Source organism: Leopardus geoffroyi, chromosome D1, assembly GCF_018350155.1.
Source record: "Leopardus geoffroyi isolate Oge1 chromosome D1, O.geoffroyi_Oge1_pat1.0, whole genome shotgun sequence".
Classification (NCBI taxonomy): Eukaryota; Metazoa; Chordata; class Mammalia; order Carnivora; family Felidae; genus Leopardus; species Leopardus geoffroyi.
The window spans coordinates 61,127,466-61,250,552 of record NC_059329.1 but is presented as its reverse complement, the minus strand read 5'-3'; the positions used below and the strand labels follow the sequence as shown (position 1 = coordinate 61,250,552).

General features: G+C 36.6%; 10 protein-coding genes and 2 pseudogenes across 11 annotated transcripts; 7 read left to right on the top strand and 5 right to left on the bottom strand.

The window, feature by feature from the left end:
* The first annotated feature begins 4,787 nt into the window (after positions 1-4,787).
* Positions 4,788-5,732, top strand: LOC123600425 (olfactory receptor 52M1-like). Its single transcript, XM_045482484.1, has one exon. The coding sequence runs from the start codon at positions 4,788-4,790 to the stop codon at positions 5,730-5,732; it is 945 nt and encodes a 314-aa protein (XP_045338440.1).
* Positions 5,733-19,729: 13,997 nt separating this feature from the next.
* LOC123602466 (olfactory receptor 52D1-like) lies at positions 19,730-21,384 on the top strand. The gene has a single exon (XM_045486950.1). The coding sequence runs from the start codon at positions 19,730-19,732 to the stop codon at positions 20,672-20,674; it is 945 nt and encodes a 314-aa protein (XP_045342906.1). The 3' UTR covers positions 20,675-21,384.
* A 6,562-nt stretch (positions 21,385-27,946) lies between these two features.
* LOC123602465 (olfactory receptor 52D1-like) lies at positions 27,947-28,972 on the top strand. The gene has a single exon (XM_045486949.1). It carries the CDS (start codon positions 27,947-27,949, stop codon positions 28,901-28,903), a length of 957 nt encoding a protein of 318 aa, XP_045342905.1. The 3' UTR covers positions 28,904-28,972.
* A 10,430-nt stretch (positions 28,973-39,402) lies between these two features.
* On the bottom strand, positions 39,403-40,362 carry LOC123600424 (olfactory receptor 52A1-like). Its single transcript, XM_045482483.1, has one exon. The coding sequence runs from the start codon at positions 40,351-40,353 to the stop codon at positions 39,403-39,405; it is 951 nt and encodes a 316-aa protein (XP_045338439.1). The 5' UTR covers positions 40,354-40,362.
* Positions 40,363-49,301: 8,939 nt separating this feature from the next.
* LOC123602464 lies at positions 49,302-50,245 on the bottom strand (annotated as a pseudogene).
* Positions 50,246-56,299: 6,054 nt separating this feature from the next.
* LOC123602463 (olfactory receptor 52E4-like) lies at positions 56,300-57,244 on the top strand. Its single transcript, XM_045486948.1, has one exon. The coding sequence runs from the start codon at positions 56,300-56,302 to the stop codon at positions 57,242-57,244; it is 945 nt and encodes a 314-aa protein (XP_045342904.1).
* Positions 57,245-63,239: 5,995 nt separating this feature from the next.
* Positions 63,240-64,190, top strand: LOC123602462 (olfactory receptor 52K2-like). The gene has a single exon (XM_045486947.1). It carries the CDS (start codon positions 63,246-63,248, stop codon positions 64,188-64,190), a length of 945 nt encoding a protein of 314 aa, XP_045342903.1. The 5' UTR covers positions 63,240-63,245.
* A 9,015-nt stretch (positions 64,191-73,205) lies between these two features.
* Positions 73,206-74,218, top strand: LOC123602461 (olfactory receptor 52E2-like). Its single transcript, XM_045486945.1, has one exon. The coding sequence runs from the start codon at positions 73,271-73,273 to the stop codon at positions 74,216-74,218; it is 948 nt and encodes a 315-aa protein (XP_045342901.1). The 5' UTR covers positions 73,206-73,270.
* Positions 74,219-87,223: 13,005 nt separating this feature from the next.
* LOC123602460 lies at positions 87,224-88,199 on the bottom strand (annotated as a pseudogene).
* Positions 88,200-99,465: 11,266 nt separating this feature from the next.
* Positions 99,466-100,401, bottom strand: LOC123602459 (olfactory receptor 52J3-like). The gene has a single exon (XM_045486944.1). The coding sequence runs from the start codon at positions 100,399-100,401 to the stop codon at positions 99,466-99,468; it is 936 nt and encodes a 311-aa protein (XP_045342900.1).
* An 8,679-nt stretch (positions 100,402-109,080) lies between these two features.
* LOC123602457 (olfactory receptor 52E2-like) lies at positions 109,081-114,765 on the bottom strand. Of its 2 annotated transcripts, XM_045486942.1 has the most exons (2): positions 114,739-114,765; positions 109,081-109,992 (listed from the first exon to the last, which is right to left on the bottom strand). In XM_045486942.1, the coding sequence occupies exons 1-2, from the start codon at positions 114,763-114,765 to the stop codon at positions 109,081-109,083; spliced, it is 939 nt and encodes a 312-aa protein (XP_045342898.1). The 2 variants fall into 2 exon arrangements, with proteins under 2 accessions (XP_045342898.1, XP_045342899.1); XM_045486943.1 differs by lacking the exon at positions 114,739-114,765 and having other exon boundaries at positions 109,081-110,152.
* A 4,619-nt stretch (positions 114,766-119,384) lies between these two features.
* LOC123600423 (olfactory receptor 52D1-like) lies at positions 119,385-120,359 on the top strand. Its single transcript, XM_045482482.1, has one exon. It carries the CDS (start codon positions 119,409-119,411, stop codon positions 120,357-120,359), a length of 951 nt encoding a protein of 316 aa, XP_045338438.1. The 5' UTR covers positions 119,385-119,408.
* The last annotated feature ends 2,728 nt before the right edge of the window (positions 120,360-123,087 follow it).

Below are 123,087 nucleotides of genomic sequence, written 5' to 3'. Positions count from 1 at the left end.
ACTGAAATAAAAGCAGAAAAATAGATCCATAGAAGAGAGTACACAACCCAGAAATAAGTCCATACATGTATAATCAACTAGTCTTATACAAGGGTGCTAAAACGATGGGAAAACAATAATGTCTCTAATAAATGGTGTTGGGAAAACTGGATATCCACATGCAGAAGAATGAAATAGACCCTTATCTCACATCATTCACAAAATGACCTCAAAGTGAATTAAAGTAAGACCTGAAAACAATAAAAGTCCTTGAAGAATACATAGGAAAATGCTTCTTGCCATTGGTCTGAGCAGTGGTTTTTTTAGATAAGACATCATAGTACAGGCAGCAAAAACAAAAGTAGACAAATGGAATTATATCAAACTAAAAAGCTTCTTCACAGCAAAAGGAACCTCAGTAGAGTGAAAAGACAGTCTATGGAATAGGAAATTTTTTGCAGGCTGTGTAGTTCATTAGGGGTTAATATCCAAAATATATGAGGAATTCATACTACTCAATAACAAAACAAACAAACAACAACAACAACAAAAACATTACAAAATGGGAAAAGGACCTGAAAAGACATTTCTCAAAAGAAAACATGCAAATGTCCAAAATGTACATGAAAAGGTGCTCAACTTCACACAGCATCAGGAAAATGCAAATCAAAACCACTATGAGGTATTACTTCACACCTTTAGGATGTCTGGTATCAAAAAGACAAGAGATAAGGGTTGGAGAGGCTGTGGAGAAAAATCAACCTTTGTACACTATTGGTGGGAATGTGAATTAGTATAGCCATGACGGAAAACACTATGGAGTCCTCAAAAATGAAAAACACAAAACAAAACTACAATATGATCCAGTAATCCCACTTTTGGTTATACATCCAAAGGAAATGAAGTCACTATCACTTGTTTCAGGTTGGAATTAAAATGGGCTAATCAAAGGAATAAAGAATATGTTATTGTCCTTTTCAGTCCCCTTTAGGATTTCATATCCTGTTAAATGGTTGATAAATTAAATGGTATCTCATATTATCGAAGGATGGCTACATCTGGAGCTAAAACCTGAGGGTATGAACAGGCAAATTACTAGGACTGATAATGTAGATTATCAGTCATTACTAAGTATACAAATTATTCTCCCTTCTGGCAATGATTCTGTAGGGACCTGTTTGTGTCAAATGTTATTTTTGCTCATCCTCTGAGAATATCATGTTGAGGCTGCTCCATATAGAAGCTGTATCTTTGGGTTGCTTGTTGGCTCTGAGTCAGTTTCTTGTTTCAGCTAATTAGTTTTGTTATCCAAGTAGAGAAGGTGGAGAAAAGGAGCTAGCTGGAGTGACCTAAGTAAAATATTTTAGGACACCGAGACTCCTCCAAACGCCACCCTTTATTTTCTGAGTGTCATAGATTCAATGGAGGAGAAATAAATCTCTAAGCAGAGGAAATAAACATTTTTTATTCTCAATGGATGAAATTATGAAAGAGCCAGATTTTAGGAGGCAAAGATCTTTTTTAAGGATATCATAGAAGTGAGGATTATCTCTCCTTTTGAAATTATTTTTATCTTGCACGACTTACTTGAAGGAATACAATATGGGTAACAAAAATATGGATACCTTGTGATATCTGGACTCATGTACAGGTTGGTATTTTTAAGAGGATGTCATCATAATGATCCTATCCTGTATGCTTCTGGGAAAAATATTTTTGGAACCAATGTGTATATCCTTCTGTGCATTTTTCTTTTTTTCCAATGTTCTATATTGTACTTATGCATTCTATCTGTATTATTGAACACTTAGTAAGTCAAATCCAGTGGTCTAAACATTTGATTCTAAAATTCCCTGTAGGTTATACAGTGTGCGTATGTATGTATGTATTTTTTACCCATAGAATCTTATCTACTTTGTACCTTTGTACTCTTTGAGTCCAGACTACATAAGATTTAAATTCATTATGTCATGATTATTCTTCCTAATGGAAGAACATATTCTCAAGACCAGATATCATATATTGTTTAGATTCCAGTCTAAATGACACTTTCTATGAGTAACAAAACTTAATTTGGTCTACTGCTATCATTTCTAAAGAATTCATGCGCCACTCATGATAATCTATTGCCTTATAAATTACTTATTTACAGTGTATTTATCACACGAATCAATTCAAAAAGCCATGTCTGTACTGTTCAAGAGGAAAACCCAGGGTTAGTAAATGTAGAAGCCTAGAAAACAATCCTTCAGTTAGTGATATTTGGAGAGTTTAAGTGTGTTTTCATGATTCTGGCAAGCATATGAAGGGATAACTATGTATGGTTTTAATGAGTACATATAATATTTATGAGGACTTGTTTGAGACCTAGGACAACCAGATTCCTCTTCAAGAGCTGAAGGCATTACTACTCAGTGTCAGTGCTACAGTAGGACATAGGAGAGAACAGAAAACTAGTACCAAAGGTTTCTCTACAAGCAAATAATTTGTATCAAGTTAAGAGTCTTTCTCTTCTGGAACCTTCCCAACCCCTGCCTCCTCGCTCATCCCTTTATCTGGGGATATCCCCATGGCTTCTTTGCCATAGAGGCTCATTTCTTCCCTGGAGCTGTGAGAAGTATAAAAGAATATGCTTTATTCAGTAATTGATGTTTTGGACATCATTAAGCCAATTTACCAATCCAGTAAATGACTGCTCTGCGTGTATCATAATGTGGTTTTCTGGATGAATAAATGAGACCACACAAGAAGGGTCCATCTCTACAGTGAACTGATACAAGTCTGAAACATTGAGTATGGGAAGGTAGTGAATGACATTAAGGTTAAGAAATATGTTGTTTGTGTGTGTGTGTGTGTGTGTGTGTGTGTGTGTGCGTGTGTGTGTGTGTATGATCCTTATCGATATATTTTTCTTCAGAAGAATATATGTCTCTAAAGGGTACATGATAGGAAAAAAAATAGGAAAAAAATGACATTGTAATATACTATGCTTCTTGTTGGCCACATATGGATTGTGGTAAATGACATCTGGAATGCATGGAATATATTATTCTCATTAAAGAAACAATCCCAAAGATGGACATATCATGCTATCATTAAGAAATATTCCAAGCAATGTCACACTCTTACCACATGCAGTCCTACAAATTTCTAGTTGTCCAAATTTAATATGTAACTCTGAAAGTTTGATTGTCTGGATTATGAATTTCTTCCTCTTAAATCAGGAGAGAAGAGATAATTTATTTCTATCCCATAAATCACTTAAGAGTGTGGTTTGTGCAGTCTCCTGCCTAAAACAAGAATCCCTACAATAACTCCCCGAAAGTTTCACAAGATTTCTGCTTGCTTATAGTCATGGAAAGTCCACTCACTGGAGAGAAATACTGACTGAGAAATTCGAGTGGAAAATTTCAAACTCTTGAACCCTCCAATATAGTTTGTGATTACTACTGTTAGGGAAGCTCAAAATGGCTTTGGAGGTCACTTCTGCATCCTGAGGAGTAATATACTGCATTATTCACCTTGGGGAATCTGAAGAATACTCTTTCTTAGACTCCAACTTATCAGTAGGCACAGATACACTGTTTAAATATTAACTGCACTTACCATATTTGACACTGGATTTGACACTTATAAAAGAATAAATATGTTACAGATGTAATTTTCAGACAGGTACTAATAAGAAGGAGTAGAAAGGAAAGATAAAATACTGTGTAGTAAATGATATGGAGAACTACAGTGAGCAATAGATGAAAATATACCAAGACAGGTTATCTACAACATATAATTGATGCAAAATTAGATCTTTTGCAGAAATTTCTGAAAGAATAAAATGAAGGAGAGAATTTTAGAATATCTTCAAAATAATTGTTTATGCAATTGATCTTTTTCTAAAATGGGAGGAGGAAAAGTGAAGACGCAGAGAAGCTATTAATGTAGAGAAATTGTCCCTCACCTCCTACCATTTTCTCCTTTGACTTATAAGTGTGTTGGGACACACTGATATTTTTGTCCATTTCTGTTTGTTCCTGTTTTTCTTGCTTTAATATCTCAGGCTCTGAAGGCTTGAGCTCTGTCATTCAGACGATCAACTTATATATGGCATTCCTTTTTTAATTTTTTTAAACATTTTTTACTTATGTTTGAGAGGCAGAGAGAGAGAGGATGGGTGGGGGAAGGACAGAGAGAGAGGGAGACTCAGAATCTGAAGCAGGCTCCAGGCTCTCAGCTGTCAATGCAGAGCCCAACACAGGGCTCGAACCCATGAACCGTGAGATCATGACCTGAGCTAAAGTTAGATGTGTAACCAACTGAACCACCCAGGTGCCGCTATATATGGCATTCTTGTCACCCACACATGCTAGTCATTGTTTATCATATTATGATGTTTTCCTTGTAGAGTGTAACCTCCATGAGAATAAATCTGATCTGTGAATTACTTTATTCCCAGTGCCTGGAACATGGTTTGTCACACAGTCACTGCTTACTGAACAGTTGTTGAATTAAGTACAATTGAATAGACAGGGAATCTTTTTACGGAGTTAAGGTGACTTATTTGCCCTTGTGATAATATGAAATGATACATGAATTATCTTTCTGTATTTTCAAACACAGTATTTTATGTGATGTTGCAAATATGGTTACTTTGGTCCTAGTGAATTGAAATACACCTGGTTATGAATTTGAACTGTTTTTAACATAAGGGTCTTCTTGAACTGAATCTTCATGTTTTCAGCATCTGGTAATGATCATCTATCATAGCAGCTTCATCTTCAGAAGTAGTGACAGAAAGCAAAGGGAAAAGCGTCATGCCTCCTCTCAACACCTCTCGTCCCTCTCCTATCACCTTCTTGCTGATGGGCATCCCAGGACTAGAGCACCTGCATGTCTGGATTGGGATTCCCTTCTGCTCCATGTACGTGGTGGCTGTGGTGGGGAATGTGACCATCCTGGCTGTGGTGAAGGCAGAGCGGAGTCTCCATGAGCCTATGTTCTTCTTTTTGTGCATGCTCTCCGTCACTGACCTGGTCCTCTCCACATCTACATTGCCCCGCATGCTTTGTCTTTTCTGGCTTGGAGCCCATGACATTGCATTTGATGCTTGCCTGACCCAAATGTTCTTCATCCATAGCTTTACCACCATGGAATCAGGTTTTTTCCTGGCCATGGCCATTGACCGTTATGTGGCCATTTGTCATCCACTGCACCACACTACCATTCTCACCCATGCGCGCATCACCATAATGGGTATTATTGTGGTGATTCGGGGCGTAGCCTTCTTTTCTCCACACCCCATCCTGCTCAGGCAGCTGCCCTACTGCAGAACACGAACCATTGCCCACACCTACTGTGAGTTCATGGCCGTGGTGAAGCTGGCATGTGTGGACACAGGAGCCACCACCCGTTACAGCCTCAGTGTGGCTTCTATCATTGGCTCATGTGATGCCATTCTCACTGCTGTATCCTATGCCTTCATCCTGCGCTCTGTATTCCGCCTGCCATCCCGAGAAGCTAGCTTTAAGGCTCTGGGCACATGTGGGTCACATGTCTGTGTTATTCTTGTCTTCTATTCCACAGCTGGTTTTTCCATTTTCACTCACCGTTTTGGGAAAAATGTGCCTGCACATGTCCATATATTTATTGCAAATATGTACCTTTTGGTGCCCCCTTTTCTCAACCCCATTGTGTATGGAGTAAGGACCAAGAAAATACAGGAGCATGTTCTTAGAGCACTAAAGGTCAAAGTTGTCTGATTTTAGTTTGATCAATAGAAGAGATGGCTCAAGATATATAGAAATACCTAGAAATCATCTATATATAGAAATATATAGAGATGATGTAGGGAAAATAATTAACTGTTCTTATTCCCACAGGCTGAATTGCATTTACCACCTGAAAGTTGTTATTTATCATATGTCTAGAATTTCTAAGAATATTAACTCAGCAAATTATTTTAACTTTTTTATTTAATAAATATTGGTGATGAATTTGTTCATCTCATTCTGAATATGTACCTTTCAGAGGGAGTTATAATACAGAAATGAACAGTAGGTAGAAGGAGAAACAAACCTATGAAGATACTTAGGAAAAAAAAAAAGGAAGAGGTCTCTGAGATCTATATGCTGAATTTTATAGAGTAGTAAGCGGAATAATATTGAGGCATATATATAGCTGTGATTTTTAAAAACAGGTAATAAATGTTGTATCTCTAGTCAAATTATATCAAATTAATGTCTCAAGGTACATGAATAGACTAATAATGCACAAAGACTTAAAAATGTAAGTAAGAAGAAATCACCCAGTCAAGGAAAACAAAAATATAAAAATAAAAATTAAATTCAGAAACTTGTGTTTGTGTGAAAATACCAACATTGGTATTAGGGCTTCTATGGTTTCTAGAGCAATTTTGATAGAGGCACGGGGTACTTCATATTCTGGATTCTACTGACTGCTAAAGTATAGTTCCATATATTTCAAATTTGATTGGTAGTAGTTATAATAAACCGCCAGGCTACCATGTATATTCAGTTTTCCCTATTGATTAGTTGACTTTGAACTTAATATCAAGACACAGAATGTGAAATCTGTTATTAACAAATTTAAATATTTCCCCTTTTTGTTACCCCAATATCTAAGACTATCTTCTTTTCTTGTTCATTTTCCTCAGCTTTCACTAGATTCCCCACTATATGTTTCTCATCTTTTAAAAATATTACTTAAAAACTAGCAGCCATCTGAAAAGGGGAGTGATATTTGTGCTGTGAAACTTTTTCTCACTCCTTGTGTCTTTATCCTACGAACTTAACATCCATAGCTAGGCACAAAGACTAACATCTCTGCATTCACTAACACTCCATATGTAATTTAACTATAAGTAGAGTGTAAATTTTTCTGTTTTGGAAAACTGCATACATTTGGCATTATTCCTTTGACATCATGGATGCAGGACTAGGAGCAGTTTGAGGGCTACCGTAATACATTTAATTTGGACATGGCAGGTTTGAGATTCACGTGGAATATTGAATTGTATATGTCCTAAGGGAGAAGTTCTTAGCTAAGGTAAATATTCACATATTTTGAACATATAAGTGTGGTGGTCTGGCCAATTACGAGTAAATTCACTCAAGCAGCGGTTGCAGGATGAAGAAAACAGACAATCTGAAAACATGCTGAAATTTTCGCTTCCATGCCCATTCACCTACATTTGCCTAAGACATTCTTAATTTACAGCTGTTGTTCCAGGTTAATTATCAAGGGTGCCCTTTTCCAGTCTTTTCTCTTTCTTCTCGGATAATGTGTGTTCACTCTGTCATTAAGACACCAATGACTTGTTACATTTTTAACAAATTTTAGACTGTTGCATTTGTAATGTATGGATTCATTTTTTGAGTGTGAAAATACAGTGGAATTAGCAGATCTTAAGTGGACAGTTAGATAAGTTTTAACAAATGTATGGCCCATGTAACCCACCCCACAATCATAGTAGAAGACATTTTCATCACCCCCCAAAAATGCCCCTTCTCTTCTATCTTGAAAGTGTACTGTTGGGAAAATGTATTGTTTATATAATAGAAGTACTTGTCCTACCTCTGTCAGTAGGAAATCAATGACTCAAGTTACAATTTTAAAGTTTTAGACTATTGCATTTAGTATGTTTATAGGCTGGAAAATCTTGTAGTGGGGGTTCTGAATATACTTTTTCCAATGATTATTGTCCATGTCCATAATTTCTGTATGTGCTTGTTATACATGTGGATGAAACTATTATTTTCATGAATCTGATGCTGAGAGATTCTCCCCATGTGATTCCCAAGCCCAAATCTTGGTTGTATCAGGTATTTTCCATGGCCAGGACACTAGACTAAGAGGACCAAAGGTCCCTGGAAGGGACCTGTCGTTAGAAGTCATGTGCCGGTTGCCATGTATTCCATGAGATGTTATCTATTCTACTGCCATCCTGTATCCCTTCCCCCCACAGGATAACAGGTGGGCAGGCAGCTGGCTATTCTTTCATCTCTCTGACACCTGAGTGTACTCCAGGAAGAAGACACAACCAGGTGCATGGGCAGGAGCACAAGTTCCTGGCACTGTTATTTTATTTGCGTGTAGTAGTCACTCAGTGCTTCCAATAGAAAGGCAGGGAAGATGATTTTTGTAGATGAGAGATCTGCAAGGATGGTAGTCTCAGGAACTGCCCTGGAGGTTGGCCTAAGATATCTATCAGCAGTGTACCTTACAGGAGAGCTGTTGTGATCCTTGGCGTGGGCTGCTGCTGCTGCCCTTTTTTTTTTTTTTTTTTTTTAATATTTATTTTTGAGAAAGAGAGAAACAGAGTGTGAGCAGGGGAGTGGTGGAGAGAGTGGAGACACAGAATGTGAAGCAGCTGGAGGCTCCCAGCTGTCAGCTATCAGCACAGAGCCCTACATGGGGCTCGAACTCACGAACTGTGAGATCATCACCTGAGCCGAAGTCAGACACTTAACTGACTGAACTACCCAGACGCCCCTGGCCTGGACTTCTTAAGATGGCAGCAAACTGATTGAGCCTGTTATACCAAAAGTTCTGCTTCCACTTCCCTTAAAGTTGATCATAATTTCACAGAATTTTTAAAAATGTTTATTAATTTATTTTGAGAGAGAGAGAGAGAGAGCATGAACAAGCAGGGGAGAGGGGCAGAGGGAGAGTGAGAGAGAGGGAGAGAGATTGAGATCCCTACGCAGGCTTCGCGCTCAGCACAAAGACTGACATGGGGCTTGATCTCACAAACTGTGAAATCACGACCTGAGCCGAAATCAAGAGTCCCAGGCTTAACTGACTGAACCACCCAGATACCCTCAATTTCACAGGATTGATTTGACCCATTATACCAAAAGTCCTATATCTACTTCCCTTAAAGTTCATCATAATTTCACAGATCACATTCCAAGTAAATTTAGGAGATATTTTTAATCTTAGATTCCTAAGTTTTACATTTATAATATATGTGTCAACCAATTGCTTTCCAGATAACACAGTGGTTAAGTTTCCTATTCAGGAAACATTTCTAATAATTAATGTGTTTTTGAATCAAAATTTGCCACCATGGGTATGAGATTTCACCATATCTGATTTCATCATGGAATCAACAGGAGAAAAGGATAACAGAAAAAGAGGCATTTGTGAACAGCATGCGGTGAATTCAGAGAAGGGAGGAGGAAGAAATTCCATGGTGACTTTCCATTATAAAGAAACTGGGGGGGCGCCTGGGTGGCTCAGTCGGTTAAGCGTCCGACTTCGGCTCAGGTCATGATCTCATGGTCCGTGAGTTCGAGCCCCATGTCAGGCTCTGTGCTGACAGCTCGGAGCCTGGAGCCTGCTTCGGATTCTGTGTCTCCCTCTCTCTCTGACCCTCCCCTGTTCATGCTCTGTCTCTCTCTGTCTCAAAAATAAATAAACATTAAAAAAAAAAAAAGAAACTGGGGACACGTTTGAGGCTTTACTTATTGCACAGCCTTTGGCGTTAATTTTTAAGAGAACTGATTTGTATAATTCATGTACAGGTTTTTTATGTCAGCTTGTGCCACAGAACTTAAGAAATGTTTTGCCTCCAGAATAGGGTATCCTTTGGATATTCTTAGTTTGGAGACAAATTATAAAATGAAAGAAAAAAAAAGAGAAAGAAAATTATGGTGATGAACTAAAAATCTACAAACAGATTTTCCTTTCAGTTAGAATAGTCTTTTCAAAGTAACTAACAGTAGGGTCTTAATATTAAAGGAAGATGTTGCATGTGGTATTATATTGACCTTATATGATATAGATTATTTTAATATTTTCACAATGACAATGACTATATTTTTGTGATTATATAATTGAAATATTTTTATATTAAAAAATTAAACAACAGAGGTGCCTGGGTGGCTCAGTAAGTTAAGCATCTGACTCTTGACTTCGGCTCAGGTCGTGATCTCACGGTTCTTGAGATTGAGCCCTGTGTTGGGCTCTGCACTGATAGTGCGGAGCCTGCTTAAGATTCCCTCTCTCCCTCTCTCTCTGCCTCTCTCATTCTCAAATTTAAAAACAAATTAAAAAAAAAAGCAATCAAAGGAAAAAGGAAGAAAATCAAAATACTGTTCACACACACACACACACACACACACACACACACACACACAAAACCCCCCAAAACCGAAGAAACAACTCACAATGGGTATTTTGTGAGTCTTTATTTAAAGACTTTAAAGATGTTTCTGTATATTGTAGTGTCATCCTAACCTCTGAGAAAAGACTCTAAATTATCCTTGTCTTATTTGAAGAATCTTTGTCTCCGCTATAGTATGTAAACTAGTCTGAAGCCTTTCCTCTGGAAAATGATTTAATGTGCTCATCAAACAAAATCAAGGAAATTCCAACTTTAGTAATACAAAAACCTAGGAGAAATTATTTTTTTGTGTATGAATTACTTCTGAAGTCTGCAAATTCAAAATTGGCCATCAGTATGTTTTAATTTCCATGGAGACTAGTAACAAATATTAGAAAACATAATTACTAAATTAATAGAGGATAACCAGAATGATAAAAATAATAAATCTAGAAAATGCAAAAAGGAAGAGAAAATTTACCTGACAACTTAAAATACAAAATAAAAATAGCAAAGCAAAACCAATTATCTAAACAATTAATGTCAATGCAAAAGACTGTAGTTAAAAATCAGTTTAAAAATAATCATATACTGTATAAAAGTAGTACAAAGAGCATACAGAGATGTTGAAGTAAAAGAATGGGGGAACCTAATACTATACAGATTTTTTTAAAGAAAGGAAAATATTTTTTTTCAGATCGTAATTAACATTTAACTCAGTACAGATCTTCATTGATATTTGCTCAAATTTATTCAAAACAATTTTGGAAGCGTAAGTTCCAAAATGTTTCATTGGTCACAAATCTCAAATAGGCCCCATACATGAAACCTGCCATTTAAAAAATTTCACTTTTAATGTTTAACAATGTATATTTATTACTTAGACCATGTTTTAAATAATGTACCCTTTTTTGTTTTATATACTTAAAATGCACAACTTGGTTATTTTGTGTATGTGTATATTGTGAAGTAATTGCTGCAAACTTATTAACATATCCATCACTTCACATAGTTTCCTCTCTTTTGTATGTGGTGAGAATACTTGGGATCTATCCTTTTAGCACATTTCAAGTTTACAGTACAGCTATCCATAGTCCTTACACTATACATTAGACTCAGAATGTATCTACTTTCCATAACTGAAATTTTGTACCCCTTGGCTGACATCTCTCCATTTTCCTTTCCCCTCAGCCCCTAGTAACCGCTGTTCTCTGCTTCCATTTTATTTTTTTAACTTTATTGAGGAATTATTGACAAATATAGTTGTATATATTTAAAAGTGTGTAACATGGTGATTTGGTATACACACATCCAGCACATCACATAACTAATGTGTGTGTGTGTGTGTGTGTGTGTGTCTGTGGTCATCCTGAGTGGGTCTTAATATCTACTCTCAATAATTTTCAAGTCTACAATACCATGTTATTAGCTACAGTCACCTGCAGTACATCAGATCCTCCGAACTTATTTTTCTTAGCTGAAAATTTGTACCCTTTGACCTACAGCGCCCCATCCCCCCGCTCTACTTCCGGAAGTCACCATCCTGTTCTCTGTTTCTATGAAGTCAGCTTTTTCTTTACTTAGATTCCACTTGTAAGTGAGATCATACAGTATTTGTCTTTCTGAAACCTTTCCTTTTGTTCTCATGAAAAGCATCCTGATACTCACTGTAAATGGATTTCCTTATTTTCAGTGCAAATGAGTAAAAATGTTAATGTTGTAACATTCCTGTTCTAAACAGGAACTTACAATTCTTATTTGCATCAATCATTCAGAAGAGAGATGTGGCAACCTTTTTAGATTGCAATCAAATTTCTGAGAGAAGCATTGTTTTTCTAACAGATGACATTCTCATTACTATTTGATATATCAGCTGATATCAGTCAACATGGCTCACCAATAAGCTGATGAGTACATTTCACAGTTACTCCAGAATCGTACAGTACAGTATTTCACAGTATTTAACACATGAAATTGCTGTCTGAATCTCTGAAGACTTTTGTACAAAAAACAATTGCTTGTAAAAATGTCATTAGTAACAGAATTAGTATTTGGGTTGATCACATTACTAGATAAGACAGTGGCTATTTGATAATGAAAGAAATTCAAGTAACCAAAATTCAGGAAGTTTTAAAACCTATATGCAACTAATAATTACTACAAAACATTAAAACATTCAAAAAACATTAAAACATTAATACAGTTGTGGAAATAAACAAATGAGAACAAGCAGATACTGTTTTTTGAGTTTGCTGTAGCAATAGTACTGGTCATCACTCTTTGCCTTTTGCAGAGATTCAAAGACTGTCAGTAGAGCGGGAAGTTTGAAGGTAATAACATGGAAGGCCCAAGGTATGTTCTGAGTGACGGTTGTCAATATGTGGAAACTGGTAGTGGGCTCACTAAAGGTGAGCTTCTTGATTGATTTAGTTAACACATTTGTAGTGGGTCCTGTGTTGGAAGTGGAGACAAAAAAAAATAAGCAGTTGGCAGTTGTTGACCAAGTCCTGACCATTTTGGATTAATTGCTGTAGAGGTTGTGGATGAGCTTTCTGGACTTCCCACATGGGTCAGAGTTCATTGTCACAGAAGTCCTAGCCAATTTCCAGTTGTTCACTCTCATAGGGGAAGAATTATAAGAAGATATAAGCAAATTTAATCATAATTTTGAGATTTTTAAATGATCTCTTTCATTAAATTATGAAACAATAAGAAAGATACAGATAAAGATTTAAACAACATGATTAACAACTAGACTTAATGGATATATAGATCATTATATATCATAACAAAGACTATATATATTATCTTTCCAAGTGCACAAGATATTTACAGAAATTAACTATATACTGTGTCATGCATTCAACAAATGTCAACCAATTGAAATCCTGCATGTATGCATGTATGCATGTATGTAAGTATATATTGGTGGGAGAGGGAGGAGTATGTGTGACTGCCTTTTTCCCCTTTGTAAACAGAGAAAAGTTTTTCCCACATCCCTTGATCCCTTGCCTATGGGCTGTCCAGTAGTTTTTGTAGGACAATTGACCTGAATCTTACCACATCTTTCTAGATTAAATACTAATGTAAACAGAGGACAGAAGGTTGTTGCACTTATTATTTACTATGAGGTTATATGATAAGAAATCTATCTTGTTTAGGTCTCTGCTGCAGAACACCCTGTATGTATATTCAGGGTAAAATTGATGAAGGTGATCATATTCACCAGGATAAGATCACAAGAAAGGAAAGGGAGTTTAGACCCCATGTAAGAGTCCGATCCTGGATTTTACACTGGGTAAGTCAGAAAGTGATGGTTTGAAGAAGATGAATATTATCAATGGATTGTTGAACGTGCAGTACTGGAGGGAACAAGCTGAGAAGTTACAAGGTTACAAGTGATGAACGGATGACTTGAGCTTGAGATTAAGAATATGAGATTATGAAAGATTCAGGTTTATTGGTAATAAAACCTAGACTATGGAATGTGGGGTACTATTTGCAACAGGATAGAGAATAAGACCTTTAGAGGAGAAGAGATCAAGAAATTGAAAAACCAGGTTATTAGCAACTACAATCTCCAAGGAAGATGAGAAGTTCAATAATTCAGATATGGGGCACACATTATCAGGCATAACATGCTGAAAATAATGGCACCTTCTTTGTAAGGTTGTGAGTGTGTTTGTGTGTGTGAGTGTGTGCGTGCCTATAAAGAGAGATTATCGCACTTATGAAGAATTTAGCAAAATTCCTGGTATATCATAAGCACTTGATGAATGTTTTAATTGTGATGATTACAATCACAATGATGATGTTGTAATTGTTTTCCGGAAAGGGTGTTAACCTAGAATTTTCCTAAAGCATTTTAAATTATTCATTTTCTCCTTTCATTCATTCATTCATTCATGGATTGACTCACTCATTCAACAACATTTTAATATATCAATGGTACACAACAAGACATAATTTCCTTTCCCTAAGTCCAGAGGCATCACTGTATGTATGAGGTCAGTGTCCCCAGGGTTATATGACTGGCATAACTGCCTACTAAACCCCTAGACTGTCATAATATTGGTTTAATAAATATTTACTAATGTGATAAATGAGAGAGTAGAAGAATACAGGTGGAATAGAAATGTAACAAACATAACTTGATTTTAAAAAAAAGTCCAATGTTACTCTATCTGTAACCTTAAAATTAGCAGGAAATGAGAAGACATGATGTGAGAAATGGAGAGAATGTTAGAGGCAGAAGCAAAAACATGAAACAGAATCTTAAAGTAGACATTTTAAAAGTGTCTAGGTTGGCTGAGACTCAAGAAAACTCAAAGTTGAGCCCTTTAGCAGAAGGTAATACCAAAGGGCTAGTAGGGACCAGATTATAAAGGCATTTGCTAGTTCTATTGGATGTTATCAGTTGTAATCTAGGCCCCTTACTGCTTTGCATAAGAAAGAATATAAACCTTAATTCAAGCATACTTCATTTTCAAACCTTAGTGATAGAGTAGTTAAGTAAATGAAATGTGGAGCCAGAGATATCTGGATTCGGATCCTGATATTACTCCTTATTAGCTGTAAATTTTTACAGAAAATATTTAATCTGTCAGTCTCTCTGTTTCCTCATATAGTTAGTGATCATATTCTATTTCCAGAAGTTTTGGAAGTTCAGTGGGAGAAGGGATTTTAAGCACTAAGCCTAGGGTCTAGAAAATGATGATCTCTCAGTGCATAAACATAATCCTTTCCCATGATTCTGTGGTTTTATAATATTTTTTCCTGATAAATTCTGCAAATATATTCCATGTCAAAGCACTCAGCAGACCTTTGGGAAATAATGATGTTTCTATTTCTTATCTTAAGGGATAGTAAATAATGGTTGTTATACCTATAAGTAATTTAGTTCTTGTAGTTGGGGAAAAGGCCCTGTGTCCCAGAGGACCTCTGATTTCCCTGCCATCTACACTCTTTAATCCAGTGGAATTTAGAGGTGGATGTAATGATAGCTCATGTTCACTGAGCACACTTCTTAGCATGTACTCCCTGTAGAAACTGACTCTCTGGATGACTCCCAGCTTTTGATTTGGGTGAGTTAAGATAGAGATACAAGACAGAGAAGGAGAGGAGAGGGCTACATTCAAACATCTGCATTTATAGAATTATGAGATCGTCAAAAAGGTAATTTATTCATCTCTTCAAATACACTTAGTAAAGCTCAGAATAAAGATCATAGACGTAATATACTTAGAAGGTAGAATGGACCTTTTTTCTCCATAACTGATAAAAATATAGGTTAATTAGCTGTGAATTATAGGGAGCACAAGGTCATATATACCCCAAATTAGAATTAATATAGCATTAAAGCTGCTTGACCAGATAGGCGTTTAGGTCTGAGACAGCTGTGAGTAAAGAACAGTTTCTTTCCGCTCAACATTAGATGTGATGAGTCACTGCAAATCTTATGGGAGGAAAAATATTTGGAATAAGGTGAAAAAACTGTGTCTGTTTATTGAGGGGATCAATTGGGCAAGATTAAGCCATAGCCAACCTTTTCTCCCTATAGCCTTTATTTTCAAAACACTCCAGACCCCTACATTCTCTTAGTCACATTAACTATCATAATATTTGATGTAGTTCATCTTCAAACTAGTTAATCTGCACAGATAAGAGACAGTACAAAGTATAGAAATACTTCATTGTAAACCTTTGTGGGACATAAACATTTCTCCTAAATGGATTTTCTAAAAGAAGGCAGTTGATATTTCTGTGTGCCACCTCCACACCCACATGTTGATTTCCAGGCTGAAGTGTAGAAAGACTAATAATTCTAAGAAAAAATGCAGGGTATGTTTTAGTAGGTATAACAGAGTGCTTTTCTTGTGCTTTAAAATACAAGATTATTAATATATCCATGCATATTTGAATTCACTTTTGAGCATTAAAGTGGTGTGCTTTTGAAGGAGGCTTTATGTTGTATTCAAAAAGTTGAAGAGTCTTTGTGTGCTTGGATCTCTGGATGTAGTGTAACATAATTTATGACAATACAAAAGAAAACTTCAGATGTACAAAAAATCTGCTTGTTTGGGCCTCTAGGCATATGTGAGTACAGGTATCTAGATCTTCTCTGAATGAATTTATTAATTAAAAAATGATTTTAATGTTTATTTTTTGAGAGAAGGAGATTGAGAACATGAACAGGGAGTGGTAGAGAGAGAGAGAGACAGAGGATCTGAAGCAGGCCCAGTGCTGACCCAAAGAGCCCAGTGTGGGGCTCAAACTCATGAACCATGAGATCACAACCTGAGCTGAAGTTGGACGCTCAACCGACTGAGCCACCCAGGTACTCCTCAATTTGTTAATTAAGAAGTGTTGGGAGCCAACAGAAATGTGAATAGCTTTGTGTTTCTCTGAAAGTGGAGATGTGAGTAATCAGGATCTTGAAGCCCTCAGATAAAGCAGTAATTATATTGAAATCCTCTTTCAATTAGTTGCTTTATCGCTCTGTCCCTGGAGTCCTGTCTCAGAATCATGGAAGAGCAAAGCAGTAATAAAGATCAAAGGCAGAAACTCTTTTATCTCACTATGGGCAGAGATGGCAGGGATAGTTCTCTTACCTCTGATATCTAGGTATCTTGTGGAAATCTTGATAAATATCAGACATGGCAGTGCATATGTGAAAGTGTTGGGAAACGCGATAGATTTGTCAGTGAGAATAGGGATGTGGAGTTACACAGGCTGTGCAGCTACTTGTGTTACTGTGTTAATAGGCATCATCCAATGCCAGTCTCAGGGCTGGGTCATGGTAATATCTAGCTATGCTATCATTTCTATACTGAGGAGAATTTAATCCTATGAAAGTGATAATAATATATTTATGAATCTAATATTCCACAACTTGATAAGATCTGTCAAAAATAAGTGTAAAAGACTTGCAAAGATGCAATAAGAGCAAAGAGAAATAATCCGCCAATTTCTGTTCAAGGTAATTCAGCAAAAATCAGAGAGGAGATTACTTTTGAGCTAGACACTGTAAGAAGAGTAGTAGTTTGCAAAGGGAAATGAATAAAAGGGAGGGGGAGGAAAGTTGCAATTAGAAAAGTATGTGAACAAAAGCACAATTTTACAAAGAAGCATGACATACTGGGGAATACTTAGAAGGTTGGTGTTACCCCATGGAGGGTATAGAAAGAGTACCTGGTGAAAAGGCTGGAAAGAATGGTTTATTTTGTTATCTAAAATGCAGATCTTATTATGGATACTTAGAAACTTTACTGGAGCTCATTACCTATAGAATGATTACCAAATTCCATTAGAATGATTAGTTTCTTAAATTCTTGCTCTTTGTAAGATAGTGTTCTAATTTGTTAATGTATTAATTAACTTAATCCTCCCAGCAAGTTTTTGTTTCACCCACTTTCCAGAAGATAATACTGGGGAAAAATATATAGTCAGTATGTATAAGACAACCTAAATCTTATTATGGAGATAAATGCATTTAATAAAAAGACATAAGAAGAGTCTATGATGAGAATGAAAATAATCAGATGGAAGGGAAAAAATGATAACATCACTAGTGATACTTGACCAATTTCAAGGTTTATTGAACTTTATTTCTTCTGAGCCAAATATTGTAATAATTGAAAGTATTATATAAATGATCACTTCATAAGGCCCAGGCCAAACTGAGAAAAATTCCCAATAACACTGAGAATATTTCTAATCAAATATATAATCAGTCTGATGTGTTCTACATTCCTCCCCAAATACTGGGTAATGTAAGTCATATTCCAGTTTAATAAGGCATTTGACCAGTGTTTATGAATTATAATGTAGGGGTGCCAAGGTGGTTTAGTCAGAGCTCATGAGTTTGGAGCCTGTTTCGGATTCTGTGTCTCCCTCTCTCTTGGCCCCTCCCCTGCTTGCACTCTGTCTCTTTCTCTCAAAAATAAACAGTAAAAAATTAAAAAAATTTTAAATTATAATGTAGTAAACAGGATTCAGTGTTTGTAATCTCATTATTATTATATTTAATAGGTCTCTTTCTAACTAATGAACAGTATACACACCATGTTAGAGGGATCAATACAATATTCCAGGATCATAAAAAGAATCCTGTTATTGGAATCTACTTACATCAAAATTATATTTCACTTGTTTTTATGTAGATGTATGTATGTGGATAAATGCTTAATAATAACAAAAGAAACACATGATAATGATTATTTTAAAATGTTACAGATTATAAAGTTTAAATGAAAGGGCTAATTTTTTCATCATTTGTTTAAAATCTCTTTGAGAGTCTTCCTTGGTGCGGTACCTGGGTGGCTCAGTTGATTAAGTGACTGACTTGATTTTGGCTCAGGTCATGATCTCACAGTTTGTGAATTCAAGCCCTGCATCAGGCATGCACTAACAACACGGAACCTGCTTGTGATTCTCTCTCCCTCCCTCTCTCTCTGCCCCTCCCCTTCTCGCTCTTTCTCTCTCAAACTAAATAACCTTTAAAAAAAATTAAATGATATCATCTTGAGAAATCTGACTTGAAGATTGTGAAAAATATTAATAGGTTATAGTTGACTAAGACTGACAACTGTGCCACGAAATATTGAGTATAGCATAATGAAAATATCATGAATTTGGCAGTCATGCAGAGTTCTGGTCTCTCGCCTGACTTTCTGTGCTGCCATTGCATTATCTGTAGCACTCTGGGCTTCTGTTTCCTAACTGGTAAAATTGGCAGAAAAATATTTGGTTTGCATTGGTTTTCTAGCTAAAATGAACAAATAGAAGGATTCCAGGACAATGTCTTTGTTCATGTTAGGATCAACTAAGTATTACTTTTCTTCCTTACTTCGTATAAGAAATAATTTGAACTGAAATCACACTAATAGTGTAGAAATCAAAAGAGATAACAAGTGCATGTATCTCTGTAGTGACTAGTATATTCAAATACAAGTAATAAAAGTTCAGAACTGGACACAGAATGTACAGAACAGAAGAGAACTTAGTGGAAGCATGAGTATTAAATGACTTTGTGAAGACTATGCAGAAGACCGGTGAGTCTGTAGTGCTCCATCAGAAAGGCCAGTAATGCCTTGCAGCTCCTGGGGCTTGGTTCTGTGACAGCACTAGAAAAAACAGGACTGCCTGAGAAATGAGTAACTATACTTGAGAAAGTGAGACATCGGCTAGAAAATTACATTTCAGGATGACATTGAGAAGGCTGCTGGACTAGATAAATTCTAAGATCCATTTTGCCTATAACACCAGATATTTTAGCAAAAGCTAATCTGGCCTTATGACTGAATCGAATTGTGAATTCAAGGAGTGGCATTGAGTTTTATTGTACATGGATGTTACAAAGTTGGGTTTTTCTGCTTTGTTTTGAACAAATTTTTGAAATTCATGACTTGATTGAGAATAAGGGCTTTGTGTTGGGTTGCATAGTTTTGCCTAGTGTTACTAAGTATTTTTCACTCTAAATTATAACCTGAATGTTTTCTAATGTGATATTTTGGGGTCTTCCAGTTTTGTTTTCCATTTGTTGCCAGATTTGATTGTGATGATCTTGCCAGAAAACTTTTGCCCTAAAAAGAAGGATTGCTTCCACAAAAGACAGAGAGCAGCAGTACTATGGGACCAGCCAATAAATCTCAAACATCTCCAGACACCTTCTTGCTGATGGGCATCCCAGGACTAGAGCACCTGCATATCTGGATTGGGATTCCCTTCTGCTCCATGTACATGGTGGCTGTGGTGGGGAATGTGACCATCCTGGCCGTGGTGAGGGCAGAGCGGAGTCTCCATGAGCCTATGTTCCTCTTTCTGTGCATGCTCTCCATCACTGACCTGGTCCTCTCCACATCTACACTGCCTCGCATGCTCTGTCTCTTCTGGCTTGGAGCACGTGACATTGCCTTTGATGCTTGCCTGGCTCAAATGTTCTTCATCCATAGCTTTACTGCTATGGAATCAGGTTTTTTCCTGGCCATGGCCTTTGACCGTTACGTGGCCATTTGTCATCCGCTGCACCATACCACGATTCTCACCCATGCTCGCATTGCCAAAATGGGAGCTTCTGTGGTACTCCGGGGAGTGGCCTTCTTTTCCCCACATCCTATCCTGCTCAGGCAGCTGCCCTACTGCAGAACACGAGTCATTACCCACACCTACTGTGAGTTCATGGCCGTGGTGAAGCTGGCATGTGTGGACACAGGAGCTACCAAACGTTACAGCCTCAGTGTAGCCTCTGTCATTGGTTCCTGCGATGGCTTTTTCATTGCTGTCTCTTATGCCCTAATCCTCCGTGCAGTCTTTCGCCTTCCATCACGGGAAGCAAGTTTTAAAGCTCTAGGAACCTGTGGCTCTCATGTCTGTGTCATCCTTGTTTTCTACTCCACAGCTGTCTTTACCTTCCTCACTCACCGCTTTGGCCACAATGTGGCCCCCCAAATTCATATCTTTATTGCCAATATGTACCTTCTGGTACCACCTTTCCTTAACCCCATTGTTTATGGTATTAGAACCAAAAAAATTCGAGACCATGTCCTTAGTTCTCTAAAGGTAAAAGTCACTTGATTATCCTGGAATTGTTTGCAGTGATGGTATCATAATCAGAAGGGAAGTAGGGAAATAATTGATCCCATTTTTATAAATGACATGGAATTTTCTCCCACTGAAATCAGACATTTTCACAGAGAAGAGTGACCACACATAATAGAAATTCCACAATTGTAGTGAAACTAGAGGGCATGAGACATTTTGTGCACACATGGATTTTAAGGAGCTTCCTTAAAGCTTTTTTAATTGGAAAGCAGTCCCCTTCTGCTCCTTGCTGCTACTGATCTGTGTTGTAACTGGGGGTGGTAGTTTATTTTCAAGTAGGCGTGATTTAAAAAAAGTGAAGAATCCCATGAGAACCTCAAAAATTCCATGTAAAGTATTTGCAATTGAAAATTTAATGATCACTATCAATATTCTACAGAAGAGGCAATATAATAGGATTGATGTCTTTTTATACAGGACATAGTAATTGTGTATTTTAGTCACAAGAATGGACACACACAAGACAAGTTGTCAAGCAGAAATGTGGAAAAGTTCAATAGTGCAATAATCAAGCCCACAGAATTTTTAAACATATTGCTCATAGAATATTCTGTCTCCACAAAGCATAACTTGTGCCTCTTATTGTTTTGTTATCTAAACTAAGACTGGGTCTCTTAAAGATATTCTCTTTACCTTCATCACAAATTATCCTGAAACCAGAAACAACTTTATGCTTGATGGTATGTATCTACTTGGGAATTTGCCCAGAGCTTAGGCCCAAGCCCACTGAACTAGATACAGATATTACATGTGCTTGCTAAAGGAGGTATCTATTATTATAAATAACTCAATTAATACATTTTTAGTGATTATGCTCCTGGTGATTATTAAAAAAGGTATAAGTATTTTACTGGTAAAAGTCTGAATATTTTCTCTTTAAAAAATATGATTTCTTCATTTCTTGGCTTGTACAAAATGGAAATTACTCCAGAGTCACTCAATAAACACATGCTGAATTTCCTTGAATTGATGTTCTCTTTTGTGGTTTTCTATTTGTAAAGTATTATTTGTACCTTCTTTCTTCTGTTTAGTATAGGAGCTTCTTAGAAGGAAATATCTGGGCCGCTTCTCTGTATTCCTTTTCCTTAAACCCTGTTGCAATGTTGTTCAAGCTTTTATAATTTTCAATTTGGGATATTTCAACAGTTGCCACTGATATGTTCAAAGCATTAGCTTTTAATTACTATGTCTAATACATCCTTTACATTGAGATCATAGTTATCCTCATAAAAATTTAGAAAACAAACAGAATTGATATGTCAGACCCATGTAAGCACCAGAATAGCAAAGCAAAACTTAATGAAATTCTTTTCTGCTCCTTCTCTTCTCATTCTTATATATCATTTGAACTGGTCCTGTTCATAAAGTCCCCCGCCTTCATTCAAACAATACGTCTCTCCATATCTTCATGTTTTGTTTAGAATGTTTCTCTCCTACCTATTCTCTTTGTCACCTGGGAAGAACTTAATTATCCTTCAAGATCCAGCTCTTGTTTAAACTCCCCCACCTTATCAGAAAGATTACATTTCTTTCCTCAAGTCAAATTAATTAAAAATTCCCCCCACCTCTATTGTAAAAAATGCCATGATAGATTTTAGTTAAATTCTTAATATGCCTTTTGCCAATTAAACTCTTGGTATGGTTTGGGGTTAAGTGTGCTGGCTCTAGAAGCAGAGTGCTGAGTTCATTATTCATCTCTGTCACTTTCTATCTGTGTGCTCACAGGCAAGTTGTCCAAACTTTCTGGACCTTGTTGTCAAAATTAATAAAATGAGGATTGTAAGATTTCTTGCCCCGTAGAATTTAAAGGATTAAATGAATGAAAGCATGTAAGACACTTAACATAGTTAACATCGTGGATTATCATAACAAGTATAATTTTGTGTATTTATTATATGTCAGATTTGCAAGACATAGGTGTGCATTTATATGTATATATGTGTGTGGGTAAATGTATACATTGATACGTATACATGCAATTTAAATTATATAATTATCATCATAATCACTAGATTATTAGTCTTGATTTTACATATGAGTAATTTAGACTCAGAGAGATTAAATAATTTGCTCATAGTCACATATTGACTAAGTGGTATAGTCTGGATTTAAACAAAAATGACAGTAATTAATCCCACTTTAAAATCCATTTACTTTTATTTTTTTTATTTTTTTTTAATTTTATTTTAAATTCCAGCACAGTTAACACACAATGTTATATCTGTTTCAGGTGTACAATATAGTGATTGAGTAATTCTATAGATTACCCAGTGATCATCATGACATGTGTCCTCTTTAATCCTATCACCTGTTTAACCCATCCTTCCACCCATCTCCCCTCTGGTAACCATCAGTTTGTTCTCTATAGTTAAGAGTCTTGTTTCTTGGTTTTCCTCTCCTTTTTTTCCCCTTGTTTGTTGTTTCTTAAATTCCACCTATGAGTGAAATCATATGGTATTTGCCTTTTTATGACTGGCTTATTTCACTTGGCATCATATTCTCTAGCTCCATCCATGTCATTGCAAATGGCAAGATTCATTCCTTTTTATGGGTGAGTAATTTTCCATTGTGTATATATACCTCATCTTCTTTATCCATTCATCAGTTGGTAGATATTTGGGCTCCTTCCATCATTTGGCTATTGTAAATAATGCTTCTATAAACATAGGGGTGTGTATATCCTTTTGAATTAGTGTTTTTGTATTTTTTGAAATCCCATTTACTTTTTATCTATAATGCCTCCAAGTGTCCTGTGAACCTATGTGTTCAGTGAATGATTCTGAAGGAATGAATAAAGCAATAAGATGTTTGAATTCACATTTCCTGTATTTTAGAACTCCCGATCATGTGATAGTTGTAATTAAGGGACCTGCATTAAAGCCATAAGGATATCTTTCAATGATCTTTTTTTGTAAGATAATGGAGAGTAATGACAATGACAGTAGAGACAGATCTCTCCCAGTCTAAAGAGAAAAGACGTCTTAAGGAAACGTAAACTCTGAGACTATTGCCATTATGTTGGATGTTTCCTGAAGACAAATTATTAAGTCTGGACCTTCTTGCTATATTTTTGTTATTTGGAGTACCATGAACCATGGAATTTAATTATAATATATCCCCTGACAAGTATCAGCATTGCTTACATGTTAGGTTTGGAAATAAAAACTAAGGAGTTACACTCACAGATTATATACCAATGGATGGCAAATAAGAAATGTCCAACAATAACAAACACAAAACTAAATCTAAATCTTCAAAGATTCTGAATTGAATTCTAGTTGAAGGAAGGAAGATATACAACTTATTCATATATTCATGCATCAAAAAATGATGGAGTGGCTAAAATGGGCCAGATTGTGCTAGGTTCTGAGAAGAGGTGAGCAAAACACAAGTCCATGTCTCAGGGACTTTACATTCTGGGGAAATGTAATGTGAAATAATTAAATGATGCTCAAATGCATAACTACACTGGATATTAAGGGCTGTCAAGTAGAAACAAAGATTTCTGTAAGTGCACATAACATGGGGTTTTGCTCTAGTCTAAGGGAGTCAAGGAAAGCTTCCTTAAAAATGATATTTGAGGGGCGCCTAGGTGGCTCAGTTGGTCGGGTTTCCGACTTTGGCTCAGGTCATGATCTCCCAGTCCGTGGGTTCGAGCCCCGCATCAGACTCTGTGCTGACAGCTCAGAGCCTGGAGCCTGCTTTGGATTCTGTGTCTCCCTCTCTCTGCCCCACCCCTGCTCGCACTCTCTCTCACTTGCTCTCTTTCGCTCTCTCTCTCTCTCTCAAAAATAAACATTAAAAAGAAAATTAAAAAAAAAACATATTTGAATGCCAAGTGGGAGTTAAGCAGCTGAGAAAAGAAAGATCATGAAATGGGACTGGTGATGTTACAGGGAAAGAGAACAGGATATGTGAACATGTGTGGGTGGATCTTTAGATAGGAAGTGGCACCATATGTTTGAAAACTTGGAGAGAGTCCATTTTGTGGGCTGAAGGACAGAGAGTGAAGTGAAGAGTGGATGCCTGGGGCTGAGGATTCTCAGTTTTATCCTAAAAATGAGAGGAAGACTGTGAACATTTTATGCACAGGAGTGACATCATGTTTGTGTTTTTAAAAGATCATTGTGGGGCATGTGGATAGCTTAGTCCATTAAGCATCCAACTTCGACTCAGGTAATGATCTCATGGTTTGTGAGTTCCACCCCACATGGGGATTTCTGCTGTCAGCACAGAACCCATTTCAGATCCTCTGTCCCCTTCTCTCTCTTGCACATGCACACTCTCTCTCTTTCTCTCCCCCTCTCAAAAATAAGGAAACATACAGGGAAAATAAAAAGACCATTGTAACTACAGTGAGGAAAATGTTTTGCGACAAAGAATGGAAGGAATGCAAAAGGCCTCTTAGAACATTATAAAAGTTTTTGAGGACAATATGATAAATTTGATCCAAGTTGGTAGCAATCATGATAGAAAGAATTAAATTTATTTGAGTACCCTGAGTATACTTTAGGCTAGGAGAAAATGGCTTAATGAAGACTTTGACAAGCTCACAGGTTGCAGGACTGTTGGTTACCCTTCAGGTGTTATTATAGGCCTAGAGTCTAGAGTGGAGACCTGTGGGGACAGGGGAAGAGTGTGTGCATTTATTCATATGTAAACATTGGAAGACCTGCAATTCACCAGGCACTGGGGAAATAACAGTGAACAAACAAGATCCAGTCACTATCATTAGGATCTTTATATTTGACCACCAGCAAAACAGTTAACAGATTTTCCCTCTCTTTACCATTTACTCTCAGATTGAGCTTCTGACTTCTGCCAAAGGTCTTTCTGAAACTCAGTCTCTCCTAAACCCAGTATTGTGCTTTTTAGAAAATTTTTTTATAGAGCTCCTCTCTTGTTCCTACTTTAATCTCACTCCTTTATGTTTCTTTTTACATATCTTACTTACCTAACAAGGGCCTTATTTAGTCACTTAAGATGTATTTCAGTGGATACATTTTTTGAAGTGTAACTAACATATAGTTATATTAGTTTCTGGTGTACAGTATAATGATTCAGAAATTCTGGGAGCGCCTGGGTGGCTCAGTCTGTTAAGCGTCTGACTTCAACTCAGGTCATGATCTCATAATTAGTGGGTTTGAGCCCCAAATCAGGCTCTCTGCTATAAGCAAAGAACCCACTTTGGATCCTCTGCCCTCCTCTGTCCCTACCCCTCCCCTGCTTGGGCTCTCTCTCTCTCTGTCTCTCTCAAAAATTAATAAATAAACTTAAAAAAAATTCTGTACACTTCTCAGGGCTCATCAAGGGAAGTGTGCTCTTAATCCTCCTTTTTTCCCCAACTTTTTGTGGATTTTAATTGCATCTAGGAAATCAAGACTCCTAATTTTAGTTTAAGTTTTGCTTATAGAGGCCCCAAAGTCACTGGAAATGAAAATGATTTCAACTATTGGTTTGGAAGCAAGCTGTAGCAATTTTAAAATGCTTATAGCTTCACACACATCTGCCTTCTGTTACTCCAGGTGTGCTTTAATTTCCATCCGAAATGATTCTCCAGCCCTTACTCTTTCTCTCTAGGGTTTCTAAACCTTATCAACAGTTAGATTTACAGTGCTCCTTAATATCTGCTCTTATTCGTACGTGGTATCCTTAGTGATTGGCTCTAGGATTTGTTTTCCAGGATATCCAGGCTAAATAAGGCACTTTGCCAACAGAGAGGCCAGTAGGGATCCCCAAGGACCGGAACAAACAGCATAAATCTGCCTTTTATTCTGGTCATCAGCAGATCTTCCCCATACCTTCAGTAAATGAATTCTTTGCTGCTCCCAGTCCCACTGTGACTAGACTCACAACCATCTACAGGTACTACTTACTCTAGGAAAAGAGAGGAAAAGGAGGGAAAAGAGTAGAAAATCCTGGGATGCAAGGTCATGGAGGGAAAAAGAGATTCTCTTTTAATCCACATACTACCATCACCAGCCCTTGTAAGGCCATGGTTGGAATCTACAATCTTTAGGATACCCAGTGACACTCTTTAGAAAATAAGTATATTTCTAATTTTTTTGTCTAAATTGGTGGTGTCTTTACTTATGATTAATGTTGATATAGTTGTTCCTGGCAACTGTTCGTGATTGCTCAGTCAGAACTTTACCATGTTGTTAAAACTCTATAATGTCCTAATGTCCCCATCACATGGAGAAATTTTATCTACATTATTCCTCATGGTTCATAATTCAATTTCTACCTGAAAACTCCAATTGATAGTGAGCTTCTGGTGTCACAGCACTGTCTTTTCTATTTGAATTTGTGATAGGATCATTTCCCCTATTGGACTAAAATGCACCTTTTAAAATTTTTTAACATCCTTTATTTGGCCAGATATCTATTTCTGGTGACAGTATTTTTTTTTTTTTTTTTTTTTTTTTTTTTGCTGTTTAGTATTTGAGGATAAAGTTATTTAGGGCCATCAAATATTCCTTTTTATGGTGTCAATTAAAGAGTATTCATTATCCTCGTTACAGTTCTTTCCAAGAAACAACCAAAAGAACATTACTTTCTCCAAATCTCACTTAAAATTTGTACTTATAGAAAAAGAAGAAAATTTGCATGTATAGAATATCAATACATTCAGAAAATTATGCCAGGATCATTGCATGTTTTATACAATATTGAAATTTAATCATGGATTTAATCCTCACTTCAAGCTTTGAAAGGTAAGCCTCATCCCAATTTTGAGATGAGGAAATGAGGCTTTGTCTTAAACAGCTTGATCAAGTCACTTAAGTGGCAGGACTGAGATTGTATCCCAGACATGTGTTTTCTCAAAGGCTTTGCTATTTTAACTATCTCAAGTTACCTTCGAGGAGGTCTGACTATCCTGTGGCTATCGTGTGCTTTTCGGCAAATGCAGTTGACACATGAAATACTTAGATCTCAATTTATGATGTATAAACATTACAGTGGTATGTTAGCAGATATGCCACTCTTATTGGGGGCTCTTCAAAATTTAAAATTTATACCTGAGACTGCTTCTCCCTTCTTCAGTGAGAGTAGCCTAGGATTATCTCCCTCCACACCTTAAGTAACTGAAGCTTTTGATCATTAGTTTATGCAGTATAATTATGATTATCACCATAAGCTACTGGAATACCCAGCATTTTAGGTGCAAATGATGCTGTGATTTCAAAATGTCCCTTGTTTCTTTCTCCCTAGGAATCAGACTGTTAGGAGTTCAGATTAGGGATGTCCTCTTGCAACAACTCCATTCCTCAACCCTTGACATTTGTCCTGGCTGGAATTCCTGGCTTGGAATCTTCCCATGGCTGGTTCTCTGTGCCTTTTTTCTTGGTATTTGTCATTACAATGATTGGGAATGCCGCCATCTTATGCATCATCTGGGTGGAGAAGAGTCTTCATGAGCCCGTGTTTCTGCTCCTGGCCATGCTGTCTGTTGTTGACCTGTCCCTGGTCAGTGTCACTGTGCCCCGCATGCTAGGGATCTTCTGGATGAATGCCAAAGACATCAGCTTTAATGCCTGCCTCGCACAGATGTTTTTCATCCCTTCATTTTATGTCATGGAGTCTGGGATCCTCCTAGCCATGGCTTTTGACAGATTTGTGGCTGTCTGGTACCCTCTGAGATATACAACCATCCTTGCTAACAACATACTTGTGAAGGTGGCTCTGGCTGTCCTGACAAGGGCAGTGGCAGTGCTGACTCCAGCACCCATCCTGGCAAAAAGACTGGAAAGCTTCCAAACCCACATCATCTCTTACTCCTACTGTGCCTACATGGCTGTGATACAGATAGCCTGTGGGGACATCTCCAACCACATTGTCTATGGCCTCATGGTTATTGTAACATCTGTGGGATTTGATTTGCTTTTTATCATTCTGTCCTATGGGCTGATCCTTCATGCTGTCTTTCGGATCCCCTCTTGGGAGGCAGGGGCCAAAGCTCTCAGTACATGTGGCTCCCATCTTTGTGTCATAGCTCTCTTTTATTCTCCTGTTGTCTTCTCTGTCCTGGCCCAGATTTTAGGCTACCATATGGCTCCCTATATCCAGATTATCATTGACAACCTCTACTTCCTAGTGCCTCCCATGGCCAACCCCTTGATTTATGGAGCCCGGACTAAGCAAATGCGGGAGCGGGTACTACGGATCCTCCGAGTCATAGAAACTAAGGATGATATCTGAGGTGGACAGGATACCTGTGATGTGGAGCTGGAAATCTTGTTAGGTTGAAGGTAGAGATAATGGTTGCCTGATTTGAGGCTTCCTGGGCAAAGAAATAGCAAAGGCAAGAGAAGGATTCGGTGAGTGTGGGCACATAATGGGGGGCATGTTCTCTCTGTCAGAATGTAGTTTTTATGAAACTCTCATGACCAGAACCTTCCCCAAATGTTTATGTAAGTTATAAAGTAGGAGATATTTTGTTGTTAATTCTATTATTTAATGCCATCAGAGAACATAAATTGTAAGCTCATTTTTTTCAAATGATGTAAAAAATGAATTTAGTCATACATTCTCATGATCTATGGGCAAAAATAAGTATCCAAATTTTTTGTTGATTCCATGATTTTTCTTCCACACCTATGTTTTCAGATATTATACCAACATAAAATTATATATCATAAAAAACAATCCTAATGGGAATAAACATGTATAAATATCTATGATCATGTCTGAGTAATGAGCTCCTTTTTGGTCTGAATGGTTTTATTGCAGAAGAGTCATCTGTAGAGAGTTACTATTGGTGTCTAAATATGGAACCAATATACAGTGGGTTGGACTTGGTAGGTAAGTATTTTACAAAGCTGGGGGGGGGGGCGCGGAGAAGGCCTTTAACAAAGTTATTTTTTCACTAGCTTCGTTTTCTCCCTTCCACCTACCTGACCTCATATACTTTCACATATTCAAGACACCTGAATCTGTATCTTAAACTGTCTGTGTTCCAGAAAAAAAAAAAAAAAAAAAAAAAAAAAAAAAAAAAAAAACAAAACATTATAATAGCCTTGTGAACAACTCTTCATATATACCCTCAACTTAAATCTTACCAAACTAAACTCTTAGTCTCCTTCCTAGCTTGAGTGTCCCTCTGCATTCCCCATTTTTTTCTTTTGACTTCAGTTAAATTAAATAGAAAACCTTGAAATTACTTAGTTGTCTTTATTTCGTTTCCTTCATCCAACCAGTGACCAAGACATGCCTGCACATTTCCACTCTCTACTTCTCTACCTCATACTTTCATCAGTGTACTGCAGATTCTCCTAACTTTCCTATACCAAATCTCTCTCCTATCCAAAGTTGTTATTAGCACTGCAACACGTCTTTCCCAAGCAAATATCTCATTTTGTTCACTTAAATCTCCAGCAGCCTATTCCTCAAGACAAAGTCTAAACTCCCCAGCACTCAAGTTATTGCTTGACTTGATGCCCATCTGCCTTGCCAGGTGCTTTCTTTTCACTAAATCATAATTAGGCATCAATCCAGCTAAAGCTGACTGCTTTATTTGAAAAGAAACAACACATTCCTTGCTACTTTAGCTCATTCCTAATGCTATTTTGGAGGCATTTTCACTTGGTCTTTCTTACTCAAAATTCTTCCCATCTCACACTTCAATTTGTTTGCCTTAATGCCTGCCTTCAGATGACATCAATCAGTCATTTTCTGTATTGCCAGACACTAGGTTTCCTTGATCTGGCCTATACTTCAGATGCTGGTCTGCATGCCTTCCCATTACCCTTACACTGACATTTCTTTAAGGGCCATGCCCAGAAACTGAATTTTGCACTGCACATAAGCAGATTGTAATCCTCCTTGTCTTAGTTTTTCAGAAACAGTATTGAACGTCAACTCATAAAACACAGGATAACCTATACATGTAAATCATACCCATCTTCCTATCTCTAATGTTCACAATTTAGATATCCCTAGGTCTAACTGGAACAAAATTACACAGATGACATTTATGTTGCACAAATGTATACAAATATACATGCTTTTTGTTTCATATACATGCTTACAATCATCTTATTTGTCTATAAACATCTTTCTCTCAGTCTCTCTCTGAAACATGCTATCATATTCATGTTTATACACGTTCGTACACCATACCTGAGAAACGCAAGCATTCACAAGCACATATATGTACACGTGTATCTGACGTACATATTAATTACGTCCATAAATATGCAAAACCACGATTAAACTCCTTGCAGTTTGCCTGAACAAGTTTTCAGAGACCTAACTTTGCTCAGATAAATTAACGACTCCTCTCCGAATGCCCCTACCACATGCTGTTTATCATTATCTGGGACTCATTTTATGCAATACTTTCTATGTAAGCCTTCCTTGACCTACCCTCTCTTCTTTTTCTCTACTCTCTATTGGGTTCATTTTCAGTGGTCTCCAGTGTCACTCAATCCTTCCTTAATTGTAACACATGATTACTTCATATGACAATTGCCTCTTTACATGATCTTTTTCTACACTAAAATTAAATATATAATATTATAGTGAAACCTCTTCGACTCCATTTCTGAATATTATTTAGGACATGCTCTTTCACCTTCAGTGTACCATTGGTGTTTCCTCAAATATAATTCCCCTTCTCAATTGTTATAATTAATTTAGCTAGGCTATAAACATCTCCCAAATTAAGAGTTTGGGATTGTTTGGGCTCAATACTCTCATTTCATTTTCTCTCATGGTTGCATGGCAAAAAGGGTTGCGTGGGGCTAGAATCTTGTGAAGTGTCGGTGAGAATGGACATCCAATGTGGCTTCTTCATGGACAAGCCTGGTGCCATAGTGCTCCTCCCCCTAGGCTCTCTCTCCATAAAATTAGCCTGGGTTTCTTACCTGGTGTTTCAGGGCTTCATGAGGTAAAGACCAGAAGCTGCTGGACCAGATATGGTCTATACCCAAGACTTAGACAGCATCACTTTTGTAGTATCTTATTGCTCAAAGCAGTCAAAGGATTTGACCAAATCAAGGGGTTGGAAAGTAGACTCACTATGGATGATTAGACTGCAGAAAAACATTGAGTTTAGAAAATACTGTTATAGCCATCTTTGACAGGTCCGGTCTGGCATAGTTTCTTCTCTGTCTACAACAGTTCACATCCCTTTCATTGGCAGCATATACTTAACATCTCCTCTAAAATTCCAGGCCTCATCCTATTATGATATCTGTCCAGAATTTCATCATCTAAATCATATCCAGATGTAGGTGAGGCTTCAAAGGTTTGGTTCCTTAGATATAGTTCTTTGAGTACAATTTCCTTTTTCTATGAATATCTATTAACTGAAGAGATAAGTCTTCTGCCTCTTACACTGCCAACATAGAATGTTAGTACAGCAATAAGAAAACTGTAAAAATATTCCCATTCCAAAAGAGGAAGAAAGATGGAGCATGGGAGTCGCTGGTCCCTAGCATGCTAAAATCTAAGGCCCACATTCTCAGCTTCTTGATTAAGTTCTTACCCTGCTCCATGAGGATAATTCTGTTTCTTTGTGGTTCTTGGCTTTACCTTCTGAGACCTAGACCCTGTACTCTGTATCATCACTCATTTTCTAAAAGAAGTGGACCACATTTTCATTTTATCTTCCTAAGCCTATAGTTTGGGGACTCCAGTGGTTCTTTTCATTTTGAGATGCCTGTGCTTTTCAATCTAACCAGGCAGTTCTTCTGACTAGTAAAGGATCTTGAAAATGCATACTTTTATCCAGAAGCTAGCTCATGCTTTAAGAGTATATAATGTCTAGAGAAAAAGTGAATGAGAAACAATTTTGTGTTCGAACTCAGAAATACCTGAGGCTTCTGTGGCTGTTATGAGTAGTGTTTGCAAGTTAAACACTTACTTCTTTAATTCATTTTTCTGTATACATATTTTGTTACAAGTGGCATTGCCAACATTGTCTGGAAGTTTCCTTCCTTTTTTATTTTCTACCTTAAAAAAAGTTCCACCATCCACAGATACCTTTATTCTCTGGTACACAATGACAATTTTGTCATTCTATTTAATGCCTTCATTAACAGTCTTATTGGTACCCTTCAAGATTCTGTCCATCCACTCAAAGCCAGTGCTTCGTATTCTAGGGGTTTCTGTTATTGCAGAATCTAGTTGTTAACATCATTTTTCATATGTATGTATATATATATATATATATATATATATATATATGTGTGTGTGTGTGTGTGTTATTGTTTATTTATTTTTGAGGGGAGGAAGGGGCAGAGAGAGGGGAACAGAGAATCTGAAGTGGGCTCCACGCTGACAGCAGCAAGCCTGATGTGGGACTCGAACTCATGAACCACAAGATCATGACCTGAGCCGAAGTCAGACACTCAACTGACTGAGCCACCCAGGCATCCCTTTATATTTTAACTGGTGATGTGCAATATAACACTGCAAAACTTAGTGGCTTTAAATGGTATTTTATGATTTTTTTTCTCTCAAGGTACTGTTGATTGTCTGGACTCATCTGTGTAGTTCTCACTTGGGAGTCTCTCAAGCAGTTGCAGATAATGTTTAGAACAGGAATCTAAGACGGGGTACTCAAGCCTTCTTCATTCATATGTTAGGCATTGCAGTCTACCTCCACACTGACTCCTGTTCCATCGGATTAGAATTAGGTGGGTTCTTACATGGTGGCATGAAAACAGAAAAGGTTGTGGTATTAGTTAAGGTCTCTACCAAGACCTGGCACAGATTGTTTTCTGTTGTATTCATGGCAGATGAAGGGCCTTAAACATATCAGGGTATAGGGAAGAGTCCATTCTTGACTGAGGAGTGGCAAGAGCACATAACAGAAAAGTGTGTGATGTGGAAGATACGGTTATTAGCCATTCTTGGAAGATAGAATTTGCCGCACTCAACTTTTCTTTCACTTCCATCATAAATGATTTTTCAGTTTCTACCTCTTCTCAATGGTTCCATATTATGTTCCTAAACATTTCTATCATTTCTCACCAATGATGATTTTCCAGTGCTTCCCATGTTAGATCTCATACATATAATCAGTCTACTCTCGATTTTGTGAATTAGTTTTATTCTCTAGAGATTCCAAGGCAGCCAAGGTGTTTTGGATACAGAGATTTATAGGGATTCATGACAGCCAGGGCACACCAGCACACAGCTATTCCTTTCCAAGACAACATGCCTAATTCTATATAATAGCAATTTTCTTCCCATGACTCAAAAAATTAGCTTCCCTTCTGATTCCTGCTCTATTGAGAAAAGACTCTCAAACAACTCTAGTTTCTATTCTAAAAAAAAAAAAAAAAAAGTTGGATTGGGTACAGTTATGGAATGTAAAGTCATATGGAAAAAAGAAATACTCAAATATTCTCACTGATTAAATACACCAGCAACCAGCTGTTAGTTCATATGCCTACCCACTGAAAATAATTATCATTCCTTACAGCTCTGACTCAACCCAACCAGTGGTACTTATAGCTGCTGTGATTTTCTTCTAATTCCATCTGCCGCATGAAGAATGTCGATCCATAGAAAGGATTGCTCAATTGCTATTTGAAAATCTCCTCTGATAGAGAGCTTCCTCTATGCACACACCTAATGGCACTATGTGGCATAATTTACATAATTCACACTATGGCATTGTGTTTCCCTCAAGTTCTTAGCAATAGTGAGCTCAAATTTACCTTCTTTTTATCATCCACTCCTGAAATATATGAGATCTGGTGGCCACAAAAGAAATATATTTTGTCTAGCGTATTCTTGCAATTGAAGTGACAATTACCAGAGACTTCAAATTCTACTTTAATAAAGGTAAAAATTCAAAGTTCCTTAATAACATTAGTCACTTTCAATTCAATTACTCACAACAAATGTTTAGTTTGTAGATGACTTTCAAGGTTTTCCACCCCATAGGTAAGAAATAATATTTTCACTTTTTTAAAAAATGTATTTTAGAGAGAGACAGGGAGAGTGTGAGCCAGGGAGAGGGGCAAAGGAAAAGAGAGAATCTTTCTCCACTCAGTGTGGAGCCTGATGTGGGGCTTGATCCCATGACCCTGGGATCATGACCTGAGCCAAAATCAAGAGTGAGACACAACCAACTGAGCCACCTGGGTGCCCCTATACTTTTTTAGTACAGATTAAGTGCAAGATTAAATTTTGCCATTTAACTATCTTATCACAATTGCAAAATTTATATTATTTTTTTTTCATCAAATTGGGACATTAAAGCATAAACTTAAAACAACCATGTCCAAGGTCACCTCTAATAAACTCTGAATGTATCTCAGATATGTAGTACTTCAAAGCCTTTGATCTTTGGGTTATACTAGCTTACCTTCCTACATGCCATTATCATTTAGCTGTGTTTTCCCTTGTACCAAATACAACTAGCATTTAAAGCTCCTTGATCTGACTAATGTCATCAACCAAGAACAATACTGTATTAATCTTTAAACATCTGGGGCACATAAATTTTGACTCAAGCAGTTTGAAATCAACAAGAGAGAAGAAACATTTTTTTTTCCAAAATATGACACCATTTTTGTTATTTTTAAAATGAAAACAGGGACTGGGGCGCCTGGGTGGCGCAGTCGGTTAAGCGTCCGACTTCAGCCAGGTCACGATCTCGCGGTCCGTGAGTTCGAGCCCCGCGTCAGGCTCTGTGCTGACAGCTCAGAGCCTGGAGCCCGTTTCAGATTCTGTGTCTCCCTCTCTCTCTGCCCCTCCCCCGTTCATGCTCTGTCTCTCTCTGTCTCAAAAATAAATAAACTTAAAAAAAAAAAAAAATGAAAACAGGGACTGTTGGTGGGAATGTAAATTGGTATAGTCACTATGGAAGACAGTATGGAGGTTCCTCAAAAACTAAAAATAGAACTACCATATAATTCAGTAATCATACTTCAGGGTATATACCCAAGGGAAATGAAAATAGAATATCAAAGAGGTATTTCTACTCCCATATTTATTACAGCAATATTAACAATAGCCATGATACGGAGACAATCTAAGTGTCAATCAGTGGATGAATGGACACACACACACACACACACACACACACACACAATGGAAGATCATTCAGCTATGAGAAAGAAGGACATCCTATTGTTTGTCACAACATGGCTGGACATTGAGGGCATTATGTTAAGTGAAATAAATCAGAAAAATACAAATACTGCATGATATCACTTACATGTGGAATCTATAAAGGCCAAACTCCTAGAAACAGAGTAGAATGGTGGTTACCAGGGGCTGGGGATGAAGGAAGGGGAGATGTTGGTCAAAGAGTACAAATTTCCAGTTGTAAGTTCTGTGGGTCTAATGCATATTATAGGGATTATAGCTAGCAATACTGTATTATATACTTGAAAGTTGTTGAGAGATAACATCTTAAATGTTCTTACAACAGAAAAGAAATGGTTATTATGTGACATGATGCTGGTGTTAGCTAACACTGTGGTGGTATCATTTTGCACTATATGTGTTTTGAATCAACACATTGTACATCTTAAACCTGAACAGTGTTATATATCAATTATATCTCCACAATTCTGGAAAAGAAATAAATGCAATGTAGAATTTAATTCTGCTGTGGTTATGAAGTAGGAGCTTGAGTCAGATTACACATAGGAATTTTCTCTCTAACTGATCTCACTTGGGCATTGGTACGTGAACATCTATTAACACATAATATCCTATGATTGTAAAGGCATAGACATTTATTGGAGTTTTTATAGAATTTAACTTCAGGTTTTCCCTAAAATCAACTTCCATTAGAAGTCATAAACTGTCCATGTATCAAATATTTCCTTTAGGAAGTTTCAAATTTGCACTACTTTTTAAAATAGGTATTCTTATTTCCATTCAGAGCAAGAAGCTGCATATCAAGAGGACTAGAAAGGAAATATAAATTTTATTATAGTAAGATTTTCTTCAATATATTAAAATTTTATAGTGGAAGCAACAAAAAAATACACCACCAGTGTTTCCTTAGTCCGTCTATTTTTCCTTATCTCAGGTCGCTGTCATAACAATGACTTCATTGCATTTTATGTTAAATTTTTAATGCCTGTCTTCATTATTATTGTTAACAATTTTAATAATGATAATAACTATCTTTTAAGCACCTTATCATTATGTGCTATGCTTAAAACACATTTTAAATTGTTATGTCCATACAATCGTCCTTTAAGGGAATTATTATTATCCCAATTATAAAGATGAGGGAAACTAGGTTTAGACAATTAAAATATTTTTAAATTTTCTTTTTATAACACACAGCTATTAGATAGTAGAGTCAAAAGTCAGGCTTACATCTGTCTGATCAAAATATCCTTGTTTTTAATATTTTTACAGTACTGTTTTCCTGGAGAGAATTTCTTGAGGGCAGGGACTGCATGAACATTATTTAGGCTCTTTCAGAGCCTTTCATACTATGTACACAATATAGATACTGAGTTTAAACAAAATGAATGAATTAATAAATGGATAAATAGATTAATAGCTCTCACACCTGTTTTGGATTTTGATCAGATAGTGGCAGGAGGATTGAAAGTTTCCTTTACTAGTATATTCCATATATTTTTTTTAAGACAGCTAGTTTATCTTATTTGGAAATCTCACTCTTTTGGTCTGCCTTTTGTATGTCTTTCTTTTAAAAGACTCTAGATGGGGGTGGGGAGATACCTGGGTGGCTTAGTTGGTTAAGCCTCTGACTTAGGCTCAGGTCATGATCTCATGGTTGGTGAGTTGGAGCCCTGTGTTGGGCTTTGTGCTGACAGCTGAGAGCCCGGAGCCTGCTTCAGATTCCATGTCTCCCCCTCTCTCTGCCCCTCCTCTGCTCACACTCTGTCTCTCTCTCTCTCTCTCTCTCTCTCTCAAAAATAAATAAACATTAAACAAAAATTTTTAAAGTAAAAAACATAAAAGGCTCTAGATGGAATTCTAGTCCCACAAAATGTATAAAAGAATCTTTCTTATTACAAAAATCACTTTAGAATAAGAATTTAATTCAATATGTCTCAATATTTCTTGTGAAGACACACAAGATAATACCAAAAAAAAAAAAAATCATCCAGTGAGCCTTATCTTGTCTGCCTGGGAAACAAAGGATGCCCCCTCCTTCCCAGTAGAAAGCCTATATAACCAAACTCAGTTTTCCACTGGCTCAGGTAACAGGGAAAGTCTCCACATATTGGAAAACTAGTGTTTCCATTTGTTCTTCTAAATAGTTCATACTTCAGAATTTTTGCCATAAATATCTGACTGCTTGGTACCTGAGACCTATGTATTAATTCTCCTACAAATCTATTTCATGGGGATTCTTTCTCTGGAGTACATGACACATTTAGCATTGTTCGATACCTTGTCTAAGTCTGTGAGATCATGAAGGAACTTACTGTCTTCTGTTTACTTGTTTTTTTTTCATGCTTACTCAGAAAAACATTTTCTTAGCTACATTATAAAAGACTGTCCATTTACCCTCAACCTGCTCCATATATTGCCTGTAGATAGTCTCTTCATTTCACTGGATTCCCATGACTCCAAGACCTTTCTCTGACCTGGGGAGCATGCTCTGTCCATAAATAGTACATGTGAGAAGTGTTGGGAAGGTGATTTTTTAGGAGTTACCATCTAACAAGAGATGGAGATTTCTAGATAAATATGCTGTTTATAGCCCCTCATTGGTACAGTTTCAAGGTGTGACCCTTACCTTTTCTAAATACCCTCAACAGGAAAGAGCTCTGGTAATCCATAGCAGTAACCTGCTCAGTCATGCACACATGAATGGCTTACTTCCCTTCATTATCTTTCTTGCTCAGTCCCTTGCAAACTTTTTTCGTGAAGCAAGTCCCAAATATACTACATACACTAAAATTATTGCTTTGATTTGCTTTTGGGGAAACCCTTGATAGACACTCTTATGCCATACTCACCTGTTTATATACTGAGATCATCATAGGGTAAACTTTAATCTTCTATTCCTACTATAAAACATAGTATAAGTCTTTAGCTTGACCATCAAGAGGAGGGAGACAAACCACTATGGTAAATAGAGAAACCAACTGAGTTAAGATTATTGGTGTCCATATGGTGATAATAATGGTAGTGTATATGCTCTCAAGCCACAGACATGCTGGACAAGAAGGTCTGACATGAAAAGGGAACTAAAGGAGATATAGATAAACTTCAAACTTCTCCAATTCTTTTTAAAATCTAAATTAGTTGCTTTTCACATGTGAAAATAGATCTTTTCTTATTCTTTTACCATGGCCTAAATAACATTAAATTATATTTGCTCAGTATTTTATATTGTAGCTATACTCTCATCTTTTGAAATCATGGAATCTGTCTTTGTCACTGTTACACATAAAGGATAAACTGCTTCTTGGTATTGCAGAAAGATACAATAGATGTGCAAATGAGGAAGGAAGAAAAAAAACAAGAAAGATTGATAGAAGGAAGGAAGGTAAAAAGAAAAGATAAAGGAAGAAGGGAATAGAGAGATGGGGGAGATTATAGGAATTAATGAGATGCTTATATACTTGTTACTCAAGTTTATCTCACCTTCTGATTCCTTTTGTTTGGGGAATATAGATTATTTAGGGGAGATCCTTATAATGTGAAAGTCCCACCAACATAGGCATAGTACAAGGAGTTTCCATCATAAATGGGTAAATATACATTTTTTCCGGTGTCATTCTGTTCTTAGATCACTTCTGGGTGTCAGGCTTCAGAATACAAATCTGAGCAACCCGCATGCGGATCTCCTTGGTCTTCACACCATAGACAATGGGGTTAAGGGCAGGGGGCACAAGCAGATAGATGGTAGACAAGAGGATATGAACATAGGGTGATACATGTCCAAAACGGTGGCTGAAGAAGGAAAAAAAGGCAAGGATATAAAACTCCAGGAAGACAACAATATGGGCAGTACAAGTATTGAATGCTTTGCGTCGTGCCTCCTTCTGGGGAAGACGAAAAACAGCCTGAAATATCAGAATGTAGGAGATGAAGACAAAGATCATGTCAAAACCTAGAATTGCAAAGGCCACAAAGAGCCCATATGATTTATTAATATGGACATCTTCTGCAGCCAACTTGACCACAGCCATGTGCTCACAGTAGGAATGGACAATGACCACAGATTGGAAAAGTTGCAGGCGTTTAAGCAGAATGGGTAAAATTCCAACAAGCACCGTTGCCCGGACTACTACCACCAGTACGATTTGAACTAGAAAGAGAGGTGTGAGGATGGATGTGTGCCTCAGAGGATCACAGATGGCAACATAGCGGTCAAAGGCCATGGCCAACAGGATACCAGATTCCATGCCCTGCAAGGCATGAATAAAGAAGAGCTGAGTGAGGCAAGCATCAAAAGCCATGGAGCACAAGCCAAACCAGAAGATGGCCAACATCTTGGGAGCAATGGCTACACAGAGACCTAGGTCAGTGGCTGCCAAAACTGCTAGGAAGATGTACATGGGTTGGTGAAGACTGCGTTCTGTAGGGATGATGATTAACAAGAAGATGTTCCCCAGCACAGCCACCAGGCACACTCCAAGGAAGGGAAATCCGATCCAAAACTGCACATGCTCTAGTCCAGGGATCCCAATCAGGGTCACAGTCTTTGGGTTCAGATATGACATGTTGGTAGATCCCATCAGGGTGATAAATCCTTTTCTCTCCACTGACTCTGATACCTATCCAGAGAAAAATTATGGATGAAAAATAAGGGAATTCTCATCATGTCTTCTATAACATAAAAAAACATAGATGGAAATGTGGCCACTACTTTTAATTTTGGGGAATCAACAAGTCACTATTAGAACAGGATTCTTGAATATCTTTTCCCAAAGCCAGTGTGGGTGTCTGCATGAAGAAATTGTAGAAATGGAATTTATGATTCTAAGAGCATTGATCTTGCTAGGTTCTGAAGTGTTCTCAGATGGTGCCATAGAGGACAATATTAGCTCCTTTGTCTATATCTATCTCCAAACTCCAGACACTTTTCAGATTAAGAGAAATCCCTCTGTGGCACTTGAAGGCATAGGATAGATTCTCAATCCCATAGACCTGTCCATTGTTTTCAAAGCTCAGAATCTCCAGAAAGTGGCAGCTTTTCCCAGTCTTCCCATTTTTTTTTTTTTTTGTGTGTGGTTTAGGGAGTAAAATACTGTCCCACAGATCTTAGGAATTGACTGTCAGAGTGGGGAATGAGGAGATTTGTTCTTTCTGCAAATACTGGTTGAGCTGACTATGTGCAGACCCATTATCCAGGTTCATGGAAATGATATGGAGGAGTTGTTCTTTTATCAGTAGAGGCAGAGTGTATTTGACTCACTGAGATAATTCTGTTTGGTTAGCTTTCAAAGTGGATATATAAGCAGAATGGGGTAGATGGTGATATAAGTAGTCACAGATCCTAGAGAACACAGAAAGTTGTAAAGATTGATAGGAAGTCAATTGAATAAACAGGCACCATAAATTAGGATAGGATAGTAACCTACAGAAACAGATCAATTGGAAAACCAGTGTAGCTTAAATATTCTGACGATATTAATGTGTTTCAGATGCAAAAAGGCAGGGTTGGCTGTGAGCCACTGTAATGTCCATAATGGAGCTCGACCTAACCTAGCGTGCTTTCGTTCATTTTACTGGTGTTATTTGGCCAAGAAAATAATTACTCCTTTTGATTGTACTGTCCCATTTCACACCCACCTCAAACTTCGGGAATTTTTATAATTTGCTCTCTTTCCTTATAAATTTATTCAGTAAACCTTATGTACTCTTTTTTTACTTTTTCATTAGCCATTCTACAAGCTTAAAATCATCCAAAAGTTTCATTTTGTTTTCCTTATGATCTTGTCATAGCCAAATCATTAATAGAGAATACCACTCTGAATGAGATTTTACACATTTTTCTTTGAAGGGAAACTAGAAGGATTACTGCTATAACATCATAGGAAAAAACAGACTGGTTCACAGTCAGTAGGAATATAGATGTGGCTATAACTAAGAAGTCCCTAATGCAATAAAATCTAAAATACTGGGGCGCCTGGGTGGCGCAGTCGGTTAAGCGTCCGACTTCAGCCAGGTCACGATCTCGCGGACCGTGAGTTCGAGCCCCGCGTCGGGCTCTGGGCTGATGGCTCAGAGCCTGGAGCCTGTTTCTGGTTCTGTGTCTCCCTCTCTCTCTCTGCCCCTCCCCCGTTCATGCTCTGTCTCTCTCTGTCCCAAAAATAAATAAAATGTCGAAAAAAAAAATTAAAAAAAAAAAATCTAAAATACTTTACTGCTTGATTGAAAGTAGGAGATCATTATATGACCTTCTGTAGCTACATATACCAATGGACTATGACCAAGGCAATAAAAAGCTATATATTATAGAAATTTTGTGAAAGGAAATTCCCTATGATGCCCAAATAATGAGGTTAGGTGAGGAAGTAGTGGATTCTCTAGAAGAGATTACTGATAAACTTGAATATATCTTACTAAGGTGACATGAGTAGACAAAGGCAGAACCTAAAGGAACAGTAAAAGGCCACTAGATATATTTATAATGCTTGACGGTATAAGGATAAAATGCTAAATAGTATAGCATATGCTATATATAAATAATATAAATGTGTATTATATAAATGCAAATATATATGCATTATTTGTATATTTATAATACATAAAATAATTATAATAGTTATACAAGTAATATGAATACATATTATATAAAATAAATTTATACTAGACAAATACATATTTATATAAAAATTTGTGTATATAATTTATATAAATATATAAGAAAATATAAAAATATAAAATGTATAAATGTAAACAAAATATATGTAAAAATTAAATTTGTATATGATAAAATATACATTATATGTAAGGTTTTATATTCTATATATCAATATATATGTATATGTAATTTTTTGTATATTATGATGTTTTGATATCTTATAAAACCTTTCTGGCTGGGAGAGACCCACCCCTCTCTGGCTGGGTTAGTTAATTCTTAAGGTAACAAAGGGCCCAGCCAGGATCATACCTTCGATATGCAAACTAACCAGTCCATACCTCCTTTATCTGCCAGGAAACAGTGTCCCTCTGCCTTAATTATCTTGGGGCCAAATACCAGGAAACTAGACACTACACCTCTAACACAAAATCCACCAAACTTATTCCAACTAACCAATTCTAAACTGTTCACACTTCCCTTCCTTCCTTTCCTATGGAAATACCAACAAAGGCCAGAGCTTAAGCACTTAAATGCCCTGCCTTTGCCACCCTCCCCACCTCCCCCTCCTTTCCTCTGCCTCCTGATCACCCTGGTGATTTTCTATTTGGCCCTGCAAGACCTCTGTGTCTCCTGTCTCTAGGACCTATTGGTATGATTACCTCTGTTTTCCTGAGCCTCTCCACTGTTTTTTCTTGAGGCTGCAGCAGACTGATAATCTGATAAAAAGATAACAAATAGTACGTAAAATCATGGGATAAGAATTTAGAAATATAGCATATCATCTATTGCTGGCACTACGATATGTTACATGGAATCTTACCCAGTTCCTTAATTTTTCTCAACTGTAAATGGGAGTAATAATGGCACTTAACTCATTGAATTATTGTGACAACTGTGTTAGTTTATATTTGAAGAACTCAGGACAATGTATGAAAGAAAATAAACACTCAGTGTTTGGTAGTTAGTGCTTGTCAGAACCTGTATAGAACTTCTTAGAATACAGACACATCACTGCCTTCTTGAGAAAGACAAAACAAAAGGTAAAACAAAAATATGGAAATGAGGGAACCCTGGTGGTTCAGTCGGTTGGGGATCTAACTCTTGATTTGGCTCAGGTCAGGTCATGGTCTCACGGTTTATTAGATCGACCCCCATATCGGGCTCACGCTGACACCTCCTCCAATCCTGCACATGAGAAACTTCCTGAAAAAAGAGTTGATTAAAACTTCATGAGATGTTGAATTTTCTGGAGTGGAATACACTCCCTCAGTTTGATCTATGGGATTGGACATTCGTGTAAGCAGATGAAATGATCATTGTTACAACAACAAAAAAATGACTTCCCAATCATGTGCAGACTGTGGTGGAGTCAATATATTTCACTGATTTTAATTAATTTGACCACTTCACCTGATAAATAATCATGTTCTCCTTTAAAGTCTTAGTAGGTAGGGGTACCTGGGTGGCTCAGTCAGTTAAGCATTGGACTCTTGATTTCAGCTCAGGTCATGATCTCATGGTTTGTGAGTTTGAGTCCTGCATTGGGCTCCACACTGACAATGTGGAGTCTGCTTGGGACTCTCTCTCCCTCTCTCTGCACCCCTCAAAAAAAATTAAATTAAAAAAAACCTTAAAAATAAATAAAGTCAGTAGGTAGATGGAAAACCCATAAATAGGAAAACTAATTTCTAGTAGCTTCTAAGGCTATAAAGGCATGCATCTTATGCAATCTTTCTGTATTAATCAGATCAGAAAAATGTTCATTCCTGGTCCTTGAGTAAAAGAGAAGGAGAGAAGAATAGGAAGATGCCTTAAATGGAGGCAGGGTAAAGTATAAGAAACAAGAGACAAATACACTAGATTTTGATGCCCCAGATAAAGAGAAAACTATATTTAGGGAGATGAGTTATGAGCTATGCTTATGGTGGCAACAAGCCCAGATAGCGAAACTATTAAAGGCAATAAATAGGACGTTCCCATTTTTGACTTTCTCTTCATATCTGACAAGCTTTCCTGCTCAAACTGCAAACACACGCACACACACAAACACACACCATTCAAAAACATGGATTATCTTCTTATTTTTTATAAACCAAGCAATGCTAGAACTACTTTGTAGTAAACACTAGAGAAGGAGCTTGAAAACCTTATTTTATTTTATTTTATTTTATTTTATTTTATTTTATTTTTGCCCCGCCACTAATTAACTGCGATGGCAGTTCATAGTTTTCTTCACATGGGATTAAGAAGACGGTACTGGATTACCTTTGCATCTCTTCCATCTCTAAGTGACATGAATCTAGTCCATCTCTAATATTACTGGCAAATGTACTTGGGTCAGAGAAAATGTGACATGTCAAAGGAAAGTATGCCACTGAAAGACGCAGGATTAGGATCATCTAATTCTCTATCCTTTCCAGTTCCTCTTAAAATTTGCTACAATTAGAAACACTGAGCCATACTCAGGTCCCAATTAGTGGAGAAGAAATTTACCCAGAGAAAGAGAGAGCTGGCTACAATGTAAGATCAATGGATGAAGCAGCCTTTTTTTTTTTTTTTTTTTTTTTTTTTTTTTTTTTTTCTAGGCTTTGATTTGGAAAGGTACTAATAGCTAAGTGTTTTTTATCATCTGTCTTTAGCTGTTGCTTTTCTTTTCTTGGCCTTTGAATTTGAGGTGATCCCAGGGCAATTTTCAGACTTGGCCTAGAGAGCTCACCACCTGACTGAAACTCAGCCCCATTTTGGAGGAGAAAGGTAACTCTTGCTGGAGGGCACATAGCCAGAAAGCACTGTTACTCCATAAGAAGTTATTTTCAAAGAATGAAAATCAGGGAATCTCAAATTATGGGTCATGTTCAGATCATGGTGAATCTGAGATCATTAGAAATGGGGGGGGGAATATCTAGGAAACGGAAAATTTGTAGATGGAAAAGAGGGAAGACAATTTAGTTCACCCTCTGGCCTATGGCCAGACTTGTGGCTTAAGGGAACAGAAAAGATGCTTATCTTTATAAATACTACTCATAGCATGCAAAATTATGTTGGAAACTTAAAATTGAAACTAAAGGACCTCTATAAAACTATCTCCCCCTTTTTGCTAAAGCAAAGTTTTCATTTCCCAGTTACTCTTGTTTTCATCACAACATTGTATTGTTTCCTTTGTCTCTATTAAATATTTGGACTCATTTTGTTGAGGCCACTCATGCTTATAATTAGCAACCTGAGCAAGTGCTTCCTTGTCTCCATGAAAGTTATTACCGTGTTCATAATTCTTTTACATGACTAACACCAACTTTGAAATTACTTACTATATTTATTTTATGCCAACATTGTCAAATGCCTCACATTTTCATTCTCTCACTATTCATTTCTTGGAGATTACTTTTAAAAATGGATATTAGGTTCCCCTAATGATGAGGGTTAAAACTGTAGGAACAAGTCTTTTCGATCTCTCTCTTTCTGAATGTGTGTGTGTGGGTGTCTACATGCGTGTGTATAAGGGTATACACAAGGATTAGAGAGCAGGTGAATTGCAATAGTGTGTTCCAGTATAGGGTATGTATGGGCCTCATGGATACTGGGGGAAGGGTGTTGCAGTCAAGGACAACAGAAAATGCAAAGACATTGAAGTTGAATATACAATGCATGCTTGGTAGCTGTAAGGAGGCATGGGTAATTGGAAAGGAATAAGCAAGGGGGATTCACTTATAAAGGATAATTTCGAGGGGTGCCTGGGTGACTCAGTCAGTTAAGCGTTTCGACTCTTGATGTTAGCTCAGGTCATGACCTCACGCTTCCTGATCTAGCTGCACATTGGGCTCTGCCCTGACACCATGGAGCCTGCTTGGAATTTCTCTTCTCCATCGCTCTCTGCCCCTCCCCCACTCATGCTCTTTCTTTCTCTCTCAAAATAAACATTAAAAAACTAAAATAAAAGATAATTTTGAGAGATAAGAGTGGTGCAATTGTAAGACCTAGGCTCTAATTCCTAAAAAAAAAAAAAAGGCGAGAAATTGAATTTGGTTTTGTAGTAGAGAAGTGTTAATGTTCTCAACTGTATTTAAGTAAGCTGCCTGGCTATTCCTTTGGTAATTGATATAAGTGGAAAATAGTTGAGACACGGAGCCATTTATAACCTGTATCAATCAACATAGACCAACTAATGTAGTAAAATAAATTCCCTAAATCTCAGGAACTTGTAACAACAAAGATATACTTCTCACCTATGTGTCAGTTTTGCTGCTTTGATCCAGGGCTTAGGCTGAAGGCGGAGCGCTTTTATTAACCACTGCTATTGTTGTGTTACCAGAGAAAGAGACTATGAAAGTAAATGATGAATTTAATGTTTACTTATTTTTGAGAGAGAGAGAGAGAAAGAGAGAAACAGAGTGCTAGCAGGGTAGGGGCAGAGAAAGAGGGAGACACAGAATTCAAAGCAGGCTCCAGGCTCAGAGCTGTCAGCACAGAGCTTGACCCGGGGCTTGAACCCACAAGCGTTGAGATCATGTCCTGAGCTGAAGTCAGACGCTTAACTGACTGAAACATCCAGACACCCCAGTAAATGATGAATTTTAAATTATTAGTTCATAAGTGACATAAGTCTCTCTATTTCTATTACATTGACAAGGAAGTCACATGATGTAATACTGATGCGATTAATATCGAAAAAAATGTGATTAATATGGCACAGACTGATATGGGTGACATTATTAAGAAAGTTTCATAAATATTAGGGACTAATAATACAATCTACTACATTGTGACTGCAATGTCCAGAAAGAAAAAAAAATTAATGGTTTGTACCAGGTAGTTATTTAGTAAATGAGGTGGCCAGAAGCACTTGTTCTGGATATTTTAATAGGAACCCAACACAATAAGATTTAACCAGAAACAAACGTTCATATCAATATGTGCAGAAAAAGAATTTTCAAAAGTTCTATGCAATCTTCATTTAAAAAATAAATATCTACAGGTGCCTGGGTGGCTCAGTTGGTTAAATGTCCAACTTTGACTCAGGTCATGATCTCACAGTTTGTGAGTTCTAGCCCCACATCAGGCTCTGTTCTGACATTTCAGAACCTGGAGCCTGCTTCAGATTCTGTGTCTCACTCTCCCTCTCTGCCTCTCCCCACCTCACTCATGCTCTGTCTCTGTCTCTCAAAAATAAATAAAAACATTTTAAAAAGTATAAAAATAAATTAAAAATATAAACAAACAAACAAACAAACATATATCCAGGGGCACCTTGGTGGCTCAGTCAGTTGAGTGTCTGACATCGGCTCAGGCCATGATCTCAGGGTTTGTGAGTTTGAACCCCACATCAAGCTCACTGCTGTCAGGCTGTCAGCTCAGAGCCCGCTTTGGATCCTCTATCCCCCTCTCATTGCCCCTCCCCTGCTTGCACTTGCCCTAAAATAAATAAATATTTTTTTCAAGCAAAAAATAAAAAATAAATATCTAGTCATGAGCAAAATAGGAATATCACTCATATAGCCAATTAGAAAACACAGCTGGCCAATAGCCCCTTCCAGCCTGGCTCTTAAAAATATCCTCACTTTCAATGTCAGGAGAGCTGAGTGTTTATGCTTAGTCTGTGCTTTCTTACTTTTTTTTTTTTTTCTTTAGCAGATGTCAAAGAGAATATTTGATTGTCAGCTATATAGGTGATGGCTGCTGTGAGCACAACACTCACTAAAGATAAATGGCTGACTGGTCCGGCTTGCATATTGTGTTCCCAGTGCATGTACCAACAACTTTATTATTTGCCATGAAGCGCGTGCTGGTTAATGATTCATTGCCTCTCAGCTCCAGGTTCACTTTTTGCCTTCTCTGTGAAAATGTGCCTTGGCCCTCTGATAACTTTGTCTTCACAGCTGGTGCAATGCTACACTTTGTCCGTGGATGGCATGGGTAAGGAACTGAAGGAGGGGAGGGTTTTGCTTCCTGGTTCTTACATGGTCACTCCACAGACTCAGTGCAGTTTGTTTGCCATCTGTAGTCGACAGTAGGCTCCTGCAGCTCTTGCAACTCCTCCAGGGCCCAAATTCTGCAATAAATGAAGCAGGCAGCACCCAGTGGCCAGCCGTTTCCTCATGAGCCCTGGCATCCTACAAGGTGGACTTGTGGCAAGTTCCACTGAAGCAGTATCACAGCCACTTTTCTGTCTCTCAGTGATCCAAGGCTCTTCCTTCTCTAATGAGGTCTGGTTAACAGACCGGAGCTTTATAGTTTTTTTCATCAATGCTTAGGTCTATGATTCACCTTAAGTTAATTTTGCTATGTCATATGAGGTAGATGTCAAAGTTCATTTTCTCATACAATTATTTGCTCCAGCTCTCCATTTCAGGAACACTATCTAATCTCCATTACATCACTTATCTATCTTCTTCAAAAAACAAATGAACTTACATGTATGAGTATATTGCATATTTCACGGGTAACAGAAGCCACAATAAATATTAATTTTATTTGTAATTGAATAAATGAAAACACAGAATATCAAAATGTGTAGCATGTGAAAAAGCAATGGTTAAAATAAATCCCTAGTTGAAAATGCATCAATTCCAAAAGGGAAAGTTTGAAAACCAATAATCAAAGCTTCTTTATGAATAAGTAAAAAGAACTGCAAATTAAACAAAAGAAAGTAAAAGGAAGGACATGATAAAGATTGGATTAGAAGTCAAATGCATTACAGATAGAAAGTACCATTGTTAATCTGGATACTTTTTATATCAACCTAGCTGTGGTTTTGGAGCTAAAAGCTTTTAAGATAGAGCCTAATGATGTGAATCCCCAACAGTGAATGCACGGAGTCCAAACTCTCTCCATCTCTAGGAAATAAAAGTATTCTCTACCTGACCACAAACATTTGATAGATCACTGGTGGGATCCATGACTCAGAAGAAAAATCTGTGCCACACGCTTACGAATTACCTTATTTTTTATACCATAGACAATAGGGTTGAGTGGCACAAGGAGATAGATGGTAGACAGGAGAATGTGGGTAGGGCGAGCTACATGTCCAAAACGGTGGCTGAAAAAGGAGAAGAAGGCAAGAATATAAAACTCAAGGAAAACAAAAATAAGAGCTGTGCATGTGTTAAATGCTGTGAGCCGTGCCTCCTTTTGGTGTAGACGAAAAACAGCCTGGAAAATAAGGATATAGGAAATGAGAAAAAAAATCATGTAAAATCCCAGTATTGTAAAACCTACTGGGAGACCACATGTTTTATTGAGTTGGATGTCTTCTGCAGCTAGCTTGACCATGGCCATGTGCTCACAGTAACAGTGGGGCAATCAGAATGGAATGAAAAACATGAAATCTTTTGATTAGAATGGGTGACAGACCAACCAGCACTGTAGCTCGGATCGCCACTGTTGCTATCATCCGATCCAGGATGGAAGGCGTGAGGATGGATGGGTCTCAGTGGATCACAGATGGCAATGTAGCGGTCAAAAGCCATGGCCAAGAGAATGCCAGACTCCATGCACTGCAAGGCATGAATGAAGAACACCTGGGTCAGGCAGCTGTCAAAGGCCATGGAGCAAGATCTGAACCAGAAGATGGCCAACATCTTGGGAGCAATGGCTGCGCAGAGTCCTATGTCAGTGGCCGCCAGCACTGCCAGGAAGTTATACATGGGCTGATGCAGGCTGCGTTCTGTAGCAATGATGATTAGTAAAACAATATTTCCCAGAAGAGCCACTATGCACACAGCAAAGAAGGGAAACCCAATCCAAAACTGCACATGTTCTAGTCCAGGAATTCTGATCAAGATTACAGTTCTGGGGGTCAAATATGATGTATTGATGGATGCCATAGACATTGGTATTCTGTATTCTTGCTGCTGATTCTGACACCTGCAGAAGGAAACTTGGATGAGAAATGAAGAGGCTTCATCCCTCACTATCATTCAACCATTATCTTTCAACCATTGAGCATTGAGCAAGTAAGTTCAGATCTATGGATGGCAGTACGGCCAGAATGTTCTGATGAAGTTCTATAATAATAATGTCAGAGCGGTAGAAGCAAACAATCCTGCAGACCTTAACCTGAGCTAAAAAATGGGAACATTTCAGTATCCCTGCCTTCGTTTTTGTGGAAATGGAAACCATGAGATGGAAAACACTGATTTCTGCCATCTGTCATCAGCTCTAGCCTAGTTTGCCTGAAAGCCACCATTAAGTGTTCCTTCTTTATCTACCTAGATGCCAACCCAGTTTCACTGCAGTTGGAAATTCTCCTGGCAGTCTTGATGTCCTAGAAGAAATCTTGTTTCTGTCACTGTGTATGCATTAATATATAATCCTATGAGAGCCTTCAATATTACTTCAATATTACTCCTGGTGCCAGAGAGGGAGTTATTTATCTCAGAGTCATTAACATTGGCTCCCAATGGGATTTGTTAGAAGAGTCTATCTTCCTTATATTAACTCATTCGTTTATCAAAATATTGAACAAACTACTGCTTTTCCAGGCACTCAGCGTGGTCCTTAGAAGAAATTTGAAGAGGGTGTTCATCTTTCAGATATAGCCAGATGAAATTAATTCTCTAAAATAATTAAGGCTCACTTATTTAGGGTAGATTTGTGGAATAGGGAATGTGAAATAGTCTGTTTTTACTGGGGCTTAGGAAAAGGAAAGAGAAGAAGAAAGAGAAGGGGAAAAAAAAAAAGGATGCACAGTTATCAAATTCAAGAAGAATGGACAATTTAAAATAAGATAGTGTATTAAAAAAAAAAAAGCAGGGGTGCCTGGGTGGCTCAGTCAGTTAAGCCTCCGACTTTGGCTCGGTCATAAACTCATGGTTCATGAGTTAGAGCCCCAAGTCAAGCTCTCTGCTGGCAGCACAGAGCCCAATTCGAATCCTCTGTCCCCCCCTCTCTCTGCACTTACTCTGCTACTCTCTCTCTCAAAAATAAATAAATAAATAAATAAATAAATAAATAAATAAATAAAAGAAAAGCAGAATCTGGCTACTTTAGACATACTCTGAAGCTAGGTTAGTGTAATTATGTTTTCTTCCCTGTTAAAGATCACTGGATCACTAGACTTCTTGAGCTCTGGTTAAGATTGCATATCCTGTTTTGCATGGTAGACTCTCTACTTTTGCTTTTTAATACCTTTACACTGTATTCTGAATGATTAGCTGTGGTTTAAATCCTGAAGCACCTCTGACTGTGATGTCTTACAATATGAGTAGTACCTGATATCAAATGTCACATCGAATGTCACAACTGAGCTAATGGTTCTTTTTTTTTTTTTTTTTTAATTTTTTTTTTCCAACGTTTATTTATTTTGGGACAGAGAGAGACAGAGCATGAACAGGGGAGGGGCAGAGAGAGAGAGGGAGACACAGAATCGGAAACAGGCTTCAGACTCTGAGCCATCAGCCCAGAGCCTGACGCGGGGCTCGAACTCACGGACCGCGAGATCGTGACCTGGCTGAAGTCGGACGCTTAACCGACTGCGCCACCCAGGCGCCCCTGAGCTAATGGTTCTTGAAGTAAAACTCAAAAAAGTGTAGGGACCCATCAATGACTGCGTTCGCCTGGAGTTTATCTCTCATGTTTTCCCAGACTAAGCCCCCAGCAACTTGTCAATTATAGTTTGTATTTTCTTATCCTGGCACTGCTTCTCTTAGAGATTTCTGCTCTGGTAAATTATAATTTTTCTGTCTTCACTTATTGGTTTCTCCAGTTTGGGGGACAGCAGTTTGCCTTGTGACCTTACTTCTCTTATGAGTCTAGGAAGAGTTGCTGACTTCTCAGTTGGTTCAGCTTTTTATTTGTTGTTAGGGTAGAGTGTGAACTTCCAGATTCTCATATGCCAGACTGGAAAACTGAAGTCTGAATCCTGCTGTTTTCATCCATTCTACCACTCTTCATTTTGACTGGGGATTTTAAAACATTTACATTTATTTTTGATTTTTATTTTTTTAATTTTTTTTTTTAACGTTTATTCATTCTTGAGAGACAGAGCATGAGCAGGGAAGGGGCAGAGAGAGGGAGACACAGAATGCGAAACAGGCTCCAGGCTCTGAGCTGTCAGCACCGAGCCCGACACGGGGCTCGAACCCACAAACTGCAAGATCCTGACCTGAGCAGAAGTCAGATGCTCAACCGACTGAGCCACCCAGGCTCCCCAAAACATTTACATTTAAAATAATTATTCCTAGGGAAGGATTTACCATTACTGTTTTGTTATTTGTTTTCTTTATGTCTTATAACTTTCTTGTCCCTCGTTTCCTCTTTTATTGCCTGTCTTTGTGTTTGCTTAATTTTTGTAATGACACTTTTTGGATTCCTTGACATTTCCTTTTGTGTATAGTTTACAAATATTTTCTTTGTGATTGCCACAGGAATTACATATAACATCCCAAAGTTATAACAATATATTTTAAACTAAACTTCAGTCCCAGACAAAAGCTCTACTCCCTTCTTTAGAACTCCACCACCCACAAAATGACATTATGTTATTAATGTTACAAAGTACATCCTTATATATTTTGTATGCATTAACTTAGATTTAAATTGTTTGTGCTTTTGTCTTTCATATCCTGTAGAAGAATAAAAAGTTATGAACCAAAATTGGGATAATACTGATTTTTATACCTGTGCATGTATTTATCTTTGCTGAAGAACTTTATATTTTTGTATAGGTTTGAGTTACTCTCTAGCTTCCTTTCATTTCAACAGAAAGGACTCCCTTTAGCATTCCTTATAAAGCAGGTTTAGAGATAATGAACTCTCTCAGCTTTTGTGTGTCTGGGAATATCCTATTGTCCTCATTTTGAACGGCAGTTTTGCTAGATAAGGAATTCTTGAATATTTTTTTAATAATTTACATATAGCACCCTCCTCTGTTCTGGCCTGCAAAGTTTATGTCCCAAGTTGCAATGGAATGAAGCTGATGTGTTAAAGGAATAAAGAATGTGTTCTCTATCTTTTCAGTTCCCTTCAAGTCCTGTTAAGTGGTTGACAGATTATATCAAAATACTAAGAGATGGCTATATCTGCAACTGTAAACCCAAGGGAGTGTACAGATAAACTATGATTCCTGCAACTAGGAAGATTATCAAATATTTACCAACAATACAAATACCCCCCTCCCCTTTCTTAGTGATTCCATGAGGACCTGTTTGTGTCACTTGTTATTCTTGCTTATCCTCTGAGATTACCCTGTTGAAGCTACTATATATGGAAGCTACATGTTTAGGTTGCTTCTTGGTTCTGAGTCCGTTTCCTTGTGAGATAGTTAAGGTTATGAAACTAAAGAAGGATGGAGAGAAAGATAGTCTGAGCAATCTAAGGAAAACTTTCAAAGACATGGGATTTTCTTAACATCTTTTTACTTTCCAAATGTCCTAGTTTCAAGAAAGAAGATATAATTCTTTGAAACAGAGGGAATACACATTTTTCATTCTTTATGGATGAAATGAAAAAAATAGATTGTAGGAAACGAAGATCTTTTTTAAGGATCTCATAGAAGTGAAAGTTTTCTCTCATTTTGACCATATTTCATATTGTGTGAATCTATTGAAGGAACAAGAAGAAGGATACCTCATGATCTCCGTACTCAACCTCAGGTTGGCATTTTCAGGGAGATGATCTCACAGACATTATATCATGTGTTTTCATACAAAAAAAAAGTGTTTTAGAAACCAGTGTGTGTATCTCTGAGTGTGTGCACTTTCTACTTCTGTGCTTACAATGCTCTGCATTGTATCTGTAACTCCAACGGTTACTAGTAAGCACCTGACAACCACTGCATTGGTCTAGATTATAAAATTTCCTGCTGGTTATGTGCTTACACATGAATGTGTAGGGACCTTTGTTTACCCACAGAATTTTATCTCACTTTAATTTCTTTGTAATCATTTTTTTAAATTTTATAAATGTTTATTTTTGGGAGAGAGAGAGAGAGACAGGGCCTGAGCAGGGGAGGGGTAGAGAGGTAGGGAAATACAGAATCCAAAACAGCCTTCAGGCTCCAAGCTGTCAGCACAGAACACGACACAGGGCTTGAACCCACAAACCATGAGATCATGGCCTGAATTCAAGTGGGATGCTTAACTGACTGAGCCACCCAGGCACCCCATCGCTTTATAATCTTTGAGTCTCAATTACACTAGATTTAATTCATTACATCATGATTGTCCTTCCCAGTGGAACTTTGTTTATGCCCCTTTCCTTTCCTTTGTTTATGTGTGTGTGCATGTGGGTGCAGATAGACGGATACATATTATCTTTATCTATACCTAAATATCTATATTCAGATTCCATGGGACCAAGTCATATAATCTTCACATTCCAACCTAAGTTCCATTTACTCAAGAAGACTTTTTTTTGACTCATGAAGCTTAATTTGATCCTTTGCTATCATTTTTGTATAACTCATCCTTCCCTTAGCTTTGGGATAAGTTTTGGCCATATAAATTATGTGTTGAAAGTTACACTACCATTATTTGTTTAAAGCTAAATCAGGAAAAAGACATATTTTTGATTTTCACTGTAATAAACCTAGGTTATAGTACATATAAAAGCCTGGAAAAATTGTTTGGTTAATAATATATGGGGGATATAATAAGTATTCTGGCATGATTCAGGAAAGCATATGTATTGGTAACTCTGTGTAAGTTCTTATTAGTACATATTATATTTATAAGGATTTGTTTGGGACAGAAGGAGAGCATATTATCTTTAAAAACTGATGGAAGTTATACATAAGTACTATGTACTGTCTTGATGGGAGCCAGGAGAAGCAGAAAACTAGTAACCAAGGGTTACTCTACAACTGAAACATTTGTGGTGACTTAGAAGTTAGTTTTTCTCTTTAACCTTCTCAACTCCTGCCTCATGCTCACCCACTTTATCCCAGGACTTCTCTGCTATGGGGATTTGACTATTGCTTGGAATTATAGGACGAAGTATAAAGAAATCTACTATAGTCCATAACTGATATCTCAAGCATCATCAGGTATAAATTTACCAATCCAATAAATAAACCGTTGTGCATGTTTGAGAATTCGAGTTTCTAGATCAACAAATGAAGGAGCACAATTAGTATCCGTCTGTACTGTGAAATAATCTAAATCTGGAAAAAAAATGAGAATAAAAGGGTAGTGAGTGGGGTTAATGTTAAGAAATATCTTATCCTTACCAATATATATCTGTTGGTTCAAAAGAACATAATATGTGCCTACTTGAACAGTACGTGATAGAAAGAAATAAACAATAGGAAAAAAGCAAGTTGTAATCTTGTCAGATTAGTCACGTATGCACAGTGGTAAATGAAAGGCTAAAGATAAAGACTGAGTTGATTCTACTTCAAAAGCTGTGTCAAAGACTTCAATATCATGTCCAGAGAGGGACAAAGACCATTTATTTCTATTCCCCATGTGAATGCCAGATTGGATTATAAGGGTCCTTTCAATAACTACTTGATGTTTTCATAGTGCCTCTGCTTGATCACTTCTAGTTAGGGGAAAGCCCACTGACATACGGGAAATAATGAATGGTAACTCAAGGAAGACATTCAGTAAATATTAGTTGACTTACGTTCAGGTATGACTACAGATGGAATCTTTTACTGGAAATGAAGAGACAAGGTAATTTATAAGTCCCTGGGATAATATGATATAAGTATTATCTTTCTGTACTTCTAAACACAGTCATTTGGTTAGTTATTACTAATTTTGGTATTATGGTCCTAGTGAATTTAAATACACCTGATTATGAATTTGAATTGTTTTTAGCAATAGATCATTAAGGGTCTTCCTGAACAGAATCTCCATGTTTTTAGCATCTGGTTGTGATCATCTGTCATAGCAACTTTATCTTTAGAAGTACTGATAAGCACGGGAAAAAGCATCATGCCTCCTTTCAACACCTCTCATCCTTCTCCTGTCACCTTCTTGCTGATGGGCATCCCAGGACTAGAGCACCTGCATGTCTGGATTGGGATTCCCTTCTGCTCCATGTACGTGGTGGCTGTGGTGGGGAATGTGAGCATCCTGGCCGTGGTGAAGGCAGAGCGGAGTCTCCATGAGCCTATGTTCTTCTTTTTGTGCATGCTCTCCGTCACTGACCTGGTCCTCTCCACATCTACACTGCCTCGGATGCTGTGTCTCTTCTGGCTTGGAGTCCATGACATTGCCTTTGATGTCTGTCTAGCCCAAATGTTTTTCATTCATAGTTTTACTGCTATGGAATCTGGCTTTTTCCTGGCCATGGCCTTTGACCGTTATGTGGCCATTTGTCATCCGCTGCACCATACTACCATTCTCACCCATGCACGCATCACCATAATGAGTATTATTGTGGTGATTAGAGGTGTAGCCTTCTTTTCTCCACACCCCATCCTGCTCAAACAACTTCCCTACTGCAGATCACGAATTATTGCCCACACCTATTGTGAGTTCATGGCCGTGGTGAAGCTGGCATGTATGGACATAGGGGCCACCAAGAGTTACAGCCTCAGTATGGCTTCTATCATTGGCTCATGTGATGCAATTCTCATTGCTGTATCCTATGCCTTCATCCTGCGCTCTGTATTCCGCCTGCCATCCCGAGAAGCTAGCTTTAAGGCTCTGGGCACATGTGGGTCACATGTCTGTGTTATTCTTGTCTTCTATTCCACAGCTGGTTTTTCCATTTTCACTCACCGTTTTGGGAAAAATGTGCCTGCACATGTCCATATTTTTATTGCAAATATGTACCTTTTGGTGCCCCCTTTTCTCAACCCTATTGTATATGGAGTAAGGACCAAGAAAATACGGGAACATGTTATTAGGACATTAATGGTCAAAGTTGCTTGATTGTAGTTGAATTGATAAAATAAATGGAAATAAAATAAGTGATATAATTAAAATAACTAGCTGCTCTTACTCTCACAAGCAGAATTGCATTTACCATCTGAAAGTTCTTTTATTTACTATATGTCTGTGAATTCCAAAAATTCTAATCAAACAAGTTATTTCAGCTTTTTCATTTATTAAATATTCGAGGACAAATTGTCAATCTCCTTCTAACTGTATGTCTTATGGAGGATAATTACAAACAGAGTGAACAGTGGAAGGAGAAAAAGGATAAGTAAACAATATAGAAAAAAAAGATTTCTATAGAGAACTAAATGATGGACAGTTTCCACTTGTATTTATGGAACAGCTCAGTGTACAACTGCAATAAACTTCTCTTGATGTTTCTCTTTGTTAATATATATTTGTATGTTGGTAATAAAGAAAAGACCATGAAGATCAGTCTATCATCGATCTATATACCCATGTATCTATGTATCTATCCAATATCACCACTTATGCTTTTTGCATGAAGATAAGAATGTAACTAAAGGACATTTACTGGTGGCTTTTTTAGTATTGTGGTAAAATATACATAACATAATAGTTGTTATTTTAACCATTTTTAATTGTCCAGTTCAGTGTAGTTCATGCATTCACATTGCTGTGCAGTCATCACACCATTCTTCTTCAGAGATTTTTATCTTTCCCATCTGAAATCTATCCATTAACATTAACTTCCCATTCCCCACATTCCCTGGCAACTACCATTATACTGTCTTTGTGAATTTGGCTACTCTAGGTACTTCATATAAGTGGAATCATACAATATTGGTCTTTTTGTGACTGGCTTGTTTCACTCAACATGATTTCTTCAAGGTCCATTCATGTTGTAGAATGCATCAGAATTTACTTACCTTTTAATGTGGAATAATATTTCCAATAAATATTATAGCGGACTGTAGATACATAGATAAAACAGACATATATCTAGATACAGATTCCTATCTCTCTATCTATCTATCTATATTTCATTTATCCATTTATCTGTGGATGGACACTTGGGTTGCTTCCAACTTTTGCCTCCTATGAGTAATGCTATTGTGAATGTAGTTATATAAATATCTGTTCTAGTCTCTGTTTTAATTTCTTTTGGATAAATACCCAGAAGTGGAATTGCTGTATTACATGGTAATTCTGTGTTTTCATTTTTGAGCAATAGCCATGTCTCTTTTTGCACAGCAGCTGCATCATATTACATTCTCACTAGCAATGCAAAAGGGTTCCAATTTTTCATATCCACACCAATGATTTTTTTTTAATTTTTTTAAATGTTTATTTATTTTCAAGAGACAGAGAAACAGGAAGTGAGGAGGGGGTAGCACAGAGAGAGGGAGACACAGAATTCAAGCAGGCTCCAGGCTCTGAGCTGTCAGCACAGAGCCTGATGTGGGGCTTGAATCCATGAACTGTGAGATCACGACCTGAGCTGAAGTCGTACGTTTAACCGACTGAGCCACCCAGGCACCCCTAATTTTTTTAATTTTTTAAAAATAGTAGCCATCCTAATATATGTGAAGTGGTGTCTCATTTTGGTTTTGATTTGCATTTCCCTAAAAATTAGTGATGTTGAACATCTTTTCATGTATATATTTGCCATTTGTACACATTCTTTGGAAAAATTTTTACTCAAGTTATTTGCTCATTTTCTAATCTGTTGTGTTGTTGTTGTCATGGCTGTTGAGCTTTAAAAGTTCTTTATATATTCTGGCTATTAATTTATTATCAGATATATGGTTTACAAATATTTTCTCCCATTCTGTGGGTTGCCTTTCCCTCTCTTGATAGTGCCCTTTGATGCACAAAAGTATTGTTTTCCTACTCATTTTTTAATTGAAATATAATTAACATATAATGCTATATTAGTTTCAGGTGTAGAATATAATGGTTCAACATTTTATACGTTACTCAGTGCTCATCACAGTAAGTTGACTCTTAATCCCCTTCACTTATTTCACCCATTTCCTCACCCACCTCCCCTCTGGCAACAACCAGTTTGTTGTCTGTATTTAAGTACAAAAGTTTTAATTTTGGTGAAGTTCAGCTTATTTATTTTTATTTTTGTTGCCTATGTTTTTGTGTCTTATCCAAGAAATTGTCAAATACAATGTCATAAGGTTTTCTCTCTATTTTTTTTTCTAAGTATTTGATAGTTTTACCTCTCCTATTTAGGTCTTTGATCCATTTTCAGTAATTTTTTTTCTGTATGATATGAGTTCAATTTCATTCCATTGAATGTGGATATCTAGTTTTTTCACTGCCATTTGTTGAAAAAAAAAAAAAAACTGTTCTTTCCCCATTGAATGATCTGGGCTCTCTTGTAGAAATTACCTGACCATATATGTTAGAGTTTATTTGGGAGCTTTCTTTTCTCTTGTATAGGTCTATATGTCTGTCTTTAGGCCAGTACCATACTTATTTGATTACTATAGCTTTGTAGTAAGTTGTGAAATCAGGAAGTATGAGACCTCAACTTTGTTCTTATTTTCAAGATTTTTTTTGTGTGTGGCTATTTTGTGTGAGATTTTGTATGAATTTTAGATTGGATTTTTCTGTTTCTACAAAAATGTCATTGCAACTTTGGTAAGGATTGCATTGATTCTGTAGATGACTTTGGGTAGCATTGGCATATTAACATTATGTTTTCCAATCCATGACCATGGAATATCTTTCTATTTATTTGTGTCTTCATTAATATCTTCCAACAATGTTTTGTAGTTTTTAGTGTACAAGTATTTGTCTCTTTGCTTAAATTTATTCCTATTTTATTCTTTTGGAATCTATTATAAATATAATTATTTATGTAATTTCCTTTTCAGATTGCTCATTGTTAGTGTATAGAAATGCAATTTTGGGGTTTTGCATGTTGATTTTGAATATTGCAATTTTGCTAATTTATTTATTGGTTATATTAGGTATGTTTGTGTGTGTGTGTGTGTGTGTGTGTGTGTGTGCATACAAGTGTGATATCTTTATGGTTTTCTTCTTACAAGATCAAATCATCTGCAAACATAGTTTTGTATCTTCCTTCCCAACTTGTATGCCTTTTATTTATTTTTCTTGTCTAATTGCTATAGCTAATACTTCCAGAACTATGTTGCATACAAGCGATAGAAATGGGCATATCTCTCTTGTTCCTGATTATAAAGAAAAAACTTTCAGTATTTCACCATTGAGTACAATGTTAGTACAAGGGCTTATCATATATGGCCTTTATTATGTTGAGGTTGAGGTTGCTGGTCATTTTTTATTGTCCTCTTTCTAATATTTAATAAGAGTTAACTAGGAAATACCGTCATTCTTTCAAATCAACCAATTACCAAAGCCCTATAGAGTTATTAAAGGTATCTATATTAGTAAGAATCTAACCAGGACACAAAAAAAATTTGAATATTTAGGACAGGACATCTTTAATACTGATAATTATTTATATAATTATATAGCTTCTGAGAAGTGAAATATTAAAAAAAAAGACTCCCAGAAATTAAGAACTATAGGAAGCCATACCAGCTCTAGGTCAGTGAAACAGAGTGGGGAGCCAGCAGTTCCAGACTCAAAGATATGAGTCTCCCAGTGGAAGGTCAAACCATGGAAGTCCTCTCTGGCAGGATCTGGAGCCCTGGAGTAGATGCAGTTGAAGAGAGTGAGAAATAGGGAGAAATAACCTGACTTCTCTTTCCTCTTCCCTAATATTTTCCTGCCAGTACCTACACTGAACAAACCCAGCATAAATACAGATGATCTGTGATCCTGGGAAACATAGCCTGCAATGGTCAATGCTCCTGAAATACAGAAAAAGGAGAAGAAGTTGAGGAAGGACAAGTTTATAAGGAAGACATATTTAACATATGCATAACATTGCAACGAAAATGCACATAATGATTCTTTTGTATATAGGGATAGTGAATATCCTGTACTTGATTAAACAAGTAAAATTCAAGAGGATTCAGTAATAGAAACATGACTAGAAAGTATCCTGGAGCTTTGGTTGTTTTTCAGAACTAGATAAGATTCAAGTAAGTTACTTAATATCTGGAGACATATGGGGATATTAATATGGATACCCTAATTAATTAATAACCATGTGCCTCTCTGATATTCTCCATTCTGTCTAGCTCTCATCACATATGTTGTGAGAAGGCATTAATTCGCAGTGCTTACATGTGCTTAAGCCCTAGAAGTGTAATAAATCAAGTATCTCAAGAGACTCGGAGTCCAGAGACCATCTCTTCTTGGTTTCTAAGTTCAGAGCTAGCTTGGGTGGCAATGACACTACCAGATTGATTCCCTTCAAGAGACCAAACTGTTCCTGAAGAGACTAGGAGAAATTATTGAAATTGCTTATAATCAGACAACATTCTCGAAGGAGGTGATAGGTAGGATATTCCTTGCAGGCATCTGGTCCCCCAGGATAAGAGATATAATGAAACTTGCTGTAGTATAGCATATATTAAGCTGACCTTCACGGTGAACAATGGGACCATCTCATTATAGAGGTAAGATAACCTGGTTACAGGCTGCAGAGTTGTAGTTGAGTTGGGATTGGAAAACTCAATGCTTCCATAAGAAGGGAATGATGGAACCTAGGATGGGGTTCTAGGTCCAGTCTTAAGTGGTGAAGACAGCACTTGTGGCTCTCTGAAAGATGGTTGAACTTCTTGACAAAAAATAAGGTAGAACAAGATGAACTCAATATTTAAGCTGAAATGAACAGTTTGTTCATTCATAATTTTTGTTAATCTACTTCTAGGATTTAGTCCTAAACTGAACTGGTCATAACATTTTTTAAAAAATAATTCTTACTTTTATTCAGAGTGAAAGGATACTTCATGTTATAAAAGCTCACCATATACCAATATTTGAACCAAAATAATTATTTATCAATTCAAAATTTAGTATTGTTAGGATATCCTTCCAAAATAATTGCTCACAAACTCTAAGGAGTGATTTCTGGTAAGCCGATTTCTGGAAATCAAGAGTTGCATTTAAAAGTTTGCTTAAGGAATCAGACCTCTAAACCCAGACAGCAAACTGATGGTTGCTAGAGGGAAGAGGGGTGGGAGATGGAAGATAGAGCCTTCCAGTTATGGAATGAATAAGTTATAGGAATAAAAGGCACAGCATTGAGCATATAGGGAAAAAATTTTAGCTTTGGAAACAGAAGTCAGTGTGAAGTGTACTGTGTGATTGAAAAATGTATTATTCACCTTCTGGAAGAATTTGATTGATCTTTTACAAAACAACACAAATATCTGGTAATCTGAATACCCATGTTTTCCAGACTTAGTCATTTTTTCTATTGGATAGTCCTTTGCTAAGTGATTTTCTTATTGTTCAGTTGAGCTGATTTTATGAAGATAAGGGTCCTTGATTTATTAGCTCAATGACTCACCTTTAAAAATAGGACCAGTTTGGTTCATACTTCTTCATTCTCCTTTTTTTTTAGCTAATTTCCCCAATTGTTCTTTAGTATTTCCCAAGTCACCTTTTCATTATATCTGTAAGCCCTATCATTGAGAAGGGGGTGAGAGAGGTTAAATATCACAAATCACTGATCTCAATCATGATGGTTGGACTTACCCTTTTTTGCTTGTTTCAAATTATAGAAAATTATATCTTCATACTCAGCAATATATCACCTGTTACCTCTCTAATACTATAATACTACTGAAATGCATCTGGCTAACTGAACAACACTTTCTGGAAAAAAAGGCAAGGAGATAGATGACAGATAGATAGATAGATAGACGATAGATAGATACTTCTCTACTAATTTTTCTTACCCAAAAAAGCACAATCCCATGTATTTAATGCATTGTGAGATTATACTACTGAAGAAATAATTCAATAACTGGTATCTCTCCAAACCCATAGTAATGGAAAAAAACATTGATATTCATATATTTATAATCTTTATGATTTTTAATTTGGACAGGGTCATGGAATATCTATTGTTTGCATAATGTTAAGTTACAACAGAACCAGTCTTCACCCTACCAGCTTTCTACTGCTTGGCATCCCAGGATTGGAGGCTGTTCACATATGGATTTCTATCCCTTTTTGTCTAGTCTACCTCGTGTCACTAATGGGAAATGTTGCCCTTCTATTAATTGTCAAGACAGACCACAAACTACACGAACCTATGTACCTCTTTCTATGCATGCTTTCAGTGGCTGATTTGATTCTTACTTCCTCTACACTTCCCAAGATACTTAGCCTCTTCTGGTTCAATTACAGAGAGATCTACTTTGAAGCCTGCCTCACTCAAATGTATCTTATTCATTCTCTGTCTACTATGGAATCTGGATTTATCCTGGCCATGGCTTTTGACCGCTACATAGCCATTTGCCACCCATTAAGACATTCCACTATCCTGACCCCTGCAGTGATTATAGGCTTCGGTTTGGGCATTGTCTTTAGAGGAGCTGTACTCCTCAGTCCACATCCCTTTCTCCTGAGGTGGCTTTCCTACTGCAGAACTAATGTCATCTCCCATACGTACTGTGAGTTTATGGCTGTGATAAAGCTAGTTTGCACTGAAACCAAGATTCGTAGAGCCTACAGCCTAATTGTGGCATTCCTGACAGGGGGATTGGATTTCATATTGATCATCTGTTCTTATGTCCTTATTCTTTTCACTGTCTTTAATCTGCCTTCGAAAGCTGCCCGCCTCAAGACCTTAAGTACATGTGTCTCCCATGTATGGGTCATCTTAGTGTTTTATACACCAGCCTTTTTCTCTTTTCTCACTCATAGGTTTGGCCACCACATCGCTCCACATATCCATATTTTTATAGCCAATATATATCTTCTTATTCCACCTATGATGAACCCTATTATTTATGGTGTAAAAACCAAGAGAATCCGGGAGGGATTCTTTAAATTCTTAATAATCAAATGTGTTTGAAAGCATATATTGCTGCTTTCAAGATTCTCCCTTTGTCTTTTTCTTTTAAACATTTGACTGATACTTTAGGTAAGGATATCTTGTTTTCATTCTGCTTAGAATTTGTTGAGCTTCTTGTTTGTGAGGATTGAAGTTTTTTTGTTTTTTTTTTTATCAATTTTTGAAAAATTTCAGCCATTTTTTTCTTCAAATGTTATTTCTGTCTCTCCTGTCCTTCTAGGATTTTCTTTATAGGCTTTTTTTTTTTTCTCGTACCCTACAGGGGTCTTTGAGACTTTTTCATTTTTTTCTTCTTTTTTTTTTTTTTTTTTTTTTTTTTTTTTTTGCTTTTCAGGCTGAATAGTTTCAATTGGCCTCTCTTCAAGCTTGCTTATTCATTTTTTTCTCTAAGTTTAAATATGCTTTTGAGCACCTATTGTGAATTTTACATTCATTTATTATACATTTCCATTATATTTGGTTCTTTTTAAATAATTCCTGTCTATTTATACTCTGTATTTGGTGACACATGATTCTCAAACTTTTCCTTTTCTTCTTTAGACTTGGTTTATTTTAGTTCTTGGAACTTATTTGTAATAGCTGATATCAAGTCTGATTCGTAAGCAAGATTTTTACTTGGAGTGGGTTTTGTTTGTTTGTTTTGTTTTGTTTTGTTTTTGAAATCTTGTGCATGCACAATGCACATGGGTAGGTGGCCTTCTATATTCCTAAAAATATGTTGGAACTTTTCAAATCCTCCTATGGATATCTCATTCTCTGTTTTTATTTGTTTGCTTGTTTTTGTTTTGTTTGTTTGTTGGCTGGTTTGTTTTGAGTTTTATAGTCAGTCTTTTGTTAACCCAATTAGTAAGTTTGTCTTAGGACACTTTAATGTTAAACAATTGCCATTAACAATTTCTCATAGGTTGATTTCTGAGTCATGTCAAATGAAAACAAGCCTTTCGAATAGAGCATTTTTCAAGCTTCCTGTTGTGTCAAATAGTGACAGTTTATTTTGATGGTGATTTTTGGACTGCCAAACCAATTTTGTCCCTTCTTTTGGATGCTGGGATGCTGGTTTTCAAACATATAGAATGCATTTCTAAAAACTTTAAATGCCTGTGTCGATTAACTTTAATATCTGTGTCATTTCTGGGTCAGTTTCAATTGATTAATTTTTCTTACTTATTATGAATTTTGTTTTTCTATTACTTTTCATGACTTATAGGTTGGAATGGATTATATACATAATTATATATGATAATATATAAAACATATATAAACATATAAAATATGAAAAAACAATATATATTTTACCCTGTGGGATGCTAAATTCTTTTTTGTATTTCTATGTTTTCAGGCTTTGTTCTGGGACTTAATTAGATTGAATATTGGTCAAGCTTGTCAGGTTTTGTTTTAGGCTGTACAGTGTGAAACCAGAGCAATATTTCATCTAGTACTCATTTTGTCTCACTGTTTGGTTTCCCTATATTTTCCTATATCACAATAAATTATGAAAAATTCCTCAGTGACTTCTCAAAAAGGGTTGGCTTCAAATATTGTCCCAATTTTGTGTGTGTGGTTTTGGGTAGATTGGTTCACAGAGGTTTTGCTCCAAATAATCTGAACTAATTAGTTCACAATGAACTAATCAGTATTGAAGTAATTTTTAAAGCAGTCCTTCTGAAGAACAAAGAAGTTGTCTCTCTGCAGATTTCTTCTCTTTGGTACACTGATTTACTGTTTCTATTTTATTCTTCAAAGAATCCCAGATCCAGGGGCACCTGGGTGGCTCATTCGATTAATCATCCAACTCTTGACTTCAGCTCATGTCATGATCTCATGGGGTCGTGAGTTCAAGCTTCGCATTAGGCTCTGCGCTGACAGCAGGATTCTCTATCTCCCTCTCTCTCTCTCTCTCTCTCTCTGCCCCTTCACCACTCACTCTCTCTCAAAAATAAAAATAGAAATAAATTCCTTTTTTTTCAAAAATTAAAAAAAAATAATGTTTATTTATTTTTGAGAGACAGAGAAACAGAGGATGAGCAGGGGAGGAGCAGATAGAGAGAGACACACACAGAAAGAATCCAAAGCAGACCCCAGGCTCTGAGCTGTCAGCACACGATGCAGGGCTCAAACTCAATAAACTGAACTGTGAGATCATGACCTGAGCCAAGCTTGGAAGTTGGATGGTTAACCGACTAAGCCACCTAGGCACCCCAAACAAACAAACATAAATCTTAAAAGAAGAAGAAGGAGAAGGAGAAGGAGAAGGAGAAGAAAGAAGAGGAAGAAGAGGAAGGGAAAGAAGAGGAGGAAGAGGAAGAAGAAAAAAGAAGAAAGCTGAAAGAGGAAAGAAGAAGAATCCCAGCTCCAGATCCTGAATTTAAGAATCATGTTGTACTCTGCCTGGGCTCTACCTTTCCCTAATGTGTTTTGGTAACTTTCCCTATGCAGTAAGCTTGGACAATTGAAAGGATAACCTCATTAGTTTCCCATCCCACAGATTCCATTGTCTTTCATTATCTGATGTCCAATACCTTGAGTGCCTTTACTTCGTATATTTTATGGTACTTTAGTTCTTTCATGCACATTCCTGTTACTCCAACTTGTCCAAAAACAAATGTCCCCACATATTCCTTTAAGTTCAAATTTAGAAATCCTCAACTATCTAAATTCTTGTATCTGATTCTTCACTATACAAATTGTGAAACATTTTCCCATACTGTTCACTAATTGAGTAAACACACACAGACACAATCATATGCACATACAAACACACACAGTGTATCTGTATAGACTGATATAAAATACTTCAGTTGATAGGGTGCCTGGGTGGCTCAGTCGGTTGAGCATCTAGCTCTTGATTTTGGTTCAGGTCATGATCTCACATTTTGTGAGTTCAAGCCCCAAGGTAGGGCTCTGTGTGGACAGTGGGAAGCCTGCTTGGGATTCACTCTTTCCTTCTGTCTGTGTCCCTCCCCTGCTTGTTCTCTCTCTCTCTCTCTCTTTTTCTCTCTCTCAAAAGAAATAGATAAACTTAATAAAAATTATTTAAACTTTTTTTAACATTTATTCATTATTGAGAGACAGAGACAGAGCATGGGAGGGGCAGAAAGAGGAGGAGACACAGAATCTGAAGCAGGCTCCAGACACTGAGCTGTCAGCACAGAGCCTGATGCGGGGCTCAAACTCACAAACTGCGAGATCATGAGCCGAAGTCAGATGCTTAACCAACTGAGCCTCCCAGGTGCCCCCTAATAAAAATTATTTTAAAAATATTTAAAAATAAAGCAAATACTTTATTTTAAATATACCTTTATTAAAAATAGAGCTGCTTTTGGAAGATGTTGCTTTCATCTGCATGAACTTTGCCTTTATTTTTATTGTAATGAAATCTAGACGTAATTACCAGTCATCCATGGTCAGTGCTTTATTGCTATCCATTTTTTATGAAGTTTATTTATTTATTTTGAGAGAGAGAGCAGGGGAGGGGCAGGGAGAGAGGGAGAGAGAGAATCACAAGCAGACTCCACACTGTCAGCACAGAGCCTGATGCAGGGCTTGAACTCACCAACAGTGAGATCATGACCTAAGCAGAAACAAAGAGACGCTTAACCGACTGAGCCATCCAGGTGCCCCTGCTATCCATCTTTGTATGTCAAATTTATAGCCTAGACCAGCTGACATAATTGGAACCCTAAAGGCAACTGGCTGTAGGGTGTAAGGGATTTCCCTTTCCAATGAGGAAATCTTTAAATCCAATGAGTCTCAGAGGAGGACAATCTATGTACCATTTATTATTACCGCTTCAATTCCCATCATGATTAGTTGCCACTACCACTTATTAACGTGATTATTATGTTATTCATTGTATTAAACACCATAACCATATTAATTCATTTAAGCTTCATATAGAGAATATGATATATGTACTACTAGTATTCATATTTTAAAGTTCAGGAAATTTGAGATTGTAAAGATGAAATTACATGAAAATAGTTATACAACCAATACTAGCAGAGCCAACTCTAAAGACAGGTCTTCCTCTACAGCATGAGGTTCATCACATTTTACCTAAAGACACTAATGCTGGTGTTAACACCAAAGGGAAGCTCTGTCCATTTAGAAGCATTAGCCACTTAGTTCCCTCTGTTTCCAGAAGACTAAAAGCCTTTCGTTCAAAGTATTCTAGATTATTTTGGTAATCAGAGATGTAGAAATATATGTCTGCATATCTATCTGCATATCGATATATCTATATCTTTTTAATTAAATATTTAAAAAAAGAAGAGAAGAAATGGGATATGCAATCCCTGATATTTAACACTATCTATGGAGTAGACTCCTGGTGTTAATAACACTATGCTTTCCTTGTACTTTACACATCAAATAAGGGCCTTTTACACCATACTGACTGAGAAAAAAGAAACAGGGAATTTTGTCTTTAAGAAGGGAAACTCAGATCCTGGGATAAAATATGTTATATAGCACTATATATATATTTTTTCCCTTCCATTCAAGTTGACATATTAAATCTCACAGTGCTAAATGTGTTCTTTTGAGACATCCTTAGTCGCTCTTTGTTTTATTTTGGCAAATCATTTCTCCTAAGAGCTCTAGTGAAGCTATCTCAATGGATAATATAAACATCAGAGGCAAAATAAATGGTACAGTGGATGGCAAGGGAAGTCTGCAAGTGTAGACTGGTCAGAGAAGACTAAGGACAGGAGAAGTGGTAGAAAAGGGGACAAAATGCCTCATTATGTTTTCTGTGTTGGCTTATGTCTGGTATACCTCATCCATTGGTCATCAGTGTTTGTTAGTTCTAATTTCACAGATTCCTTCCAATGCTAGCAACTAAAGAGCAACAGGGAATTTAATTACACTATTTGACATTGTTACCTAGTCCCTCACATCCATTTGGAAATGGAAATCCCAGGCTTACATTTGAAAGGCAAAAATTAAATAACGAAAGTAATAGTAAATAAAAAATGACTTTTTATTTGTCAAACAGTAAATGGGGGATTTTGTTGTATACATTATTAATTTTCATATTATATAACTCCTGAAAAGAAGATATTATTATCCTCCTCTTTAAGATAAGGAACTAACATCAACTAAGCTGTTGTAACTCATGCAACGTCTGGGGAAATATGAAATTTTAGGGAATATCTGGGTAAAGATGATCATTTCAGGTGATTATGAGGCAGGCACTGCATGGGTAACACTTTATTCACACTGCTTTAAACAATACTGACTTATAACTCTGTTCGAAAATGTGGGACTATAGACAGTTTATTCAGCTTCATGCTGTGAAGACCGATGTTTTCCTTATACAATCTGCAATGTTCAGTTCCACAAAAGTACAATTAAACAATCATCATTGTGACCCTAGTACCCACACACTCTTTTGATTATTGGTTCCTGAGGTTAGTCCTCTAATGACTGCAAAAGTCTCAGAAGGCTGTAATCTGTCTGGTCAGTGAGATTCCTCTAGAAGAACAAAGAGAGACATTCTCATTGGTGATCATTGACAGCCATCCCCATGGGGCATTCGTTTTGCATAACCCTCCTAAAACCTATGGCTCCAGAGCAAGAAGCAGCAGGCAGCTGGTTTGTCTTATAGGCGTCTGCAAGATGAGTGCAACCCCAGGCAAAACCCAGCCAGATGAAGAAATAGGACTACGTGAGACAGGCATTTCTACTCGAGAGAAAAACAGAAGAATTAAAAATACTTAATAGCTTATATGACAAGGATAGTGAGCAACAAATGGACTCCAACCATAGCACAGACGCAGCATCAGGAAGGTCTCCTGCCATGCCAGTCTTTACTTCCATGGCTAAATTGTAGGGGCATCTACAGGGTCTCCCATAGAGGGTAAGGTGACTAAAGGAAAGGCAGCACTTAGGGAATTTAAGATGGAGACTATTTATAAACAAGAACAGAATTAATTAAACGTAATATTTTATGGGCTTACTGGTGCATGCAACTGAACAAAATGTTTTCTAGGTTTAAAAGATATTTGAGACCAAAAGTAATGGTCGATGAGGTAGTTAAACTCTGAAGTAGTGCACACTGCCTGCCACTCTGGCGATGCATCTGAGAGGTATGGCTAGATGCTTTGTTTGAACTTTATAAAGTGAGAGTAACATAAAGATCAAGTAAAACCATAAATCAAGGTCCGTTTAAATGGCCCAAGTATTCATATTTGTCTTTGCATATCAGTCTGATCACATTCACAGAAATTGATTTAGGCTAGGTTCAGTAAGTGTTTTCAATCCAAAATAGCAATTTGCTTTTATAGACAGTTTCTAAGTAAAACGACAGTTTTCCAATGAAGAGAAAAAATAAGCCTGATAGGAGAAAAGATATTTTAGAGACATAATCAGGGCAATAACTATCTAGTTTTCACTTGAAAATCAGCCTCTTTTTGTTCTTATTTATTTGTTTAGTGAAACTATCAGCAAAATAAATCCATGCTGTTTTCAGTAATTACGGGGCGGTGTTTATGAAGTGGATATACAGAGCAAAATATGACTTTAGGTAGTGTGTTTTCTTTCCCTAGGGTAACGTTTACGCTTTCTTTCACTTTTTGAATTTTAAGATTAAAACAAATATTACTGGCTAATTCCAAAATCCTCACCCTCCATACCTGTTTCTGGCACAAACTTTCCTTCCCTCTATAGATTATCATAAGATATGGGTCACATATTTGAGGTACAAAGAGTATTTTTTAAAATATTTATTTCTTTACTTTTGAGAGAGAGGGAGCACAAGCAGAGGAGGAGCAGAGAGAGAGGGAGACACAGAAACCAAGGTGCCCCATGAAGAGTATTTTTTTTTAATTTTTTAATCTTTATTTTTGAGAGAGAGATAGAGAGACAGAGCATGAGCAGCGGGAGGAACAGAGAGAAAGGGAGGAACAGAGAGAAAGGGAGGCACAGAATCCAAAGCACGCTCCAGGCTCTGAGCTGTCAGCACAGAGCCCGATGTGGGGCTCGAACCCATGAACTGTAAGATCATGACCTGAGCTGAAGTTGGACGCTTAACTGACTGAGGCACCCAGGCACCCCAACTATCTTTTTACTCCATTTGCTTTTAAGATCTCTATGATTTCTGAAACTCTATTAACTTTTTAAAAAATGTGTCTATATGGAGATGCAGTTGATTTATAACATTGTATAATTTAAGGTGTACGGTTGTTAATTTGGCACATTTATATATTGCATTATGATTACCACATAGCATTAGCTAACACCTTTAATCATATCTTTTTTATCATTTCTTATTTTTTTTATCTTATTTTGTATATTTTTATTATCTTATTACCATTTCTGTTTTGGAGTTAGGAAAAATTAAAATCTAATCTCTTAGCTACCTTGAAGTTTATAATAGCAACATTTTTGTCTATAATCATTTTGCAGTGAATTAGATCTCCAGAACATATTACTAGTTGCAAATTTCCACTGACTCTTTGTTAACTTTTTAAAGTTATTCCTGATTTTTAAAATCCATTTTAAAGTCTCGCTCAAATCAAATTTCATCGTCCACGGACATCATGTGATAGAGTAATTGTGTACTTCCTCTGGCACCATTTATACTTCTCAGAAGCTACAGAAACATCTGTTGCGGTGCTTGAGCCACTGGGACTCTCCAGTGGAGCTAGAAAATCTGAAGTTAGCATTTCATGAGGGAATAATTCAAATCTCTGAATTCCTGGCTTTAATTCAACACAACACAATTAATCTGGAGGGATATAGACAACTTGTCTATGTTTACTCAAACCTAAGACATGAGAGAGGCAGTGATGAGGGTACTGTAGCATATTGGTGTGAAGAAGAACTTTCTAGAACTCAGGCATAAATATTCAAAATTACTTTGGACTCTTGAGACTCAGCTGTGCTGAAAACAAACTGAGAGCATGCAATAGAGGAAGACGCGGTGGTCCCTCTGAAGATAAGTTGGAGACTTCTCTGGATTGCCTCCTTGTTGACAGGTAAATTGGTGTAGTCCCACCACATAGAACTAGCCACTAATAAGTTAGATCAGGATGCTCTTGGCATTGTCCCCAATCATCCTTTAGAAATTCTGGTCCACAAGGTACCTGGTACCAACTCTGGAAAAGTAAGTGTATGCAGGTATATTCTCTGGGCTTAAGAATAATTTAGTAAGAAATAACATACTAACCATTAGTTTCACAGTGAACAGCTGGTATCAACTGAGATGTTGGAATGTAAATTTTATATTATATATTTGTATATTAGATATTATATTAATATTGTATATATTTATTTATATCATATATATATAAATATATATATATTTGTATGAATTATCATGAAAGCATGGACAATCTGCCAAAGTAACATTTTTCCAGGGATCCTGGAAAATCCAGGGAGCATACTTTTTGGATGTAAGGTCAATGACTTTGCTGCTATCTTAAAGCCATTATGCATTTAAGTGATCAGATGCTGGTTCTTTTATGGCCAGAAATTCACCAGGGCAGCAAATTTCAAAAGTATTGTCCTTTGAAGCATTGCAAGTGTGGAATGCTTATTATTCCTTCATGTCTTGCTTTTAAAAATCTCTATTTAGAATTTATCTCATGCCAAATTCTCCAACACCATAATTACTTTGGAGGGGTACTTCTCAGAGAAGGCATTGTTACAGGTTCCTTGTTAGAATGTGAGGAACTTGAGTTATTTATCAGAAATTTTGCAAAAGGAAGGAAGGAAAGAAGAAGAAAGAAAGAAAGAAAGAAAAGAAAAGAAAAAGAGATTTTGCTCAGCCTGGCTATCACAGACAGAAGGAGAAGACTTAGTGTCAGGCAGAATGTTGTGGAGTTTCTGAGCTTAAGGAGATAGTCTTTACTCAAGCTAGTCCTTAATGAGATTAATAGCTGACAGTGAGTAATGCAATACATGTAATTTCAGAGAAGCTCACCAAGGAGGACTTAAAATATGAATAAAATTGCTCAGTTGCACTTTTACCTAAGTAATCCTACTGTATATTTACCAGAGTATATATGCACTTGACCACTCCAGGGACAAAGGAAGGAAAGAAAGCAAGACTATATCTTCACGTAGCCAGAATCACCATGATTGACTTTAACTCCACTGCATTCACCAATCCTAGTACCTTCTTCCTGATGGGCATACCTGGCCTAGAATATTTGCATATTTGGATAGCCATCCCTTTCTGCTCAATGTATATTGTGGCGCTCATGGGAAACATACTTATCCTTTTTATCATCAAAACTGAGACTGTTCTCCATGAACCCATGTTCTATTTTCTTTCCATGTTGGCCATCACAGACCTCATCTTGTCAACCTCCACTCTTCCCAAGATGTTGGGTATGTTCTGGTTCAACTATCATGAAATCGGCTTCCATGCCTGTCTCACTCAGATGTTTTTCATCCATGCTTTCTCTGGGGTGGAGTCAGGGCTTCTTGTGGCCATGGCACTTGACCGGTATGTGGCAATCTGCAATCCGCTGAGACACACATCCATTCTTACAAATACTGTGGTGGCTCGAGTTGGCATAGTGGCACTTCTACGTGGGTTAGTACTAATGACACCACATCCATTTCTGGTAAGGAGATGGCCATATTGCCAGTCCAATGTAGTCCCCCACACATACTGTGAGCACATGGCTGTGGTGAAATTGGCTTGTGCTGACATTTCCATCAATAGTCTTTATAGTTTGGCAGTCATTGTCTTAATTGTTGGGACTGATGTGACATGCATCTCTTTGTCCTATGTACAGATACTTCGTACTGTATTTAATCTCCCTTCTAATGATGCCAGGTTGAAGACCCTCAGCACTTGTGGGTCCCATGTGTGTGTCATCCTCACCTTCTACATCCCTGCTCTTTTTTCCTTCCTCACCCACCGTTTTAGTAAGCATATACCACGCCACACCCACATCCTGCTGGCCAACATGTACTTGTTGGTACCACCTATGCTGAACCCTATCATCTATGGAGTAAGGACCAGACAGATCCGAGAATGTGTTCAACAATTATTCATGACTAAAATCAGCTGAGAATTCTGCGTCTTATTTTTCCACTTATTCCCATCCTCCTGTAATTCTTTGGTATAAATTTCTTAGATTCTAGCTTCAGCAAGACCAAGTATTAGAATCTTAATTCTTACTTACTATTTCCATAAGTGGAAGTTATATTTAACTAACATGCACATGTAAAACAGATACAGCAATACCTATGTCATAAGTTAATGGTTACAAAGTGTTTAGTACTGTTTCTAGTATATTGTAGCACCTAATAAAGATATTATTTCAGTCTGTGAAATAATTCTTCTGTGTGTTATGTGTTTGTTTTCTCAGTGTCTTTATGAAACATGTTTATTAGTTTATTTTATAAGATTAACCAAATAAGAACATCAATCTGACTGTGGCTTTTTTTTTTAATGTTTATTTATTTTTGAAGGAGAGAGAGACAGAGCATGAACTGGGGAAGGGCAGAGAGAGGGAGACACAGAATTCTAACCGGGCTCTAGGCTCTGAGCTGTCAGCACAGAGCCTGACGCAGGGCTCGGACTCAAGAACCATGAGAATGACCCAAGCCAAAGTCCGACGCTTAACTGACTGAGCCGCCCAGATGCCCCTTTTTATCTTTTTAATGGGGGAATTTTCAACTAGATAATCCAGATGGCAGTCTGCATTGGGTTGATTTGTCCTCTCACTGTAACCATAGGGAAAGTTGGTGAGAGATGGGCAGAAGAGAAAAATGTTGGGTAGGCCAAAGAGCTTTCAGCTTGCAACTTATGAGAAGGGTGCATGTTAGGAACTCCCTTGAGAATTGATATGGATTGCAAAGTGAGTCATTCCCACTGCTAGTGCAAACACTGTGTATCTTTCAAACTTGTGGAAAATTTCAAAGAATTAGAACTGTTATTCCTGAAATGAGCAAATAAAATAAAATGATGACTGATTTTGCATTCATCTATCCACTCAGTAAGTATCTAGTAAGTATCTGTAATGTGCCCAACACTTCTATGGGCGTAGAAGACATGACAGTAAACAAAAGAAGCAAAATTATTTCCTTTAGTGAAGCTGATAGGCAATAAGTAAAGATGGTAAATGAAAGTAATTAATGTATACTGATTATAAGGGGGACTTTTCTAGTAATATTTAATGTTACAAATTTTAGTCTAATCTACTTCTGGTTGTATCCCACACCTTTTGATTGCTGATGGATACTGAAAGAGGAATCTTAAATTTTCCAAATACAATAGTGGATCTGACAATATTTTCTTTCATTTCATCAATTTTCTTCATGTAATTTGAACTCTGCACTTAAGTGCATATGCATTTATCTTCTTTTATCTTGATATAATACCCGTCTTTATCCTTGACAATATCTCTTATTGTGAATTCTACTTTGTCTTATATTAATATAGCCACTTCTGCCTCTTTTACGTACTGTCTGCATGGCATGTATTTTCCAACTTTTTAATTTAACCTATCTATGTATTTATATTTAAAGGAGTTTTTTTGTACACAAATACAGTTGGATCTTGTTCTTTTATCCGATTTCACTATCTCTGTCTTAAATTGGTGTGTTTAGACCAGTACCATTTAATGTGATTAATGATATGGTTGAGCTTAAGTTTACCATTTTTGTATGTGTTTCCCATAAGTCTGATCTGTTTGTTGTTCTTATTCATCCCCTCCCCCCACTGCTTCCTTTTGGATTTAAATAGTTTTAGTATTGAGTTTTAATCTATCTATTGGTTTTTGGCTATAATCTATTTTATTTTATTTTTTAGGGATTGCTCTAGATCACAGTTTTCCAACTGTGACACTGTTACTATTTTCAGCCAGATAATAATTTGATGGAAAGTTTGTCCTGTGCACTGCAGGATGTTTAGCACCTTCTCTGGTCTATGGCTGCTAGATACTGCTAACAACTAATGGTATCTCTAGAAATTACCAAATGTCTGACTGGGAGCAAATAGGACTGAGAACCACTGATATACAGATTGTGACATACATACCTAACCTTTCACAATTGACTTAGAGTTAATATTTTACCACTTCAAGTGAAATGTAAAAGAACCTTACTTTTATGGGACCCTGTACTTCCCTACATGTTGCAGTTGTCAAATGTACATCTGCATGCATGGAAACCCCACAAAGGCTATGGAAAAGTTATCTTAAACAGCTGGAGCAAGTGAGTTTCATATTTAACCATATAATTATAATTTCTGTTGCTCTCCCTTTACTACTGATCTCCTAATTTTCAAATTTGTATAACCTCTCTTCAACCATAAGTCATTTTAGAATTTCATGTTGAGACTGGCTGCTGGTGATGGATTCTCTCAGATTTTACTCAGCTGGCAAAGCCTTTATTTCATCTGCATTCTTGAAATATATTTTCTCTGTGTATTGAATTTTGAGTTAACTGGTTTTTTTTTTAAATAAATTTTAGCGCTTAAAAATACTGTTCCACTGTCTTCTGGACTTTAAGCTTCCTTATGAGAAATTACACTCATTCAAATTGTTCATCTTCACATAATGACTTATTTTTCTGGCTCTTTGCAATAAATTTTCTTTATCTTTGATTTTTTCCAATTCAATATGTTCTTTCTATATGTATGCTGTTCTTTAAGTTTACTTGTTTAGGGATCAAGAAGTTTTAAAAATCTATGAATTTATATCTTTTACCAAGTTTAAAAATAATTTCCTATTGTTTCACTAAATATATTTCTCTGCCCAATATTTTTTTTCCTCCTTCTGGGACACCAGTGACATGAATGTTAGAGATTTTTATGTGTTCTACATCCTTGAAGCTCTGTTCATGATTTTAATATTTTTTCCTCTATTCTCCAGATTGAATCATTTTCTTAATCGAGTTTACACTTTCTTCTTCATTCTGCTATTGAGCTAATCTGATGAATTTCAGATTTAAGACTTTTACTTATAAAATGATGACATTGTTCTTTTTTTATACTTTGTTATCTCTGTGTACGACCTCTCTTTCACATACTTCAACAGTGTTTACCTTTAAGTCATAAAGAATAATTGTCATAACTGCTTTAGAGTTTTTGTATGACAGTTCCAACGTCTGACTGATATTGGGATTGGAATCTGTGGATCATTCCTTCCCTTGATAGTCACATGTTTTCTGGTTTTTCATATGTTTAATATTTAAAAAAATTTTTATCATGAACATTTTGAATATAGATCTTGTTAAAATCCTTTGTATAAAGTTGATTTTATCTTTTCCAGGAAATCAATTTGGTTATGTTCAGACTGCAAGTCCTATCTTGCTTCCTGTGATGGTTCTAATGGATGCTTTTGTCCCTCATCCTGAGATTTGGAGATGGTTTATATAGTAATTGAGTTCTCAGTGCCTTTACTGTGTTTTGTTGGATCTGTCCTATGCATGTGCAGCTCAGGAGAAAGCTCATAGTTGGTGTCAGTTCATATACAGAATTTAAGGAGCTACTTATTCAGCTCTCTCTTCTCCAGGATTCTTTTCATATTCTGTAGTTGTCAGGAGTCACCTCTCACATCTCCATGACCAGAAAGACAGCATTTCTGGTAGAATTTAGCAGTATGTATCACCATATCATCAAAATGGGTACCGCCCTTGGGGAAGTAGGAAAGGAAGGAAGGAAGGAGGAAAGAAAGAAAGAAAGAAAGAAAGAAAGAAAGAAAGAAGAAAGAAAACAAAGGATAACAATAAGAATTTCACACACATTCTCAAATATTAGCCTTCTCTTTTCTTCCCTTCCCCCTTCCTTCCTCCCTTTCTTTCTTCCTTCTTTCCCTTTTTCTATCCAACTCTTCCTTCCTCTCTCCCTCCTTCTTTTTTTCTTTATTTCCTTATTTCTTTATTTTCCTTATTTCTCTTTCTTTTTTTATTTCTTTCTGGCCAGAAAGATAAACCCCCCTTCTCTTGGGGTTTTAGCTGTTTGTATTATTCTGTGACTGAGATATAACTTTCAGTCAGATCTAGTAGAAAAACAAAGAAGAAATAGGAGGATCCTCCTCTTTGTCTCCAGCTCACAGACACATGTCTCCTGATTCTTTGTCTAGAAAACAAGGAGGTATATCTTGCATTTTTGCTCCCTGTACAATCTATTGTCTCTCTGTTGGATACTTGCTTTCTAATCAATGGAAGGAAACACATAGGGGAAAAATTTTCTTGAGAACCTACATGATACAAGTTGCTTCTTCAAAATTTACTTCCTGTTTTGACTTGATTGATTTGCTAACTTTATAGAAATCTGTGGCAACTGTTTTGTATTTTGTTCAGATTTTAGTTTTAATCTGTTGGAGAAATTGGCTATAGTGGACTCATTGCATTTTGGCAAGACTGGCCTATATTATCAATACAAAATTTTAAGCATAAATATAGTAAAACAGAGATAAATGCTATGGAAAAAAATAAAGATAGCAGACTGAGAGGTTATTGTGTATGTGGTGGAAGGTATATTTCTATTTAGGGTTATCAAGGAAACATCATTTAGTAGATGGTATGTAAGAAAGTATTTGAAAACAACAGAAGATTTAACAGGGCAAACTCTGATAAGAGGAAATTGGAAGAAAAAAGCACTACATTTTTCACTGTCTTTTAAATCTAAAAGAAATGAGGAAGCGAATATAGTTTGAGAGTCATATGGAGAATGCAAAGGATAAATAGTAGAAGAAAAAGTTCAAAGATATTTAAACCCCACATGTAGAACACCCAGGTAATGCTAATGTCTGCCTTATATTATGAGTAAGAATGGCAGTCACTGAGGATATTTTTCATATGCTTTTACAAATTTATTCCTTTCTGATATACAGTAGTGTGAATATATTTAAAATATACAATTTAGTATATTTTTCCGTATGTATTCAACTGTGAAAGAATTCCCAAGATAATAAACATACCTTTTATTAAATTTCTTCATGTGACTATGAAATACACACTTATTGTCTTGTCCTGAAATCCATCCTGCTTTCCCAAGCAATAGTAGTTCATCTGTAGATTAGTTTGGGGTTTTTTGTTTTGTTTTGGTTGTTTTTTGTTTGTTTGTTTTGCTTTCAAATTTTATATAGATGTAATTATACAGTATGTCTATTTTCTTCTGGGATATTCTTTTTTCACTAAGCATATATTTTAAGATTTATCCACATGTGGTATGTATCATCAACTTATTCCTTTATAATTCTGAATGGTATTATAGTATGTGGATATACCTGAGTTTTTCCATCAAGTCATAATTGATAAATATTTGAGTTGGCTCCAGTTTTTGGACATTGTGAATAAAGCAACTGTGAATGTTTGTGTATAAAACTGTCTGTGAACGTATGATGCAATTATCATAGGTAAAATTACTTAGCAGTAATAAGCAAGGTTGCAGGATACAAGGTTAATATACAAAAGTCAATTACTTCCCAGACTTCTTGGAAAGATGGCAGAGTAGGAGGACCCTGGGCTCACCTCATCCCACAGATACAACTAGATAACACTCACATCAGTGGTAATACTCCAGAAAATGACCTGAAGACTGGCAGAAGAAACTCCACAACTAAATATAAAGAAGAGACCACACCTAAAAGGGTAGAAAGGCAATGCAGTTGGAACTAATAGACTTTTGGGACTGTCCACAAGAGTGAGGGATGCTGCAGGCATATAGAGGGGAAAGAATCAAACCCTCACAGCAGGGGGCCCACATGAAGAAGACAAATCACCATAACATTACCATAACACCAAGTTCCTACAACCAGAAGGACTTAAAACCTGGAATTAAAAAACAAACAAACAAACAAACAAACAAACAGTGTGCTGGCCTCTGGGGGAGCCTGGAAGGAGAGGACACTGAGTCCTTGCCCTTAAAGAGACAGCACAACAAACAACCTAGAAGCAGCAGTTTGAAAGACGCCTAGGAGTGAGTTATTTACTAATCTCAAAATGTGTCCTGGAGGGATAGAAATCTCTAGGGAACTCCTCCAGGAAGACAACTGGCAAACACCATTTCCCTTCCCCAGGGTAAACACAGGGTCAACTGTGGACTCCCTACCTAACTTGCTAGCACTGCCTCACCCTCCACCCCTCCATACACACACTGTGGTTCCCCCAATCCACCCCTCTGGACAGCCTGCCTCAGTCTGGGTGATGTAGGTGCCCTGGCACATGGCACCCTGCTGCATTGTACTTCAGCGGATCTGCCTTTGCCAATATGCTATTGGCAAGAGCCCATACAAAGAGGTGCCATAGACCAGGCAGTGTGCAAGCAGCACGACAGTGTCAACACCATTCCTAAGTGAGTCCTGCCCTAGAGAAAAGGAAAGATAACCCCATATACCAGTTAGATAGAGACCCAGCAGTGGGCTGAAAGGAGACAACTGGTCTGATTGCAGGCTCCGCCCAACAAAAAAAGCTTCTCAGGACACCACAGGAAAAACACCCTTTGGTGCTACTGCGTCTCTGGAAAATGCCTGATCGGAGTCAACTAAAGCCCACGGTATCCCCAGACTGGCCCACTAACACCACAGGGACCAAACACTGCCCACAAAAGGCAAAGAGAGCCATTGCAGATGACTGGACTGAAGGAAAAAGTGTCCCAGCCACAATAGTAGGGCACACACATCACACATAAAAGACACCTATGAAGTGCCAGTTTCCAGTGAACAAAGGACACTGCACAGCAAAGCACTACAGGACTTCTTCATAAGGCCATTACTTTCAAGTGCAGGAGATATAGCTATCTTTTCCAACACACAGAAACAGACACAGAGTTAAACAAAATGAGGATACAGAAGAGTATATATCAAAGAACAGGACAAAAGCATAGCAAAAGATTAAGCAAAATGGAGGTAAGTAATATGCCTGATAGAGAATATAAAGTCATGATCATAGAGGCACCTGGGTGGCTCAGTCAGTTAAGTGTCTGACTCTTGATTTCAGCTCAGGTCAAGATCTTGCAGTTCATGAGTTTGAACCCAGCACCAGGCTGTACACTGATGTTGCAGAGCATCCTTTGGATTCTGTCTCTCCTCTCTGCCCCTCCCTTGCTCTCTCTCTCTCTCTCTCTCTTGCTCTCAAAAATAAATAAATAAACTTTAAAAAAATCATTATTATAAAGATACTGGACTTGAGAAAAGAGTAGAAGACATCAGTGAGACCCTTAACAATGGAATAAGAAAGAACCAAACAGAGATGAAGAATACAATAAATGAAATTAAAAATACTCTAGATGGAATAAATAGTAAATTTGACAAAGCAGAACAAATCAAACTGGAGGACAGAGAAATGGAAAGTAGTCAAGCAGAGCAGGGGAGAGGAAAAAATATTATGCAAAATGAGAATAGACTTAGAGAACTTGGTGACACCATCAAGTGTAATAATATTTGCATTATAGGAATCTTAGAAGGAGAAGAGAAAGAAAAGGGATCAGAAAATTTGCTTGAAGAAATAATAGCTTAAAACATTCTGAATTTGGGGACAGAAACAGAAATCCAGATCCAGGATGCACAGAAATTGCCAAACAAAATCAACCCAAAGAGGTCTATAACAAGACACATAGCAATGAAGATGGCAAAATGTATTGATAAAGAGAGAATTTTAAAAGCAGTAAGAGAAAAGAAAGCAGTTATATATAAGCCTTATATATAAGGCCCAGCTGATTTTTCAGTAAAAACTTCGCAGGCCAGAAGGGAGTGGCAAAACATATTCAAAATGCTGAAAAGAAAAAAAAAAAATCTACAACCAATGGAGCACCTAGGTGGCTCAGTCAGTCGAGTGTCCTACTCTTGATTTTGGCTCAGCTCATGATTCCAGGGTCTTGGGATCAAGCCCTGCATTGGGCTTTGAACTGGGCATGGAGCCTGCATAAGATATTCTCTCTTCCTCTGTCCCTCTCCCCCACTCATGCTGCTCTATCTCTCTCTGTAAAATAAAATATAAAAAATAAAAAATAAATAAATAGGAAAAAATCTATAGCCAAGAATACTCTATCCAACAAGGTTATCATGAAGGAGATATAAAGAGTTTCTCCAACAAAAAAAAGTTAAAGGAATTCATGACCCCTAAACCACCCCTACAAGAAAGGTTAAAGAAGAATCTTTGAGTAGAAAGACCATAAGCAAGAGTTAGAAAAGCAAGAAGCACAAAAGCAGTAAAAATAAGCGTATCTATAAAAATCAATCAAGGGACTCACAAAATAAAAGGATGGAAAGTGTGACACTTTTTCCCAAAAAGTGGTGGGGAAGAGAGGAGTAAGAATGGGTTCAAACCCAAGCTACCATCAACTTAAATATAGACTGCTATATATGGAAGGTGGTATATACAAACTGAATGGTAACCACAAATCAAAAATCAATAAAGATATGCAAAAAATAAAGATATAGCCATCTAAATATATCACTAAAGAAAACCAACTTACTGTGAACGAAGAGAGCAAGGGAAGAAAGTAGCAGAAAAGAGTTACAAAACAACCATAAAACAGGCAGCAAAATGGCAATAAATACACACCTATTAATAATTAGTTTGATTGTAAATAGACTAAAAACATCAACTAAAAGACATAGGGTGACAGAATGGATTTAAAAAAAAAAAAGACCCATCTATATGCTGCCCACAAGAGACTCATTTCAGACCTAAATACACATGCAGATTGCAAGTGAGGGGATGGAAAAGCATTTATAATGCAAATTGATATGAAAAAAAAAGCCAAGTCAGCAATATTTATCTCGGACAAAATAAACTTTAAAACGAAGATTGTAACAAGAGACAAAGAAGGACACTGTACAATCATTTAGGGGGCAATCCAGCAAGAAGATGTAACAATTATAAATATTGGGGCACCTGAGTGGCTCAGTTGGTTGAGCATTTGACTCTTGATTTTAGCTCAGATCATGATCTGACCATTGTGAGATCAACCCCTGCATCAGACTCTGTGCTGGGTGTGGTGGAGCCTGCTTAAGAGTCTCTCTCCTCTGCCCCTCCCATTCACGAGCTCTCTCTTTCTCTTTAAAATAAAAACAAAACAGGGGCGCCTGGGTGGCGCAGTCGGTTAAGCGTCCGACTTCAGCCAGGTCACGATCTCGCGGTCCGTGAGTTCGAGCCCCGCGTCAGGCTCTGGGCTGATGGCTCAGAGCCTGGAGCCTGTTTCCGATTCTGTGTCTCCCTCTCTCTCTGACCCTCCCCCGTTCATGCTCTGTCTCTCTCTGTCCCAAAAATAAATAAACGTCGAAAAAAAAAATTAAAAAAAAATAAAAATAAAAACAAAACAAAAAACAATTGTAAATATTTATGCACCTAACAGGAAAGCAAACATAAAGGGGCACCTGGTGGCTCAGTCAGCTGAGCATCAGACTCTTGATTTTGACTCAGGCCATGATCCCAGGACTGTGGGATCAAGCCCCACACTGGGCTCTGTGCTGGGCATGTATCCTGCTTGGGATTCACTCTCTCCCTACGCCCCTCTCCCCTACTCTCATACAAACTTTCTCTTTCTCTCTAAAATAAAAAATAACTAATAAAAAAATTTAATGAAGGAAATAATTGATAGTGATACAATAACAGTAGGGGACTTTAACATCCCACATACATCGATGGACAGATCATCCAAACAGAAAACCAACAAGGAACCAGTGGCTTTGAATGTCACATTGGATCAGATGTATTTAACAGATATGTTCAAAATATTCCATCCTAAAACAGCAGAATACACATTCTTTTCAAGTGAACATGGAAAATTCTCCAGAATAGATCACATAGTAGCTCACAACACAGGCCTCAACAAATTCAAGAATATTAAAGTAATACCATTCATCTTTTCTGACCACAATGTTAATGAAACTGCAAATAACCACCAGGAATAATCTGGAAAGGCCAAAAACACATGAAAGTTAAACAATATGTTATTAAACAATGAATGAGTGAATGAAGAAATCAAAGAGGAAATAAGAAAAGTGCATAGGAACAAACAAAAATTAAAATACAATGGTCCAAAATCTTTGGGATACAGCAAAAAATTTCTAACAGGGTAGTTTAGAGCAATACAGGCATACATCAAGAAGCAGGAAAAATCTCAAATAAACAGCCTAACCTTACACCTAAAGGAGCTAGAAAAAGAAGAACAAAAAAACACAAACCTAGCAAAATGAAGAAAATAATAAAGATTATACCAGAAAAAATTGACATAGGAACTAAGAAAATAATAGTTTCATTATTATTATTGAACTGTTGTTCAACGAAACCAATAGTTGTTTCTTTGAAAAGATCAATAAAATTGATAAATCTCTAGCCAGACTTATAAAGAAAAGAAATAAATCAAATAAACAAACTCACAAGTTAAACAGACAAAATAACAAACAACACCACAGAAATACAAATGATTGTAAGAGAATATTATGACAACTATATGCCAATAAAGTAGACAACTAAGAATAAATGGATAAATTCTTAGAAACATATATCCTACCAAAACTAAAGCAGCAAGAAATAAAAAAATATGAACAGACTTATTAGCAGCAAGGAGATTGAATCAGTAAAAGAAAACACAAACAAACAAAAACAAAACAAAACAAACAAAAGAAAACAATAAACAGAAGTCCAGAACCAGATGACATACTGTCAAGATGTTAGATCTTCCCAACTAGATGCATAGATTTCTTATAATCCCAATCAATATCCCAGGAAGTTACTTGTGTATACTGGAAAACTGATTTTATAGTTTATATGAAGTGGAACAAGAGCCCCAGAGTAGCCAATGCAATATTGAAGGAAAAGAACAAAGTTGGAGAAGTTACACTTCCTGACCTGAAGACTTACTATCAGTCTACAATAATTAAGACAGTATGGTATTGGTAAAAGAATAAATACATAGGTCAATGGAACAGAATAAAGCCAGAAATAGGTCCCCATAAATATAGTCAACACATTTTTCAGTCAGTATCTTTAATTTTTGGACATCATAATAGTGTGTTGTATGTCACTGAGATTTTAAGTAGATTTCCTAATTACTAATGATACTGAGAATGTTTTATGCAGTGATTTTCAATCTGTATATACCTTTTGATGAAAAATTCACTAAAATATCTTTTCCAATTCTATTTAATGGTTAGTTTTCTTTATCTAATTTTGAAACTACTCTGTGTATACTAAATGAAAGTCCATTATCACATATTTAATTTGCAAAATTTTCTTGAACTCTGTAACCTGTGTTTGTATTCTCTTAATTGTATTTTGGAAAAACAAAAACTCTTAAATTTTATGAAATTCAGTTCAATAATTTAAAAAGCATATCTGATTATTATTCTTTAATATAATGTGTCCTAGAAGTTTTTTTAATTTTAAGTTTTACATTTAAATTTATGATCCACTTTTACTTTATTTTTGTATGGGATGTAAGGTATAGTTTGGGGTGCATATTTTTGTATATGATCATCTAATTGTTCCAAATCTATCCATTTTGTATTGAATTACCTTATCATTTTGTTGAAAATCAACTAAGACTATATGTGCAGGTCTAGTTGGGGGCTTCCTATGCTAATTTACTGATTAATTTTCTATCTTTATGCCACTAGCATTCTGTCTTCATTAAGTCCTCCAATTTTGTTAACATTGTTCAGTTACTTTACATTTCTATATAGGTTTTGGAATCAGCTTTTCAATTTCTATAAGAAAAAGTCTGCTGGAAATTATATTGAAATGTGATTAAATCTATATATCAACTTGGAGAGAACAGAAATATTCACAATATCAAGACTTGGATATATGATGATTGTATATGTCTCCTTTTATATATGCCTTCATCAGTTTATCTTAGCAATACTTTTTAGTTATCTCTCTTCGGGTCTTACTTTTATTTTGTAATCAAATGTGTCCCTAAATATTCTCTTTTTAGGCTATGGCAAGCAATATTTTTATTTAACTTTCTAATAGAATGCCATTAAAATAAGAAATTTAACTGTTTGTATAGTAAACTTGTATCCTCTGAACTCGATAAACTCACATATTAGATCTAGTACTTTTAGTATGTTACATAAGATTTTCCTACATAGAAAAAAAACAGATCATCAGGTCATTTCTTCCTAATATTAATGATTTTTATTTCCTTTTACTTACCTTAATGCATTGGCTAGAATCCCCAGTACAAAAGCAAATAGACATTATAATAACAGACAGCCTTGTATTTTTTTATAACAGAGACAAAATATTCAGTCTTTCTTCACTGTGATGTAATCTATCAAATTTCATAGACTTCCTTTATCCTATTTGTAAGTTCCTTTCTCTTTCTAGTTTTCTGAAATTTTTATCAGGAATTCATGATGGATTTTGTCAAATGTTTTTTATGCATTTATTAACATCACATGTAGTTACTTCTGTCTGAAATTATGGGGGGAAACAGTAATTGATTTTTAAATGCAAAAATTTCCCCTGCATTTGTAAGATAAGTGCTTCTTGGTCATGATACAGGATAATGTTATATATCATTAAACTCAATTTGCATAATTTTGTTAATACTTTTTATAGCTGCATTTATGAAGGAATTTGATAACTAATTTTATTTTCATGAATGTTTTCCTCTGCCTTTGGTATCATTATAGAGATGGCAATATAGAATGGGTTCAACTCTTTAAGAAGATAAATTGAGTGATAATTAGCATGCACATTGCAATAACCCTCTGAGTGAAATTAAGAAATAGCTCCAAGATGAAAGTAACATTGGCAGACAAATAGGTAGTTGAAGGACATATTCTAAAATATTGATGCATGAATATTTCCAAAACCTGAAAAATTTTATACCACCAAAATCTTCTTTTTTATCAAATCTGTACATAAATTTTACTGCTGGCATGTCCACATGCATTCAAGAATTTGATTACATCTTTTACAAGGCCCCACAATCTTCTCTCACCTTCAGTGAGAAACAGTAGTATATAATCTATTGAAAAAATGGAAATTACATAAAGGCACCAATGAGTGTGAGTTTAAGAGACTATAATAAAGGCTGAAGTAATGTCTGAATGACCTTTACATAATCCCAATTTGGGACACCCTGAGAGATGTACAAGTTTAAGGTTAGCCTAGAAGAATTTATTAATTTTTGAATACATTTGGGTCATTCTTCATTTACAAATATTTTCACAACTCGGTCCTGAATTTGCTTTGTCCTGATTCCATAAATGACTGGATTTAAACAAGGGGGAACAACCACATACAGATTGGCCAGGAGGATGTGGATGTAGCAAGGAATATTACTGCCAAATCAGTGAGTCATAAAAGAGAAAAATGCTGGTGTGTAAAATGCTAAAATGACACAGACATGGGAGCCACATGTGCTGAGTGCTTTGAGTCTGGCATCCCTGTAAGGAAGGTGGAAAACAGCTCGTAGGATCTGAACATAGGAGAGGGCAATAAGGATCAAATAAAAAATCAGGGCAGCAATGGTATATAAGCCATAGATGATGTTGACCCTTATGTTAGCACAGGAAAGATGCACGATTCCCATGTGTTCACAATAGGTGTGAGGAATAATGTAGTATCCACAAAAGGGCAATCATTTGAGAAGAGGGCAGAAAGGGATGACAAGAAGGACTGGCCTCGCCACTACAACAGAGGCCATGATGGCTACCACTCTGTTGGTGAGAATAGTGGTATATGTCAGTGGATAACAGATGGCAACAAAGCAGTCAGTTGCCATGCCAGCAGTACAATGGATTCCATGCCAGTGTAGGTATGGATAAAGAACATTGGGATGAGGCAGCCTTCAAATTTTATCTCCCTGAAGTTGAACCAGAAGATAGAGAGCATCTTGGGAATGGTAGAAGTGGAGAGGCCTACATCAATAAAGGAGAGAAGAGCCAAAAAATAGAATACGGGTTGATGAAGACTCTGCTCAGTCTTGATCACAACCAGGATTGTGACATTTCCCACAAGTGCTATCAGATAAACAACAAAGAAAGGGAAAGCAATCCAGATATGGAAAGCTTCCAGACCAGGTATACCCAGCAGAAGGAAGGCAGAGGGATTTGAAGCAGTGTCATTGACAGAGGACATCCTGCTGAGAACTGTTGGAAAATATCCTATGGTCTTCTTCAGTATTTCTGGGGAGACATAAGGCAATATGTGGTGTTTGGATATCACTATATATAGTAGCATACCAATTAGACACTTAAAATCATAATGGAAACATTTGAGGACAATTGACTATTAAATTCAAATTATTGACTATCCCACTTAATATTCCATGGGAACTGTGGAAGTTAGAAACAATCTTTTCTGGTGGTAGTGTGGTGTAGTGATCCATGATCATCTTTAGCTCATTCTTTTGTGAAATCCTCATCTATATTCACTAGTACCAGCTGAAAACGCTGCCAGTAAGCAAAACTTGTATTACATTTTCAAGTTACTTTGATTAGTTGAGTGGAAACATAAGAGAAAACTACAATATGTTGTGAAAAACTACAATATGTTGAGGAATTGGAATGGGAAGAAACTTTGGATATGAGGATCAAGAATGTCTACATATAAAGCTTATTTACCTGTCATAGTCCCTTCTTTGTTAAGTGTTACTTTTGCCTTTATTTGCTTTAATGAGACTGTGTTTGTATATATATATCTTTTAATAAAATGGTGCTTTTATGCTATGGTTGGTGAATTTATTATTAGTATTTTTCTACTTTTACAGTAAAAAAATTCACCACATAAACAACTCAAAGAAAAGATAATTTTAAAACAAGTAAAAACTAGTAATTAAATTTAGCATCCATATATGATACTTGAAAAAAGAAACTTTAAGCAAATTAGGCAAAAACTAAAAGTGGTTCAATTTAGTGAAAGGAATACATGAAAAATCTGCAGCTAATATCATACTGAATGGTGAAACACAGAAAGATTTGTTTCTAAGATTGGGAATAAGACAAACATATCGACTGGCATCAATTATATTAATATTTTACTGGAGATTCCAACAAGGTGAATATATCAAGAAAAAATGAATAAAAAGACAGTAAGATTGGAATGAAAGAAGTCAACTTTCCCATTCATAAGTCATATGAACACTTAGATAAAAATCAAAGAATTTAAAACCATTTAGCTTATCAATTAATCAGGTATAGAATCAATACTTTTCTATATACTGTTAGCAAACAATGAGAAATTAAAATTTAAGTTAAAATTCTGTGAAAATTCATACTACCACTTACAGTGGCATCAAAAGCATGGAGTAGTTAGCCATAAGCACTTAAAATTATAAAACATGACAGTAATTAAAGACCTAAAAAAGTTTTAAAAGTGGTTTGAAAGACTGAAATATGTTAAGATGTCAGTTCTTCCTAAGTTGCTTAATAAAACAACTTCAGTCAGTAACCAAGAAATTTAAGCTCATTGTAAAATAATTATACGAATACCCTAAATCCATTGGAAAAAGAATAACAAAACATCGGAACTTAAAATAAAAGACTTCAAACTTTATTATTTTTTTTTCAACGTTTATTTATTTTGGGGACAGAGAGAGACAGAGCATGAACGGGGGAGGGGAAGAGAGAGAGGGAGACACAGAATCGGAAACAGGCTCCAGGCTCTGAGCCATCAGCCCAGAGCCTGACGCGGGGCTCGAACTCACGGACCGCGAGATCGTGACCTGGCTGAAGTCGGACGCTTAACCGACTGCGCCACCCAGGCGCCCCATCAAACTTTAAACAGTATAGTAAGTCATTATGATAACAGACAAATAGATAGGGAGTGCTTAATAAAAACAACAGAATAGACATATTTTACATCCTCAGTCAAATGTTCTAAAGTGACCAATGTAGTAATTCAGTGAAGATAGCACAGTTTCTTATACCAATAATTCTGGTGCAACTTAATATATATTTTTATATATATACATGTGTGTGTACACACATACACACACACACACATACACAGACACACACACACACATATATATATAGAACCTTGATTCCAACTTCACAACAAAATCAAATATTAATTACATTTCTAAAATAGAACTAAGTATTAAAAACAAAACTCCAATTTTAACATGTGTGAAATCACAGGAAGAAGAGTATCTTTGCAACCCAGTAGGAAGTAATATTTTTTTTAGAACACAAAAGCAATAGCCATAAGAAAATAGCCTTGTTACATGTTATTAAATTTTGAAATTTACTGTTAAGTGGACTTAGAGGACAAAGACTGGGAGAAAGCATTCACAATCCCTTACTTCTGTAAGAGAATTTGTGTTAGGAACATACGACAATGCTTATAACTAACAAAATAAGAAAACAAGCAATGGGAAAAGGAGAGACCTACACTGACACTTAGCAGAGAAAAATATACAAATGACACTGAATGTCTCAAAATTATTAGGCTTCAGGAATTGTACATTAAAACTAACATGACATCTTGTTACATACCTACTAGAATGGCCAAAATTAAAAAGCACAACACCAAATTTTGGCAAGGATGTGGAGCAACAGATTCTCTTAATTACCTATGACTGAACTCCTAAGAGCTTACTCAAGACGAGGAAAGCACATGTCCACACAAAGACTTGTATAAGAATGTTTGTAGCGGCTTTATCCACAACTGCCCTGTGTGGAAACAACACAAATACTCATCAACAGTGGGTAGACAAATCAATTTTGGAATGTTTACCCAATGAAATTCTACTCAGCAATAAAAATGGATTCACTCTATGTGCAACAACATAGATGATTCTATATCATTATATTGAACTATCGACTGCTACTAGTTACTAAAGAGTACTAATTACATAATTTCATTTATATGAAGATCCAGAGCATACAAAGAAAATGGGTATCTGGTTGGCTCAGTCAAGAGATCCTGTGACTCTTGATCTCTGGGTTGTGAGTTTGAGCCCCATGTTGGGTGTAGAGATTACTTAAAAATAAAATCTTAAAAAAAAATGGGTACTGAAAATATCCATTCACTGGTTGCCTGGGGATTGAAATTGGTCACAGACAGATTGGGAAGGAACAAAGAGGATTTTTTGAGGTGATAGAAAAATATTATATCTTTATAAAGGTGTGGGATATATAGGTATATCCTTTTTCAAAACTGTACAGATAAGATTTGTATATTTAAACACATGCAAATTTTACTTTAAAAAATCAAATCCAAGCGTGGAGAGAATAGAATGTTTACAGTTGTTGACATTGTATGATGAGAGCATTATGCATTTGTGTTCATCTGTAGATGTTTGAAATGCTCCATAATTAAATGGTTTGATACATAAAACTAGTGAAAATAAGTGCCATCTTTTTATGAAGTATGGTATCATTTGCTTTAATAGAATATTCTGTTTTGGAGCTTATTTTATTTTATTTTATTTTTTTAAGTTTATTTATTTTGAGAGAGAGAGAGAGGGAGAGAGTGAGAGGGACGGAGGGACAGAGAGAAAGAGAGACAGAATCCCAAGCGGCCCTGCGTCATCAGTGCAGAGACCTATGTGGGGCTCAAACTCACAAACTGTGAGATCATGACATGAGCAGAGATCAAGATTCGGACACTTAACCAACTCAGCCTCCAGGGTGCCCCTGGAGCTTATTTTAAATACAGAATGATTTACCTCAACTAATACAGAGCTAAAATTCTTAAAATCCAACTAAAATATTTCACATCCCTACTCAGGGAGCATAAAATAAAATAAATAACCTATCTTAAGGTTATGATTTTGTTTGGAATAAACTTAACATTTATTCCTGATATTTTCTTTTTTATTCATACTCATACATAAGCTTTTAAGTCAAATGCTAACCATGGTATATTCTTTATGATTATTTGCAACAAGTTCACTGATGATCAAAATTACTCTGAATAATGACATCCGATGGGAAGTATACAACCACACAGCATGCTAGCAGTATATCCGAGGATGTGCCTTAACTATTCCCTCTGAGCTTTCTTAAATGTATCATTTGTTTTGCTAGTAGTATGGTATTTTTGTGCCCTACTAAAATTCGTCAAACATCTTCCTGAACACACTCAATCAAATTTCATATTACTCTATTATTAAAATTCAAACTTATTTTAAGAAGCCAGAGCCTTCATCAACTGGGAATGTACCAATTGAGATGGCCTTTGGGATGTATATTTTTCTCTACTTCAGATATGTACATAGCTACTGTTCTGCTTTATTTGACTGACTTTATGCCAGCAAAAGTCAATCAAAGAAAATAATACTTACCAAACACTGTACTTGGTGCTTTATAAATATTCTCATTCAAATTTCAAAACAACTCTCTGAGGTAGATGCTGTTATAGCAGATTTAAAGTCAAATTTAGTATAAATTTGTATAAAGTATAAAACCAAGTATAAAGCTAATATTAAGAGAGTCTAAGGCATTTGTCTTAGATAACTCATAAACATAAGTTGGATGATTAGAAATTGAGTATGTGTCTCTCTCCCTGTTACTAAATTCACCTTGAGCAATAGTGTTTTTGCTAAGGTAAATATAGAAGTATTTATAGAGGTAAATTTATAAGTTAAAAGAAAATAAATCTTCTATTTAAAACTGTACAGTTATTTAAAGCCTATAGATCCATGAAAGTTACTTTATATAGTAAAGTATGGAAATTACTTTATATAGTAAAATATTCATTTTTTTCTTCCTGTCTTATTTTCTGTAGTGTTTAACAGTCAGACAATAAAATAAAAAAGATAATGTGTGTTCTTCAAGAATAAGAAGAAAGAGGTTGACAATTTAGACCATTAATCATCTGATCTAAACTTGGTGGGGGTCCAGGGTGGTCCCAGGGCCAGGAAGAGCTAAGACTGGAAGGAAAGAAAAGCCTGAGGATTTCAGTGGACCTTGGCAACTAGAGCAATGAAAATATGCTGACTTTTTGGGGGAGGGGAAGGGTTACACAAAGCAAAGGCAAGTGAATTTCAGGGAGCTATTTTTGGCTAGGAAAAGGTGTTGGAATTAAAACGTGGCAAATAGGACCTGTCATTCTCTAAGACTGTATCTCAACTCTATTTGTTGTTGTGCTGATGATACCTGGTAATCATGCTGATGATCTGGTAAGAAGTACATCCATTTGAAACTGGAAATTTCAGTGGTTTAAAGTTTAATTAAAGAGAATCATAGGGGTGCCTGGGTGGCTCAGTCGGTTAAGTGTCAGACTTCGACTCAGGTCATGATCTCAGGGTTTGTGAGTTCGAGCCCCACGTCGGGCTCTGTGCTGACAGCTCGGAGCCTGGAGCCTGATTCAGATTCTGTGTCTCCCTCTGTCTCTGCCCCTCCCCCACTCGCACTCTGTCTCTGTCTCTCAAAAATAAATAAACGTTAAAAATTAAAAAAAAAAAAAGAGAATCATAAATGTGAAGGTCAGACTTTTGAGGCTACTTGGCGAAAGCTTCTTTTCTGTTAACATCCAGAGAGAAAGTCAGTCCTCTCCTTTCTATCTATGGTTTTGCAACCATTTCCATGGTTCTGGGTTCCGATCACTCACCCAGGCTAACATTTGCAGCGAAGTCCACCATACCATAGAGTGCCTGGGTGCTTGCTTTCTGTGGGGCAGCTGAAAATAAAGGGCCCTTTGATCTGTGATATCTCTGTAGATGGTACTACCTGGCACAACTTCCCAAAACTCTCCTCAGTGTCTACTGTGCTGAACTGCCCTGCCTATCTCAACTTTTTCATGGGAGACCTTCCACAAGTATAAAAATAGAACCTGGGCTACCTTCCCAAGGACAATGTTCTGCCTCCTCTTGCAGTACCAGGCTGGCCTTCCTGCCCAAGATCCCCTACCAGTAAAATTATACATTATATGGTTATTTTCTTTATAATTAATGAACCAATATTAACTAAAGTTCATATTTTATTAAAGTTCATATGTTACTCAGATTCCCTTAGTTGTACTTGGATACCAAATTACAGTTACTAGTGATACCTACTTAGTTCTGTTAGGTTCTCTCGACAGTGACAGTTACTACTCAGGCTTTTCTTAATTTTGATGACTTTACAGTTTTTAGAATTACTAGTTAGGTTTTTGTAAAATATCCCCTAATTGAGATTAGTATGATTATCTCCTCCATGATTAGACTAAAGTTATATTATTGGAGAAGAAGATCGATGAGGTATACTATTACTTATGTCAAAACATATCAAGGGTATATACTATCAACATAGTTTATCACTATTGATATTAAGCTTCATCACCTGGCTGAGGATGTGTTTGTCAGGATTCTCTCTCTCTCCCCCATTTCCAAGTTTACTCTTTGGCAGTAAGTTGCAATGTGTAGCCCACAAATTAAACAGTGAGCAGTTACGCTCCACCTCCTTTAGAATGGAGCATCCTCATAATATTGTTTGGGAATATTTTGCATGAGAGTTAATCTAGTCCCTTAGTTGTTTATGTATTCAATCATTTATTTTTATCAGTATGGGCTCTAATATTTATTTTATACTTCAGACCGTAATCCAATACTACTTTATTTTTTCACACTGACCAGCTTTGGCTATTAGGAACTCTTTCAGTTGACTCCTGTGTCCCTTTGACTTAACCTCACAATTGTGTGGCATTTTTTTTTGGGGGGGGGGAGGGTCACTTCCTTCCTTTTGGGACCATAAATTGCTACAGGTGTATCCTATATATCACCTGCCCCAATCTTAGATTGTGATATTTCTCCAAGGATTACTGATTCCTTTAATTGGATAATGTTACTGGAAACAAAGTTTTGATGCTGGGTGTGCTTTGCTACTGGACTGTCATTGGTTTAAGACCCTCTCAGCTGGCAGAGCAAGGAAATATATATGTGTATCCTAGCCTGTGTGTATGTACACACATATATAAATATCCATCATCTATTTATCTATCATCTTTCTGTCATCTGTTGTCTATCTAATACTAAACATAGTAATGGCTAACTCTAATCTGTCACCACGAGAATTATTCTAGTATCCCTTCATGTTTCTCTGTAAACTGCCGTTCCAAAACTGAGAAACCTGGTCCCCACTCTATGCCCTACAGTTACATAATTGTTCAGTAACACTATGCATATGTAGCTGTATTAGAATTGTTAACCTATAACCCTATGGGGAAAAATTATCCACTAGAATACAATGCTGTATGTATAGGTCTTTTGCTTTTAGTCTCACAGACTCCACTCATTTCCCGAGTTAGTTAGGTTAAAACATTTTCCCCATCCATTTTAGTGATGTTTTTCCCTACACTTTTAACACACAGTGTTTCTCATATTTTTGTATTTCATAATGGATTCCCCTGAACTCCTTGTTGATTTTTTAAAATTTGCATACATTAAGATCATCTTTTGTGTTCTAAAATTCTAAGAGTTTTGCCAAATGCATATCACAATCCACCTATATAGTATCATATAGAACCTAAAACCTTCCATGTGCTTCACATATTCAACATCTCCCCACTCTTGCTCCCCCTGGGATGCATGGATATGTTTGTGGTCTCGATAGCTTTGCTTTTTCATAATATAATTTCACTAGAGTCACCCAATATAAAGCCCTTTCCGATTCACTTCATTTACTTCAGAATATGCATTTAAGATTCATTTGTGGTTTTTTCATGGTTTTGTATCTTATTAATGCTGAATATATCCATTGTAGGAGGTACTACAGTTTGGATATTCATTTACCTATTGAAAGGCATCTTGGTTGCTTCTAAGTCTTTATGAATAAAGTTGCTGTAAGTACCCATGTGCAGGTTTATGTGTGGACATAGTTTTCAAACCCATTGGGTAAATTCTTTGGAATGTATTGTGAATCACATGGTAAGACTATATTCAGCTTTGTAAGAAACTTCCACATGTTTTTCTTTTTTAAATAATTTTTTAATGTTTACTTTTATTTTTGAGACAGAGTGCTAGTAGGGGAGGGACAGAGAGAGAGAAGGAGACATAGAATCTAAGCAGGTTCCAGGCTCCAAGCTGTTAGCACAGAGCCCAATGTGGACCTCAAACTCACGAATTGAGAGATCATGACCTGAGCTGAAGTTGAACACTTAACCGACTGAGCCATTCAGACATCCCTCCATATGCTTTTCTAAAGTGACTGTGTCAGTTTGCATTTCCACCAAAAATAAGTGAAAAGTTCTCTTGCTTTCTTTGCACCCTGACCTACCTCTGATATTGCTTTATTTTTAATTTTAGCCATTGTGTGAAGTGGAATCTTATTGCATTTTTTAATTTGTAATTCCTTAATGGAAAAATATGCTGAGCATCTTTTCATGTGTTTATTTTCAATCTGTATATTCTATTTGTGGGGTGTCTGGACAAAATTTTTACTCAAGCTTTAACTGGGTTATTAATTACTTTTTAAATTTACATATGTTTTAGTTCTAGGTTTAAATTTTTTAAGTCAAATTGACGGAGCTCTCCTTTATTCCTTGTTTGCTTCATATTTTTATTATAAATATGTGCTGTTGCCGTTTAAAAAATTTTTTTCCTTTAACCATTTATATGATCGATATGATTTTTCTTCTGTAGGCTGATGTTCTATGCTACATTGTTTTCTGAATGTTAAATCAGTCTTATATACCAAAAATAGACACCATTTGGTCATATTGTATAGTTATTTTGATAAATTATTAGCTTAAATTTATTAACATTTCATTGAGGATTTTTTCATCTGTTCATGAAATATAAGTTTGAGAAATGGTCTATATATATTTTTGGACATCTTTAACTGACTTTGGTGTTAGGATATGTCCAGCTTCATAAAATGAGTCAATATTCTTTATGATTCTATAATCTGGAAGTGATTTTAGAGGATTGACATAATTTCTTTAGTGTTCAGAAGAATTCATCAGTGAAACGATCAGAACCTGATTTTGGGGGGAAGGTTATTAATTAATGATGAAATTTATTTAATAAACAGAGATATCTAGAAATTTAGAACTGTAAATTTTCTTCTGTGAGCTTTATATCATTTATATATATTCAGTTGACTATTGAGCAACATGAATTTGAACTGCATGAGTCCATGTGGATTTTTTTGTAAACACAGTACAATACTGTAAATATATTTTCTCTTCCTTATGATTTTATTAATAACACTCACTTTTCTCTAGCTTACTTTATTTTAAGAATACAGTAGATAAAACATATATAAAATATGCTTTAATTGTTTATATTATTGGCAAATCTTCAAGTCAACAGTGGGCTGTTAGTAGTGAAGTTTTCGGGGAGTCAAAAGTCATAAGTGGATTTTCAACTGCATCGGTGTGGGGGGGCACAGTGCTTGATCCCCAACAACATAGGGGTTAGGGCACTGACCCTATATATAGTGTTTAAATATATTTTTAGTGTTGTTGCCACTAAACACTGCTTAGCTTTTAGTTGTAGTGTATGGAATTTATATCAAGAAAAGTTAGGGGATGATTTGAGACAATGAACATTATGACTATAAAAGACACAGTTAGGACATGAATATAAAGAAACCATTAAAGTTTTAATAGAGAACATCACTACTTACAGATTAGCATATCTGAATCCTGTTAATCAGACCAACTGGAAATATGTATGAACTTTCCCTCAAAAGGTAGGACATTGAATTTAGTTTATTTGAGGAAATCATGTTGGTAATCCTGTGTGGCTTTGAAGGTAGGGGGTCATGTATTGAATGGAGATTTAAAATCAACTTATAAAAATAAAAATTTATAAATTTAAATAAATCAATTTTTATTTTATTTTGTTTGTTTTTTTGGTTTTGGTTTTTGTTTTAAGTAGGCTTCATGCCCAGCATGGAGCCCAGTGCGGGGCTTGAACCCACAACCCTGAGATCAAGACCTGAACTGAGATAAAAAATTGGACATTTAACTGACTGAACCACCCAGGCACCCCTGTATTTTATTCTTAAATATTATTAAAATTGATCTGTATTTAAAATGAGATGCAACATTCAAATCAAGAAAACACAGGGAAGAATGCTTTTGGGTTCACTTTTGACAAAAGAGGACATCAAAAACTCAGAATGTGCATCTTTCTATACCTAAGAGAAAAGAATATTTAATGTGCTCACAGGAAATAAATTATTCAGATAATCATATTTAGATACCCCTGTGTCATCGTCCATTAACTCCTTTCAGAAACTGTTTACCGAAGTCCAGGTTCCTTGCTGAAATATAATCTTTCATACTTCCAAATCCTGAAGATACATGTTCTGGCTCAGTCACGTTGCAAAGTTGTACAATCATTTTCATACCATCACATAGTAAACATGCCATCAGGAAATTAGTTTCTAGGCTCCTGAGCAGTCATTTCTATGTTCTGTTTCATTATTTTTATGCACACATCAGTTTCTGCTCACAACAAATTCAAGAAGAATAATAAAAAGATATTTGATCCTTAGGAGTCATAGAGGAGATATGTCCCCATAAGATTACACAAAATACTTGTAAATATATCCAGAAAATTCTTGTAAAGTAAGTGACTGAAAATTTAATCTCTACCTGAACTTGTCTAAGATTCATCTACTTTTGCAAAGCATCAAGTCCCAAAGGATGCATGTATGTTGCATTCCACAAATAAAGAGGGATTTGGAGAGGACAAAGTGGTCCTATGGATAACAGGTTGCCTAAATACACTTCACACACACACGCACCACACTCCCAAGGAAAAATTCTGATTAAATATGATTCAAAACCACTGTTAGAATTTTATACACTCAAGCTTCTCTTAAAAACAAGAGTTTCATCCTTTAACACAAGTATTGTTCTCAGGTACTTTCACTTCATGATTCTCCATAAAGGTAGGAGGTGGCATACTGAGGGCACATAGTGCCTACAGGTTTTCATGAAGAATAAGGAAGAAGGTGCTGAAATGAAAGGTGAAAACCCGAGACACGTTTTTTTAACTGCACGAAGTATCCCAGTATTGTCCTCAGAGAAATCAGATACAAAGTTTTTAACTGAGCAATCTATGAAGATCCTTCTTATTTTATATTCAAATTTAGTTATTGTTTTTTCTGAGAAAGCAAAGCAGTGGACATAAACTGATTGTGCCCAGCTGGAATACTATCCTATTTTCAAATACAGAGAGATAGAGGTTCACTAAATCTCCCTAGTTAAAAGGGAAGGGGCTTTGAGTGCGATGTTTGCCCTACTGTAATGGAACCCTATGGTCAGAAGAATATGCATTCAACACCAATATGGAGAGAAAGTATTGAGATTAAAGAACAGACAGCATTCTCCAAAGTTTGTGACTTTAGGATCTTCAGGATCTTTTGATATGAGGAGCATTTAAAAAATAATCAACCCAGAGTAGAGTAAAATTAACTTCCTTTAGTTATATCCACACCTTCAAGAGCTAAGGAAACAAGAGACTCTATTGGGAGGTGAGAGCATGGATCACATGCTCACGAATCTGCTTTGTCCTCACACCGTAGATAATAGGATTGAGGGCAGGTGGGAAGACTACGTAGAGATTGGCAACAAGGATGTGCACATAATGGGGAATTTTCTTGCCAAACCGGTGGGTGAGGAAGGAGAAGAGACACGGTGTATAGAAAACACACATGACTCCAACATGTGACCCACATGTGCTCAAGGCTTTGTGACGAGCATCTCGAGATGGGAGGAGGAAAACTGCACGGAGGATGTAGGCATAAGAGATTCCAACAAGTACCACGTCCAAAATAAGAAAAGAAGCCACAAAAAGCCCGTAAATGGCATTAACTCGAATGCTGGCACAAGCCAACTTGGCAATGCCCATGTGCTCACAGTAGGAATGCGCAATAATTCGAGTCTCACAAAAGGGCAGACGATGGGTTAGGTAGAGAATGGGCAACATAAGCAGGACAGGACGCATTATAATGCCCACACCAATGCCTGCTAGCACCCGGGGTGTCAGGGTGGTTGTGTAGTGGAGTGGTACACAGATAGCCACATAGCGATCAAAAGCCATGGCCAACAGAACAGTAGACTCCATTCCTGTAAAGGTGTGTATCAGGAACATCTGAGCCACGCAGGCTCCAAAACCAATTTCATGTGCATCAAACCAGAAGATACCCAGCATTCGGGGCACTGACGATGTGGAGAGGGCCAGATCTATGGCTGATAAGATGGCTAGAAAGTAGAACATAGGATCCCGCAGAGTACGGTCAGACCAGATGATCAGCAAAATTGTAACATTGCCTAACAGAGCCATTAAGTAAATGGAGCAAAAAGGTAGGGAGATCCAGCCATGGGAACCCTCAAATCCTGGGATGCCTGTGAGAAAAAAGGTGTCTGGGTGGAAAGCGGAAGTGTTTGTGTGGAACATCTTGCCATTGATGAGAAGAGAAGTAGTTGACTACCTCTAGAAGGAAAAAACAAGAGCTATGAACACATTTCTCAAAAGTCTCCAGTAGGCTTAATTTTTATCTGTAGCTTTCTTATTATAAAAGCAAATACTAAAACTTGAGTTCAAAGTAATATGTAAGCACAGACTGAGCACTCTACAAATGGAAGAAACATTAACTTTATGAGAGGTATACTTCTCAGGTTTTGGACATGAATATCATATTCATTTGCTGAAACCCCATATACAACCTGGAATTAATTTAAAAAAAACATTAAAGGACTTATCTTGAGATATCAATCCTCTTTGAGGACAAAATACACTTTACCTAAACACATCAACACAAAAGCACGGAACAACAGATACAGACACCCGCAAACAGAACATGACAATACATATAAGAATGTGATACCTAGATCTGTAGAATGATAGGAAATACAGTAAGGCTTCTTAAATCAGTTTGTTCTGTATCAGTTGTGACATTGATATATATTTAGAAAATCAGATCCAAAATGAAGAACTGTGTTTCATTAATGTGTCCCTCCATATTTACTCATATGCTCCCACAGACATGCTGTACTGTATCTGAGATATAATAAGAGTTGCACAAAGATAGACACTGTACTATACAAAGATAGGAAAACACTGCAGCTGGAAGTCACCTCCAGGACAGAAATGCATCTCTTTGCTACAATATTCTGATAGGAATTAAATAAATAAAGAATCCCAAGGTTTCTATTGGTTGCCAAATTCTCAAGAATGTCCTAAGATATCCAACAATTCTACCTATCATTGCATAGGTGTGTGGGGGAGAGTTTGGGGGGAGGGAGATAGCGAAAAGATATATTGGAAGGAGAAGCTTTGAGAGAAGTAAAGATTTGTTTCCAATGACAATAATGGTGGTCAACATCAGGCTTAAGAAATCCATGCTCCTGATTTACCACACTCTAGTTATGATTTCTCTCTCTCTCTCTCTCTCTCTCTCTCTCTCTCCATTCTTTCTTCCTTCCCTCATTTTCCTTCCTTCCTTCTTCTTTCTTTTTCCTCTTTCTTTCTTTCTTTCATTCTTTCTTCTTTCTTTCTTTCTCTTCCTGTCTTTCTGTCTGCCTGTCTGTCTTCCTATAGAAAAAGAAAAGAAATATAAGAGAGCACTATAGAAAAAAAAATAAGGAAGGGATAGAGAAATATAGGAAGAGAAGGGATGAAAGGTAAAAAAAAAAAAGAAGAAAGGAAAGCAAAACAGAAGGAAACATAAAGGAAGAAAGGTAGGAAGGAAGTTGATCTCAGCTCCAGTTGACTCCTGAGCAGAGTGACAGAGAAAAGTCCAAATTGGGGGAAATATTTTATTAATGACATTAAAAAAAATAGAGACTCTCCAGTTATGTAAGTACTGAAAGACTATAAATGTTCATCTCCAGGCTATTTATCTTCTTCCCTCTTTGTAATCAATTTTAAAAACCTGCACTTAACTCTGGGCCCCTGATGAGCATATTTTAAAATTATTATTATAGAAGACCATGCCCTAACACACAGTTATCACTGAGAATTGAGGTTGTTTTTACCACAACTATAGGTTCCCTCTGTAGTCGGTTATTTTAAAAAATCTAAGTTGTCTTGGGGTTCCTGGATGGCTCAGTCAGTTAAGTGTCCAACTTTGGTTCAGGTCATGATCTCACAGTTCGTGAGTTCGGGCCCTGCCGTCAGGCTCTGAGCTGTCTGCTAACAGCTCAGAGCCTAGAGTCTGGTTTGGATTCTGTGTCTCCCTCTCTCTCTGCCCCTCCCTCACTCATGCTCTCTCTCTCTCTTTCTCTCTCTCTCTCTCTTTCTAAAAAATAAATAAAACATTAAAAATTTTAAGAAAAAAATCTATGTTGTTTCAGCATAATCCAGTAATGACCTCTTTCAGTCAGGAAATCTTTCTACGGTAGTGAGATAGAATATAGTAGCTTAATAAATTTAGCTGTAACCTGTTCCTTAATTGTTAGACGAGAGTCTCTGATTACTATTCATCTCCATCACACATTTAATAGGAAACTCACCTGCAGCAGGACTAGGGCTAGAGAGCTCTGGTATATCCAGTAATGGGAATAAGGTTTTATACTACCTATATTTAGGGCCCTTGGGGACCTGTCTGAACACAAAGCCAACTTAAATCCCCTGCATGAACCATAGCTAACACCACAGAATCTCCTGAGAAAGATTCCATTATCTGCACTTAGGATAAAGGGACTGATGGAGAAGCAAACATCTTCCCTACATCCCCTACACATCTTGTCAATAGAAAATCAGAGATGTGAAACTAATGCTACCAAATGTGTTCATATGAAATATGACGTGAACAGAATCTCTTATTGGGTAAATTTTGCATCTTAATTTTATTAGATATCATAGCAATGCACATTTAGAACATAATTTACCTATATATATATACCTAGGTGTATATATATATATATATATATATATATATATATCCCCTTCCCACATCCATGTCTTACTACTCATCAATAATATATCATAGCTATCAAATAAGACAAAATATCTTATTTCTACCCTATGTAGTGCTAGTCTTACTGGCTTTATTTATTTATTTATTCATTCATTAAAGATTATTTTGATTTTTTTTTATTTTGATTTATTTTTGAGAGAGAGAGAGAGAGAGAGAGAGAGAGAAAGCATAAGCAGGGGAGGGGCAGAGAGAGGGAGACACAGAATCTGAAGCCAGCTCCAGGCTCTGAGCCATCAGCACAGAGCCTGACGCCAGGCTTGAACTCACCAACTGTGAGACCACGACCTGAACCAAAGTTGGTGCTTGGCCGACTGAGCCACCCAGGTGCCCCAAATAGAAGTTAATAAAAATTAATTTAACATAAAAAAGAAAAAAAAAACCACATGAATTTATTTATTTATTTGTTTGTTTGTTTGTTTTAAATGTTTACTTATTTATTTTGAGACAGAGAAAGAGAGCAGAAGCACATGAGCGGGGCAGGGGCAGAAAGAGGGAGAGAGAGAATATCCCAAGCAGTTTCTGCACTGCCAGCATAGAGCCTGGCACAGGCTTGATCTCACAAACAGTGAGGTCATGACCTGATCCAAAACCAGAAGTCAGACACTTAACCAATTGAGCCACCCAAGCACCCCACATGAAATGTATTTAGAGACATGAAATACATGGAAACCAAGGAAAAAGATGCATTACCCTAATATTACAAAATAAGGCCAAATGTATTTTTCAATGTAATGAATAAAAATAAAGTGAAATTACATTACTTAATCATAGAAAAATATAAAGGGCACCTGGGTGGCTCAATCAGTGAGGCATCAACTCTTGCTTTTGGTTCAGGTCATGATCTTGGGATGCCTGACTTCAAGCCCCATGTGGGGCTCTGTGCTGACAGCATGAAGCCTGCTTGGGATTCTCTCTCCCTCTCCTTCTGCCCCTCTCCCCCTCATGCTCATTCACGCTCTCTCTCAAAAAATAATTGTTTTAATTAATTTAAAAAAAGAGTGAAAAATATAAGAATACCACTTACCAAAGTTTCTATTAGGATGGTGACACAGTAGGAAAATCACTGACTGGGAGGTGATATTCCCAATACATATATTGGTAAAACACTTATATTAATAACACATTAAAATAGTGAATTGAAATTATTATTAATCTATAAAGAAATGACAAAACAATGTAAAATAAAAGAGCAAATACTTACTCTGGCACTTTAAAGGAAAATAATATCCAATGAGCATAAGAAAATTTTTTCATCACTGTTACTCATCAGGAAAATAAAGCACCATGCTATACCTACAACCTTTCCAATATGGCTGAAAATTAAGACCGCTAATTCCAAGTATTCATAAAGATAGGAACATCTGCTGACCACTTTGGAAATTGGAAGTGTCTGCTAATTCTAAATATTCCCAGCAATTACTATTACATAAATGTCCAAAGGAAATGAGTGATTACGTTCACCAAAATACATACACAAAAATGTTCATAGGGATTTATTCAGAATAGAGAAAAAATCAAATAATTCAAATTATTCAACAACAGAATATATAAATTAATTGGGTTTATTCATCAAAGAAAATACTATCAGGGCACCTGGGTGGCTCAGTCGGTTGAGAGTCTGACTTCGGCTTAGGTCACAATCTCATGGTCTCAGGTCACAATCTCATGGTCTGTGAGTTTGAGCCCCACGTCGGGCTCTATGCTGACAGCTCAGAGCCTAGAGCCTGCTTTGGATTCTGTGTCTCCCTCTCTCTCTGCCCCTCCCCCGCTCATGCTCTGTCTCTCTGTCTCTCTCTGTCAAAAATAAATACACATTAAAAAAATTTTTTTAAAAAGAAAATACTATCTATTAAGAAATAAAACAGCACTGGGGCGCCTGGGTGGCGCAGTCGGTTAAGCGTCCGACTTCAGCCAGGTCACGATCTCGCGGTCCGGGAGTTCGAGCCCCGCATCAGGCTCTGGGCTGATGGCTCAGAGCCTGGAGCCTGTTTCCGATTCTGTGTCTCCCTCTCTCTGTGCCCCTCCCCCGTTCATGCTCTGTCTCTCTCTGTCCCAAAAATAAATAAACGTTGAAAAAAAAATTAAAAAAAAAAAGAAAGAAAACAGCACAATAAAAACAATAAGAAGCAAACCAAAAAAAAAATACAAATGAATTACTATTACATGCAAAATGGATTAATCTAACAGAAATCTTGTAAAGCAAAAAATAGACACATCAAATTGTGTTAAGATTTTGATGCTTGAATGTTTTTATGTGAAACTCTGGGGGCAAGAAAAAAGACAAAATGAAAAAAGAAAAAGAAAACACCACTATACTATATCTGCATGAACTAGAAGATAAAAATAAGAAGAGATGAAGTGAGTGTTAAGCCAAGGAATGAGTGAAAATTGGAAATATGCAGATAATCATAATGGCTTAAGAGGTAACAGAACTATCAAGAAAAAATCACTGTTGCACATCTGCCAGATTGTAGTCTTATTAGGATGCACATGGTAAATGCATTGAAATAAGCAAAATCAAAAATACAATGCTTTTAATGTTTGCTTTATTTTCCTAGAATGTACCAATTATTCTATGCCCAGAGAAATCAACTTACCCTTCCATACAGCTTGACTGTGCTCTCTTTCCTAATTGATCATCACCCCCCTCATCTCTCTCCCTGCCTCCCTTTCATTATATACACACAGCCCTCATTGTTTTCATTTGGAACATCATATAATGTATGCTGATATTTCTCATCTACTAGGGAGCAAATTCCTGAAATTATCATGTACATCCTTATGAATACCCCAGTAGTTGGCACAATATGCTGGGTATCGTTTCTTATTAAATTTTGTTGAAAGAATGACTGTTATTGACCTGAACAACATAAGTCATTTCAAATAAAAAAATGTAGTATTATGGAAGATAAAAGCTAATAACATGAGATTATAGTATTTAATTTCAATTTTATATTCCTCAATGAGGAAATATTTTTATATGATCATAATTTATGCATCTTGATTAAATGGGTATGGCCCTAGTTGTGCAAGAGAAAAAAAGAGTCTGTAATCAGTGTTTCTATTGAGGAAAGCACAGGGACATCTGGCTCTTAACTCAGGAAGTAAAAATCGTGAAATAGTGTGCTAAGGCCACATTAGAAAGGCTTTCAAGAGGAAGGAATTTTGAATCGAGTTTTTAAATCACTACTAATGTGAAATTGGCCATTTTAGAAGAAGTTGCATAACAGAATATTTTCCATTTTGTAAATTCCCTCAACATTGTGTGTATGTGTGTGTAAATCTATCTTTATGTGTTCATATACATATATACATGTGTGTGTGCAAGCACATGTTTAGGAGTGTGTGTGTACATGTGTGTGTGTTTAAGAAAAAATGGCACAATGAGTAAAAAAAAGAAGTAAAAATATGTATATTCCATTTTGCATTAATAAATCAGTTGAGTTGGAAAGATGTGCTGTACGCACCCACTATTTTTAGAATTATATCATTTATTCACCTCTTTCTGATGTAGTATAATATCCTATTATCAGTCTGTTTTTGTACATTTTTTTAAATTTTGGCAATGGTAGCTTACACCAATGCACACGTTTAATGTCAACTTTCTTATATTATAGTGTGACTAATAGTAAGTACGTGCATTCTTTTATTCTTACTTAGATTGATTCATTCAGCATACGTTTATTGAGTAGCTGTGTGAGTCACACTATAAGTAACTAAGTGGATAAATAAAGTAGTATCAAATTCCTTATCACCCAGGAGGAGAGAGGATGATATGTACACATTGCAAGTGATTATAATATTAAGTTGTGAGTAAGAGAATGGAGCAGAAGTGCACAGAAGGCAAAGAAAAGTGAGTATTGCTCTATCTTCAACAGTATGAGGATAGTTACCCTAAAATGTGCGTACATATAGAAATTCACTCCTATGTGAACCAATGTTTTTCTTTATCTGAAACAAGATTTTATTTGAATAGTAGACTTTGAAAATTAAAATGCAAATACCAGAAAATTGGTGTGCCATTAGTATTTAGCGAATGAAGGAGACAGGCAATAGGTCTTAGAAAGTAGGTATATTTGGAGTGTAAAGGGATTTATGAAGGAATAGGCATATCTCTATAAAGCAAAAACCAAGGATGTTAATTGTGATGTGAAACCTGAAATTAGGAGGATGTTTGGCATGGGCAATGTAACAAAGGTCCTAACATCACATGCTGGTCACTAGGAATACTAAATAAGATGGTACCACTGGAGACAGAAAACAAAATACCTGAGAGATATTTATGAAACAAAATCAGCTAGTCTGGAAGACTGGAAGTGGCTGATGATAGAGGTACTTCAGAGATAGAGTGATCACATACAAGAGATCAGGCTACAGAAAGTTAGAAAAAGGAACATATGAGTGAGAGCAAGAGAATATGAGCCAAAATAACAAAAGATTGTGGAGATAATGGAGATAACTTGCCTCGCATTACACAATGAGGAAGAGAAGGATAAATGATGAAAATAATTATTTCCAAATTAAAAATTTCTGTTTTAAAGACTAAGAGGTAATACCAAATATATACATGAAAAATATAAATGTCATTTTTGATGGAGTTAGGTAAAATGAGCATTTTGAAAATTTTCCTTAATAACTTTAAGAAAATCAAGTTTTTATAAAATATCAACAAATTAGTTGTGGACTAGTATCTTGTGTGTGTGCGTGTGTGTGTGTGTGTGTGTGTGTGTGTGTGTGTAGTACATATACAATGCATATATTATATTAGATACTTTTTGTACTTTGTGTCACTTTAGCTTCAGGTTATTTTATGTGAGGGTGGTATTAAAATAAAACCCATAGGGGCGCCTGGGTGGCGCAGTCAGTTAAGCGGCCGACTTCAGCCAGGTCACGATCTCGCGGTCCGTGAGTTCGAGCCCCGCGTCGGGCTCTGGGCTGATGGCTCAGAGCCTGGAGCCTGTTTCCGATTCTGTGTCTCCCTCTCTCTCTGCCCCTCCCCCGTTCATGCTCTGTCTCTCTCTGTCCCAAAAATAAATAAACGTTGAAAAAAAAATTAAAAAAAAAAAAAAACCATAAACACCTCTTATAGAAACACTGTTGCCAAGGGTGAGAATAATAAACAAAACATAGTAATACAAATAATGATAATACTAATGGCTAACAATTATTTTGTATTTATTGCAAACAACATCCTGGGAACTATGCTGATGACTTTAGAAGCATCATATAATTAAGTCTTCATGCTTAATCTCTGAAATGAAACAATGACTATATTTGGAAAGTAAAGAAATTGAGGCCACTAAAACTTACGCATCAAAGATAGAAGTAGGAGTGGAATCAAGTTCTGTTTAACTGTTCAAATCATATATGAAAGGACAGGACAAAAGGAAACAACTACAAGATGACTCTCAAAGCAAGTGAGAAAACCAATAGAACCTAGGAGGTGACAGTGGGCAGCCTCTCCAGGCTGCAGGAGGTTTCTTCCTTCAAGTTTACATCAGAGTTGGGTCTATGTAAACCTAAATATATTTGTGAGAAACGCCACACAACAATTAGGAGGAAGGTTTTTGTAGCCACATTTATTTCCTCACTTCCTTTCTATGTATAAAACCAGGACTTAATCTATGATATGATTCTGGATCTTTGCAGTATTTTGATGAAATCACAGGATATCACAATACGGTTTTTGTAATGCAATGAAAATTTGCATAATTTCTGAAGAGGAAAAAAAAAAGAAAAAGAAGAACAGATAAGGGGGGGGATGCAAAATAAGGAGAGAGAAACCAATACAGGGACACCTAGAGATAAAAAAAGAATAAGAATCATCAAAAAAAAAGAGCCATATAAATGATAAAGGGTAACCAGTACATGTCCAAAAAAATATGGCATGCCCTATAAATTCTACTTTAAATCTACTGACACCAGTTATTAAAAATCACATATAAAGACTCTGATATGCCCTCACTTACCATATAAATTGGATAACAAAGCTTAAGCTTTCAGTCTCTGAATTCATTAAAATATTTACAGAATGGACCCCCTTCCCCCCCAAAAAAATAAACACTGTCAAGCACATTTAAATGTACTAAATTTAATATCACAAGGCGTTTCTCTGCTCAGAAGTTCCATCTATATACATATTCCTTTTTAATTCTTTATTTTTGCAATATTATTTTCTTCACACGGTCATAAATCTGTTTGGTTCTGACTCCGTAGATGACAGGGTTGAGCATTGGTGGCACTACGACATAAAGATTGGCCAGGAGTATGTGGATATAGCGGGGGACGTTATGGCCAAAGCGATGTGTCATAAAGGAAAAGAGGGCTGGTGTATAGAAGGCAAGAATTACACAAACATGAGAACCACATGTGCTGAGGGACTTGAGTCGGGCTTCGCGGGAAGGAAGATGGAAAACAGCATGGAGTATCTGAACATAAGAAAGGGCAATGGCTATGATGTCAAATACTAGGATTGAAATAGCACCCAGGCCATAGATGATATTGATCTTGATGCTGGCACAAGACAGGCGAGCCAGACCCATGTGTTCACAATAGGTATGGGGAATGATATGATTCCCACAGAAGGGCAGTCGCAAAATAAGAAACACAAATGGAATAACAGAAATAAATGACCTCACTAACACACCAACACCAATCACAGAGACAACCTTGTTGGTGAGAATGGTGCTATATCGAAGTGGGTTGCATATGGCCACATAGCGGTCATAAGCCATTGCCAACAGGACTGCCGACTCCATACCAGTGAAGTTGTGGATTAAAAACATCTGGGTGAGACAAGCATCGAAGATTATCTCCCTGAGACTAAACCAGAAGATCCCAAGCATCTTGGGGATGGTAGCTGTGGACAGACCCAAATCAATGGTAGCCAACATGGCCAGGAAGTAGAACATGGGCTGGTGTAGGCTGCTGTCAACCTGGACCACAAACAAAATAGTGAGGTTTCCTATAAGTGCAATTATGTACACAGCGCAAAAGGGAAAGCCAATCCACATGTGGACAGTTTCCAGTCCTGGGATCCCCAGCAGCAAAAAGAAGGAGGGATGAAACTGGGTGTCATTGGGAAGGGACATCTTGATAGGTAACGCATAAGTCCATGTTCTTACAATTATATGTTCGTTAATCCTCAGGACACAAGGTAAAACTCTGCAACGTTTTAAACCTAAAGAAAAATAAGATCATACAATTTTGTACATTCTCTTCTTCAGTTAATTCACACAATTAAAAATGTACAATCAGAAATCCATCTCGAGCAATGTGAGGAAGTGAATTCTCAGTGAAAACCTTTGGAAGCAGTTATGCAGTAGATTATAATAAAACATTTTTCATAATATATTCATCTTTGTTAGCAACTTTCTTTTTTCTTTTTTAATTTGCAATGGTCTCACCACTGGTATTAGGCTAAGATTTTGCCTTAATTCCTACTTCATTAATTATCTTTTGTCATCACCAACATAATTTACTTTCAATTTTGGCATATACAGATTTGTGCTGGCCTATGTAAATAGTTATTTCTGTTGATTCCATTTGGTTAGATGGTAACACATAGGTGTTGACATACAAGATGGGTAACAAGTGTTAATGAACACAGATTCATTAAAATGTAGTCTAAACTATTACAAATAAGTCTTTAGGATTAAAATCCATCCATTTGTTAATATTTATTCATTATTATTACAAAATAAGAAGCAAATGTGCTGGAAACAGAAGCAACTACCATTTTTTTATTTAAAAAAAATTTTTTTAACGTTTTTTATTTATTTTTGAGACAGAGAGAGAGCATGAACGGGGGAGGGGCAGAGAGAGAGGGAGAGACAGAATCAGAAGCAAGCTCCAGGCTCTGAGCCATCAGCCCAGAGCCCGACGCGGGGCTCGAACTCACCGACCGCGAGATCGTGACCTGAGCTGAAGTCGGACGCTTAACCAACTGAGCCACCCAGGCACCCGGCAACTACCATTTTTGAAGGTACTGCCTATTACTTTCCACGTTGTCAGCACCTATGCAAGTACCAGCTCTAATCTTTATAAACACATATAGGAAAACATAGTTAACCATATTTTTACATGTGGATCTGAACCTTAAATAGTTTAAAACCCTTACCAAACGCTTGAAGTGCTTGTAGTTCTGGAGCTGCGGAAAGAAGGTAGAGAGGAAATAATTAAATTGGAATGGAGAGAGATTGGAAATAAGGAAAAGCTGACTCGTGCCTCAGTCACGTCAGATCCACACAGCTTCCCTTTGTCCACACACATTCACACAAACACATAATCTCTTTTAAACTCACATCCCTCTGAATAAGAGATATCAGTGTCTTCATTATAAATCTCAGGCAGTCATTATTTTAAGAGTTAAGATGCATGACAAATATGTTGAAGAAAAGACCAGGTGGCATATTCTGAGCAAGCTGAATCTATCATATCCAAAGCTACCCAAGCTGTTCTACACGTTCATGTACTTTATGTCATTTGTTAGAGTATTTCTGAAGCACCTGATCATTCATTACATGTAATTGTTTTCTGGTAAAAAGTGTCTTTTCATGATTTTATATCATTGGAGGATTCCAGAGGAGCAGCAGTAATTATGATCCCAGTTTCAGTTAGACAATCAGGGTATTAGCCAGACATTGTTGTATGAGAAGCAGAGGCAAGAAGTGTCATGTCCGTGATAAACAACTAATAGAGGGAGTAGTACCATATGGGTGAGGAAAGCTGGAACTCCTGGGAAGAAATGGTAGACACTTGAAAAGGAAGGAAGCTAAAAATAATAGATATTACTTTTTTTTAAGTTTATTTATTTATTTTGAGAGTGAGAGAGCATGCAAGAGAGAGCATGAGTAGGGGAGGAGCAGAGAGAGAGGGACAAATGGGAATCCCAAGCAGGCTCTGCACTGTCAGTGCAGAGCCCCAATAAGGGCTTGATCTTATGCATTGTGAGACCATGACCTGAGCTGAAAATAAGACTCAGAAGCTTAGCCTACTGAGCCACCCAGGTGCCCCTAGATGTTATTTGTAGGGGATGCTCTGTGACATGACTGTAAGAATAGTCTCTCTTCTATAATCCTCTGGCCTTGTAATGGAATGGTGAATAAAAAGGCATGATGTGATCAACACAAGAATAGAAAGTAGGATTCAATTATGGGAGCTAAATTTTCTGTGATTTATCAATGTAAGCAAAGTGCCAATGGCAGATTCTTTTATTAAATAATTTTTATATATTCTTCAGTAACATCTCAGAAGATCAAAATTGTAGGCGATAGTCTCAGAAAGCTACAAAAACAAAACCCAAACAAACAAACAAAAAGGGTGATGCTACTTTTCAAGTAGATTTAAAATCAGTACATTTATCTCTGTCCTCATGGGATCATTTTTGGGGTTTATTACGACACAATACTTTACAGTGCTTAAAAGCATGAGCTCTATAGTTTGACCAATTGTGTCGAAACTCAGTTTCCTGACTTAGTCACTCTATAATCAAAGGAGACTAAATAACAAGCACTTTTCATCTATAAAATAGAGATTAGAGATAATAAAGATTAAAACCCTAAGTATGTTGTTAGTTTTAAACAGATAATTTTTTAAAACACTCTGAACCATGTTCCAAAGATACTAATTATCCATCATTCTTTAGATATCAGGCAGACTAATTTTTCTAAAATGCCCATTGAATGGATTCAGGCTGAAATCCAAATGCTTTTACTAGAATTATATGGTTTTTCCTAATGTAATCCTACTCATTCTCTAAACTTCAGTCCTAGTCCTCTATCCCCTACACTTATCCCATGGCTCTTCTCTTCCTTTCCTATCCCTCTCTTTCCCTTCAGCCATCACTGTGACATAAGGAGGCTCTGTGAGCTGGGAGATGGGGAAGACTCACCAGAATGAGCACCAGGATAGAATCCTGTCTCTGTTTTATCTCAACCTGCTCAGTCTTTATGAGGGTGCTGCTCTTTGCCTGTGAGGAGCCTTTAACAGGAAATTCCCTATAGCCAGTTTTGTAAAAACCCACAAGGTCTCTGAGGAATCTAATTTCTAATTCTGACTCAATAAGAGAGAACCAAGAGGGAGCTATGGCTTCTGAGAAAATGAAGGCAGAATAGCGAGGTTTAAGTCAGCAAGATGACGGAATAAGAGGACCCAGGACTCTTCCCAATACGAAAACACAGATTTAACAAGCATTGATGGATGAAAAGACCTATACGAGAGTTTCGGAATTCAGTTGAGAGATTACAGGATCCTGGTGGCTCATACAACAAGAATAGACAAATGGAAAAGGATGAGAAGAAAAGTTTCACCTGACCCACATCCCCTCTCCCCCAACCTGGCACTATTCTGCGCCAAGAGAGATTCCCTCAGCCCATGAGTTCTCCCGTGGTGGAAAGAGTGTGGTGGAAAGAGTGAGCAAGTCTGCCCCCGCACACCTATATGTGTATCCACACAAACATAGTTCTCATTGTTCTCAATAGCTATGTTCTATAACACTGAACTATGTTCTTGAACACTGAATTAGAAAATTTGGAACCATTCTCTTAGGGGAAATGCAGAGTAAGATTCCTACAAGCATCTTGTCAACATTTTTGTCAATCAGCCAATACATAAACTTTTTTTAAATGTGTGTTTCTGTGAAAATACACCTTCTTTAATACATAGTTCTTACAAATGATTAATTGTACAGTCCTTAAATGATTGAAAACCAGGGGCTTTGGAGGCCACTTATGTTGGTTCCTTCCGCAAAGTCTTTATAGGACAAGCCAGTCTCACTGGTGTTGATACTTGTTTTCCACTTACTCCTTTCCCTGTATATTTAATAGGCATTTGAAGAACTCATCTGCAGCCTCCTGATTAGCAGAACCTGCCTGAGGCCTGAGCTCCAAGTTTAACATTGTATATTCTTTGTTGCCTTTTTTTTTTCAATATATGAAGTTTATTGTCAAATTGGTTTCCATACAACACCCAGTGCTCATCCCAAAAGATGCCCTCCTCAATACCCATCACCCACCCTCCCCTCCCTCCCACCCCTCATCAACCCTCAGTTTGTTCTCAGTTTTTAAGAATCTCTTATGCTTTGGCTCTCTCCCACTCTAACCTTTTTTTTTTTTTTTTTTTCTTTTTTCCTCCCCCTCCCCCATGGGTTCCTGTTAAGTTTCTCAGGATCCACATAAGAGTGAAACCATATGGTATCTGTCTTTCCCTGTATGGCTTATTTCATTTAGCATCACACTCTCCAGTTCCATCCATGTTGCTACAAAGGGCCATATTTCATTCTTTCTCATTGCCATGTAGTACTCCATTGTTTTTATAAACCACAATTTCTTTATCCATTCATCAGTTGATGGACATTTAGGCTCTTTCCATAATTTAGCTATTGTTGAGAGTGCTGCTATAAACATTGGGGTACAAGTGCCCCTATGCATCAGTACTCCTGTATCCCTTGGGTAAATTCCTAGCAGTGCTACTGCTGGGTCATAGGGTAGGTCTATTTTTAATGTTTTGAGGAACCTCCACACTGTTTTCCAGAGTGGCTGCACCAGTTTGCATTCCCACCAACAGTGCAAGAGGGTTCCCGTTTCTCCACATCCTCTCCAGCATCTATAGTCTACTGATTTGTTCATTTTGGCCACTCTGACTGGTGTGAGGTGGTATCTGAGTGTGGTTTTGATTTGTATTTCCCTGATGTCTTTGTTGCCTTTTGACACATTTTCTAGCCAGCCTGTGCCAGCCTAGAAGAGTGATTGTTATTCTGACCTGGAATGATATAACTGAATACCTTTGACCTCCTCACACCAGGGTTGTCCCACTAGGCTTTTTTTTTTTTTAATTGTCATCTCTTGAATCCACAAATTTAACCTCTTTTTCATCGTTTCCATATTTTTATCTCACACTACCTACTGATGTTATTTTAGTACTTTCCAGAGTGACTTCACACACAGATAGACAAGTTTCCTCTTCCTTTATCAGGGTATATATTATATTTTTGATTCATTAACCTTGAACTCACAACCAACAATGCTATAACTCACACTTGAATGGAGTTTATCTAAGATGGTTATTTTCTCCGTAAGGCACATTACAATCTTGCACTTATAAACACTAGAAAAGTATTATTTATACCAGTAAACTCCATAAATGATAAGATATTTACTTATTCTAGTGTGCATCAGCCATATGCATGGGGGGCATTTTAAACAGTGGAATCAACAAAAAACACAAAAATATGAAAAATATGGCATGAAACAGATTGCAAAAGCACTTGTTTATAGCTGAAATGAGAAGTCAGAACCTCACCTTATTCAATCTCTGGGAATGTGACTGTCAGGCAACTCAAATATTTACCAGCTCTTTGCATGCTGCAAATAACTGTTAAAGTGCCATGAGAATTTATTTGACAATAATTTAAGTTACAATTTAAATTGTATGGAGTGGGCAAATTTGCAAGTATGGAAATCCCCATATAATGGAGCCCTGCTGTGTATTTGTAATTTATATGACTCATATCTAAGATGTCCACAAAGAATGTAAGTAAATGTAAAATTAATCTGATAAAATTCCAACCTCTACAACTTACAGATTGGTGAGATTGACACAAAAATGATGTAAAAACTGTTCAGTGCTCTCAAAGGAGCCTGAAATACATTCAAAAGCATAGTAAATCTAGATGGCTGAGAGGATTGCATGTTTATTAAAGTTGTCAAATTTTCCACATTAATGTTTAGATATAATTCAACTTTCACCAAAATCCCATTTTGATTAATTTCATATAATCAAATAAATCTCCCACAAAAATTATTCTGATGAATTGTGAAAAGAATAAGGTACATGTTACAACATGTTATTTAGACTCTGATATAAAATTTTAAAGTCTAATATGACTTAAATATTCAAATGTATATGAATATGAAAATCATGGAATAAAATTAAACCAAATATCAAAGTGATAGTATGGTTGATGTTTGTTTTGTGTTTATATTTTCCTATATTAAAAATAAAAAGACATTATTTAAAGTAAAGGAACTAGACACTTATCTATCCTTTTGTGATAAATACACATGATGTATTTAAGAACAATTCCGAGACTCAAGCAATCCTGCTGAGAGGCGGGCTCCAGAGACACTCCAAAAAACTCACCTTCCCTCTCCCCACCCTTGTTAGATTCTCCTGTTATTAGGTTGTTAGTGCTAAAGACTTAGAACCTGAGTTCTGAGCTCAAATTGAACTCCCAGCGGTTTCTTCTCTTGACATGTGGGGAGGCCACCCCCACTTTATGCCCTTGAGAGCTTTAGAAATCAGAAAACATGTCTATAACTGAGCTTATTTGGAAATGCTATAAGTCTTGAGAGAACTAAAGTGTTCCTCAGACCAACATGTTCATCCTCATCCTCACAGGTCCCCTGGTAGGTAAGGCACTGTTTGGTCACACTCATTTGTGTCATGGGCTGGCTAAGTGGACCATAGCCAAAGAGAAGCCTTCAGGGTTCTAATAGAACAGACAAGCTCTATAAAAAAAACATCTTGTATAAGATTTCTTGGGGCACCTGAGCCTATTTGGCTTTGTGGCACCTGAATAGACTACCTACCTCTGTTTTACCCTGTATGGGCTGAGATTAGGCTGCAACTTTTATTGAGAATAAATTTGTGCATGGGCTTCTCTGCTTAGTTCAGTACATCAGAGGAAGTCTGATGAAGGAAAGGATGGGAGTATAGATGTGTCAGTTCTTTAGCCTGAGTGAATCTATGGTATTTGAGCAATGTCTCATACTGCTCGTGTAGTCATAAATGCATTATGCCATTTTACATTTATAAAACCTTAAGAAGTGCTCATCTCCTAAAGCTTAATGTAAAGATTACAAACTTTGTAATTATACTTAAGTAGGGTTCAAATTCCACATCCTTGAATTCATAGTAGAATAGCTTTGGGAACGTAAATTAACATTCTTAGGCTTTTTTTTAAAGCTGTATTATGAGTATGGTTATCTACCAACCCCCTTCCTTAAGGATTAAATGGGATAATGCCTGAAATGTTAGTAATATACTACCTAATATATGCCAATCCATGTTGATTAATTTTTGTAAGGAGATGTATAGGGGTGTAGAATTTAGCCAGAAGATATAATAGGTTTTTTTTTTAATTTTATTCCTCCCCAAAAGCAGATGTAAGTTTCTTTTCCTCTGAACCTTCTTTTTATCCATCCTATAATCAGACAAGGAATGAAATGCTGAAAGAATTCAATTTTGTTAGAAACTAATCCCTGGGTATATCTTAAAGATTTAATATTAGAATCAGGAAAACTGTTAATGCACTATAGTGTTTGAAGATAGTGTGCACTATAATAAATTTATAGTGATTCCACTGGTTGTCTTAAATTTAATATTGAAATTATTTACCAGAGAAATAATAACATTCCTTTGTCTTTTCCTTTTTTCTTTTTCTTCATTCTTTGGAACAAGCAAATATATGAAAGTACATGGCCTCTGCCAAGTATTTTTTTTGCAATATATATATTTACAATATAATATATTTATTTGCATTATATATATATATATATATATTCAATACAATAAATGAGAAAACATGCAGAAATAGACAATATGACAAAAGATAGAAGACAGGTAAGTATACATATCATAGGAACACTTGAGGGATATCAGTGATGGTTCAAAGTTCCCAGAAAAATAATCTCACAGGAGCTGATATGTGAGTAGAGTCTTCAATTCTAACAAAATTACTAAGGGTTTGTATGTGTGAAGAAATGCTATGACAAATAAAGACACAGGGTTACCACCTTCATGAAGTGAGTAGATGACCAGTTCTCCAAGGAGAGAAATATAGGAAAGGTATTTCAAGGGGTTAGAAAACTTGCTAATATTTTACAAGACATAGAAAGCTACATCTTCTTTGTAACTTCTTGGGTTGTACGTTTTTCTGATAAATACATTTGTAACTCTGTATTATTTACTTACATACTTTAAACAGAGCCCATATTTTAGACCTCTCCTACATTGAATGTATATCCTTTTTAGGTTATTTCTTATGTTTATAAAAGTTTTATTATAAATGTGTGTGTCTACACCCACACCCATACATGCATACACACACACACACACACACACACACACACATATGCTTAATTTTTGCATGTGTGTCAATGTTAATGGAAAAATAAAATTTATGCTTCCTTTTTTCATTTTTCTGTCAGTTTGCAAAAATATACTTTACTTATTCTAAGTGCTTCTGAGTATTCTAAAATATAAATATACCACAGATTTTTAAGTTCAGTATTACTTTACTGATGGGCATTTTGAATGTTTCAATATTTATTCTTTTACAGGAACTTTTACAATAAAAATTACTGTATATACTTCCACATGTATATATGAACATTGTCCCCTGAGATGTCACGTAGTTAAATTGGTCTGTCCAAAACTTTGTTTTTAATAAGAATGATCACTATACAATTTTCCACTAAGAGCAGGTTCAATTTTCTCCAATCAATGGGGCATAAGGATCACTCTTTAGCCCAAACCTCACTAATGCTTGTTTTCATCATTCCTGAAATTCTGTTGGTTAAAAAATCCAATTCATTTCCTGACACATTGTTATCAGCCCCACTCTGGCCATCATGCTAAATGAGTTCCATGTCAGTGTGAATGAACTTCCTCCTGGTCCTTCCAAAGAAAGTCACACATCCTCCCAAATTTTGGTATTCCCTTCTCAAAGCTATACACTATCACTTGGCATCTTGGCATGAACTAATATGACTAAAATCTAAAAGAAAAGGTATATTTTCTATTTAAAACTTCCTATCATCCCTCCTGCCTTTCTAACCTGTGTCTTACAACTGTTTCTAAGTCCTCCAAACCCATGACTCTTACACATTTTTCCCCACATGATTCTACATATACATTTACAAATACATGTATCGTAATGAAAGAAGAAGTTAGTTGAAGGAGCCATTACATACAGTGTGGTTTTGATGAATTAATCATACAGAAATTCCACTAAGCATCTAAACTTATTTTTATTTTTTTATGTTTTTATTTAAATTCCAGTTAGCACACAGTATAATATGGGTGTTATATGTAAGTACTGAATCACTTATCACAATATACCTGGGACTCTTACATATTTTTTAGCATATTACTTTTTACATATTACTTTCTTCTCAGTGTGTAAAAGATTTTGGATTTTCACACATTAAGCTCCAATTTTTGGTGCCTACATATTTTCCCTCATATAGCATCCATAGATCAGCCACATTGTAATTACAACTGTGAAATAATATCTGATAATCAGATATGATGATGAAATAATTCATAAATATTTACAGACATTGGAATTATTTCATGACCTGCAATTCCCTGCATTTTGGTTTACTTAGCTCATCAAAGGTTTCAAAATTTGCAAGCTATTATTTTTGTTTGTTGTAGAGGAAAATACACCAAGAGAAAGCTAAAACATCAGGCACTTGTTATGTCAGCATACAATAAGACTGATGTCCATCCATCAACCTTCATCCTCATTGGCATTCCTGGGTTGGAGGCTGCCCACATCTGGATCTCAATCCCCTTTTGTGTGGTATACCTTTTGGCCCTCCTGGGAAACTGCTGTCTTCTGTTTATCATTAAGACAGACCCCAGCCTCCATGAGCCAATGTACCTCTTCCTCTGCATGCTGGCTGTGGCTGATCTGGTTGTGTGTACTACAGCTGTACCAAAACTTCTTAGCCTTTTCTGGTTCCATGATGGAGAGATTCGCTTTGAAGCCTGCCTCACTCAAGTGTTCCTGATTCACTCTTGCTCTACCATGGAATCTGGCTTCTTCCTGGCCATGGCTTTTGACCGTTATGTAGCCATTTGTAACCCATTAAGACATTCAGCTATTCTGACACATGCTGTAATTGGGGGGATGGGTCTAGCTGTAGTACTCCGGGGCACAGCACTTCTCAGTCCTCACCCCTTCCTGCTACGTTGGCTTCCCTACTGCAGAACCAATATCATTTCCCACACCTACTGTGAGTTCATGGCCCTCATCAAGATTGCCTGTGCTGAGACAAGAATCCGTAGAGCCTACAGCCTCATTGTTGCCTTCCTTACTGGTGGCCTGGACTTCATATTGATCATTTGTTCTTATGTTCTCATACTGCACACTGTCTTCCACCTCCCATCCAAGGATGCCCGATTCAAGACCTTGGGTACCTGTGGCTCCCATATCTGTGTCATCTTAGTGTCTTATACTCCAGCCTTCTTCTCTTTCCTTACCCACAGGTTTGGGCACCATGTGGCTCCCCATGTCCACATATTTGTGGCCAACATCTATCTTCTGGTCCCACCCATGGTGAACCCTATTATCTACGGGGTAAGGACCAAGAAGATACGGGACAGGTTTCTTAAATTTTTCACTTTTTCAAAGCCTGTGAAATAAGTCTTTTGTGTTGATGAGTAATATATGAACAAATGTTATGTTATCTATCTTAGAATGTGTGATTTTTTTTTAATTTTTTAATGTTTATTTATTTTTGAGAGAGAGAGACAGAGTGTGAGTGGGGGAGGAGCAGAGAGAGAGGGAGTCACAGAATCCGAAGCAGGCTCCAGGCTCTGAGCTGTCAGCACAGAGCCCTACGTGGGGCTCAAACTCACAAACCACGAGATCATGACCCAAGCTGAAGTCGGACGCTTACCGACTGAGCCACCCAGGAGCCCCAGAATGTGTGATTTCTTCATAAAAATCCTCTTTTAATGGTCAGAGGGCTAAGACTTTTCTGTGGGAAGTAATTCTTCCAAAGATACATTTTATGTTGTAACAATCATTACCTACAGGCAAACATATCACTGAGTATGCCTCTTTACCAAAATATTAAAGTATTATTTCCTAAAAAACATAAAACTAGAATCATCTGTGGCTAAAAATAAGAAATTTAAAATTAACATGATATATAATCACATATCTTTGGTTTATCATCTAAGACTTACTACCAGGTTTACAAATTCCATCTTCCCCCCCGTTTTTTTTTTTTTTTTTGCCCCAATAATTCCTTTTTGATTTATGTCCTTCTTTCTCAAGTACATACCTCACCACTTAGTGAGAGTTTCTTGGTGCTAACTTCTGTGTTCTGTGTTCATCTACAGTTTTCTTTAGTTCTTCTTGAATGATACTGTTCTCTTGAATGGTACATTTCCATTCTCCAGTTACTACGTTTCCTTAGCTTTTTGATGTCATTATCCTACAGTCTTCTAGAATCTATTATTACTTTGAGAAAACTTATTGTTGGCCAGATTGTCATCAATTTGTAGGTAATTATCTTTTCTGTATTTTTTTTTTCTGTCATTAAATGCTATTGCTTTGGTGTTTTGTAGTTTCACATGGATAAATCTCATGGGCAATATGCTAAGTGACAAAAGATCACATACTGCATGATTCTGTTTAAATGAAACTTTAGGGAAGAAAAATTAGTGTTGGGGTAGCATTTAGGCATCCATGTTTTAATGTTCTGTAGGTGATTTTACATGTGGCTAAAACTGACCCACACCTGGAGCAGCTGGGTGGCTCAGTGAGTTAGGCGTCCAACTCTTGATTTTGACTCAGATCATGATCTCACAGTTCTTGAGCTTAAGCCCCACATCTGGCTTTGAGCTGAAAACGCAGAGCCTGGTCGAGGTTTCTCTCTCACTCTCTGTCTCTCTGCCCCTCCCTGGTTTGCTCTCTCTCTTTCTCAAAAAATAGACACAAAAAAAAGTGATTAAAAAAAATTGACTGTGAATTGAGACACAGAGACATTAGTTGACCACAGGGAAAATATTTTAGTCAAGTACCTCACCCTTCAAGCTAAAATGTGAGGCAAATCAACATTTGTTAAGCATTTACTTAAATAAGCTCTTTATTGTAAGTTTATATATATATATATATATATATATATATAAGCTGTTTATTGTAAGTTTTATATATATATATATATATATATATATATATATATATATTACTTAACCCTGATATTTTTTAGAATTAATTATCATGATAAGTAACTCAACAAACTTGTATTCAACGGGCTAGTTTAGAGGAGCTAGGATTTGAAGTTTGTCTAGCTCCAAAGCCATAATTTTCTTATAATGTCACAATGAATCCATATACAGCCAAATCAATGCGTGGGACTCCTAGGAACACAGCACCTCACAGGCTGAGGTATCAAAATTGTTGCTACTGCTCAATTCATTCTCCATAACCACATTCAGTTTCAATCCATTTAGCTAATATTTACTTGTTCATCACAATTCACCAAGGATATAGAAATGAGTAAGGCAAGGTTTGTAATCAGTTTCAGAGTCTCAGAGGTACACATGATCAATATAGCCTTTCTTCTCCATATGATTCCTGATAATACTGAGACTGAAGAAAGGTGTGGCTAATGTGAGTTCAAAATATCATCTTTCTTAGTTATGAAGGACCTAGTCTATTTTGAAGGACCTAGTTTGGTTCAAGAGTCAGTGAACATTCTATAGAGTGCCTAGGTGGCTCAGTCAGCTGAGCATATGACTCTTGGTTTAGGCTCAGGTCATGACCTCAAGGTTCATGAATTCAAGCCTTGCATGGATGTCTGCACTGACAGTGTGGAACCTGCTTAAGATCCTCTCTCTCCCTCTCTCTCTGCCCTTCCCCTGCTCACATTCTCTGTCTCTGTCTCTGAAAATAAATAAATAAAAACATTTTAAAAATTTTAAAAAGAGTCAGTGAACATTCTAACTAAACCCCAGAGTTAGGCATATATTCTGAATCAGAACAGTTATACTTACTATATGGAGGAACACCAGAGAACATATGACTGCCTTAGAAAGTTGGGAGGTAGGAGGGCATGGAGAGAGAGGTCTTAATAAAACTTATTGAGTTTACTCCCACCAAATTTTCAAGTCTACAGCTTCTGCCTAGCACATAGTGAATAAGGGTATATATAAAATAAAAAAAGATGGACTTTACGATACATGAACATCCAGAATAGGCTAGAAACATTTTGTTCCAGCAGTCTGATAAAGTTGATTCAGACATGCAAACACTTACTTTTAGTATAATAACATGTAACACTTATATAGTGTGTACATTCTCATAACCACTCCTGAATTCTTTACATATATTAATCCATTAAATTCTTGTGCAAACTAAA

Bases quoted from the DNA above. Each gene is read 5' to 3' on its own strand.
- LOC123600425 (XM_045482484.1), top strand. From the start codon at position 4,788: ATGCCTCCTCTCAACACCTCTCGTCCCTCTCCTATCACCTTCTTGCTG.
- LOC123602466 (XM_045486950.1), top strand. From the start codon at position 19,730: ATGGGACCAGCCAATAAATCTCAAACATCTCCAGACACCTTCTTGCTG.
- LOC123602465 (XM_045486949.1), top strand. From the start codon at position 27,947: ATGTCCTCTTGCAACAACTCCATTCCTCAACCCTTGACATTTGTCCTG.
- LOC123600424 (XM_045482483.1), bottom strand. From the start codon at position 40,353: ATGGGATCTACCAACATGTCATATCTGAACCCAAAGACTGTGACCCTG.
- LOC123602463 (XM_045486948.1), top strand. From the start codon at position 56,300: ATGCCTCCTTTCAACACCTCTCATCCTTCTCCTGTCACCTTCTTGCTG.
- LOC123602462 (XM_045486947.1), top strand. From the start codon at position 63,246: ATGTTAAGTTACAACAGAACCAGTCTTCACCCTACCAGCTTTCTACTG.
- LOC123602461 (XM_045486945.1), top strand. From the start codon at position 73,271: ATGATTGACTTTAACTCCACTGCATTCACCAATCCTAGTACCTTCTTC.
- LOC123602459 (XM_045486944.1), bottom strand. From the start codon at position 100,401: ATGTTCCACACAAACACTTCCGCTTTCCACCCAGACACCTTTTTTCTC.
- LOC123602457 (XM_045486942.1), bottom strand. From the start codon at position 114,765: ATGACAATTAAAAAAAAAAAAAGCCTA. The intron at 109,993-114,738 runs GTGGGACAACCC...AATGACACCCAG, and splicing joins TTAAAAAAAAAAAAAGCCTA to TTTCATCCCTCCTTCTTTTT.
- LOC123600423 (XM_045482482.1), top strand. From the start codon at position 119,409: ATGTCAGCATACAATAAGACTGATGTCCATCCATCAACCTTCATCCTC.